Source organism: Apteryx mantelli, chromosome 20 (assembly GCF_036417845.1).
Source record: "Apteryx mantelli isolate bAptMan1 chromosome 20, bAptMan1.hap1, whole genome shotgun sequence".
Classification (NCBI taxonomy): Eukaryota; Metazoa; Chordata; class Aves; order Apterygiformes; family Apterygidae; genus Apteryx; species Apteryx mantelli.
In genome coordinates this window covers 1,610,309-1,750,730 of record NC_089997.1, presented here as the reverse complement: position 1 = coordinate 1,750,730, position 140,422 = coordinate 1,610,309, and positions in this window count along the sequence as shown.

The window sequence follows — 140,422 nt, the reverse complement described above, 5'->3', positions numbered from 1 at the left end:
CGTGGGTGCAGTTTGTTGTTGTGATGTCACTTGTGGCTCAGTGCCTGATAGGCCAGTGCCGGTGATGTGGGTGGAGTTTGTGTTTGTGATGTCACTTGTGGCTCAGTGCCTGATAGGCCAATGCTGTTCATGTGGGTGCAGTTTGTGGTTGTGATGTCCCTTGTGGCTCAGTGCCTGATAGGCCAGTGCTGGTCATGTGGGTGCAGTTTCTGGTTGTCAGGTCACTTGTGGCTCAGAGCCTGATAGGCCAGTGTTGGTCACATGGCTGCAGTTTGTGATTGTGATGTCACTTGTGGCTCAGTGCCTGATAGGCCAGTGCTGGTCACGTGGGTGGAGTTTGTGTTTGTGATGTCACTTGTGGCTGAGTGCCTGATAGGCCAGTGCTGGTCACGTGGGTGCAGTTTGTTGTTGTGATGTCATTTGCGGATCAGTGCCTGATAGGCCAGTGCTGGTCACGTGGGTGGAGTTTGTGTTTATGATGTCACTTGTGGCTGAGTGCCTGATAGGCCAGTGCTGGTCACGTGGGTGCAGTTTGTTGTTGTGAGGTCACTTGTGGCTCAGTGCCTGATAGGCCAGTGCTGGTCCTGTGTGTGCAGTTTGTGGTTTTGATGTCACTTGTGGCTCAGTGCCTGATAGGCCAATGCTGTTCATGTGGCTGCAGTTTGTGGTTGTGATGTCACTTGTGGCTGAGTGCCTGATAGGCCAGTGCTGGTGATGTGTGTGCAGTTTGTGTTTGTGATGTCACTTGTGGCTCAGTGCCTGATAGGCCAGTGCTGGTCCTGTGTGTGCAGTTTGTGTTTATGATGTCACTTGTGGCTCAGTGCCTGATAGGCCAGTGCTGGTCACGTGGGTGCAGTTTGTTGTTGTGAGGTCACTTGTGGCTCAGTGCCTGATAGGCCAGTGCTGGTCATGTGTGTGCAGTTTGTGGTTGTGATGTCACTTGTGGCTCAGTGCCTGATAGGCCAGTGCTGGTGATGTGGGTGGAGTTTGTTGTTGTGATGTCACTTGTGGCTCAGTGCCTGATAGGCCAGTGCTGGTGATGTGGGTGGAGTTAGTGGTTGTGATGTCACTTGTGGCTCAGTGCCTGATAGGCCAATGCTGTTCATGTGGGTGCAGTTTGTGTTTGTGATGTCACTTGTGGCTCAGTGCCTGATAGGCCAGTGCTGGTGATGTGGGTGCAGTTTGTGGTTGTGATGTCACTTGTGGCTGAGTGCCTGATAGGCCACTGCTGTTCATGTGGGTGCAGTTTGTGTTTGTGATGTCACTTGTGGCTCAGTGCCTGATAGGCCAATGCTGTTCATGTGGGTGCAGTTTGTGTTTGTGATGTCACTTGTGGCTCAGTGCCTGATAGGCCAGTGCTGGTCATGTGGGTGCAGTTTGTGGTTGTCAGGTCACTTGTGGCTCAGTGCCTGATAGGCCAATGCTGTTCATGTGGGTGCAGTTTGTGTTTGTGATGTCACTTGTGGCTGAGTGCCTGATAGGCCAGTGCTGTTCATGTGGCTGCAGTTTGTGGTTGTGATGTCACTTGTGGCTCAGTGCCTGATAGGCCAGTGCTGGTCATGTGGATAGAGTTTGTGGTTGTGATGTCACTTCTGGCTCATTGCCTGATAGGCCAGTGCTGGTCATGTGGGTGGAGTTTGTGTTTGTGATGTCACTTGTGGCTCAGTGCCTGATAGGCCAGTGCTGGTTTACGTGGCTGCAGTTTGTTGTTGTGATGTCATTTGCGGATCAGTGCCTGATAGGCCAGTGCTGGTGATGTGGGTGGAGTTTGTGTTTGTGATGTCACTTGTGGCTCAGTGCCTGATAGGCCAGTGCTGTTCATGTGGGTGCAGTTTGTGATTGTGATGTCCCTTGTGGCTCAGTGCCTGATAGGCCGGTCCTGGTCATGTGGATAGAGTTTGTGTTTGTGATGTCACTTGTGGCTCAGTGCCTGATAGGCCAGTGCTGGTCACGTGGGTGCAGTTTGTTGTTGTGATGTCATTTGCGGATCAGTGCCTGATAGGCCAGTGCTGGTCACGTGGGTGGAGTTTGTGTTTGTGATGTCACTTGTGGCTGAGTGCCTGATAGGCCAGTGCTGGTCCTGTTTGTGCAGTTTGTGGTTGTGATGTCACTTGTGGCTCAGGGCCTGATAGGCCAGTGCTCGTGATGTGGGTGGAGTGTGTTTATGATGTCACTTGTGGCTCAGTGCCTGATAGGCCAGTGCTGGGGATGTGGGTGGAGTTTGTGTTTGTGATGTCACTTGTGGCTCAGTGCCTGATAGGCCAGTGCTGGTCCTGTGTGTGCAGTTTGTGGTTGTGATGTCACTTGTGGCTCAGTGCCTGATAGGCCAGTGCTGGTCATGTGGATAGAGTTTCTGGTTGTGATTTCACTTGTGGCTCAGTGCCTGATAGGCCAGTGCTGGTCATGTGGCTGCAGTTTGTGTTTGTGATGTCACTTGTGGCTCAGTGCCTGATAGGCCAGTGCTGGTCATGTGGCTGCAGTTTGTGGTTGTGATGTCACTTGTGGCTCAGTGCCTGATAGGCCAATGCTGTTCATGTGGGTGCAGTTTGTGTTTGTGATGTCACTTGTGGCTCAGTGCCTGATAGGCCAGTGCTGGTCATGTGGCTGCAGTTTATATTTGTGATGTCACTTGTGGCTCAGTGCCTGATAGGCCAGTGCTGGTCACGTGGGTGCAGTTTGTGTTTGTGATGTCACTTGTGGCTCAGTGCCTGATAGGCCAGTGCTGGTCATGTGGGTGCAGTTTGTGTTTGTGATGTCACTTGTGGCTCAGGGCCTGATAGGCCAGTGTTGGTCACATGGCTGCAGTTTGTGGTTGTGATGTCACTTGTGGCTCAGTGCCTGATAGGCCAGTGCTGGTCCTGTGTGTGCAGTTTGTGGTTTTGATGTCACTTGTGGCTCAGTGCCTGATAGGCCAGTGCTGGTGATGTGGGTGGAGTTTGTGTTTGTGATGTCACTTGTGGCTCAGTGCCTGATAGGCCAGTGCTGGTCACGTGGGTGCAGTTTGTTGTTGTGATGTCATTTGCGGATCAGTGCCTGATAGGCCAGTGCTGGTCACGTGGGTGGAGTTTGTGTTTGTGATGTCACTTGTGGCTCAGTGCCTGATAGGCCAGTGCTGGTCATGTGGGTGCAGTTTGTGTTTGTGATGTCACTTGTGGCTGAGTGCCTGATAGGCCAGTGCTGGTGATGTGGGTGCAGTTTGTGGTTGTGATGTCACTTGTGGCTCAGTGCCTGATAGGCCAGTGCTGGTCATGTGGCTGCAGTTTGTGGTTGTGATGTCACTTGTGGCTCAGGGCCTGATAGGCCAGTGTTGGTCACATGGCTGCAGTTTGTGTTTGTGATGTCACTTGTGGCTCAGTGCCTGATAGGCCAGTGCTGGTCATGTGGCTGCAGTTTATATTTGTGATGTCACTTGTGGCTGAGTGCCTTATAGGCCAGTGCTGGTCATGTGGGTGCAGTTGGTGGTTGTGATGTCACTTGTGGCTCAGTGCCTGATAGGCCAATGCTGTTCATGTGGGTGCAGTTTGTGGTTGTGATGTCACTTGTGGCTCAGTGCCTGATAGGCCAATGCTGTTCATGTGGGTGCAGTTTGTGTTTGTGATGTCACTTGTGGCTCAGTGCCTGATAGGCCAGTGCTGGTCCTGTGTGTGGAGTTTGTGTTTGTGATGTCACTTGTGGCTCAGAGCCTGATAGGCCAGTGTTGGTCACAAGGCTGCAGTTTGTGTTTGTGATGTCACTTGTGGCTGAGTTCCTGATAGGCCAGTGCTGGTCATGTGGCTGCAGTTTGTGTTTGTGATGTCACTTGTGGCTCAGTGCCTGATAGGCCAGTGCTGGTCCTGTGTATGCAGTTTGTGGTTTTGATGTCACTTGTGGCTCAGTGCCTGATAGGCCAGTGCTGGTGATGTGGGTGGAGTTTGTGTTTGTGATGTCACTTGTGGCTCAGTGCCTGATAGGCCAGTGCTGGTGGTGTCACTGCAGTTTTTCTTTGTGATGTCACGTTTTGCTGAGTGCCTGATAGGCCAGTGCTGGTCACGTGGGTGCAGTTTGTGGTTGTGATGTCACTTGTGGATGAGTGCCTGATAGGCCAGTGCTGGTGATGTGGGTGGAGTTTGTGGTTGTGATGTCACTTGTGGCTCAGTGCCTGATAGGCCAGTGCTGGTGATGTGGGTGCAGTTTGTGCTTGGGATGTCATTTGTGGCTCAGTGCCTGATAGGCCAGTGCTGGTCCTGTGGGTGCAGTTTGTGTTTGTGATGTCACTTGTGGCTCAGTGCGTGATAGGCCAGTGCTGTTGATGTGGGTGCTGGTTGTGTTTGTGAGGTCAGATTTGCCTGAGTGCCTGATAGGCCAGTGCTGGTCACGTGTGTGCAGTTTGTGGTTGTGATGTCACTTGTGGCTCAGTGCCTGATAGGCCAGTGCTGGTGATGTGGGTGGAGTTTGTGGTTGTGATGTCACTTGTGGCTCAGTGCCTGATAGGCCAGTGCTGGTGATGTGGGTGGAGTTTGTGGTTGCGATGTCAGTTGTGGCTGAGTGCCTGATAGGCCAGTGCTCTTCATGTGTGTGTAGTTTTTTTTGTGATGTCCCTTGTGGCTGAGTGCCTGATAGGCCAGTGCTGGTCATGTGGGTGCAGTTTGTGGTTGTGATGACACTTGTGGCTCAGTGCCTGATAGGCCAGTGCTGGTGTTGTGGGTGCTGGTTGTGGTTGTGATGTCTGTTTTTGCTGAGTGCCTGATAGGCCAGTGCTTGTCCTGTGGGTGGAGTTCGTGTTTGTGGTGTCCCCTGTGGCTCAGTGCCTGATAGGCCAGTGCTGGTGATGTGGGTGGAGTTTGTGTTTATGATGTCACTTGTGGCTCAGTGCCTGATAGGCCAGTGCTGGCGATGTGGGTGGAGTTTGTGTTTGTGATGTCACTTGTGGCTCAGTGCCTGATAGGCCAGTGCTGGTCCTGTGTGTGCAGTTTGTGGTTGTGATGTCACTTGTGGCTCAGTGCCTGATAGGCCAGTGCTGGTGATGTGGCTGCAGTTTGTGGTTGTGATGTCACTTGTGGCTCAGTGCCTGATAGGCCAGTGCTGGTCATGTGGGTGCAGTTTGTGGTTGTGATGTCACTTGTGGCTCAGTGCCTGATAGGCCAGTGCTGGACATGTGGGTGCAGTTTGTGTTTGTGATGTCACTTGTGGCTCAGGGCCTGATAGGCCAGTGCTGGTGATGTGGCTGCAGTTTGTGGTTGTGATGTCACTTGTGGCTGAGTGCCTGATAGGCCAGTGCTGGTGATGTGGGTGCAGTTTGTGGTTGTGATGTCACTTGTGGCTCAGTGCCTGATAGGCCAGTGCTGGTGATGTGGGTGGAGTTTGTGTTTATGATGTCAGTTGTGGCTCAGTGTCTGATAGGCCAGTGCTGTTCATGTGGGTGCAGTTTGTGGTTGTGATGTCACTTGTGGCTCAGTGCCTGATAGGCCAGTGCTGGTGATGTGGGTGGAGTTTGTGTTTGTGATGTCACTTGTGGCTCAGTGCCTGATAGGCCAGTGCTGGTCACATGGCTGCAGTTTGTGGTTGTGATGTCACTTGTGGCTGAGTGCCTGATAGGCCAGTGCTGGTCATGTGGCTGCATTTTGTGTTTGTGATGTCACTTGTGGCTCAGTGCCTGATAGGCCAGTGCTGGTCCTGTGTGTGCAGTTTGTGGTTTTGATGTCACTTGTGGCTCAGTGCCTGATAGGCCAGTGCTGGTGATGTGGCTGCAGTTTGTGTTTGTGAGGTCACTTGTGGCTGAGTGCCTGATAGGCCAGTGCTGGTGATGTGGGTGGAGTTTGTGGTTGTGATGTCACTTGTGGCTCAGTGCCTGATAGGCCAGTGCTGGTGATGTGGGTGCAGTTTGTGTTTGTGATGTCACTTGTGGCTGAGTGCCTGATAGGCCAGTGCTGGTCCTGTGGGTGCAGTTTGTGTTTGTGAGGTCACTTGTGGCTCAGTGCCTGATAGGCCAGTGTTGGTCACATGGCTGCAGTTTGTGATTGTGATGTCACTTGTGGCTCAGTGCCTGATAGGCCAGTGCTGGTCACGTGGGTGGAGTTTGTGTTTGTGATGTCACTTGTGGCTCAGTGCCTGATAGGCCAGTGCTGGTCCTGTGTGTGCAGTTTGTTGTTGTGATGTCACTTGTGGCTCAGTGCCTGATAGGCCAGTGCTGGTGATGTGGGTGGAGTTTGTGTTTGTGATGTCACTTGTGGCTCAGTGCCTGATAGGCCAGTGCTGGTCATGTGGGTGCAGTTTGTGTTTGTGATGTCACTTGTGGCTGAGTGCCTGATAGGCCAGTGTTGGTCACATGGCTGCAGTTTGTGTTTGTCATGTCACTTGTGGCTCAGTGCCTGATAGGCCAGTGCTGGTCATGTGGCTGCAGTTTATATTTGTGATGTCACTTGTGGCTGAGTGCCTGATAGGCCAGTGCTGGTGATGTGGGTGGAGTTTGTGTTTGTGATGTCACTTGTGGCTCAGTGCCTGATAGGCCAGTGCTGGGGATGTGGGTGGAGTTTGTGTTTGTGATGTCACTTGTGGCTCAGTGCCTGATAGGCCCGTGCTGGTCCTGTGGGTGCAGTTTGTGTTTGTGATGTCACTTGTGGCTCAGTGCCTGATAGGCCAGTGCTGGTCATGTGGATAGAGTTTCTGGTTGTGATTTCACTTGTGGCTCACTGCCTGATAGGCCAGTGCTGGTCATGTGGCTGCAGTTTGTGTTTGTGATGTCACTTGTGGCTGAGTGCCTGATAGGCCAGTGCTGGTGATGTGGCTGCAGTTTGTGGTTGTGATGTCACTTGTGGCTCAGTGCCTGATAGGCCAATGCTGTTCATGTGGGTGGAGTTTGTGTTTGTGATGTCACTTGTGGCTCAGTGCCTGATAGGCCAGTGCTGGTCACGTGGGTGCAGTTTGTTGTTGTGATGTCATTTGCGGATCAGTGCCTGATAGGCCAGTGCTGGTCACGTGGGTGGAGTTTGTGTTTATGATGTCACTTGTGGCTGAGTGCCTGATAGGCCAGTGCTGTTCATGTGGGTGCAGTTTGTGATTGTGATGTCACTTGTGGCTCAGTGCCTGATAGGCCAGTGCTGGTGATGTGGGTGGAGTTTGTGTTTATGATGTCACTTGTGGCTCAGTGCCTGATAGGCCAGTGCTGTTCATGTGGGTGGAGTTTGTGTTTGTGATGTCACTTGTGGCTCAGTGCCTGATAGGCCAGTGCTGGTCACGTGGATAGAGTTTGTGTTTGTGATGTAACTTGTGGCTCATTGCCTGATAGGCCAGTGCTGGTCATGTGGGTGCAGTTTGTGGTTGTGATGTCACTTGTGGCTCAGTGCCTGATAGGCCAGTGCTGGTGATGTGGGTGCAGTTTGTGGTTGTGATGTCACTTGTGGCTCAGGGCCTGATAGGCCAGTTTTGGTCACATGGCTGCAGTTTTTGGTTGTGATGTCACTTGTGGCTCAGTGCCTGATAGGCCAGTGCTGTTCATGTGGGTGCAGTTTGTGGTTGTGATGTTACTTGTGGCTCATTGCCTGATAGGCCAGTGTTGGTCACATGGCTGCAGTTTGTGTTTGTGATGTCACTTGTGGCTGAGTGCCTGATAGGCCAGTGCTGGTGATGTGGGTGGAGTTTGTGTTTGTGATGTCACTTGTGGCTCAGTGCCTGATAGGCCAGTGCTGGTCCTGTGTGTGCAGTTTGTGTTTGTGATGTCACTTGTGGCTCAGGGACTGATAGGCCAGTGTTGGTCACATGGCTGCAGTTTGTGTTTGTGATGTCACTTGTGGCTCAGTGCCTGATAGGCCAGTGCTGGTCCTGTGGCTGCAGTTTGTGGTTGTGATGTCACTTGTGGCTCAGTGCCTGATAGGCCAGTGGTGTTCATGTGGGTGCAGTTTGTGGTTGTGATGTCACTTGTGGCTGAGTGCCTGATAGGCCAGTGCTGGTCCTGTGTGTGCAGTTTGTGTTTGTGATGTCACTTGTGGCTCAGTGCCTGATAGGCCAGTGCTGGTGATGTGGGTGGAGTTTGTGTTTGTGATGTCACTTGTGGCTCAGGGCCTGATAGGCCAGTGCTGGTCACGTGGGTGCAGTTTGTGGTTTTGATGTCACTTGTGGCTGAGTGCCTGATAGGCCAGTGCCGTTCATGTGGGTGCAGTTTGTGGTTGTGATGTCACTTGTGGCTCAGTGCCTGATAGGCCAGTGCTGGTCGCGTGGGTTCATTTTGTGGCTTTGAGGTCACTTGTGGCTCAGTGCCTGATAGGCCAGTGTTGGTCACATGGCTGCAGTTTGTGGTTGTGATGTCACTTGTGGCTCAATGCCTGATAGAACAGTGCTGATGATGTGGGTGGAGTTTGTGTTTGTGATGTCACTTGTGGCTCAGTGCCTGATAGAACAGTGCTGGTCATGTGGGTGGAGATTGTGTTTGTGATGTCACTTGTGGCTCAGTGCCTGATAGGCCAGTGCTGATCACATGGGTGCAGTTTGTGGTTGTGATGTCATTTGTGGATCAGTGCCTGATAGGCCAGTGCTGTTCATGTGGGTGTAGTTTGTGTTTGTGATGTCACTTGTGGCTCAGTGCCTGATAGGCCAGTGCTGGTCATGTGGGTGGAGTTTGTGGTTGTGATGTCACTTGTGGCTCAGTGCCTGGTAGACCAGTGATTTTCATGTGGCTGCAGTTTGTGTTTGTGATGTCACTTGTGGCTCAGTGCCTGATAGGCCAGTGCTGGTCATGAGGCTGCAGTTTGTGGTTGTGATGTCAGTTGTGGCTCAGCGCCTGATAGGCCAGTGCTGGTCCTGTGTGTGCAGTTTGTGGTTTTGATGTCACTTGTGGCTCAGTGCCTGATAGGCCAGTGCTGGTGATGTGGGTGGAGTTTGTGGTTGTGATGTCACTTGTGGCTCAGTGCCTGATAGGCCAGTGCTGGTCCTGTGGGTGGAGTCTATGGTTGTGATGTCACTTGTGGCTCAGTGCCTGATAGGCCAGTGCTGGTCACGTGGGTGGAGTTTGTGTTTGTGATGTCACTTGTGGCTCAGTGCCTGACAGGTCAGTGCTGGTCACATGTCTGCAGTTTGTGTTTGTGATGTCACTTGTAGCTCGGTGCCTGATAGGCCAGTTCTGGTGATGTGGGTGGAGTTTGTGGTTGTGATGTCACTTGTGGCTCAGTGCCTGATAGGCCAGTGCTGGTGATGTGGGTGCAGTTTGTGCTTGGGATGTCATTTGTGGCTCAGTGCCTGATAGGCCAGTGCTGGTCCTGTGTGTGGAGTTTGTGTTTGTGATGTCACTTGTGGCTCAGAGCCTGATAGGCCAGTGTTGGTCACAAGGCTGCAGTTTGTGTTTGTGATGTCACTTGTGGCTGAGTGCCTGATAGGCCAGTGCTGGTGATGTGGGTGCAGTTTGTGTTTGTGATGTCACTTGTGGCTGAGTGCCTGATAGGCCAGTGCTGGTCCTGTTTGTGCAGTTTGTGGTTGTGATGTCACTTGTGGCTCATGGCCTGATAGGCCAGTGCTGGTGATGTGGGTGGAGTGTGTTTATGATGTCACTTGTGGCTCAGTGCCTGATAGGCCAGTGCTGGGGATGTGGGTGGAGTTTGTGTTTGTGATGTCACTTGTGGCTCATTGCCTGATAGGCCAGTGCTGGTCATGTGGGTGCAGTTTGTGGTTGTGATGTCACTTGTGGCTCAGTGCCTGATAGGCCAGTGCTGGTCATGTGGGTGCAGTTTGTGGTTGTGATGTCACTTGTGGCTCAGAGCCTGATAGGCCAGTTTTGGTCACATGGCTGCAGTTTTTGGTTGTGATGTCACTTGTGGCTCAGTGCCTGATAGGCCAGTGCTGTTCATGTGGGTGCAGTTTGTGTTTGTGATGTCACTTGTGGCTGAGTGCCTGATAGGCCAGTGCTGGTGATGTGGGTGGAGTTTGTGTTTGTGATGTCACTTGTGGCTCAGTGCCTGATAGGCGAGTGCTGGTGGTGTGGGTGCAGTTTGTGTTTGTGATGTCACTTGTGGCTCAGGGCCTGATAGGCCAGTGTTGGTCACATGGCTGCAGTTTGTGTTTGTGAGGTCACTTGTGGCTCAGTGCCTGATAGGCCAGTGCTGGTGATGTGGGTGCAGTTTGTGTTTGTGATGTCACTTGTGGCTCAGTGCCTGATAGGCCAGTGCTGGTGATGTGGGTGCTGGTTGTGATTGTGATGTCACTTGTGGCTCAGTACCTGATAGGCCAGTGTTGGTCACATGGCTGCAGTTTGTGTTTGTGATGTCACTTGTGGCTCAGTGCCTGATAGGCCAGGGCTGGTGATGTGGGTGCAGTTTGTGGTTGTGATGTCACTTGTGGCTGAGTGCCTGATAGGCCAGTGCTGGTGATGTGGGTGCAGTTTGTGGTTGTGATGTCACTTGTGGCTCAGAGCCTGATAGGCCAGTGCTGGACATGTGGGTGGAGTTTGTGTTTGTGATGTCACTTGTGGCTCAGTGCCTGATAGGCCAGTGCTGGTGATGTGGGTGCAGTTTGTCGTTGTCAGGTCACTTGTGGCTGAGTGCCTGATAGGCCAGTGCTGGTGATGTGGCTGCAGTTTGTGTTTGTGATGTCACTTGTGGCTCAGTGCCTGATAGGCCAGTGCTGGTCCTGTGGTTGCAGTTTGTGGTTGTGATGTCACTTGTGGCTCAGTGCCTGATAGGCCAGTGCTGGTCACGTGGGTGCAGTTTGTTGTTGTGATGTCATTTGCGGATCAGTGCCTGATAGGCCAGTGCTGGTCACGTGGGTGGAGTTTGTGTTTGTGATGTCACTTGTGGCTGAGTGCCTGATAGGCCAGTGCTGGTCCTGTTTGTGCAGTTTGTGGTTGTGATGTCACTTGTGGCTCATGGCCTGATAGGCCAGTGCTGGTGATGTGGGTGGAGTGTGTTTATGATGTCACTTGTGGCTCAGTGCCTGATAGGCCAGTGCTGGGGATGTGGGTGGAGTTTGTGTTTGTGATGTCACTTGTGGCTCATTGCCTGATAGGCCAGTGCTGGTCCTGTGTGTGCAGTTTGTGTTTGTGATGTCACTTGTGGCTCAGTGCCTGATAGGCCAGTGCTGGTGATGTGGGTGGAGTTTGTGGTTGTGATGTCACTTGTGGCTCAGTGCCTGATAGGCCAGTGCTGGTGATGTGGGTGCAGTTTGTGTTTGTGATGTCACTTGTGGCTCAGTGCCTGATAGGCCAGTGCTGGTCATGTGGGTGCAGTTTGTGGTTGTGATGTCACTTGTGGCTCAGGGCCTGATAGGCCAGTGTTGGTCACATGGCTGCAGTTTATGATTGTGATGTCACTTGTGGCTCAGTGCCTGATAGGCCAGTGCTGGTCACGTGGGTGGAGTTTGTGTTTGTGATGTCACTTGTGGCTCAGTGCCTGATAGGCCAGTGCTGGTCACGTGGGTGCAGTTTGTGTTTGTGATGTCACTTGTGGCTGAGTGCCTGATAGGCCAGTGCTGGTGATGTGGGTGGAGTTTGTGTTTGTGATGTCACTTGTGGCTGAGTGCCTGATAGGCCAGTGCTGGTCACGTGGGTGCAGTTTGTTGTTGTGAGGTCACTTGTGGCTCAGTGCCTGATAGGCCAGTGCTGGTCCTGTGTGTGCAGTTTGTGGTTGTGATGTCACTTGTGGCTCAGTGCCTGATAGGCCAATGCTGTTCATGTGGGTGCAGTTTGTGTTTGTGATGTCACTTGTGGCTCAGTGCCTGATAGGCCAGTGCTGGTGATGTGGGTGCAGTTTGTGGTTGTGATGTCACTTGTGGCTCAGGGCCTGATAGGCCAGTGCTGGTGATGTGGGTGGAGTTAGTGGTTGTGATGTCACTTGTGGCTCAGTGCCTGATAGGCCAATGCTGTTCATGTGGGTGCAGTTTGTGTTTGTGATGTCACTTGTGGCTCAGTGCCTGATAGGCCAGTGCTGGTCACGTGGGTGCAGTTTGTTGTTGTGATGTCATTTGCGGATCAGTGCCTGATAGGCCAGTGCTGGTGATGTGGGTGGAGTTTGTGTTTGTGATGTCACTTGTGGCTCAGTGCCTGATAGGCCAGTGCTGTTCATGTGGGTGCAGTTTGTGATTGTGATGTCACTTGTGGCTCAGTGCCTGATAGGCCGGTGCTGGTCATGTGGATAGAGTTTGTGTTTGTGATGTCACTTGTGGCTCAGTGCCTGATAGTCCAGTGCTGGTGGTGTGGGTGCAGTTTGTGTTTGTGATGTCACTTGTGGCTCAGGGCCTGATAGGCCAGTGTTGGTCACATGGCTGCAGTTTGTGTTTGTGATGTCACTTGTGGCTGAGTGCCTGATAGGCCAGTGCTGGTCATGTGGCTGCATTTTGTGGTTGTGATGTCACTTGTGGCTCAGTGCCTGATAGGCCAGTGCTGGTGATGTGGCTGCAGTTTATATTTGTGATGTCACTTGTGGCTGAGTGCCTGATAGGCCAGTGCTGGTCCTGTGTGTGCAGTTTGTGGTTTTGATGTCACTTGTGGCTCAGTGCCTGATAGGCCAGTGCTGGTGATGTGGCTGCAGTTTGTGTTTGTGAGGTCACTTTTGGCTGAGTGCCTGATAGGCCAGTGCTGGTGATGTGGGTGCAGTTTGTGTTTGTGATGTCACTTGTGGCTCAGTGCCTGATAGGCCAGTGCTGGTCATGTGGGTGCAGTTTGTGGTTGTGATGTCACTTGTGGCTCAGGGCCTGATAGGCCAGTGTTGGTCACATGGCTGCAGTTTATGATTGTGATGTCACTTGTGGCTCAGTGCCTGATAGGCCAGTGCTGGTCACGTGGGTGGAGTTTGTGTTTGTGATGTCACTTGTGGCTCAGTGCCTGATAGGCCAGTGCTGGTCACGTGGGTGCAGTTTGTTGTTGTGATGTCATTTGCGGATCAGTGCCTGATAGGCCAGTGCTGGTCACGTGGGTGCAGTTTGTGTTTGTGATGTCACTTGTGGCTGAGTGCCTGATAGGCCAGTGCTGGTCACGTGGGTGCAGTTTGTTGTTGTGATGTCACTTGTGGCTCAGTGCCTGATAGGCCAGTGCCGGTGATGTGGGTGGAGTTTGTGTTTGTGATGTCACTTGTGGCTCAGTGCCTGATAGGCCAATGCTGTTCATGTGGGTGCAGTTTGTGGTTGTGATGTCACTTGTGGCTCAGTGCCTGATAGGCCAGTGCTGGTCATGTGGGTGCAGTTTCTGGTTGTCAGGTCACTTGTGGCTCAGAGCCTGATAGGCCAGTGTTGGTCACATGGCTGCAGTTTGTGATTGTGATGTCACTTGTGGCTCAGTGCCTGATAGGCCAGTGCTGGTCCTGTGTGTGCAGTTTGTGGTTTTGATGTCACTTGTGGCTCAGTGCCTGATAGGCCAATGCTGTTCATGTGGCTGCAGTTTGTGGTTGTGATGTCACTTGTGGCTGAGTGCCTGATAGGCCAGTGCTGGTGATGTGTGTGCAGTTTGTGTTTGTGATGTCACTTGTGGCTCAGTGCCTGATAGGCCAGTGCTGGTCCTGTGTGTGCAGTTTGTGTTTATGATGTCACTTGTGGCTCAGTGCCTGATAGGCCAGTGCTGGTCACGTGGGTGCAGTTTGTTGTTGTGAGGTCACTTGTGGCTCAGTGCCTGATAGGCCAGTGCTGGTCATGTGTGTGCAGTTTGTGGTTGTGATGTCACTTGTGGCTCAGTGCCTGATAGGCCAGTGCTGGTGATGTGGGTGGAGTTTGTTGTTGTGATGTCACTTGTGGCTCAGTGCCTGATAGGCCAGTGCTGGTGATGTGGGTGGAGTTAGTGGTTGTGATGTCACTTGTGGCTCAGTGCCTGATAGGCCAATGCTGTTCATGTGGGTGCAGTTTGTGTTTGTGATGTCACTTGTGGCTCAGTGCCTGATAGGCCAGTGCTGGTGATGTGGGTGCAGTTTGTGGTTGTGATGTCACTTGTGGCTGAGTGCCTGATAGGCCACTGCTGTTCATGTGGGTGCAGTTTGTGTTTGTGATGTCACTTGTGGCTCAGTGCCTGATAGGCCAATGCTGTTCATGTGGGTGCAGTTTGTGTTTGTGATGTCACTTGTGGCTCAGTGCCTGATAGGCCAGTGCTGGTCATGTGGGTGCAGTTTGTGGTTGTCAGGTCACTTGTGGCTCAGTGCCTGATAGGCCAATGCTGTTCATGTGGGTGCAGTTTGTGTTTGTGATGTCACTTGTGGCTGAGTGCCTGATAGGCCAGTGCTGTTCATGTGGCTGCAGTTTGTGGTTGTGATGTCACTTGTGGCTCAGTGCCTGATAGGCCAGTGCTGGTGATGTGGGTGGAGTTTGTGTTTATGATGTCACTTGTGGCTCAGTGCCTGATAGGCCAGTGCTGTTCATGTGGGTGCAGTTTGTGTTTGTGATGTCACTTGTGGCTCAGTGCCTGATAGGCCAGTGCTGGTCATGTGGATAGAGTTTGTGGTTGTGATGTCACTTCTGGCTCATTGCCTGATAGGCCAGTGCTGGTCATGTGGGTGCAGTTTGTGTTTGTGATGTCACTTGTGGCTCAGTGCCTGATAGGCCAGTGCTGGTCACGTGGGTGCAGTTTGTTGTTGTGATGTCATTTGCGGATCAGTGCCTGATAGGCCAGTGCTGGTGATGTGGGTGGAGTTTGTGTTTGTGATGTCACTTGTGGCTCAGTGCCTGATAGGCCAGTGCTGTTCATGTGGGTGCAGTTTGTGATTGTAATGTCCCTTGTGGCTCAGTGCCTGATAGGCCGGTGCTGGTCATGTGGATAGAGTTTGTGTTTGTGATGTCACTTGTGGCTCAGGGCCTGATAGGCCAGTGCTGGTCACGTGGGTGCAGTTTGTTGTTGTGATGTCATTTGCGGATCAGTGCCTGATAGGCCAGTGCTGGTCACGTGGGTGCAGTTTGTGTTTGTGATGTCACTTGTGGCTGAGTGCCTGATAGGCCAGTGCTGGTCCTGTTTGTGCAGTTTGTGGTTGTGATGTCACTTGTGGCTCAGGGCCTGATAGGCCACTGCTGGTGATGTGGGTGGAGTGTGTTTATGATGTCACTTGTGGCTCAGTGCCTGATAGGCCAGTGCTGGGGATGTGGGTGGAGTTTGTGTTTGTGATGTCACTTGTGGCTCAGTGCCTGATAGGCCAGTGCTGGTCATGTGGATAGAGTTTCTGGTTGTGATTTCACTTGTGGCTCAGTGCCTGATAGGCCAGTGCTGGTCATGTGGCTGCAGTTTGTGTTTGTGATGTCACTTGTGGCTCAGTGCCTGATAGGCCAGTGCTGGTCATGTGGCTGCAGTTTGTGGTTGTGATGTCACTTGTGGCTCAGTGCCTGATAGGCCAATGCTGTTCATGTGGGTGCAGTTTGTGTTTGTGATGTCACTTGTGGCTCAGTGCCTGATAGGCCAGTGCTGGTCCTGTGGCTGCAGTTTGTGGTTGTGATGTCACTTGTGGCTGAGTGCCTGATAGGCCAGTGCTGGTGATGTGGCTGCAGTTTGTGGTTGTGATGTCACTTGTGGCTGAGTGCCTGATAGGCCAGTGCTGGTCACGTGGGTGCAGTTTGTTGTTGTGAGGTCACTTGTGGCTCAGTGCCTGATAGGCCAGTGCTGGTCCTGTGTGTGCAGTTTGTGGTTGTGATGTCACTTGTGGCTCAGTGCCTGATAGGCCAATGCTGTTCATGTGGGTGCAGTTTGTGTTTGTGATGTCACTTGTGGCTCAGTGCCTGATAGGCCAGTGCTGGTGATGTGGGTGCAGTTTGTGGTTGTGATGTCACTTGTGGCTCAGGGCCTGATAGGCCAGTGCTGGTGATGTGGGTGGAGTTAGTGGTTGTGATGTCACTTGTGGCTCAGTGCCTGATAGGCCAATGCTGTTCATGTGGGTGCAGTTTGTGTTTGTGATGTCACTTGTGGCTCAGTGCCTGATAGGCCAGTGCTGGTCACGTGGGTGCAGTTTGTTGTTGTGATGTCATTTGCGGATCAGTGCCTGATAGGCCAGTGCTGGTGATGTGGGTGGAGTTTGTGTTTGTGATGTCACTTGTGGCTCAGTGCCTGATAGGCCAGTGCTGTTCATGTGGGTGCAGTTTGTGATTGTGATGTCACTTGTGGCTCAGTGCCTGATAGGCCGGTGCTGGTCATGTGGATAGAGTTTGTGTTTGTGATGTCACTTGTGGCTCAGTGCCTGATAGTCCAGTGCTGGTGGTGTGGGTGCAGTTTGTGTTTGTGATGTCACTTGTGGCTCAGGGCCTGATAGGCCAGTGTTGGTCACATGGCTGCAGTTTGTGTTTGTGATGTCACTTGTGGCTCAGTGCCTGATAGGCCAGTGCTGGTGATGTGGGTGGAGTTTGTGGTTGTGATGTCACTTGTGGCTCAGTGCCTGATAGGCCAGTGCTGGTGATGTGGCTGCAGTTTATATTTGTGATGTCACTTGTGGCTGAGTGCCTGATAGGCCAGTGCTGGTCCTGTGTGTGCAGTTTGTGGTTTTGATGTCACTTGTGGCTCAGTGCCTGATAGGCCAGTGCTGGTGATGTGGCTGCAGTTTGTGTTTGTGAGGTCACTTTTGGCTGAGTGCCTGATAGGCCAGTGCTGGTGATGTGGGTGCAGTTTGTGTTTGTGATGTCACTTGTGGCTCAGTGCCTGATAGGCCAGTGCTGGTCATGTGGGTGCAGTTTGTGGTTGTGATGTCACTTGTGGCTCAGGGCCTGATAGGCCAGTGTTGGTCACATGGCTGCAGTTTATGATTGTGATGTCACTTGTGGCTCAGTGCCTGATAGGCCAGTGCTGGTCACGTGGGTGGAGTTTGTGTTTGTGATGTCACTTGTGGCTCAGTGCCTGATAGGCCAGTGCTGGTCACGTGGGTGCAGTTTGTGTTTGTGATGTCACTTGTGGCTGAGTGCCTGATAGGCCAGTGCTGGTGATGTGGGTGGAGTTTGTGTTTGTGATGTCACTTGTGGCTGAGTGCCTGATAGGCCAGTGCTGGTCACGTGGGTGCAGTTTGTTGTTGTGATGTCACTTGTGGCTCAGTGCCTGATAGGCCAGTGCCGGTGATGTGGGTGGAGTTTGTGTTTGTGATGTCACTTGTGGCTCAGTGCCTGATAGGCCAATGCTGTTCATGTGGGTGCAGTTTGTGGTTGTGATGTCCCTTGTGGCTCAGTGCCTGATAGGCCAGTGCTGGTCATGTGGGTGCAGTTTCTGGTTGTCAGGTCACTTGTGGCTCAGAGCCTGATAGGCCAGTGTTGGTCACATGGCTGCAGTTTGTGATTGTGATGTCACTTGTGGCTCAGTGCCTGATAGGCCAGTGCTGGTCACGTGGGTGGAGTTTGTGTTTGTGATGTCACTTGTGGCTCAGTGCCTGATAGGCCAGTGCTGGTCACGTGGGTGCAGTTTGTTGTTGTGATGTCATTTGCGGATCAGTGCCTGATAGGCCAGTGCTGGTCACGTGGGTGGAGTTTGTGTTTATGATGTCACTTGTGGCTGAGTGCCTGATAGGCCAGTGCTGGTCACGTGGGTGCAGTTTGTTGTTGTGAGGTCACTTGTGGCTCAGTGCCTGATAGGCCAGTGCTGGTCCTGTGTGTGCAGTTTGTGGTTTTGATGTCACTTGTGGCTCAGTGCCTGATAGGCCAATGCTGTTCATGTGGCTGCAGTTTGTGGTTGTGATGTCACTTGTGGCTGAGTGCCTGATAGGCCAGTGCTGGTGATGTGTGTGCAGTTTGTGTTTGTGATGTCACTTGTGGCTCAGTGCCTGATAGGCCAGTGCTGGTCCTGTGTGTGCAGTTTGTGTTTATGATGTCACTTGTGGCTCAGTGCCTGATAGGCCAGTGCTGGTCACGTGGGTGCAGTTTGTTGTTGTGAGGTCACTTGTGGCTCAGTGCCTGATAGGCCAGTGCTGGTCATGTGTGTGCAGTTTGTGGTTGTGATGTCACTTGTGGCTCAGTGCCTGATAGGCCAGTGCTGGTGATGTGGGTGGAGTTTGTTGTTGTGATGTCACTTGTGGCTCAGTGCCTGATAGGCCAGTGCTGGTGATGTGGGTGGAGTTAGTGGTTGTGATGTCACTTGTGGCTCAGTGCCTGATAGGCCAATGCTGTTCATGTGGGTGCAGTTTGTGTTTGTGATGTCACTTGTGGCTCAGTGCCTGATAGGCCAGTGCTGGTGATGTGGGTGCAGTTTGTGGTTGTGATGTCACTTGTGGCTGAGTGCCTGATAGGCCACTGCTGTTCATGTGGGTGCAGTTTGTGTTTGTGATGTCACTTGTGGCTCAGTGCCTGATAGGCCAATGCTGTTCATGTGGGTGCAGTTTGTGTTTGTGATGTCACTTGTGGCTCAGTGCCTGATAGGCCAGTGCTGGTCATGTGGGTGCAGTTTGTGGTTGTCAGGTCACTTGTGGCTCAGTGCCTGATAGGCCAATGCTGTTCATGTGGGTGCAGTTTGTGTTTGTGATGTCACTTGTGGCTGAGTGCCTGATAGGCCAGTGCTGTTCATGTGGCTGCAGTTTGTGGTTGTGATGTCACTTGTGGCTCAGTGCCTGATAGGCCAGTGCTGGTCATGTGGATAGAGTTTGTGGTTGTGATGTCACTTCTGGCTCATTGCCTGATAGGCCAGTGCTGGTCATGTGGGTGGAGTTTGTGTTTGTGATGTCACTTGTGGCTCAGTGCCTGATAGGCCAGTGCTGGTTTACGTGGCTGCAGTTTGTTGTTGTGATGTCATTTGCGGATCAGTGCCTGATAGGCCAGTGCTGGTGATGTGGGTGGAGTTTGTGTTTGTGATGTCACTTGTGGCTCAGTGCCTGATAGGCCAGTGCTGTTCATGTGGGTGCAGTTTGTGATTGTGATGTCCCTTGTGGCTCAGTGCCTGATAGGCCGGTCCTGGTCATGTGGATAGAGTTTGTGTTTGTGATGTCACTTGTGGCTCAGTGCCTGATAGGCCAGTGCTGGTCACGTGGGTGCAGTTTGTTGTTGTGATGTCATTTGCGGATCAGTGCCTGATAGGCCAGTGCTGGTCACGTGGGTGGAGTTTGTGTTTGTGATGTCACTTGTGGCTGAGTGCCTGATAGGCCAGTGCTGGTCCTGTTTGTGCAGTTTGTGGTTGTGATGTCACTTGTGGCTCAGGGCCTGATAGGCCAGTGCTGGTGATGTGGGTGGAGTGTGTTTATGATGTCACTTGTGGCTCAGTGCCTGATAGGCCAGTGCTGGGGATGTGGGTGGAGTTTGTGTTTGTGATGTCACTTGTGGCTCAGTGCCTGATAGGCCAGTGCTGTTCATGTGGGTGGAGTTTGTGTTTGTGATGTCACTTGTGGCTCAGTGCCTGATAGGCCAGTGCTGGTCATGTGGATAGAGTTTCTGGTTGTGATTTCACTTGTGGCTCAGTGCCTGATAGGCCAGTGCTGGTCATGTGGCTGCAGTTTGTGTTTGTGATGTCACTTGTGGCTCAGTGCCTGATAGGCCAGTGCTGGTCATGTGGCTGCAGTTTGTGGTTGTGATGTCACTTGTGGCTCAGTGCCTGATAGGCCAATGCTGTTCATGTGGGTGCAGTTTGTGTTTGTGATGTCACTTGTGGCTCAGTGCCTGACAGGCCAGTGCTGGTCATGTGGCTGCAGTTTATATTTGTGATGTCACTTGTGGCTCAGTGCCTGATAGGCCAGTGCTGGTCACGTGGGTGCAGTTTGTGTTTGTGATGTCACTTGTGGCTCAGTGCCTGATAGGCCAGTGCTGGTCATGTGGGTGCAGTTTGTGTTTGTGATGTCACTTGTGGCTCAGGGCCTGATAGGCCAGTGTTGGTCACATGGCTGCAGTTTGTGGTTGTGATGTCACTTGTGGCTCAGTGCCTGATAGGCCAGTGCTGGTCCTGTGTGTGCAGTTTGTGGTTTTGATGTCACTTGTGGCTCAGTGCCTGATAGGCCAGTGCTGGTGATGTGGGTGGAGTTTGTGTTTGTGATGTCACTTGTGGCTCAGTGCCTGATAGGCCAGTGCTGGTCACGTGGGTGCAGTTTGTTGTTGTGATGTCATTTGCGGATCAGTGCCTGATAGGCCAGTGCTGGTCACGTGGGTGGAGTTTGTGTTTGTGATGTCACTTGTGGCTCAGTGCCTGATAGGCCAGTGCTGGTCATGTGGGTGCAGTTTGTGTTTGTGATGTCACTTGTGGCTGAGTGCCTGATAGGCCAGTGCTGGTGATGTGGGTGCAGTTTGTGGTTGTGATGTCACTTGTGGCTCAGTGCCTGATAGGCCAGTGCTGGTCATGTGGCTGCAGTTTGTGGTTGTGATGTCACTTGTGGCTCAGGGCCTGATAGGCCAGTGTTGGTCACATGGCTGCAGTTTGTGTTTGTGATGTCACTTGTGGCTCAGTGCCTGATAGGCCAGTGCTGGTCATGTGGCTGCAGTTTATATTTGTGATGTCACTTGTGGCTGAGTGCCTTATAGGCCAGTGCTGGTCATGTGGGTGCAGTTGGTGGTTGTGATGTCACTTGTGGCTCAGTGCCTGATAGGCCAATGCTGTTCATGTGGGTGCAGTTTGTGTTTGTGATGTCACTTGTGGCTCAGTGCCTGATAGGCCAATGCTGTTCATGTGGGTGCAGTTTGTGTTTGTGATGTCACTTGTGGCTCAGTGCCTGATAGGCCAGTGCTGGTCCTGTGTGTGGAGTTTGTGTTTGTGATGTCACTTGTGGCTCAGAGCCTGATAGGCCAGTGTTGGTCACAAGGCTGCAGTTTGTGTTTGTGATGTCACTTGTGGCTGAGTTCCTGATAGGCCAGTGCTGGTCATGTGGCTGCAGTTTGTGTTTGTGATGTCACTTGTGGCTCAGTGCCTGATAGGCCAGTGCTGGTCCTGTGTATGCAGTTTGTGGTTTTGATGTCACTTGTGGCTCAGTGCCTGATAGGCCAGTGCTGGTGATGTGGGTGGAGTTTGTGTTTGTGATGTCACTTGTGGCTGAGTGCCTGATAGGCCAGTGCTGGTCCTGTTTGTGCAGTTTGTGGTTGTGATGTCACTTGTGGCTCAGGGCCTGATAGGCCACTGCTGGTGATGTGGGTGGAGTGTGTTTATGATGTCACTTGTGGCTCAGTGCCTGATAGGCCAGTGCTGGGGATGTGGGTGGAGTTTGTGTTTGTGATGTCACTTGTGGCTCAGTGCCTGATAGGCCAGTGCTGGTCATGTGGATAGAGTTTCTGGTTGTGATTTCACTTGTGGCTCAGTGCCTGATAGGCCAGTGCTGGTCATGTGGCTGCAGTTTGTGTTTGTGATGTCACTTGTGGCTCAGTGCCTGATAGGCCAGTGCTGGTCATGTGGCTGCAGTTTGTGGTTGTGATGTCACTTGTGGCTCAGTGCCTGATAGGCCAATGCTGTTCATGTGGGTGCAGTTTGTGTTTGTGATGTCACTTGTGGCTCAGTGCCTGATAGGCCAGTGCTGGTCATGTGGCTGCAGTTTATATTTGTGATGTCACTTGTGGCTGAGTGCCTGATAGGCCAGTGCTGGTGATGTGGCTGCAGTTTGTGTTTGTGATGTCACTTGTGGCTGAGTGCCTGATAGGCCAGTGCTGGTCACGTGGGTGCAGTTTGTTGTTGTGAGGTCACTTGTGGCTCAGTGCCTGATAGGCCAGTGCTGGTCCTGTGTGTGCAGTTTGTGGTTGTGATGTCACTTGTGGCTCAGTGCCTGATAGGCCAATGCTGTTCATGTGGGTGCAGTTTGTGTTTGTGATGTCACTTGTGGCTCAGTGCCTGATAGGCCAGTGCTGGTGATGTGGGTGCAGTTTGTGGTTGTGATGTCACTTGTGGCTCAGGGCCTGATAGGCCAGTGCTGGTGATGTGGGTGGAGTTAGTGGTTGTGATGTCACTTGTGGCTCAGTGCCTGATAGGCCAATGCTGTTCATGTGGGTGCAGTTTGTGTTTGTGATGTCACTTGTGGCTCAGTGCCTGATAGGCCAGTGCTGGTCACGTGGGTGCAGTTTGTTGTTGTGATGTCATTTGCGGATCAGTGCCTGATAGGCCAGTGCTGGTGATGTGGGTGGAGTTTGTGTTTGTGATGTCACTTGTGGCTCAGTGCCTGATAGGCCAGTGCTGTTCATGTGGGTGCAGTTTGTGATTGTGATGTCACTTGTGGCTCAGTGCCTGATAGGCCGGTGCTGGTCATGTGGATAGAGTTTGTGTTTGTGATGTCACTTGTGGCTCAGTGCCTGATAGTCCAGTGCTGGTGGTGTGGGTGCAGTTTGTGTTTGTGATGTCACTTGTGGCTCAGGGCCTGATAGGCCAGTGTTGGTCACATGGCTGCAGTTTGTGTTTGTGATGTCACTTGTGGCTCAGTGCCTGATAGGCCAGTGCTGGTGATGTGGGTGGAGTTTGTGGTTGTGATGTCACTTGTGGCTCAGTGCCTGATAGGCCAGTGCTGGTGATGTGGCTGCAGTTTATATTTGTGATGTCACTTGTGGCTGAGTGCCTGATAGGCCAGTGCTGGTCCTGTGTGTGCAGTTTGTGGTTTTGATGTCACTTGTGGCTCAGTGCCTGATAGGCCAGTGCTGGTGATGTGGCTGCAGTTTGTGTTTGTGAGGTCACTTTTGGCTGAGTGCCTGATAGGCCAGTGCTGGTGATGTGGGTGCAGTTTGTGTTTGTGATGTCACTTGTGGCTCAGTGCCTGATAGGCCAGTGCTGGTCATGTGGGTGCAGTTTGTGGTTGTGATGTCACTTGTGGCTCAGGGCCTGATAGGCCAGTGTTGGTCACATGGCTGCAGTTTATGATTGTGATGTCACTTGTGGCTCAGTGCCTGATAGGCCAGTGCTGGTCACGTGGGTGGAGTTTGTGTTTGTGATGTCACTTGTGGCTCAGTGCCTGATAGGCCAGTGCTGGTGATGTGGGTGCAGTTTGTGTTTGTGATGTCACTTGTGGCTGAGTGCCTGATAGGCCAGTGCTGGTGATGTGGGTGGAGTTTGTGTTTGTGATGTCACTTGTGGCTGAGTGCCTGATAGGCCAGTGCTGGTCATGTGGGTGCAGTTTGTGGTTGTGATGTCACTTGTGGCTGAGTGCCTGATAGGCCAGTGCTGGTCACGTGGGTGCAGTTTGTTGTTGTGATGTCACTTGTGGCTCAGTGCCTGATAGGCCAGTGCCGGTGATGTGGGTGGAGTTTGTGTTTGTGATGTCACTTGTGGCTCAGTGCCTGATAGGCCAATGCTGTTCATGTGGGTGCAGTTTGTGGTTGTGATGTCCCTTGTGGCTCAGTGCCTGATAGGCCAGTGCTGGTCATGTGGGTGCAGTTTCTGGTTGTCAGGTCACTTGTGGCTCAGAGCCTGATAGGCCAGTGTTGGTCACATGGCTGCAGTTTGTGATTGTGATGTCACTTGTGGCTCAGTGCCTGATAGGCCAGTGCTGGTCACGTGGGTGGAGTTTGTGTTTGTGATGTCACTTGTGGCTGAGTGCCTGATAGGCCAGTGCTGGTCACGTGGGTGCAGTTTGTTGTTGTGATGTCATTTGCGGATCAGTGCCTGATAGGCCAGTGCTGGTCACGTGGGTGGAGTTTGTGTTTATGATGTCACTTGTGGCTGAGTGCCTGATAGGCCAGTGCTGGTCACGTGGGTGCAGTTTGTTGTTGTGAGGTCACTTGTGGCTCAGTGCCTGATAGGCCAGTGCTGGTCCTGTGTGTGCAGTTTGTGGTTTTGATGTCACTTGTGGCTCAGTGCCTGATAGGCCAATGCTGTTCATGTGGCTGCAGTTTGTGGTTGTGATGTCACTTGTGGCTGAGTGCCTGATAGGCCAGTGCTGGTGATGTGTGTGCAGTTTGTGTTTGTGATGTCACTTGTGGCTCAGTGCCTGATAGGCCAGTGCTGGTCCTGTGTGTGCAGTTTGTGTTTATGATGTCACTTGTGGCTCAGTGCCTGATAGGCCAGTGCTGGTCACGTGGGTGCAGTTTGTTGTTGTGAGGTCACTTGTGGCTCAGTGCCTGATAGGCCAGTGCTGGTCATGTGTGTGCAGTTTGTGGTTGTGATGTCACTTGTGGCTCAGTGCCTGATAGGCCAGTGCTGGTGATGTGGGTGGAGTTTGTTGTTGTGATGTCACTTGTGGCTCAGTGCCTGATAGGCCAGTGCTGGTGATGTGGGTGGAGTTAGTGGTTGTGATGTCACTTGTGGCTCAGTGCCTGATAGGCCAATGCTGTTCATGTGGGTGCAGTTTGTGTTTGTGATGTCACTTGTGGCTCAGTGCCTGATAGGCCAGTGCTGGTGATGTGGGTGCAGTTTGTGGTTGTGATGTCACTTGTGGCTGAGTGCCTGATAGGCCACTGCTGTTCATGTGGGTGCAGTTTGTGTTTGTGATGTCACTTGTGGCTCAGTGCCTGATAGGCCAATGCTGTTCATGTGGGTGCAGTTTGTGTTTGTGATGTCACTTGTGGCTCAGTGCCTGATAGGCCAGTGCTGGTCATGTGGGTGCAGTTTGTGGTTGTCAGGTCACTTGTGGCTCAGTGCCTGATAGGCCAATGCTGTTCATGTGGGTGCAGTTTGTGTTTGTGATGTCACTTGTGGCTGAGTGCCTGATAGGCCAGTGCTGTTCATGTGGCTGCAGTTTGTGGTTGTGATGTCACTTGTGGCTCAGTGCCTGATAGGCCAGTGCTGGTCATGTGGATAGAGTTTGTGGTTGTGATGTCACTTCTGGCTCATTGCCTGATAGGCCAGTGCTGGTCATGTGGGTGGAGTTTGTGTTTGTGATGTCACTTGTGGCTCAGTGCCTGATAGGCCAGTGCTGGTTTACGTGGCTGCAGTTTGTTGTTGTGATGTCATTTGCGGATCAGTGCCTGATAGGCCAGTGCTGGTGATGTGGGTGGAGTTTGTGTTTGTGATGTCACTTGTGGCTCAGTGCCTGATAGGCCAGTGCTGTTCATGTGGGTGCAGTTTGTGATTGTGATGTCCCTTGTGGCTCAGTGCCTGATAGGCCGGTCCTGGTCATGTGGATAGAGTTTGTGTTTGTGATGTCACTTGTGGCTCAGTGCCTGATAGGCCAGTGCTGGTCACGTGGGTGCAGTTTGTTGTTGTGATGTCATTTGCGGATCAGTGCCTGATAGGCCAGTGCTGGTCACGTGGGTGGAGTTTGTGTTTGTGATGTCACTTGTGGCTGAGTGCCTGATAGGCCAGTGCTGGTCCTGTTTGTGCAGTTTGTGGTTGTGATGTCACTTGTGGCTCAGGGCCTGATAGGCCAGTGCTCGTGATGTGGGTGGAGTGTGTTTATGATGTCACTTGTGGCTCAGTGCCTGATAGGCCAGTGCTGGGGATGTGGGTGGAGTTTGTGTTTGTGATGTCACTTGTGGCTCAGTGCCTGATAGGCCAGTGCTGGTCCTGTGTGTGCAGTTTGTGGTTGTGATGTCACTTGTGGCTCAGTGCCTGATAGGCCAGTGCTGGTCATGTGGATAGAGTTTCTGGTTGTGATTTCACTTGTGGCTCAGTGCCTGATAGGCCAGTGCTGGTCATGTGGCTGCAGTTTGTGTTTGTGATGTCACTTGTGGCTCAGTGCCTGATAGGCCAGTGCTGGTCATGTGGCTGCAGTTTGTGGTTGTGATGTCACTTGTGGCTCAGTGCCTGATAGGCCAATGCTGTTCATGTGGGTGCAGTTTGTGTTTGTGATGTCACTTGTGGCTCAGTGCCTGATAGGCCAGTGCTGGTCATGTGGCTGCAGTTTATATTTGTGATGTCACTTGTGGCTCAGTGCCTGATAGGCCAGTGCTGGTCACGTGGGTGCAGTTTGTGTTTGTGATGTCACTTGTGGCTCAGTGCCTGATAGGCCAGTGCTGGTCATGTGGGTGCAGTTTGTGTTTGTGATGTCACTTGTGGCTCAGGGCCTGATAGGCCAGTGTTGGTCACATGGCTGCAGTTTGTGGTTGTGATGTCACTTGTGGCTCAGTGCCTGATAGGCCAGTGCTGGTCCTGTGTGTGCAGTTTGTGGTTTTGATGTCACTTGTGGCTCAGTGCCTGATAGGCCAGTGCTGGTGATGTGGGTGGAGTTTGTGTTTGTGATGTCACTTGTGGCTCAGTGCCTGATAGGCCAGTGCTGGTCACGTGGGTGCAGTTTGTTGTTGTGATGTCATTTGCGGATCAGTGCCTGATAGGCCAGTGCTGGTCACGTGGGTGGAGTTTGTGTTTGTGATGTCACTTGTGGCTCAGTGCCTGATAGGCCAGTGCTGGTCATGTGGGTGCAGTTTGTGTTTGTGATGTCACTTGTGGCTGAGTGCCTGATAGGCCAGTGCTGGTGATGTGGGTGCAGTTTGTGGTTGTGATGTCACTTGTGGCTCAGTGCCTGATAGGCCAGTGCTGGTCATGTGGCTGCAGTTTGTGGTTGTGATGTCACTTGTGGCTCAGGGCCTGATAGGCCAGTGTTGGTCACATGGCTGCAGTTTGTGTTTGTGATGTCACTTGTGGCTCAGTGCCTGATAGGCCAGTGCTGGTCATGTGGCTGCAGTTTATATTTGTGATGTCACTTGTGGCTGAGTGCCTTATAGGCCAGTGCTGGTCATGTGGGTGCAGTTGGTGGTTGTGATGTCACTTGTGGCTCAGTGCCTGATAGGCCAATGCTGTTCATGTGGGTGCAGTTTGTGGTTGTGATGTCACTTGTGGCTCAGTGCCTGATAGGCCAATGCTGTTCATGTGGGTGCAGTTTGTGTTTGTGATGTCACTTGTGGCTCAGTGCCTGATAGGCCAGTGCTGGTCCTGTGTGTGGAGTTTGTGTTTGTGATGTCACTTGTGGCTCAGAGCCTGATAGGCCAGTGTTGGTCACAAGGCTGCAGTTTGTGTTTGTGATGTCACTTGTGGCTGAGTTCCTGATAGGCCAGTGCTGGTCATGTGGCTGCAGTTTGTGTTTGTGATGTCACTTGTGGCTCAGTGCCTGATAGGCCAGTGCTGGTCCTGTGTATGCAGTTTGTGGTTTTGATGTCACTTGTGGCTCAGTGCCTGATAGGCCAGTGCTGGTGATGTGGGTGGAGTTTGTGTTTGTGATGTCACTTGTGGCTCAGTGCCTGATAGGCCAGTGCTGGTGGTGTCACTGCAGTTTTTCTTTGTGATGTCACGTTTTGCTGAGTGCCTGATAGGCCAGTGCTGGTCACGTGGGTGCAGTTTGTGGTTGTGATGTCACTTGTGGATGAGTGCCTGATAGGCCAGTGCTGGTGATGTGGGTGGAGTTTGTGGTTGTGATGTCACTTGTGGCTCAGTGCCTGATAGGCCAGTGCTGGTGATGTGGGTGCAGTTTGTGCTTGGGATGTCATTTGTGGCTCAGTGCCTGATAGGCCAGTGCTGGTCCTGTGGGTGCAGTTTGTGTTTGTGATGTCACTTGTGGCTCAGTGCGTGATAGGCCAGTGCTGTTGATGTGGGTGCTGGTTGTGTTTGTGAGGTCAGATTTGCCTGAGTGCCTGATAGGCCAGTGCTGGTCACGTGTGTGCAGTTTGTGGTTGTGATGTCACTTGTGGCTCAGTGCCTGATAGGCCAGTGCTGGTGATGTGGGTGGAGTTTGTGGTTGTGATGTCACTTGTGGCTCAGTGCCTGATAGGCCAGTGCTGGTGATGTGGGTGGAGTTTGTGGTTGCGATGTCAGTTGTGGCTGAGTGCCTGATAGGCCAGTGCTCTTCATGTGTGTGTAGTTTTTTTTGTGATGTCCCTTGTGGCTGAGTGCCTGATAGGCCAGTGCTGGTCATGTGGGTGCAGTTTGTGGTTGTGATGACACTTGTGGCTCAGTGCCTGATAGGCCAGTGCTGGTGTTGTGGGTGCTGGTTGTGGTTGTGATGTCTGTTTTTGCTGAGTGCCTGATAGGCCAGTGCTTGTCCTGTGGGTGGAGTTCGTGTTTGTGGTGTCCCCTGTGGCTCAGTGCCTGATAGGCCAGTGCTGGTGATGTGGGTGGAGTTTGTGTTTATGATGTCACTTGTGGCTCAGTGCCTGATAGGCCAGTGCTGGCGATGTGGGTGGAGTTTGTGTTTGTGATGTCACTTGTGGCTCAGTGCCTGATAGGCCAGTGCTGGTCCTGTGTGTGCAGTTTGTGGTTGTGATGTCACTTGTGGCTCAGTGCCTGATAGGCCAGTGCTGGTGATGTGGCTGCAGTTTGTGGTTGTGATGTCACTTGTGGCTCAGTGCCTGATAGGCCAGTGCTGGTCATGTGGGTGCAGTTTGTGGTTGTGATGTCACTTGTGGCTCAGTGCCTGATAGGCCAGTGCTGGACATGTGGGTGCAGTTTGTGTTTGTGATGTCACTTGTGGCTCAGGGCCTGATAGGCCAGTGCTGGTGATGTGGCTGCAGTTTGTGGTTGTGATGTCACTTGTGGCTGAGTGCCTGATAGGCCAGTGCTGGTGATGTGGGTGCAGTTTGTGGTTGTGATGTCACTTGTGGCTCAGTGCCTGATAGGCCAGTGCTGGTGATGTGGGTGGAGTTTGTGTTTATGATGTCAGTTGTGGCTCAGTGTCTGATAGGCCAGTGCTGTTCATGTGGGTGCAGTTTGTGGTTGTGATGTCACTTGTGGCTCAGTGCCTGATAGGCCAGTGCTGGTGATGTGGGTGGAGTTTGTGTTTGTGATGTCACTTGTGGCTCAGTGCCTGATAGGCCAGTGCTGGTCACATGGCTGCAGTTTGTGGTTGTGATGTCACTTGTGGCTGAGTGCCTGATAGGCCAGTGCTGGTCATGTGGCTGCATTTTGTGTTTGTGATGTCACTTGTGGCTCAGTGCCTGATAGGCCAGTGCTGGTCCTGTGTGTGCAGTTTGTGGTTTTGATGTCACTTGTGGCTCAGTGCCTGATAGGCCAGTGCTGGTGATGTGGCTGCAGTTTGTGTTTGTGAGGTCACTTGTGGCTGAGTGCCTGATAGGCCAGTGCTGGTGATGTGGGTGGAGTTTGTGGTTGTGATGTCACTTGTGGCTCAGTGCCTGATAGGCCAGTGCTGGTGATGTGGGTGCAGTTTGTGTTTGTGATGTCACTTGTGGCTGAGTGCCTGATAGGCCAGTGCTGGTCCTGTGGGTGCAGTTTGTGTTTGTGAGGTCACTTGTGGCTCAGTGCCTGATAGGCCAGTGTTGGTCACATGGCTGCAGTTTGTGATTGTGATGTCACTTGTGGCTCAGTGCCTGATAGGCCAGTGCTGGTCACGTGGGTGGAGTTTGTGTTTGTGATGTCACTTGTGGCTCAGTGCCTGATAGGCCAGTGCTGGTCCTGTGTGTGCAGTTTGTTGTTGTGATGTCACTTGTGGCTCAGTGCCTGATAGGCCAGTGCTGGTGATGTGGGTGGAGTTTGTGTTTGTGATGTCACTTGTGGCTCAGTGCCTGATAGGCCAGTGCTGGTCATGTGGGTGCAGTTTGTGTTTGTGATGTCACTTGTGGCTGAGTGCCTGATAGGCCAGTGTTGGTCACATGGCTGCAGTTTGTGTTTGTCATGTCACTTGTGGCTCAGTGCCTGATAGGCCAGTGCTGGTCATGTGGCTGCAGTTTATATTTGTGATGTCACTTGTGGCTGAGTGCCTGATAGGCCAGTGCTGGTGATGTGGGTGGAGTTTGTGTTTGTGATGTCACTTGTGGCTCAGTGCCTGATAGGCCAGTGCTGGGGATGTGGGTGGAGTTTGTGTTTGTGATGTCACTTGTGGCTCAGTGCCTGATAGGCCCGTGCTGGTCCTGTGGGTGCAGTTTGTGTTTGTGATGTCACTTGTGGCTCAGTGCCTGATAGGCCAGTGCTGGTCATGTGGATAGAGTTTCTGGTTGTGATTTCACTTGTGGCTCACTGCCTGATAGGCCAGTGCTGGTCATGTGGCTGCAGTTTGTGTTTGTGATGTCACTTGTGGCTGAGTGCCTGATAGGCCAGTGCTGGTGATGTGGCTGCAGTTTGTGGTTGTGATGTCACTTGTGGCTCAGTGCCTGATAGGCCAATGCTGTTCATGTGGGTGGAGTTTGTGTTTGTGATGTCACTTGTGGCTCAGTGCCTGATAGGCCAGTGCTGGTCACGTGGGTGCAGTTTGTTGTTGTGATGTCATTTGCGGATCAGTGCCTGATAGGCCAGTGCTGGTCACGTGGGTGGAGTTTGTGTTTATGATGTCACTTGTGGCTGAGTGCCTGATAGGCCAGTGGTGGTCACGTGGGTGCAGTTTGTTGTTGTGAGGTCACTTGTGGCTCAGTGCCTGATAGGCCACTGCTGGTCATGTGGGTGCAGTTTGTGTTTGTGATGTCACTTGTGGCTGAGTGCCTGATAGGCCAGTGCTGGTCACGTGGGTGCAGTTTGTTGTTGTGAGGTCACTTGTGGCTGAGTGCCTGATAGGCCACTGCTGTTCATGTGGGTGCAGTTTGTGTTTGTGATGTCACTTGTGGCTCAGTGCCTGATAGGCCAATGCTGTTCATGTGGGTGCAGTTTGTGTTTGTGATGTCACTTGTGGCTCAGTGCCTGATAGGCCAGTGCTGGTGATGTGGGTGCAGTTTGTGGTTGTGATGTCACTTGTGGCTCAGGGCCTGATAGGCCAGTGCTGGTGATGTGGGTGGAGTTAGTGGTTGTGATGTCACTTGTGGCTCAGTGCCTGATAGGCCAATGCTGTTCATGTGGGTGCAGTTTGTGTTTGTGATGTCACTTGTGGCTCAGGGCCTGATAGGCCAGTGCTGGTGATGTGGGTGCAGTTTGTGGTTGTGATGTCACTTGTGGCTGAGTGCCTGATAGGCCACTGCTGTTCATGTGGGTGCAGTTTGTGTTTGTGATGTCACTTGTGGCTCAGTGCCTGATAGGCCAATGCTGTTCATGTGGGTGCAGTTTGTGTTTGTGATGTCACTTGTGGCTCAGTGCCTGATAGGCCAGTGCTGGTCATGTGGGTGCAGTTTGTGGTTGTCAGGTCACTTGTGGCTCAGAGCCTGATAGGCCAGTGTTGGTCACATGGCTGCAGTTTGTGGTTGTGATGTCACTTGTGGCTCAGTGCCTGATAGGCCAGTGCTGGTGATGTGGGTGCAGTTTGTGGTTTTGATGTCACTTGTGGCTCAGTGCCTGATAGGCCACTGCTGTTCATGTGGGTGCAGTTTGTGTTTGTGATGTCACTTGTGGCTCAGTGCCTGATAGGCCAATGCTGTTCATGTGGGTGGAGTTTGTGTTTGTGATGTCACTTGTGGCTCAGTGCCTGATAGGCCAGTGCTGGTCACGTGGGTGCAGTTTGTTGTTGTGATGTCATTTGCGGATCAGTGCCTGATAGGCCAGTGCTGGTGATGTGGGTGGAGTTTGTGTTTGTGATGTCACTTGTGGCTCAGTGCCTGATAGGCCAGTGCTGTTCATGTGGGTGCAGTTTGTGATTGTGATGTCACTTGTGGCTCAGTGCCTGATAGGCCGGTGCTGGTCATGTAGATAGAGTTTGTGTTTGTGATGTCACTTGTGGCTCAGTGCCTGATAGTCCAGTGCTGGTGATGTGGGTGCAGTTTGTGTTTGTGATGTCACTTGTGGCTCAGGGCCTGATAGGCCAGTGTTGGTCACATGGCTGCAGTTTGTGTTTGTGATGTCACTTGTGGCTGAGTGCCTGATAGGCCAGTGCTGGTCATGTGGCTGCATTTTGTGGTTGTGATGTCACTTGTGGCTCAGTGCCTGATAGGCCAGTGCTGGTGATGTGGCTGCAGTTTATATTTGTGATGTCACTTGTGGCTGAGTGCCTGATAGGCCAGTGCTGGTCCTGTGTGTGCAGTTTGTGGTTTTGATGTCACTTGTGGCTCAGTGCCTGATAGGCCAGTGCTGGTCATGTGGGTGCAGTTTGTGTTTGTGATGTCACTTGTGGCTCAGTGCCTGATAGGCCAGTGCTGGTCACGTGGGTGCAGTTTGTTGTTGTGATGTCATTTGCGGATCAGTGCCTGATAGGCCAGTGCTGGTGATGTGGGTGGAGTTTGTGTTTGTGATGTCACTTGTGGCTCAGTGCCTGATAGGCCAGTGCTGGTCACGTGGGTGCAGTTTGTTGTTGTGATGTCATTTGCGGATCAGTGCCTGATAGGCCAGTGCTGGTGATGTGGGTGGAGTTTGTGTTTGTGATGTCACTTGTGGCTCAGTGCCTGATAGGCCAGTGCTGTTCATGTGGGTGCAGTTTGTGATTGTGATGTCACTTGTGGCTCAGTGCCTGATAGGCCGGTGCTGGTCATGTAGATAGAGTTTGTGTTTGTGATGTCACTTGTGGCTCAGTGCCTGATAGTCCAGTGCTGGTGATGTGGGTGCAGTTTGTGTTTGTGATGTCACTTGTGGCTCAGGGCCTGATAGGCCAGTGTTGGTCACATGGCTGCAGTTTGTGTTTGTGATGTCACTTGTGGCTGAGTGCCTGATAGGCCAGTGCTGGTCATGTGGCTGCATTTTGTGGTTGTGATGTCACTTGTGGCTCAGTGCCTGATAGGCCAGTGCTGGTGATGTGGCTGCAGTTTATATTTGTGATGTCACTTGTGGCTGAGTGCCTGATAGGCCAGTGCTGGTCCTGTGTGTGCAGTTTGTGGTTTTGATGTCACTTGTGGCTCAGTGCCTGATAGGCCAGTGCTGGTCATGTGGGTGCAGTTTGTGTTTGTGATGTCACTTGTGGCTCAGTGCCTGATAGGCCAGTGCTGGTCACGTGGGTGCAGTTTGTTGTTGTGATGTCATTTGCGGATCAGTGCCTGATAGGCCAGTGCTGGTGATGTGGGTGGAGTTTGTGTTTGTGATGTCACTTGTGGCTCAGGGCCTGATAGGCCAGTGCTGGTCACGTGGGTGCAGTTTGTTGTTGTGATGTCATTTGCGGATCAGTGCCTGATAGGCCAGTGCTGGTGATGTGGGTGGAGTTTGTGTTTGTGATGTCACTTGTGGCTGAGTGCCTGATAGGCCAGTGCTGGTCCTGTTTGTGCAGTTTGTGGTTGTGATGTCACTTGTGGCTCAGGGCCTGATAGGCCAGTGCTGGTGATGTGGGTGGAGTGTGTTTATGATGTCACTTGTGGCTCAGTGCCTGATAGGCCAGTGCTGGGGATGTGGGTGGAGTTTGTGTTTGTGATGTCACTTGTGGCTCAGTGCCTGATAGGCCAGTGCTGGTCCTGTGTGTGCAGTTTGTGGTTGTGATGTCACTTGTGGCTCAGTGCCTGATAGGCCAGTGCTGGTCATGTGGATAGAGTTTCTGGTTGTGATTTCACTTGTGGCTCAGTGCCTGATAGGCCAGTGCTGGTCATGTGGCTGCAGTTTGTGTTTGTGATGTCACTTGTGGCTCAGTGCCTGATAGGCCAGTGCTGGTCATGTGGCTGCAGTTTGTGGTTGTGATGTCACTTGTGGCTCAGTGCCTGATAGGCCAATGCTGTTCATGTGGGTGCAGTTTGTGTTTGTGATGTCACTTGTGGCTCAGTGCCTGATAGGCCAGTGCTGGTCATGTGGCTGCAGTTTATATTTGTGATGTCACTTGTGGCTCAGTGCCTGATAGGCCAGTGCTGGTGATGTGGCTGCAGTTTGTGGTTGTGATGTCACTTGTGGCTGAGTGCCTGATAGGCCAGTGCTGGTCACGTGGGTGCAGTTTGTTGTTGTGAGGTCACTTGTGGCTCAGTGCCTGATAGGCCAGTGCTGGTCCTGTGTGTGCAGTTTGTGGTTGTGATGTCACTTGTGGCTCAGTGCCTGATAGGCCAATGCTGTTCATGTGGGTGCAGTTTGTGTTTGTGATGTCACTTGTGGCTCAGTGCCTGATAGGCCAGTGCTGGTGATGTGGGTGCAGTTTGTGGTTGTGATGTCACTTGTGGCTCAGGGCCTGATAGGCCAGTGCTGGTGATGTGGGTGGAGTTTGTTGTTGTGATGTCATTTGCGGATCAGTGCCTGATAGGCCAGTGCTGGTGATGTGGGTGGAGTTTGTGTTTGTGATGTCACTTGTGGCTCAGTGCCTGATAGGCCAGTGCTGTTCATGTGGGTGCAGTTTGTGATTGTGATGTCACTTGTGGCTCAGTGCCTGATAGGCCGGTGCTGGTCATGTGGATAGAGTTTGTGTTTGTGATGTCACTTGTGGCTCAGTGCCTGATAGTCCAGTGCTGGTGGTGTGGGTGCAGTTTGTGGTTGTGATGTCACTTGTGGCTCAGTGCCTGATAGGCCAGTGCTGGTGATGTGGCTGCAGTTTATATTTGTGATGTCACTTGTGGCTGAGTGCCTGATAGGCCAGTGCTGGTCCTGTGTGTGCAGTTTGTGGTTTTGATGTCACTTGTGGCTCAGTGCCTGATAGGCCAGTGCTGGTGATGTGGCTGCAGTTTGTGTTTGTGAGGTCACTTTTGCCTGAGTGCCTGATAGGCCAGTGCTGGTGATGTGGGTGCAGTTTGTGTTTGTGATGTCACTTGTGGCTCAGTGCCTGATAGGCCAGTGCTGGTGATGTGGGTGGAGTTAGTGGTTGTGATGTCACTTGTGGCTCAGTGCCTGATAGGCCAATGCTGTTCATGTGGGTGCAGTTTGTGTTTGTGATGTCACTTGTGGCTCAGTGCCTGATAGGCCAGTGCTGGTTATGTGGGTGCAGTTTGTGGTTGTGATGTCACTTGTGGCTGAGTGCCTGATAGGCCACTGCTGTTCATGTGGGTGCAGTTTGTGTTTGTGATGTCACTTGTGGCTCAGTGCCTGATAGGCCAATGCTGTTCATGTGGGTGCAGTTTGTGTTTGTGATGTCACTTGTGGCTCAGTGCCTGATAGGCCAGTGCTGGTCATGTGGGTGCAGTTTGTGGTTGTCAGGTCACTTGTGGCTCAGTGCCTGATAGGCCAATGCTGTTCATGTGGGTGCAGTTTGTGTTTGTGATGTCACTTGTGGCTGAGTGCCTGATAGGCCAGTGCTGTTCATGTGGCTGCAGTTTGTGGTTGTGATGTCACTTGTGGCTCAGTGCCTGATAGGCCAGTGCTGGTGATGTGGGTGGAGTTTGTGTTTATGATGTCACTTGTGGCTCAGTGCCTGATAGGCCAGTGCTGTTCATGTGGGTGCAGTTTGTGTTTGTGATGTCACTTGTGGCTCAGTGCCTGATAGGCCAGTGCTGGTCATGTGGATAGAGTTTGTGGTTGTGATGTCACTTCTGGCTCATTGCCTGATAGGCCAGTGCTGGTCATGTGGGTGGAGTTTGTGTTTGTGATGTCACTTGTGGCTCAGTGCCTGATAGGCCAGTGCTGGTCACGTGGGTGCAGTTTGTTGTTGTGATGTCATTTGCGGATCAGTGCCTGATAGGCCAGTGCTGGTGATGTGGGTGGAGTTTGTGTTTGTGATGTCACTTGTGGCTCAGTGCCTGATAGGCCAGTGCTGTTCATGTGGGTGCAGTTTGTGATTGTGATGTCCCTTGTGGCTCAGTGCCTGATAGGCCGGTGCTGGTCATGTGGATAGAGTTTGTGTTTGTGATGTCACTTGTGGCTCAGTGCCTGATAGGCCAGTGCTGGTCACGTGGGTGCAGTTTGTTGTTGTGATGTCATTTGTGGATCAGTGCCTGATAGGCCAGTGCTGGTCACGTGGGTGGAGTTTGTGTTTGTGATGTCACTTGTGGCTGAGTGCCTGATAGGCCAGTGCTGGTCCTGTTTGTGCAGTTTGTGGTTGTGATGTCACTTGTGGCTCAGGGCCTGATAGGCCAGTGCTGGTGATGTGGGTGGAGTGGGTTTATGATGTCACTTGTGGCTCAGTGCCTGATAGGCCAGTGCTGGGGATGTGGGTGGAGTTTGTGTTTGTGATGTCACTTGTGGCTCAGTGCCTGATAGGCCAGTGCTGGTCCTGTGTGTGCAGTTTGTGGTTGTGATGTCACTTGTGGCTCAGTGCCTGATAGGCCAGTGCTGGTCATGTGGATAGAGTTTCTGGTTGTGATTTCACTTGTGGCTCAGTGCCTGATAGGCCAGTGCTGGTCACGTGGGTGCAGTTTGTGGTTGTGATGTCACTTGTGGCTCAGGGCCTGATAGGCCAGTGCTGGTGATGTGGCTGCAGTTTGTGGTTGTGATGTCACTTGTGGCTCAGGGCCTGATAGGCCAGTGTTGGTCACATGGCTGCAGTTTGTGTTTGTGATGTCATTTGCGGATCAGTGCCTGATAGGCCAGTGCTGGTCACGTGGGTGCAGTTTGTGTTTGTGATGTCACTTGTGGCTCAGTGCCTGATAGGCCAGTGCTGGTCATGTGGGTGCAGTTTGTGTTTGTGATGTCACTTGTGGCTCAGTGCCTGATAGGCCAGTGTTGGTCACATGGCTGCAGTTTGTGGTTGTGATGTCACTTGTGGCTCAGTGCCTGATAGGCCAGTGCTGGTCCTGTGTGTGCAGTTTGTGGTTTTGATGTCACTTGTGGCTCAGTGCCTGATAGGCCAGTGCTGGTGATGTGGGTGGAGTTTGTGTTTGTGATGTCACTTGTGGCTCAGTGCCTGATAGGCCAGTGCTGGTCACGTGGGTGCAGTTTGTTGTTGTGATGTCATTTGCGGATCAGTGCCTGATAGGCCAGTGCTGGTCACGTGGGTGGAGTTTGTGTTTGTGATGTCACTTGTGGCTCAGTGCCTGATAGGCCAGTGCTGGTCATGTGGGTGCAGTTTGTGTTTGTGATGTCACTTGTGGCTGAGTGCCTGATAGGCCAGTGCTGGTGATGTGGGTGGAGTTTGTGGTTGTGATGTCACTTGTGGCTCAGTGCCTGATAGGCCAGTGCTGGTCATGTGGCTGCAGTTTGTGGTTGTGATGTCACTTGTGGCTCAGGGCCTGATAGGCCAGTGTTGGTCACATGGCTGCAGTTTGTGTTTGTGATGTCACTTGTGGCTCAGTGCCTGATAGGCCAGTGCTGGTCATGTGGCTGCAGTTTATATTTGTGATGTCACTTGTGGCTGAGTGCCTTATAGGCCAGTGCTGGTCATGTGGGTGCAGTTGGTGGTTGTGATGTCACTTGTGGCTCAGTGCCTGATAGGCCAATGCTGTTCATGTGGGTGCAGTTTGTGTTTGTGATGTCACTTGTGGCTCAGTGCCTGATAGGCCAATGCTGTTCATGTGGGTGCAGTTTGTGTTTGTGATGTCACTTGTGGCTCAGTGCCTGATAGGCCAGTGCTGGTGATGTGGGTGCTGGTTGTGATTGTGATGTCACTTGTGGCTCAGTACCTGATAGGCCAGTGTTGGTCACATGGCTGCAGTTTGTGTTTGTGATGTCACTTGTGGCTCAGTGCCTGATAGGCCAGTGCTGGTCCTGTGTGTGGAGTTTGTGTTTGTGATGTCACTTGTGGCTCAGAGCCTGATAGGCCAGTGTTGGTCACAAGGCTGCAGTTTGTGTTTGTGATGTCACTTGTGGCTGAGTTCCTGATAGGCCAGTGCTGGTCATGTGGCTGCAGTTTGTGTTTGTGATGTCACTTGTGGCTCAGTGCCTGATAGGCCAGTGCTGGTCCTGTGTATGCAGTTTGTGGTTTTGATGTCACTTGTGGCTCAGTGCCTGATAGGCCAGTGCTGGTGATGTGGGTGGAGTTTGTGTTTGTGATGTCACTTGTGGCTCAGTGCCTGATAGGCCAGTGCTGGTGGTGTCACTGCAGTTTTTCTTTGTGATGTCACGTTTTGCTGAGTGCCTGATAGGCCAGTGCTGGTCACGTGGGTGCAGTTTGTGGTTGTGATGTCACTTGTGGATGAGTGCCTGATAGGCCAGTGCTGGTGATGTGGGTGGAGTTTGTGGTTGTGATGTCACTTGTGGCTCAGTGCCTGATAGGCCAGTGCTGGTGATGTGGGTGCAGTTTGTGCTTGGGATGTCATTTGTGGCTCAGTGCCTGATAGGCCAGTGCTGGTCCTGTGGGTGCAGTTTGTGTTTGTGATGTCACTTGTGGCTCAGTGCGTGATAGGCCAGTGCTGTTGATGTGGGTGCTGGTTGTGTTTGTGAGGTCAGATTTGCCTGAGTGCCTGATAGGCCAGTGCTGGTCACGTGTGTGCAGTTTGTGGTTGTGATGTCACTTGTGGCTCAGTGCCTGATAGGCCAGTGCTGGTGATGTGGGTGGAGTTTGTGGTTGTGATGTCACTTGTGGCTCAGTGCCTGATAGGCCAGTGCTGGTGATGTGGGTGGAGTTTGTGGTTGCGATGTCAGTTGTGGCTGAGTGCCTGATAGGCCAGTGCTCTTCATGTGTGTGTAGTTTTTTTTGTGATGTCCCTTGTGGCTCAGTGCCTGATAGGCCAGTGCTGGTCATGTGGGTGCAGTTTGTGGTTGTCAGGTCACTTGTGGCTGAGTGCCTGATAGGCCAGTGCTGGTCACATGGCTGCAGTTTGTGGTTGTGATGACACTTGTGTCTCAGGGCCTGATAGGCCAGTGCTGGTGTTGTGGGTGCTGGTTGTGGTTGTGATGTCTGTTTTTGCTGAGTGCCTGATAGGCCAGTGCTTGTCCTGTGGGTGGAGTTCGTGTTTGTGATGTCCCCTGTGGCTCAGTGCCTGATAGGCCAGTGCTGGTGATGTGGGTGGAGTTTGTGTTTATGATGTCACTTGTGGCTCAGTGCCTGATAGGCCAGTGCTGGCGATGTGGGTGGAGTTTGTGTTTGTGATGTCACTTGTGGCTCAGTGCCTGATAGGCCAGTGCTGGTCATGTGGGTGCAGTTTGTCGTTGTCAGGTCACTTGTGGCTGAGTGCCTGATAGGCCAGTGCTGGTGATGTGGCTGCAGTTTGTGGTTGTGATGTCACTTGTGGCTCAGTGCCTGATAGGCCAGTGCTGGTCCTGTGTGTGCAGTTTGTGGTTGTGATGTCACTTGTGGCTCAGTGCCTGATAGGCCAGTGCTGGTGATGTGGCTGCAGTTTGTGGTTGTGATGTCACTTGTGGCTCAGTGCCTGATAGGCCAGTGCTGGTGATGTGGGTGGAGTTTGTGGTTGTGATGTCACTTGTGGCTCAGTGCCTGATAGGCCAGTGCTGGACATGTGGGTGCAGTTTGTGTTTGTGATGTCACTTGTGGCTCAGGGCCTGATAGGCCAGTGCTGGTGATGTGGCTGCAGTTTGTGGTTGTGATGTCACTTGTGGCTGAGTGCCTGATAGGCCAGTGCTGGTGATGTGGGTGCAGTTTGTGGTTGTGATGTCACTTGTGGCTCAGTGCCTGATAGGCCAGTGCTGGTGATGTGGGTGGAGTTTGTGTTTATGATGTCAGTTGTGGCTCAGTGTCTGATAGGCCAGTGCTGTTCATGTGGGTGCAGTTTGTGGTTGTGATGTCACTTGTGGCTCAGTGCCTGATAGGCCAGTGCTGGTGATGTGGGTGGAGTTTGTGTTTGTGATGTCACTTGTGGCTCAGTGCCTGATAGGCCAGTGCTGGTCACATGGCTGCAGTTTGTGGTTGTGATGTCACTTGTGGCTGAGTGCCTGATAGGCCAGTGCTGGTCATGTGGCTGCATTTTGTGGTTGTGATGTCACTTGTGGCTCAGTGCCTGATAGGCCAGTGCTGGTCCTGTGTGTGCAGTTTGTGGTTTTGATGTCACTTGTGGCTCAGTGCCTGATAGGCCAGTGCTGCTCAAATGGCTGTAGTTTGTGGTTGTGATGTCACTTGTGGCTCAGTGCCTGATAGGCCAGTGTTGGTCACATGGCTGCAGTTTGTGATTGTGATGTCACTTGTGGCTCAGTGCCTGATAGGCCAGTGCTGGTCACGTGGGTGGAGTTTGTGTTTGTGATGTCACTTGTGGCTGAGTGCCTGATAGGCCAGTGCTGGTCACGTGGGTGCAGTTTGTTGTTGTGATGTCATTTGCGGATCAGTGCCTGATAGGCCAGTGCTGGTCACGTGGGTGGAGTTTGTGTTTGTGATGTCACTTGTGGCTCAGTGCCTGATAGGCCAGTGCTGGTCACGTGGGTGCAGTTTGTTGTTGTGATGTCATTTGCGGATCAGTGCCTGATAGGCCAGTGCTGGTCACGTGGGTGCAGTTTGTGTTTGTGATGTCACTTGTGGCTCAGTGCCTGATAGGCCAGTGCTGTTAATGTGGGTGCAGTTTGTGATTGTGATGTCGCTTGTGGCTCAGTGCCTGATAGGCCAGTGCTGGTCATGTGGATAGAGTTTGTGGTTGTGATGTCACTTGTGGCTCAGTGCCTGATAGGCCAGTGCTGGTGATGTGGGTGGAGTTTGTGGTTGTGATGTCACTTGTGGCTCAGTGCCTGATAGGCCAGTGCTGGTCATGTGGCTGCAGTTTGTGTTTGTGATGTCACTTGTGGCTCCGTGCCTGATAGGCCAGTGCTTGTTTACGTGGCTGCAGTTTGTGTTTGTGATGTCACTTGTGGCTCAGTGCCTGATAGGCCAGTGCTGATCATGTGGCTGCAGTTTATATTTGTGATGTCACTTGTGGCTCAGTGCCTGATAGGCCAGTGCTGGTCATGTGGCTGCAGTTTGTGGTTGTGATGTCACTTGTGGTTCAGTGCCTGATAGGCCAGTGCTGGTGATGTGGGTGCAGTTTGTGTTTGTGATGTCACTTGTGGCTCAGTGCCTGATAGGCCAGTGTTGGTCACATGGCTGCAGTTTGTGATTGTGATGTCACTTGTGGCTCAGTGCCTGATAGGCCCGTGCTTGTCCTCTGGGTGCTGGTTGTGTTTGTGAAGTCTCTTGTGGCTCAGTGCCTGATAGGCCAGTGCTGGTGATGTGGGTGCAGTTTGTGGTTGTGATGTCACTTGTGGCTCAGTGCCTGATAGGCCAGTGCTGGTCATGTGGCTGCAGTTTGTGGTTGTGATGTCACTTGTGGCTCAGTGCCTGATAGGCCAATGCTGTTCATGTGGGTGCAGTTTGTGTTTGTTATGTCACTTGTGGCTCAGTGCCTGATAGGCCAGTGCTGGTCCTGTGTGTGCAGTTTGTGTTTGTGATGTCACTTGTGGCTCAGAGCCTGATAGGCCAGTGTTGGTCACAAGGCTGCAGTTTGTGTTTGTGATGTCACTTGTGGCTGAGTGCCTGATAGGCCAGTGCTGGTCATGTGGGTGCAGTTGGTGGTTGTGATGTCACTTGTGGCTCAGTGCCTGATAGGCCAATGCTGTTCATGTGGGTGCAGTTTGTGTTTGTGATGTCACTTGTGGCTCAGTGCCTGATAGGCCAATGCTGTTCATGTGGGTGCAGTTTGTGTTTGTGATGTCACTTGTGGCTCAGTGCCTGATAGGCCAGTGCTGGTGATGTGGGTGCTGGTTGTGATTGTGATGTCACTTGTGGCTCAGTACCTGATAGGCCAGTGCTGGTCACGTGGGTGGAGTATGTGTTTGTGATGTCACTTGTGGCTCAGAGCCTGATAGGCCAGTGTTGGTCACAAGGCTGCAGTTTGTGTTTGTGATGTCACTTGTGGCTGAGTTCCTGATAGGCCAGTGCTGGTCATGTGGCTGCAGTTTGTGTTTGTGATGTCACTTGTGGCTCAGTGCCTGATAGGCCAGTGCTGGTCCTGTGTGTGCAGTTTGTGGTTTTGATGTCACTTGTGGCTCAGTGCCTGATAGGCCAGTGCTGGTGATGTGGGTGGAGTTTGTGTTTGTGATGTCACTTGTGGCTCAGTGCCTGATAGGCCAGTGCTGGTGGTGTCACTGCAGTTTTTGTTTGTGATGTCACGTTTTGCTGAGTGCCTGATAGGCCAGTGCTGGTCACGTGGGTGCAGTTTGTGGTTGTGATGTCACTTGTGGCTGAGTGCCTGATAGGCCAGTGCTGGTCATGTGGGTGCAGTTTGTCGTTGTCAGGTCACTTGTGGCTCAGTGCCTGATAGGCCAGTGCTGGTGATGTGGCTGCAGTTTGTGCTTGGGATGTCATTTGTGGCTCAGTGCCTGATAGGCCAGTGCTGGTCCTGTGGGTGCAGTTTGTGGTTGTGATGTCACTTGTGGCTCAGTGCGTGATAGGCCAGTGCTGTTGATGTGGGTGCTGGTTGTGTTTGTGAGGTCAGATTTGCCTGAGTGCCTGATAGGCCAGTGCTGGTCACGTGTGTGCAGTTTGTGGTTGTGATGTCACTTGTGGCTCAGTGCCTGATAGGCCAATGCTGATGATGTGGCTGCAGTGTGTGTTTGTGATGTCACTTGTGACTGAGTGCCTTATAGGGAAGTGCTGGTTTACGTGGCTGCAGTTTGTCGTTGTGATGTCACTTGTGGCTCAGTGCCTGATAGGCCAGTGCTGGTTTACGTGGCTGCAGTTTGTGGTTATGATGTCACTTGTGGCTCAGTGCCTGATAGGCCAGTGCTGGTGATGTGGGTGGAGTTTGTGTTTGTGATGTCACTTGTGGCTCAGTGCCTGATAGGCCAGTGCTGGTGATGTGGGTGGAGTTTGTGGTTGCGATGTCAGTTGTGGCTGAGTGCCTGATAGGCCAGTGCTGGTCCTGTGTGTGCAGTTTGTGTTTGTGATGTCCCTTGTGGCTCAGTGCCTGATAGGCCAGTGCTGGTCATGTGGGTGCAGTTTGTGGTTGTCAGGTCACTTGTGGCTGAGTGCCTGATAGGCCAGTGCTGGTCACATGGCTGCAGTTTGTGGTTGTGATGACACTTGTGGCTCAGTGCCTGATAGGCCAGTGCTGGTGATGTGGGTGCTGGTTGTGGTTGTGATGTCTGTTTTTGCTGAGTGCCTGATAGGCCAGTGCTTGTCCTGTGGGTGGAGTTCGTGTTTGTGATGTCCCCTGTGGCTCAGTGCCTGATAGGCCAGTGCTGGTGATGTGGGTGGAGTTTGTGTTTATGATGTCACTTGTGGCTCAGTGCCTGATAGGCCAGTGCTGGCGATGTGGGTGGAGTTTGTGTTTGTGATGTCACTTGTGGCTCAGTGCCTGATAGGCCAATGCTGTTCATGTGGGTGCAGTTTGTGGTTGTGATGTCACTTGTGGCTCAGTGCCTGATAGGCCAGTGCTGGTCATGTGGGTGCAGTTTGTCGTTGTCAGGTCACTTGTGGCTGAGTGCCTGATAGGCCAGTGCTGGTGATGTGGCTGCAGTTTGTGGTTGTGATGTCACTTGTGGCTCAGTGCCTGATAGGCCAGTGCTGGTGATGTGGCTGCAGTTTGTGTTTGTGATGTCCCCTGTGGCTCAGTGCCTGATAGGCCAGTGCTGGTGATGTGGGTGGAGTTTGTGTTTATGATGTCACTTGTGGCTCAGTGCCTGATAGGCCAGTGCTGGCGATGTGGGTGGAGTTTGTGTTTGTGATGTCACTTGTGGCTCAGTGCCTGATAGGCCAATGCTGTTCATGTGGGTGCAGTTTGTGGTTGTGATGTCACTTGTGGCTCAGGGCCTGATAGGCCAGTGCTGGTCATGTGGGTGCAGTTTGTCGTTGTCAGGTCACTTGTGGCTCAGTGCCTGATAGGCCAGTGCTGGTGATGTGGCTGCAGTTTGTGTTTGTGATGTCACTTGTGGCTCAGTGCCTGATAGGCCAGTGCTGGTGATGTGGCTGCATTTTGTGGTTGTGATGTCACTTGTGGCTCAGTGCCTGATAGGCCAGTGCTGGTGATGTGGCTGCAGTTTGTGTTTGTGATGTCACTTGTGGCTCAGTGCCTGATAGGCCAGTGCTGGTGATGTGGCTGCAGTTTGTGGTTGTGATGTCACTTGTGGCTCAGTGCCTGATAGGCCAGTGCTGGACATGTGGCTGCAGTTTGTGGTTGTGATGTCACTTGTGGCTCAGTGCCTGATAGGCCAGTGCTGGTCATGTGGGTGGAGTTTGTGGTTGTGATGTCACTTGTGGCTCAGTGCCTGATAGGCCAGTGCTGGTGATGTGGGTGGAGTTTGTGTTTATGATGTCAGTTGTGGCTCAGTGTCTGATAGGCCAGTGCTGTTCATGTGGGTGCAGTTTGTGGTTGTGATGTCACTTGTGGCTCAGTGCCTGATAGGCCAGTGCTGGTGATGTGGGTGGAGTTTGTGTTTGTGATGTAACTTGTGGCTCAGTGCCTGATAGGCCAGTGCTGGTGATGTGGGTGCAGTTTGTTGTTGTGATGTCATTTGCGGATCAGTGCCTGATAGGCCAGTGTTGGTCACATGGCTGCAGTTTGTGGTTGTGATGTCACTTGTGGCTCAGTGCCTGATAGGCCAGTGCTGGTCATGTGTGTGGAGTTTGTGGTTGTGATGTCACTTGTGGCTCAGAGCCTGATAGGCCAGTGCTGGTCCTGTGTGTGCAGTTTGTGGTTTTGATGTCACTTGTGGCTCAGTGCCTGATAGGCCAGTGCTGGTCACGTGGGTGGAGTTTGTGTTTGTGATGTCACTTGTGGCTCAGTGCCTGATAGGCCAGTGCTGGTCATGTGGCTGCAGTTTATATTTGTGATGTCACTTGTGGCTGAGTGCCTGATAGGCCAGTGCTGGTGATGTGGCTGCAGTTTGTGGTTGTGATGTCACTTGTGGCTCAGGGCCTGATAGGCCAGTGCTGGTGATCTGGCTGCAGTTTGTGGTTGTGATGTCACTTGTGGCTCAGTGCCTGATAGGCCAGTGCTGGTCCTGTGTGTGCAGTTTGTGGTTTTGATGTCACTTGTGGCTCAGTGCCTGATAGGCCAGTGCTGGACATGTGGGTGCAGTTTGTGTTTGTGATGTCACTTGTGGCTCAGGGCCTGATAGGCCAGTGTTGGTCACATGGCTGCAGTTTGTGTTTGTGATGTCACTTGTGGCTCAGTGCCTGATAGGCCAGTGCTGCTCCTGTGGGTGGAGTTTGTGTTTGTGATGTCACTTGTGGCTCAGTGCCTGATAGGCCAGTGCTGGTCATGTGGGTGCAGTTTGTGTTTGTGATGTCACTTGTGGCTCAGTGCCTGATAGGCCAGTGTTGGTCACATGGCTGCAGTTTGTGCTTGGGATGTCACTTGTGGCTCAGTGCCTGATAGGCCAGTGCTGGTCATGTGGCTGCAGTTTGTGGTTGTGATTTCACTTGTGGCTCAGTGCCTGATAGGCCAGTGCTGGACATGTGGGTGCACTTTGTGGTTGTGATGTCACTTGTGGCTCAGGGCCTGATAGGCCAGTGTTGGTCACATGGCTGCAGTTTGTGTTTGTCATGTCACTTGTGGCTCAGTGCCTGATAGGCCAGTGCTGGTCATGTGGCTGCAGTTTATATTTGTGATGTCACTTGTGGCTCAGTGCCTGATAGGCCAGTGCTGGTCATGTGGGTGCAGTTGGTGGTTGTGATGTCACTTGTGGCTCAGTGCCTGATAGGCCAATGCTGTTCATGTGGGTGGAGTTTGTGTTTGTGATGTCACTTGTGGCTCAGTGCCTGATAGGCCAATGCTGTTCATGTGGGTGCAGTTTGTGTTTGTGATGTCACTTGTGGCTCAGTGCCTGATAGGCCAGTGCTGGTGATGTGGGTGCTGGTTGTGATTGTGATGTCACTTGTGGCTCAGTACCTGATAGGCCAGTGTTGGTCACATGGCTGCAGTTTGTGGTTGTGATGTCACTTGTGGCTGAGTGCCTGAGAGGCCAGTGCTGGTCACGTGGGTGCAGTTTGTGGTTGTGATGTCACTTGTGGTTCAGTGCCTGATAGGCCAGTGCTGGTGTTGTGGCTGCAGTTTGTGGTTGTGATGTCACTTGTGGCTCAGTGCCTGATAGGCCAGTGCTGGTGATGTGGGTGCAGTTTGTGGTTGTGATGTCACTTGTGGCTCAGGGCCTGATAGGCCAGTGCTGGTGATGTGGGTGGAGTGTGTTTATGATGTCACTTGTGGCTCAGTGCCTGATAGGCCAGTGCTGGGGATGTGGGTGGAGTTTGTGTTTGTGATGTCACTTGTGGCTCAGTGCCTGATAGGCCAGTGCTGGTCCTGTGTGTGCAGTTTGTGTTTGTGATGTCACTTGTGGCTGAGTGCCTGATAGGCCAGTGCTGGTGATGTGGCTGCAGTTTGTGGTTGTGATGTCACTTGTGGCTCAGTGCCTGATAGGCCAGTGCTGTTCATGTGGGTGCAGTTTGTGTTTGTGAGGTCACTTTTGGCTGAGTGCCTGATAGGCCATTGCTGGTCACATGTCTGCATTTTGTGTTTGTGATGTCAGTTGTGGCTCAGTGCCTTATAGGCCAGTGCTGCTCCTGTGGGTGGAGTTTGTGTTTGTGATGTCACTTGTGGCTCAGTGCCTGATAGGCCAGTGCTGGTCACGTGGGTGCAGTTTGTTGTTGTGATGTCATTTGCGGATCAGTGCCTGATAGGCCAGTGCTGGTCACGTGGATGGAGTTTGTGTTTGTGATGTCACTTGTGGCTCAGTGCCTGATAGGCCAGTGCTGGTGATGTGGGTGCAGTTTGTTGTTGTGATGTCATTTGCGGATCAGTGCCTGATAGGCCAGTGCTGGTCACGTGGGTGGAGTTTGTGTTTATGATGTCACTTGTGGCTGAGTGCCTGATAGGCCAGTGCTGGTGATGTGGGTGCAGTTTGTTGTTGTGAGGTCACTTGTGGCTCAGTGCCTGATAGGCCAGTGCTGGTCATGTGGGTGCAGTTTGTGTTTGTGATGTCACTTGTGGCTCAGTGCCTGATAGGCCAGTGCTGGTCACGTGGGTGCAGTTTGTTGTTGTGAGGTCACTTGTGGCTCAGTGCCTGATAGGCCAATGCTGTTCATGTGGCTGCAGTTTGTGGTTGTGATGTCACTTGTGGCTCAGTGCCTGATAGGCCAGTGCTGGTGATGTGGGTGCAGTTTGTGGTTGTGATGTCACTTGTGGCTCAGAGCCTGATAGGCCAGTGTTGGTCACATGGCTGCAGTTTGTGGTTGTGATGTCACTTGTGGCTCAGTGCCTGATAGGCCAGTGCTGGTGATGTGGGTGGAGTTTGTGTTTGTGATGTCACTTGTGGCTCAGGGCCTGATAGGCCAGTGTTGGTCACATGGCTGCAGTTTGTGTTTGTGATGTCATTTGCGGATCAGTGCCTGATAGGCCAGTGCTGGTCACGTGGGTGCAGTTTGTGTTTGTGATGTCACTTGTGGCTCAGTGCCTGATAGGCCAGTGCTGGTCATGTGGGTGCAGTTTGTGTTTGTGATGTCACTTGTGGCTCAGGGCCTGATAGGCCAGTGTTGGTCACATGGCTGCAGTTTGTGGTTGTGATGTCACTTGTGGCTCAGTGCCTGATAGGCCAGTGCTGGTCCTGTGTGTGCAGTTTGTGGTTTTGATGTCACTTGTGGCTCAGTGCCTGATAGGCCAGTGCTGGTGATGTGGGTGGAGTTTGTGTTTGTGATGTCACTTGTGGCTCAGTGCCTGATAGGCCAGTGCTGGTGATGTGGGTGCAGTTTGTGCTTGGGATGTCATTTGTGGCTCAGTGCCTGATAGGCCAGTGCTGGTCCTGTGGGTGCAGTTTGTGGTTGTGATGTCACTTGTGGCTCAGTGCGTGATAGGCCAGTGCTGTTGATGTGGGTGCTGGTTGTGTTTGTGAGGTCAGATTTGCCTGAGTGCCTGATAGGCCAGTGCTGGTCACGTGTGTGCAGTTTGTGGTTGTGATGTCACTTGTGGCTCAGTGCCTGATAGGCCAATGCTGATGATGTGGCTGCAGTTTGTGTTTGTGATGTCACTTGTGACTGAGTGCCTTATAGGGAAGTGCTGGTTTACGTGGCTGCAGTTTGTCGTTGTGATGTCACTTGTGGCTCAGTGCCTGATAGGCCAGTGCTGGTTTACGTGGCTGCAGTTTGTGGTTATGATGTCACTTGTGGCTCAGTGCCTGATAGGCCAGTGCTGGTGATGTGGGTGGAGTTTGTGTTTGTGATGTCACTTGTGGCTCAGTGCCTGATAGGCCAGTGCTGGTGATGTGGGTGGAGTTTGTGGTTGCGATGTCAGTTGTGGCTGAGTGCCTGATAGGCCAGTGCTGGTCCTGTGGGTGCAGTTTGTGTTTGTGATGTCCCTTGTGGCTCAGTGCCTGATAGGCCAGTGCTGGTCATGTGGGTGCAGTTTGTGGTTGTCAGGTCACTTGTGGCTGAGTGCCTGATAGGCCAGTGCTGGTCACATGGCTGCAGTTTGTGGTTGTGATGACACTTGTGGCTCAGTGCCTGATAGGCCAGTGCTGGTGATGTGGGTGCTGGTTGTGGTTGTGATGTCTGTTTTTGCTGAGTGCCTGATAGGCCAGTGCTTGTCCTGTGGGTGGAGTTCGTGTTTGTGATGTCCCCTGTGGCTCAGTGCCTGATAGGCCAGTGCTGGTGATGTGGGTGGAGTTTGTGTTTATGATGTCACTTGTGGCTCAGTGCCTGATAGGCCAGTGCTGGCGATGTGGGTGGAGTTTGTGTTTGTGATGTCACTTGTGGCTCAGTGCCTGATAGGCCAATGCTGTTCATGTGGGTGCAGTTTGTGGTTGTGATGTCACTTGTGGCTCAGTGCCTGATAGGCCAGTGCTGGTCATGTGGGTGCAGTTTGTCGTTGTCAGGTCACTTGTGGCTGAGTGCCTGATAGGCCAGTGCTGGTGATGTGGCTGCAGTTTGTGGTTGTGATGTCACTTGTGGCTCAGTGCCTGATAGGCCAGTGCTGGTGATGTGGCTGCAGTTTGTGTTTGTGATGTCCCCTGTGGCTCAGTGCCTGATAGGCCAGTGCTGGTGATGTGGGTGGAGTTTGTGTTTATGATGTCACTTGTGGCTCAGTGCCTGATAGGCCAGTGCTGGCGATGTGGGTGGAGTTTGTGTTTGTGATGTCACTTGTGGCTCAGTGCCTGATAGGCCAATGCTGTTCATGTGGGTGCAGTTTGTGGTTGTGATGTCACTTGTGGCTCAGTGCCTGATAGGCCAGTGCTGGTCATGTGGGTGCAGTTTGTCGTTGTCAGGTCACTTGTGGCTCAGTGCCTGATAGGCCAGTGCTGGTGATGTGGCTGCAGTTTGTGTTTGTGATGTCACTTGTGGCTGAGTGCCTGATAGGCCAGTGCTGGTGATGTGGGTGGAGTTTGTGTTTGTGATGTCACTTGTGGCTCAGTGCCTGATAGGCCAGTGCTGGACATGTGGCTGCAGTTTGTGGTTGTGATGTCACTTGTGGCTCAGTGCCTGATAGGCCAGTGCTGGTCATGTGGGTGGAGTTTGTGGTTGTGATGTCACTTGTGGCTCAGTGCCTGATAGGCCAGTGCTGGTGATGTGGGTGGAGTTTGTGTTTATGATGTCAGTTGTGGCTCAGTGTCTGATAGGCCAGTGCTGTTCATGTGGGTGCAGTTTGTGGTTGTGATGTCACTTGTGGCTCAGTGCCTGATAGACCAGTGCTGGTGATGTGGGTGGAGTTTGTGTTTGTGATGTAACTTGTGGCTCAGTGCCTGATAGGCCAGTGCTGGTGATGTCGGTGCAGTTTGTTGTTGTGATGTCATTTGCGGATCAGTGCCTGATAGGCCAGTGTTGGTCACATGGCTGCAGTTTGTGGTTGTGATGTCACTTGTGGCTCAGTGCCTGATAGGCCAGTGCTGGTCATGTGTGTGGAGTTTGTGGTTGTGATGTCACTTGTGGCTCAGAGCCTGATAGGCCAGTGCTGGTCCTGTGTGTGCAGTTTGTGGTTTTGATGTCACTTGTGGCTCAGTGCCTGATAGGCCAGTGCTGGTGATGTGGGTGGAGTTTGTGTTTGTGATGTCACTTGTGGCTCAGTGCCTGATAGGCCAGTGCTGGTCACGTGTGTGCAGTTTGTGGTTGTGATGTCACTTGTGGCTCAGTGCCTGATAGGCCAGTGCTGGTCATGTGGCTGCAGTTTATATTTGTGATGTCACTTGTGGCTGAGTGCCTGATAGGCCAGTGCTGGTGATGTGGCTGCAGTTTGTGGTTGTGATGTCACTTGTGGCTCAGGGCCTGATAGGCCAGTGCTGGTGATCTGGCTGCAGTTTGTGGTTGTGATGTCACTTGTGGCTCAGTGCCTGATAGGCCAGTGCTGGTCCTGTGTGTGCAGTTTGTGGTTTTGATGTCACTTGTGGCTCAGTGCCTGATAGGCCAGTGCTGGACATGTGGGTGCAGTTTGTGTTTGTGATGTCACTTGTGGCTCAGGGCCTGATAGGCCAGTGTTGGTCACATGGCTGCAGTTTGTGTTTGTGATGTCACTTGTGGCTCAGTGCCTGATAGGCCAGTGCTGCTCCTGTGGGTGGAGTTTGTGTTTGTGATGTCACTTGTGGCTCAGTGCCTGATAGGCCAGTGCTGGTCATGTGGGTGCAGTTTGTGTTTGTGATGTCACTTGTGGCTCAGTGCCTGATAGGCCAGTGTTGGTCACATGGCTGCAGTTTGTGCTTGGGATGTCACTTGTGGCTCAGTGCCTGATAGGCCAGTGCTGGTCATGTGGCTGCAGTTTGTGGTTGTGATTTCACTTGTGGCTCAGTGCCTGATAGGCCAGTGCTGGACATGTGGGTGCAGTTTGTGGTTGTGATGTCACTTGTGGCTCAGTGCCTGATAGGCCAATGCTGTTCATGTGGGTGGAGTTTGTGTTTGTGATGTCACTTGTGGCTCAGTGCCTGATAGGCCAATGCTGTTCATGTGGGTGCAGTTTGTGTTTGTGATGTCACTTGTGGCTCAGTGCCTGATAGGCCAGTGCTGGTGATGTGGGTGCTGGTTGTGATTGTGATGTCACTTGTGGCTCAGTACCTGATAGGCCAGTGTTGGTCACATGGCTGCAGTTTGTGGTTGTGATGTCACTTGTGGCTGAGTGCCTGAGAGGCCAGTGCTGGTCACGTGGGTGCAGTTTGTGGTTGTGATGTCACTTGTGGTTCAGTGCCTGATAGGCCAGTGCTGGTGTTGTGGCTGCAGTTTGTGGTTGTGATGTCACTTGTGGCTCAGGGCCTGATAGGCCAGTGCTGGTGATGTGGGTGGAGTGTGTTTATGATGTCACTTGTGGCTCAGTGCCTGATAGGCCAGTGCTGGGGATGTGGGTGGAGTTTGTGTTTGTGATGTCACTTGTGGCTCAGTGCCTGATAGGCCAGTGCTGGTCCTGTGTGTGCAGTTTGTGTTTGTGATGTCACTTGTGGCTGAGTGCCTGATAGGCCAGTGCTGGTGATGTGGCTGCAGTTTGTATTTGTGATGTCACTTGTGGCTCAGTGCCTGATAGGCCAGTGCTGTTCATGTGGGTGCAGTTTGTGTTTGTGAGGTCACTTTTGGCTGAGTGCCTGATAGGCCATTGCTGGTCACATGTCTGCATTTTGTGTTTGTGATGTCAGTTGTGGCTCAGTGCCTTATAGGCCAGTGCTGCTCCTGTGGGTGGAGTTTGTGTTTGTGATGTCACTTGTGGCTCAGTGCCTGATAGGCCAGTGCTGGTCACGTGGGTGCAGTTTGTTGTTGTGATGTCATTTGCGGATCAGTGCCTGATAGGCCAGTGCTGGTCACGTGGATGGAGTTTGTGTTTGTGATGTCACTTGTGGCTCAGTGCCTGATAGGCCAGTGCTGGTGATGTGGGTGCAGTTTGTTGTTGTGATGTCATTTGCGGATCAGTGCCTGATAGGCCAGTGCTGGTCACGTGGGTGGAGTTTGTGTTTATGATGTCACTTGTGGCTGAGTGCCTGATAGGCCAGTGCTGGTGATGTGGGTGCAGTTTGTTGTTGTGAGGTCACTTGTGGCTCAGTGCCTGATAGGCCAGTGCTGGTCATGTGGGTGCAGTTTGTGTTTGTGATGTCACTTGTGGCTCAGTGCCTGATAGGCCAGTGCTGGTCACGTGGGTGCAGTTTGTTGTTGTGAGGTCACTTGTGGCTCAGTGCCTGATAGGCCAGTGCTGGTCATGTGGGTGCAGTTTGTGTTTGTGATGTCACTTGTGGCTCAGTGCCTGATAGGCCAGTGCTGGTCACGTGGGTGCAGTTTGTTGTTGTGAGGTCACTTGTGGCTCAGTGCCTGATAGGCCAATGCTGTTCATGTGGCTGCAGTTTGTGGTTGTGATGTCACTTGTGGCTCAGTGCCTGATAGGCCAGTGCTGGTGATGTGGGTGCAGTTTGTGGTTGTGATGTCACTTGTGGCTCAGAGCCTGATAGGCCAGTGTTGGTCACATGGCTGCAGTTTGTGGTTGTGATGTCACTTGTGGCTCAGTGCCTGATAGGCCAGTGCTGGTCACGTGGGTGGAGTTTGTGTTTGTGATGTCACTTGTGGCTCAGTGCCTGATAGGCCAGTGTTGGTCACATGGCTGCAGTTTGTGTTTGTGATGTCATTTGCGGATCAGTGCCTGATAGGCCAGTGCTGGTCACGTGGGTGCAGTTTGTGTTTGTGATGTCACTTGTGGCTCAGTGCCTGATAGGCCAGTGCTGGTCATGTGGGTGCAGTTTGTGTTTGTGATGTCACTTGTGGCTCAGGGCCTGATAGGCCAGTGTTGGTCACATGGCTGCAGTTTGTGGTTGTGATGTCACTTGTGGCTCAGTGCCTGATAGGCCAGTGCTGGTCCTGTGTGTGCAGTTTGTGGTTTTGATGTCACTTGTGGCTCAGTGCCTGATAGGCCAGTGCTGGTGATGTGGGTGGAGTTTGTGTTTGTGATGTCACTTGTGGCTCAGTGCCTGATAGGCCAGTGCTGGTCACCTGGGTGCAGTTTGTTGTTGTGATGTCATTTGCGGATCAGTGCCTGATAGGCCAGTGCTGGTGGTGTGGGTGCAGTTTGTGTTTGTGATGTCACTTGTGGCTCAGGGCCTGATAGGCCAGTGCTGGTGATCTGGCTGCAGTTTGTGGTTGTGATGTCACTTGTGGCTCAGTGCCTGATAGGCCAGTGCTGGTCCTGTGTGTGCAGTTTGTGGTTTTGATGTCACTTGTGGCTCAGTGCCTGATAGGCCAGTGCTGGACATGTGGGTGCAGTTTGTGTTTGTGATGTCACTTGTGGCTCAGGGCCTGATAGGCCAGTGTTGGTCACATGGCTGCAGTTTGTGTTTGTGATGTCACTTGTGGCTCAGTGCCTGATAGGCCAGTGCTGCTCCTGTGGGTGGAGTTTGTGTTTGTGATGTCACTTGTGGCTCAGTGCCTGATAGGCCAGTGCTGGTCATGTGGGTGCAGTTTGTGTTTGTGATGTCACTTGTGGCTCAGTGCCTGATAGGCCAGTGTTGGTCACATGGCTGCAGTTTGTGCTTGGGATGTCACTTGTGGCTCAGTGCCTGATAGGCCAGTGCTGGTCATGTGGCTGCAGTTTGTGGTTGTGATTTCACTTGTGGCTCAGTGCCTGATAGGCCAGTGCTGGACATGTGGGTGCAGTTTGTGGTTGTGATGTCACTTGTGGCTCAGTGCCTGATAGGCCAATGCTGTTCATGTGGGTGGAGTTTGTGTTTGTGATGTCACTTGTGGCTCAGTGCCTGATAGGCCAATGCTGTTCATGTGGGTGCAGTTTGTGTTTGTGATGTCACTTGTGGCTCAGTGCCTGATAGGCCAGTGCTGGTGATGTGGGTGCTGGTTGTGATTGTGATGTCACTTGTGGCTCAGTACCTGATAGGCCAGTGTTGGTCACATGGCTGCAGTTTGTGGTTGTGATGTCACTTGTGGCTGAGTGCCTGAGAGGCCAGTGCTGGTCACGTGGGTGCAGTTTGTGGTTGTGATGTCACTTGTGGTTCAGTGCCTGATAGGCCAGTGCTGGTGTTGTGGCTGCAGTTTGTGGTTGTGATGTCACTTGTGGCTCAGGGCCTGATAGGCCAGTGCTGGTGATGTGGGTGGAGTGTGTTTATGATGTCACTTGTGGCTCAGTGCCTGATAGGCCAGTGCTGGGGATGTGGGTGGAGTTTGTGTTTGTGATGTCACTTGTGGCTCAGTGCCTGATAGGCCAGTGCTGGTCCTGTGTGTGCAGTTTGTGTTTGTGATGTCACTTGTGGCTGAGTGCCTGATAGGCCAGTGCTGGTGATGTGGCTGCAGTTTGTATTTGTGATGTCACTTGTGGCTCAGTGCCTGATAGGCCAGTGCTGTTCATGTGGGTGCAGTTTGTGTTTGTGAGGTCACTTTTGGCTGAGTGCCTGATAGGCCATTGCTGGTCACATGTCTGCATTTTGTGTTTGTGATGTCAGTTGTGGCTCAGTGCCTTATAGGCCAGTGCTGCTCCTGTGGGTGGAGTTTGTGTTTGTGATGTCACTTGTGGCTCAGTGCCTGATAGGCCAGTGCTGGTCACGTGGGTGCAGTTTGTTGTTGTGATGTCATTTGCGGATCAGTGCCTGATAGGCCAGTGCTGGTCACGTGGATGGAGTTTGTGTTTGTGATGTCACTTGTGGCTCAGTGCCTGATAGGCCAGTGCTGGTGATGTGGGTGCAGTTTGTTGTTGTGATGTCATTTGCGGATCAGTGCCTGATAGGCCAGTGCTGGTCACGTGGGTGGAGTTTGTGTTTATGATGTCACTTGTGGCTGAGTGCCTGATAGGCCAGTGCTGGTGATGTGGGTGCAGTTTGTTGTTGTGAGGTCACTTGTGGCTCAGTGCCTGATAGGCCAGTGCTGGTCATGTGGGTGCAGTTTGTGTTTGTGATGTCACTTGTGGCTCAGTGCCTGATAGGCCAGTGCTGGTCACGTGGGTGCAGTTTGTTGTTGTGAGGTCACTTGTGGCTCAGTGCCTGATAGGCCAGTGCTGGTCATGTGGGTGCAGTTTGTGTTTGTGATGTCACTTGTGGCTCAGTGCCTGATAGGCCAGTGCTGGTCACGTGGGTGCAGTTTGTTGTTGTGAGGTCACTTGTGGCTCAGTGCCTGATAGGCCAATGCTGTTCATGTGGCTGCAGTTTGTGGTTGTGATGTCACTTGTGGCTCAGTGCCTGATAGGCCAGTGCTGGTGATGTGGGTGCAGTTTGTGTTTGTGATGTCACTTGTGGCTCAGAGCCTGATAGGCCAGTGTTGGTCACATGGCTGCAGTTTGTGGTTGTGATGTCACTTGTGGCTCAGTGCCTGATAGGCCAGTGCTGGTCACGTGGGTGGAGTTTGTGTTTGTGATGTCACTTGTGGCTCAGTGCCTGATAGGCCAGTGTTGGTCACATGGCTGCAGTTTGTGTTTGTGATGTCATTTGCGGATCAGTGCCTGATAGGCCAGTGCTGGTCACGTGGGTGCAGTTTGTGTTTGTGATGTCACTTGTGGCTCAGTGCCTGATAGGCCAGTGCTGGTCATGTGGGTGCAGTTTGTGTTTGTGATGTCACTTGTGGCTCAGGGCCTGATAGGCCAGTGTTGGTCACATGGCTGCAGTTTGTGGTTGTGATGTCACTTGTGGCTCAGTGCCTGATAGGCCAGTGCTGGTCCTGTGTGTGCAGTTTGTGGTTTTGATGTCACTTGTGGCTCAGTGCCTGATAGGCCAGTGCTGGTGATGTGGGTGGAGTTTGTGTTTGTGATGTCACTTGTGGCTCAGTGCCTGATAGGCCAGTGCTGGTCACCTGGGTGCAGTTTGTTGTTGTGATGTCATTTGCGGATCAGTGCCTGATAGGCCAGTGCTGGTGGTGTGGGTGCAGTTTGTGTTTGTGATGTCACTTGTGGCTCAGTGCCTGATAGGCCAGTGCTGGTCATGTGGGTGCAGTTTGTGTTTGTGATGTCACTTGTGGCTCAGTGCCTGATAGGCCAGTGCTGGTCATGTGGGTGCAGTTTGTGGTTGTGATGTCACTTGTGGCTCAGGGCCTGATAGGCCAGTGTTGGTCACATGGCTGCAGTTTGTGTTTGTGATGTCACTTGTGGCTCAGTGCCTGATAGGCCAGTGCTGGTCTTGTGGCTGCAGTTTATATTTGTGATGTCACTTGTGGCTGAGTGCCTGATAGGCCAGTGCTGGTCATGTGGGTGCAGTTGGTGGTTGTGATGTCACTTGTGGCTCAGTGCCTGATAGGCCAATGCTGTTCATGTGGGTGCAGTTTGTGTTTGTGATGTCACTTGTGGCTCAGTGCCTGATAGGCCAATGCTGTTCATGTGGGTGCAGTTTGTGTTTGTGATGTCACTTGTGGCTCAGTGCCTGATAGGCCAGTGCTGGTGATGTGGGTGCTGGTTGTGATTGTGATGTCACTTGTGGCTCAGTACCTGATAGGCCAGTGTTGGTCACATGGCTGCAGTTTGTGTTTGTGATGTCACTTGTGGCTCAGTGCCTGATAGGCCAGTGCTGGTCACGTGGGTGCAGTTTGTTGTTGTGATGTCACTTGTGGCTGAGTGCCTGATAGGCCAGTGCTGGTGATGTGGGTGCAGTTTGTGGTTGTGATGTCACTTGTGGCTCAGTGCCTGATAGGCCAGTGCTGGACATGTGGGTGGAGTTTGTGTTTGTGATGTCACTTGTGGCTCAGTGCCTGATAGGCCAGTGTTGGTGATGTGGGTGGAGTTTGTGGTTGTGATGTCACTTGTGGCTGAGTGCCTGATAGGCCAGTGCTGGTCATGTGGCTGCAGTTTGTGTTTGTGATGTCACTTGTGGCTCAGTGCCTGATAGGCCAGTGCTGGTCCTGTGTGTGCAGTTTGTGGTTTTGATGTCACTTGTGGCTCAGTGCCTGATAGGCCAGTGCTGGTGATGTGGGTGGAGTTTGTGGTTGTGATGTCACTTGTGGCTCAGTGCCTGATAGGCCAGTGCTGGTCACGTGGGTGCAGTTTGTGATTGTGATGTCATTTGCGGATCAGTGCCTGATAGGCCAGTGCTGGTCACGTGGGTGGAGTTTGTGTTTGTGATGTCACTTGTGGCTCAGTGCCTGATAGGCCAGTGCTGGTGATGTGGGTGGAGTTTGTGGTTGTGATGTCACTTGTGGCTCAGTGCCTGATAGGCCAGTGCTGGTCATGTGGCTGCAGTTTGTGTTTGTGATGTTACTTGTGGCTCCGTGCCTGATAGGCCAGTGCTTGTTTACGTGGCTGCAGTTTGTGTTTGTGATGTCACTTGTGGCTCAGTGCCTGATAGGCCAGTGCTGGTCATGTGGCTGCCGTTTATATTTGTGATGTCACTTGTGGCTGAGTGCCTGATAGGCCAGTGCTGGTCATGTGGCTGCAGTTTGTGGTTGTGATGTCACTTGTGGCTCAGTGCCTGATAGGCCAGTGCTGGTGATGTGGGTGCAGTTTGTGGTTGTGATGTCACTTGTGGCTCAGTGCCTGATAGGCCAGTGCTGTTTTACGTGGCTGCAGTTTGTGTTTGTGAGGTCACTTGTGGCTCAGTGCCTGATAGGCCAAAGCTGTTCATGTGCGTGCAGTTTGTGATTATGAGGTCCCTTGTGGCTCAGTGCCTGATAGGCCAGTGCTGGTGATGTGGCTGCAGTTTGTGGTTGTGATGTCACTTGTGGCTCAGTGCCTGATAGGGCATTGCTGGTGATGCGGGTAGAGTTTTTGTTTGTTATGTCACTTGTGGCTCAGTGCCTGATAGGCCAGTGCTGGTGATGTGGGTGGAGTTTGTGTTTGTGATGTCACTTGTGGCTCAGTGCCTGATAGGCCAGTGCTGGTCATGTGGGTGCAGTTTGTGGTTGTGATGTCACTTTTGGCTCAGGGCCTGATAGGCCAGTGTTGGTCACATGGCTGCAGTTTATGATTGTGATGTCACTTGTGGCTCAGTGCCTGATAGGCCAGTGCTGGTCACGTGGGTGGAGTATGTGTTTGTGATGTCACTTGTGGCTCAGTGCCTGATAGGCCAGTGCTGGTGATGTGGGTGCAGTTTGTTGTTGTGATGTCATTTGCGGATCAGTGCCTGATAGGCCAGTGCTGGTCACGTGGGTGCAGTTTGTGTTTGTGATGTCACTTGTGGCTGAGTGCCTGATAGGCCAGTGTTGGTCACATGGCTGCAGTTTGTGTTTGTGATGTCACTTGTGGCTCAGTGCCTGATAGGCCAGTGCTGGTGATGTGGGTGGAGTTTGTGTTTGTGATGTCACTTGTGGCTCAGTGCCTGATAGGCCAATGCTGTTCATGTGGGTGGAGTTTGTGGTTGTGATGTCACTTGTGGCTCAGTGCCTGATAGGCCAGTGCTGGTCATGTGGGTGCAGTTTCTGGTTGTCAGGTCACTTGTGGCTCAGAGCCTGATAGGCCAGTGTTGGTCACATGGCTGCAGTTTGTGATTGTGATGTCACTTGTGGCTCAGTGCCTGATAGGCCAGTGCTGGTCACGTGGGTGGAGTTTGTGTTTGTGATGTCACTTGTGGCTCAGTGCCTGATAGGCCAGTGCTGGTCACGTGGGTGCAGTTTGTTGTTGTGAGGTCACTTGTGGCTCAGTGCCTGATAGGCCAGTGCTGGTCCTGTGTGTGCAGTTTGTGTTTGTGATGTCACTTGTGGCTCAGTGCCTGATAGGCCAATGCTGTTCATGTGGCTGCAGTTTGTGGTTGTGATGTCACTTGTGGCTGAGTGCCTGATAGGCCAGTGCTGGTGATGTGTGTGCAGTTTGTGGTTGTGATGTCACTTGTGGCTCAGAGCCTGATAGGCCAGTTTTGGTCACATGGCTGCAGTTTGTGATTGTGATGTCACTTGTGGCTCAGTGCCTGATAGGCCAGTGCTGGTCCTGTGTGTGCAGTTTGTGTTTATGATGTCACTTGTGGCTCAGTGCCTGATAGGCCAGTGCTGGTCACGTGGGTGGAGTTTGTGTTTGTGATGTCACTTGTGGCTGAGTGCCTGATAGGCCAGTGCTGGTCCTGTTTGTGCAGTTTGTGGTTGTGATGTCACTTGTGGCTCAGGGCCTGATAGGCCAGTGCTGGTGATGTGGGTGGAGTGTGTTTATGATGTCACTTGTGGCTCAGTGCCTGATAGGCCAGTGCTGGTGATGTGGGTGGAGTTTGTGTTTGTGATGTCACTTGTGGCTCAGTGCCTGATAGGCCAGTGCTGGTCCTGTGTGTGCAGTTTGTGGTTGTGATGTCACTTGTGGCTGAGTGCCTGATAGGCCAGTGCTGGTCATGTGGCTGCAGTTTGTGTTTGTGATGTCACTTGTGGCTCAGTGCCTGATAGGCCAGTGCTGGTCATGTGGCTGCAGTTTGTGGTTGTGATGTCACTTGTGGCTAAGTGCCTGATAGGCCAATGCTGTTCATGTGGGTGGAGTTTGTGTTTGTGATGTCACTTGTGGCTCAGTGCCTGATAGGCCAGTGCTGGTCACGTGGGTGCAGTTTGTTGTTGTGATGTCATTTGCGGATCAGTGCCTGATAGGCCAGTGCTGGTGATGTGGGTGGAGTTTGTGTTTGTGATGTCACTTGTGGCTCAGTGCCTGATAGGCCAGTGCTGGTGATGTGGGTGGAGTTTGTGTTTGTGATGTCACTTGTGGCTCAGTGCCTGATAGGCCAGTGCTGGTGATGTGGGTGCAGTTTGTTGTTGTGATGTCATTTGCGGATCAGTGCCTGATAGGCCAGTGCTGGTCACGTGGGTGGAGTTTGTGTTTATGATGTCACTTGTGGCTCAGTGCCTGATAGGCCAGTGCTGGTCACGTGGGTGCAGTTTGTTGTTGTGAGGTCACTTGTGGCTCAGTGCCTGATAGGCCAGTGCTGGTCATGTGGGTGGAGTTTGTGGTTGTGATGTCACTTGTGGCTCAGTGCCTGATAGGCCAGTGCTGTTCACGTGGGTGCAGTTTGTTGTTGTGAGGTCACTTGTGGCTCAGTGCCTGATAGGCCAGTGCTGGTCCTGTGTGTGCAGTTTGTGTTTGTGATGTCACTTGTGGCTGAGTGCCTGATAGGCCAATGCTGTTCATGTGGCTGCAGTTTGTGGTTGTGATGTCACTTGTGGCTCAGTGCCTGATAGGCCAGTGCTGGTGATGTGGGTGCAGTTTGTGGTTGTGATGTCACTTGTGGCTCAGAGCCTGATAGGCCAGTGTTGGTCACATGGCTGCAGTTTGTGATTGTGATGTCACTTGTGGCTCAGTGCCTGATAGGCCAGTGCTGGTCACGTGGGTGGAGTTTGTGTTTGTGATGTCACTTGTGGCTCAGTGCCTGATAGGCCAGTGCTGGTCACGTGGGTGGAGTTTGTGTTTGTGATGTCACTTGTGGCTCAGTGCCTGATAGGCCAGTGCTGGTCATGTGGCTGCAGTTTGTGGTTGTGATGTCACTTGTGGCTCAGTGCCTGATAGGCCAGTGCTGGTGATGTGGGTGGAGTTTGTGTTTGTGATGTCACTTGTGGCTCAGTGCCTGATAGGCCAGTGCTGGTCATGTGGCTGCAGTTTGTGTTTGTGATGTCACTTGTGGCTGAGTGCCTGATAGGCCAGTGCTGGTGATGTGGCTGCAGTTTGTGGTTGTGATGTCACTTGTGGCTCAGGGCCTGATAGGCCAGTGCTGGTGATGTGGCTGCAGTTTGTGGTTGTGATGTCACTTGTGGCTCAGTGCCTGATAGGCCAGTGCTGGTCCTGTGTGTGCAGTTTGTGGTTTTGATGTCACTTGTGGCTCAGTGCCTGATAGGCCAGTGCTGGACATGTGGGTGCAGTTTGTGGTTGTGATGTCACTTGTGGCTCAGGGCCTGATAGGCCAGTGTTGGTCACATGGCTGCAGTTTGTGTTTGTGATGTCATTTGCGGATCAGTGCCTGATAGGCCAGTGCTGGTCACGTGGGTGCAGTTTGTGTTTGTGATGTCACTTGTGGCTCAGTGCCTGATAGGCCAGTGCTGGTCATGTGGGTGCAGTTTGTGTTTGTGATGTCACTTGTGGCTCAGTGCCTGATAGGCCAGTGTTGGTCACATGGCTGCAGTTTGTGGTTGTGATGTCACTTGTGGCTCAGTGCCTGATAGGCCAGTGCTGGTCCTGTGTGTGCAGTTTGTGGTTTTGATGTCACTTGTGGCTGAGTGCCTGATAGGCCAGTGTTGGTCACATGGCTGCAGTTTGTGCTTGGGATGTCACTTGTGGCTCAGTGCCTGATAGGCCAGTGCTGGTCCTGTGTGTGCAGTTTGTGGTTTTGATGTCACTTGTGGCTCAGTGCCTGATAGGCCAGTGCTGGTGATGTGGGTGGAGTTTGTGTTTGTGATGTCAGTTGTGGCTCAGTGCCTGATAGGCCAGTGCTGGTCACGTGGGTGCAGTTTGTTGTTGTGATGTCATTTGCGGATCAGTGCCTGATAGGCCAGTGCTGGTCCTGTGTGTGCAGTTTGTGTTTGTGATGTCACTTGTGGCTGAGTGCCTGATAGGCCAATGCTGTTCATGTGGGTGCAGTTTGTGGTTGTGATGTCACTTGTGGCTCAGTGCCTGATAGGCCAGTGCTGGTGATGTGGGTGCAGTTTGTGGTTGTGATGTCACTTGTGGCTCAGAGCCTGATAGGCCAGTGTTGGTCACATGGCTGCAGTTTGTGATTGTGATGTCACTTGTGGCTCAGTGCCTGATAGGCCAGTGCTGGTCACGTGGGTGGAGTTTGTGTTTGTGATGTCACTTGTGGCTCAGTGCCTGATAGGCCAGTGCTGGTCACGTGGGTGGAGTTTGTGTTTGTGATGTCACTTGTGGCTCAGTGCCTGATAGGCCAGTGCTGGTCATGTGGCTGCAGTTTGTGGTTGTGATGTCACTTGTGGCTCAGTGCCTGATAGGCCAGTGCTGGTCCTGTGTGTGCAGTTTGTGTTTGTGATGTCACTTGTGGCTCAGTGCCTGATAGGCCAGTGCTGGTCATGTGGCTGCAGTTTATATTTGTGATGTCACTTGTGGCTGAGTGCCTGATAGGCCAGTGCTGGTGATGTGGCTGCAGTTTGTGGTTGTGATGTCACTTGTGGCTCAGGGCCTGATAGGCCAGTGCTGGTGATGTGGCTGCAGTTTGTGGTTGTGATGTCACTTGTGGCTCAGTGCCTGATAGGCCAGTGCTGGTCCTGTGTGTGCAGTTTGTGGTTTTGATGTCACTTGTGGCTCAGTGCCTGATAGGCCAGTGCTGGACATGTGGGTGCAGTTTGTGGTTGTGATGTCACTTGTGGCTCAGGGCCTGATAGGCCAGTGTTGGTCACATGGCTGCAGTTTGTGTTTGTGATGTCATTTGCGGATCAGTGCCTGATAGGCCAGTGCTGGTCACGTGGGTGCAGTTTGTGTTTGTGATGTCACTTGTGGCTCAGTGCCTGATAGGCCAGTGCTGGTCATGTGGCTGCAGTTTGTGTTTGTGATGTCACTTGTGGCTCAGGGCCTGATAGGCCAGTGTTGGTCACATGGCTGCAGTTTGTGCTTGGGATGTCACTTGTGGCTCAGTGCCTGATAGGCCAGTGCTGGTCCTGTGTGTGCAGTTTGTGGTTTTGATGTCACTTGTGGCTCAGTGCCTGATAGGCCAGTGCTGGTGATGTGGGTGGAGTTTGTGTTTGTGATGTCAGTTGTGGCTCAGTGCCTGATAGGCCAGTGCTGGTCACGTGGGTGCAGTTTGCTGTTGTGATGTCATTTGCGGATCAGTGCCTGATAGGCCAGTGCTGGTGATGTGGGTGGAGTTTGTGTTTGTGATGTCACTTGTGGCTGAGTGCCTGATAGGCCAGTGCTGTTCACGTGGGTGCAGTTTGTAATTGTGATGTCACTTGTGGCTAAGTGCCTGATAGGCCAGTGCTGGTCATGTGGATAGAGTTTGTGGTTGTGATGTCACTTGTGGCTCAGTGCCTGATAGGCCAGTGCTGGTCATGTGGGTGCAGTTTGTGGTTGTGATGTCACTTGTGGCTCAGGGCCTGATAGGCCAGTGTTGGTCACATGGCTGCAGTTTGTGTTTGTGATGTCACTTGTGGCTCAGTGCCTGATAGGCCAGTGCTGGTCATGTGGCTGCAGTTTATATTTGTGATGTCACTTGTGGCTGAGTGCCTGATAGGCCAGTGCTGGTCACGTGGGTGGAGTTGGTGGTTGTGATGTCACTTGTGGCTCAGTGCCTGATAGGCCAGTGCTGGTGATGTGGGTGGAGTTTGTGGTTGTGATGTCACTTGTGGCTCAGTGCCTGATAGGCGAGTGCTGGTCACGTGGGTGCAGTTTGTTGTTGTGATGTCATTTGCGGATCAGTGCCTGATAGGCCAGTGCTGTTAATGTGGGTGCAGTTTGTGATTGTGATGTCACTTGTGGCTCAGTGCCTGATAGGCCAGTGCTGGTCATGTGGATAGAGTTTGTGGTTGTGATGTCACTTGTGGCTCAGTGCCTGATAGGCCAGTGCTGGTGATGTGGGTGGAGTTTGTGGTTGTGATGTCACTTGTGGCTCAGTGCCTGATAGGCCAGTGCTGGTCATGTGGCTGCAGTTTGTGGTTGTGATGTCACTTGTGGTTCAGTGCCTGATAGGCCAGTGCTGGTGATGTGGGTGCAGTTTGTGGTTGTGATGTCACTTGTGGCTCAGTGCCTGATAGGCCAGTGTTGGTCACATGGCTGCAGTTTGTGGTTGTGATGTCACTTGTGGCTCAGTGCCTGATAGGCCAGTGCTGGTCCTGTGTGTGCAGTTTGTGGTTTTGATGTCACTTGTGGCTCAGTGCCTGATAGGCCAGTGCTGGACATGTGGGTGCAGTTTGTGGTTGTGATGTCACTTGTGGCTCAGGGCCTGATAGGCCAGTGTTGGTCACATGGCTGCAGTTTGTGTTTGTGATGTCATTTGCGGATCAGTGCCTGATAGGCCAGTGCTGGTCACGTGGGTGCAGTTTGTGTTTGTGATGTCACTTGTGGCTCAGTGCCTGATAGGCCAGTGCTGGTCATGTGGGTGCAGTTTGTGTTTGTGATGTCACTTGTGGCTCAGGGCCTGATAGGCCAGTGTTGGTCACATGGCTGCAGTTTGTGGTTGTGATGTCACTTGTGGCTCAGTGCCTGATAGGCCAGTGCTGGTCCTGTGTGTGCAGTTTGTGGTTGTGATGTCACTTGTGGCTCAGTGGCTGATAGGCCAGTGCTGGTCCTGTGCCTGCAGTTTGTGGTTGTGATGTCACTTGTGGCTCAGTGCCTGATAGGCCAGTGCTGGTCCTGTGTGTGCAGTTTGTGGTTTTGATGTCACTTGTGGCTCAGTGCCTGATAGGCCAGTGCTGGTGATGTGGGTGGAGTTTGTGTTTGTGATGTCAGTTGTGGCTCAGTGCCTGATAGGCCAGTGCTGGTCACGTGGGTGCAGTTTGCTGTTGTGATGTCATTTGCGGATCAGTGCCTGATAGGCCAGTGCTGGTGATGTGGGTGGAGTTTGTGTTTGTGATGTCACTTGTGGCTGAGTGCCTGATAGGCCAGTGCTGTTCACGTGGGTGCAGTTTGTGATTGTGATGTCACTTGTGGCTAAGTGCCTGATAGGCCAGTGCTGGTCATGTGGATAGAGTTTGTGGTTGTGATGTCACTTGTGGCTCAGTGCCTGATAGGCCAGTGCTGGTCATGTGGGTGCAGTTTGTGGTTGTGATGTCACTTGTGGCTCAGGGCCTGATAGGCCAGTGTTGGTCACATGGCTGCAGTTTGTGTTTGTGATGTCACTTGTGGCTCAGTGCCTGATAGGCCAGTGCTGGTCATGTGGCTGCAGTTTATATTTGTGATGTCACTTGTGGCTGAGTGCCTGATAGGCCAGTGCTGGTCACGTGGGTGGAGTTGGTGGTTGTGATGTCACTTGTGGCTCAGTGCCTGATAGGCCAGTGCTGGTGATGTGGGTGGAGTTTGTGGTTGTGATGTCACTTGTGGCTCAGTGCCTGATAGGCGAGTGCTGGTCACGTGGGTGCAGTTTGTTGTTGTGATGTCATTTGCGGATCAGTGCCTGATAGGCCAGTGCTGTTAATGTGGGTGCAGTTTGTGATTGTGATGTCACTTGTGGCTCAGTGCCTGATAGGCCAGTGCTGGTCATGTGGATAGAGTTTGTGGTTGTGATGTCACTTGTGGCTCAGTGCCTGATAGGCCAGTGCTGGTGATGTGGGTGGAGTTTGTGGTTGTGATGTCACTTGTGGCTCAGTGCCTGATAGGCCAGTGCTGGTCATGTGGCTGCAGTTTGTGGTTGTGATGTCACTTGTGGTTCAGTGCCTGATAGGCCAGTGCTGGTGATGTGGGTGCAGTTTGTGGTTGTGATGTCACTTGTGGCTCAGTGCCTGATAGGCCAGTGTTGGTCACATGGCTGCAGTTTGTGGTTGTGATGTCACTTGTGGCTCAGTGCCTGATAGGCCAGTGCTGGTCCTGTGTGTGCAGTTTGTGGTTTTGATGTCACTTGTGGCTGAGTGCCTGATAGGCCAGTGTTGGTCACATGGCTGCAGTTTGTGCTTGGGATGTCACTTGTGGCTCAGTGCCTGATAGGCCAGTGCTGGTCCTGTGTGTGCAGTTTGTGGTTTTGATGTCACTTGTGGCTCAGTGCCTGATAGGCCAGTGCTGGTGATGTGGGTGGAGTTTGTGTTTGTGATGTCAGTTGTGGCTCAGTGCCTGATAGGCCAGTGCTGGTCACGTGGGTGCAGTTTGTTGTTGTGATGTCATTTGCGGATCAGTGCCTGATAGGCCAGTGCTGGTCCTGTGTGTGCAGTTTGTGTTTGTGATGTCACTTGTGGCTGAGTGCCTGATAGGCCAATGCTGTTCATGTGGCTGCAGTTTGTGGTTGTGATGTCACTTGTGGCTCAGTGCCTGATAGGCCAGTGCTGGTGATGTGGGTGCAGTTTGTGGTTGTGATGTCACTTGTGGCTCAGGGCCTGATAGGCCAGTGTTGGTCACATGGCTGCAGTTTGTGTTTGTGATGTCATTTGCGGATCAGTGCCTGATAGGCCAGTGCTGGTCACGTGGGTGCAGTTTGTGTTTGTGATGTCACTTGTGGCTCAGTGCCTGATAGGCCAGTGCTGGTGATGTGGGTGCTGGTTGTGATTGTGATGTCACTTGTGGCTCAGTACCTGATAGGCCAGTGTTGGTCACATGGCTGCAGTTTGTGTTTGTGATGTCACTTGTGGCTCAGTGCCTGATAGGCCAGTGCTGGTCCTGTGTGTGGAGTTTGTGTTTGTGATGTCACTTGTGGCTCAGAGCCTGATAGGCCAGTGTTGGTCACAAGGCTGCAGTTTGTGTTTGTGATGTCACTTGTGGCTGAGTTCCTGATAGGCCAGTGCTGGTCATGTGGCTGCAGTTTGTGTTTGTGATGTCACTTGTGGCTCAGTGCCTGATAGGCCAGTGCTGGTCCTGTGTGTGCAGTTTGTGGTTTTGATGTCACTTGTGGCTCAGTGCCTGATAGGCCAGTGCTGGTGATGTGGGTGGAGTTTGTGTTTGTGATGTCACTTGTGGCTCAGTGCCTGATAGGCCAGTGCTGGTGGTGTCACTGCAGTTTTTGTTTGTGATGTCACGTTTTGCTGAGTGCCTGATAGGCCAGTGCTGGTCACGTGGGTGCAGTTTGTGGTTGTGATGTCACTTGTGGCTGAGTGCCTGATAGGCCAGTGCTGGTGATGTGGGTGGAGTTTGTGGTTGTGATGTCACTTGTGGCTCAGTGCCTGATAGGCCAGTGCTGGTCCTGTGGGTGCAGTTTGTGGTTGTGATGTCACTTGTGGCTCAGTGCGTGATAGGCCAGTGCTGTTGATGTGGGTGCTGGTTGTGTTTGTGAGGTCAGATTTGCCTGAGTGCCTGATAGGCCAGTGCTGGTCACGTGTGTGCAGTTTGTGGTTGTGATGTCACTTGTGGCTCAGTGCCTGATAGGCCAATGCTGATGATGTGGCTGCAGTTTGTGTTTGTGATGTCACTTGTGACTGAGTGCCTTATAGGGAAGTGCTGGTTTACGTGGCTGCAGTTTGTCGTTGTGATGTCACTTGTGGCTCAGTGCCTGATAGGCCAGTGCTGGTGATGTGGGTGGAGTTTGTTGTTGTGATGTCACTTGTGGCTCAGTGCCTGATAGGCCAGTGCTGGTGATGTGGGTGGAGTTTGTGGTTGCGATGTCAGTTGTGGCTGAGTGCCTGATAGGCCAGTGCTCTTCATGTGTGTGTAGTTTTTTTTGTGATGTCCCTTGTGGCTCAGTGCCTGATAGGCCAGTGCTGGTCATGTGGGTGCAGTTTGTGGTTGTCAGGTCACTTGTGGCTGAGTGCCTGATAGGCCAGTGCTGGTCACATGGCTGCAGTTTGTGGTTGTGATGACACTTGTGGCTCAGTGCCTGATAGGCCAGTGCTGGTGATGTGGGTGCTGGTTGTGGTTGTGATGTCTGTTTTTGCTGAGTGCCTGATAGGCCAGTGCTTGTCCTGTGGGTGGAGTTCGTGTTTGTGATGTCCCCTGTGGCTCAGTGCCTGATAGGCCAGTGCTGGTGATGTGGGTGGAGTTTGTGTTTATGATGTCACTTGTGGCTCAGTGCCTGATAGGCCAGTGCTGGCGATGTGGGTGGAGTTTGTGTTTGTGATGTCACTTGTGGCTCAGTGCCTGATAGGCCAGTGCTGGTCACGTGGGTGCAGTTTGTTGTTGTGATGTCATTTGCGGATCAGTGCCTGATAGGCCATTGCTGGTGATGTGGGTGGAGTTTGTGTTTGTGATGTCACTTGTGGCTCAGTGCCTGATAGGCCAATGCTGTTCATGTGGGTGCAGTTTGTGGTTGTGATGTCACTTGTGGCTCAGTGCCTGATAGGCCAGTGCTGGTCATGTGGGTGCAGTTTGTCGTTGTCAGGTCACTTGTGGCTGAGTGCCTGATAGGCCAGTGCTGGTGATGTGGCTGCAGTTTGTGGTTGTGATGTCACTTGTGGCTCAGTGCCTGATAGGCCAGTGCTGGTGATGTGGCTGCAGTTTGTGGTTGTGATGTCACTTGTGGCTCAGTGCCTGATAGGCCAGTGCTGGTGATGTGGGTGCAGTTTGTGTTTGTGATGTCACTTGTGGCTCAGTGCCTGATAGGCCAGTGCTGGTCATGTGGGTGGAGTTTGTGGTTGTGATGTCACTTGTGGCTCAGTGCCTGATAGGCCAGTGCTGGTGATGTGGGTGGAGTTTGTTTTTGTGATGTCACTTGTGGCTCAGTGCCTGATAGGCCAGTGCTGGTGATGTGGGTGCAGTTTGTTGTTGTGATGTCATTTGCGGATCAGTGCCTGATAGGCCAGTGTTGGTCACATGGCTGCAGTTTGTGGTTGTGATGTCACTTGTGGCTCAGTGCCTGATAGGCCAGTGCTTGTCATGTGTGTGGAGTTTGTGGTTGTGATGTCACTTGTGGCTCAGAGCCTGATAGGCCAGTGTTGGTCACATGGCTGCAGTTTGTGATTGTGATGTCACTTGTGGCTGAGTGCCTGATAGGCCAGTGCTGGTCACGTGGGTGGAGTTTGTGTTTGTGATGTCACTTGTGGCTCAGTGCCTGATAGGCCAGTGCTGGTCATGTGGCTGCAGTTTGTGGTTGTGATGTCACTTGTGGCTCAGTGCCTGATAGGCCAATGCTGTTCATGTGGGTGCAGTTTGTGTTTGTGATGTCACTTGTGGCTCAGTGCCTGATAGGCCAGTGCTGGTCATGTGGCTGCAGTTTATATTTGTGATGTCACTTGTGGCTGAGTGCCTGATAGGCCAGTGCTGGTGATGTGGCTGCAGTTTGTGGTTGTGATGTCACTTGTGTCCTAGTGCCTGATAGGCCAGTGCTGGTGATGTGGCTGCAGTTTGTGTTTGTGATGTCACTTGTGGCTCAGTGCCTGATAGGCCAGTGCTGGTCCTGTGTGTGCAGTTTGTGGTTTTGATGTCACTTGTGGCTCAGTGCCTGATAGGCCAGTGCTGGACATGTGGGTGCAGTTTGTGTTTGTGATGTCACTTGTGGTTCAGTGCCTGATAGGCCAGTGCTGGTGATGTGGGTGCAGTTTGTGGTTGTGATGTCACTTGTGGCTGAGTGCCTTATAGGGCAGTGCTGGTTTACGTGGCTGCAGTTTGTCGTTGTGATGTCACTTGTGGCGCAGTGCCTGATAGGCCAGTGCTGGTGATGTGGGTGGAGTTTGTGGTTGTGATGTCAGTTTTTGCTGAGTGCCTGATAGGCCAGTGCTTGTCCTGTGGGTGGAGTTTGTGGTTGTGATGTCACTTGTGGCTCAGTGCCTGATAGGCCAGTGCTGGTGATGTGGGTGCTGGTTGTGATTGTGATGTCACTTGTGGCTCAGTACCTGATAGGCCAGTGTTGGTCACATGGCTGCAGTTTGTGTTTGTGATGTCACTTGTGGCTCAGTGCCTGATAGGCCAGTGCTGGTGATGTGGGTGCAGTTTGTGTTTGTGATGTCACTTGTGGCTGAGTGCCTGATAGGCCAGTGCTGGTGATGTGGGTGCAGTTTGTGTTTGTGATGTCACTTGTGGTTCAGTGCCTGATAGGCCAGTGCTGGTGATGTGGGTGCAGTTTGTGTTTGTGATGTCACTTGTGGCTCAGTGCCTGATGGGGCAATGCTGGTGATGTGGGTGCAGTTTGTGTTTGTGATGTCACTTGTGGCTCAGTGCCTGATGGGCCAGTGCTGGTCCTGTGTGTGCAGTTTGTGGTTTTGATGTCACTTGTGGCTGAGTGCCTGATAGGCCAGTGTTGGTCACATGGCTGCAGTTTGTGCTTGGGATGTCACTTGTGGCTCAGTGCCTGATAGGCCAGTGCTGGTCCTGTGTGTGCAGTTTGTGGTTTTGATGTCACTTGTGGCTGAGTGCCTGATAGGCCAGTGTTGGTCACATGGCTGCAGTTTGTGCTTGGGATGTCACTTGTGGCTCAGTGCCTGATAGGCCAGTGCTGGTCCTGTGTGTGCAGTTTGTGGTTTTGATGTCACTTGTGGCTCAGTGCCTGATAGGCCAGTGCTGGTGATGTGGGTGGAGTTTGTGTTTGTGATGTCAGTTGTGGCTCAGTGCCTGATAGGCCAGTGCTGGTCACGTGGGTGCAGTTTGTTGTTGTGATGTCATTTGCGGATCAGTGCCTGATAGGCCAGTGCTGGTCCTGTGTGTGCAGTTTGTGTTTGTGATGTCACTTGTGGCTGAGTGCCTGATAGGCCAATGCTGTTCATGTGGCTGCAGTTTGTGGTTGTGATGTCACTTGTGGCTCAGTGCCTGATAGGCCAGTGCTGGTGATGTGGGTGCAGTTTGTGGTTGTGATGTCACTTGTGGCTCAGAGCCTGATAGGCCAGTGTTGGTCACATGGCTGCAGTTTGTGATTGTGATGTCACTTGTGGCTCAGTGCCTGATAGGCCAGTGCTGGTCACGTGGGTGGAGTTTGTGTTTGTGATGTCACTTGTGGCTCAGTGCCTGATAGGCCAGTGCTGGTCACGTGGGTGGAGTTTGTGTTTGTGATGTCACTTGTGGCTCAGTGCCTGATAGGCCAGTGCTGGTCATGTGGCTGCAGTTTGTGGTTGTGATGTCACTTGTGGCTCAGTGCCTGATAGGCCAGTGCTGGTCCTGTGTGTGCAGTTTGTGTTTGTGATGTCACTTGTGGCTCAGTGCCTGATAGGCCAGTGCTGGTCATGTGGCTGCAGTTTATATTTGTGATGTCACTTGTGGCTGAGTGCCTGATAGGCCAGTGCTGGTGATGTGGCTGCAGTTTGTGGTTGTGATGTCACTTGTGGCTCAGGGCCTGATAGGCCAGTGCTGGTGATGTGGCTGCAGTTTGTGGTTGTGATGTCACTTGTGGCTCAGTGCCTGATAGGCCAGTGCTGGTCCTGTGTGTGCAGTTTGTGGTTTTGATGTCACTTGTGGCTCAGTGCCTGATAGGCCAGTGCTGGACATGTGGGTGCAGTTTGTGGTTGTGATGTCACTTGTGGCTCAGGGCCTGATAGGCCAGTGTTGGTCACATGGCTGCAGTTTGTGTTTGTGATGTCATTTGCGGATCAGTGCCTGATAGGCCAGTGCTGGTCACGTGGGTGCAGTTTGTGTTTGTGATGTCACTTGTGGCTCAGTGCCTGATAGGCCAGTGCTGGTCATGTGGGTGCAGTTTGTGTTTGTGATGTCACTTGTGGCTCAGGGCCTGATAGGCCAGTGTTGGTCACATGGCTGCAGTTTGTGGTTGTGATGTCACTTGTGGCTCAGTGCCTGATAGGCCAGTGCTGGTCCTGTGTGTGCAGTTTGTGGTTTTGATGTCACTTGTGGCTGAGTGCCTAATAGGCCAGTGTTGGTCACATGGCTGCAGTTTGTGCTTGGGATGTCACTTGTGGCTCAGTGCCTGATAGGCCAGTGCTGGTCCTGTGTGTGCAGTTTGTGGTTTTGATGTCACTTGTGGCTCAGTGCCTGATAGGCCAGTGCTGGTGATGTGGGTGGAGTTTGTGTTTGTGATGTCAGTTGTGGCTCAGTGCCTGATAGGCCAGTGCTGGTCACGTGGGTGCAGTTTGTTGTTGTGATGTCATTTGCGGATCAGTGCCTGATAGGCCAGTGCTGGTGATGTGGGTGGAGTTTGTGTTTGTGATGTCACTTGTGGCTGAGTGCCTGATAGGCCAGTGCTGTTCACGTGGGTGCAGTTTGTGATTGTGATGTCACTTGTGGCTAAGTGCCTGATAGGCCAGTGCTGGTCATGTGGATAGAGTTTGTGGTTGTGATGTCACTTGTGGCTCAGTGCCTGATAGGCCAGTGCTGGTCATGTGGGTGCAGTTTGTGGTTGTGATGTCACTTGTGGCTCAGGGCCTGATAGGCCAGTGTTGGTCACATGGCTGCAGTTTGTGTTTGTGATGTCACTTGTGGCTCAGTGCCTGATAGGCCAGTGCTGGTCATGTGGCTGCAGTTTATATTTGTGATGTCACTTGTGGCTGAGTGCCTGATAGGCCAGTGCTGGTCACGTGGGTGGGGTTGGTGGTTGTGATGTCACTTGTGGCTCAGTGCCTGATAGGCCAGTGCTGGTGATGTGGGTGGAGTTTGTGGTTGTGATGTCACTTGTGGCTCAGTGCCTGATAGGCGAGTGCTGGTCACGTGGGTGCAGTTTGTTGTTGTGATGTCATTTGCGGATCAGTGCCTGATAGGCCAGTGCTGTTAATGTGGGTGCAGTTTGTGATTGTGATGTCACTTGTGGCTCAGTGCCTGATAGGCCAGTGCTGGTCATGTGGATAGAGTTTGTGGTTGTGATGTCACTTGTGGCTCAGTGCCTGATAGGCCAGTGTTGGTCACATGGCTGTAGTTTGTGATTGTGATGTCACTTGTGGCTCAGTGCCTGATAGGCCAGTGCTGGTCACGTGGGTGGAGTTTGTGTTTGTGATGTCACTTGTGGCTCAGTGCCTGATAGGCCAGTGCTGGTCATGTGGCTGCAGTTTGTGGTTGTGATGTCACTTGTGGCTCAGTGCCTGATAGGCCAATGCTGTTCATGTGGGTGCAGTTTGTGTTTGTGATGTCACTTGTGGCTCAGTGCCTGATAGGCCAGTGCTGGTCATGTGGCTGCAGTTTATATTTGTGATGTCACTTGTGGCTCAGTGCCTGATAGGCCAGTGCTGGTGATGTGGCTGCATTTTTAGGTTGTGATGTCACTTGTGGCTCAGTGCCTGATAGGCCAGTGCTGGTGATGTGGCTGCAGTTTGTGTTTGTGATGTCACTTGTGGCTCAGTGCCTGATAGGCCAGTGCTGGTCCTGTGTGTGCAGTTTGTGGTTTTGATGTCACTTGTGGCTCAGTGCCTGATAGGCCAGTGCTGGACATGTGGGTGCAGTTTGTGGTTGTGATGTCACTTGTGGCTCAGGGCCTGATAGGCCAGTGTTGGTCACATGGCTGCAGTTTGTGTTTGTGATGTCATTTGCGGATCAGTGCCTGATAGGCCAGTGCTGGTCACGTGGGTGCAGTTTGTGTTTGTGATGTCACTTGTGGCTCAGTGCCTGATAGGCCAGTGCTGGTGATGTGGGTGCTGGTTGTGATTGTGATGTCACTTGTGGCTCAGTACCTGATAGGCCAGTGTTGGTCACATGGCTGCAGTTTGTGTTTGTGATGTCACTTGTGGCTCAGTGCCTGATAGGCCAGTGCTGGTCCTGTGTGTGGAGTTTGTGTTTGTGATGTCACTTGTGGCTCAGAGCCTGATAGGCCAGTGTTGGTCACAAGGCTGCAGTTTGTGTTTGTGATGTCACTTGTGGCTGAGTTCCTGATAGGCCAGTGCTGGTCATGTGGCTGCAGTTTGTGTTTGTGATGTCACTTGTGGCTCAGTGCCTGATAGGCCAATGCTGTTCATGTGGGTGCAGTTTGTGGTTGTGATGTCACTTGTGGCTCAGTGCCTGATAGGCCAGTGCTGGTCATGTGGGTGCAGTTTGTCGTTGTCAGGTCACTTGTGGCTGAGTGCCTGATAGGCCAGTGCTGGTGATGTGGCTGCAGTTTGTGGTTGTGATGTCACTTGTGGCTCAGTGCCTGATAGGCCAGTGCTGGTGATGTGGCTGCAGTTTGTGGTTGTGATGTCACTTGTGGCTCAGTGCCTGATAGGCCAGTGCTGGTGATGTGGCTGCAGTTTGTGTTTGTGATGTCACTTGTGGCTCAGTGCCTGATAGGCCAGTGCTGGTGATGTGGCTGCAGTTTGTGTTTGTGATGTCACTTGTGGCTCAGTGCCTGATAGGCCAGTGCTGGACATGTGGCTGCAGTTTGTGGTTGTGATGTCACTTGTGGCTCAGTGCCTGATAGGCCAGTGCTGGTGATGTCGGTGCAGTTTGTGTTTGTGATGTCACTTGTGGCTCAGTGCCTGATAGGCCAGTGCTGGTCATGTGGGTGGAGTTTGTGGTTGTGATGTCACTTGTGGCTCAGTGCCTGATAGGCCAGTGCTGGTGATGTGGGTGGAGTTTGTTTTTGTGATGTCACTTGTGGCTCAGTGCCTGATAGGCCAGTGCTGGTGATGTGGGTGCAGTTTGTTGTTGTGATGTCATTTGCGGATCAGTGCCTGATAGGCCAGTGTTGGTCACATGGCTGCAGTTTGTGGTTGTGATGTCACTTGTGGCTCAGTGCCTGATAGGCCAGTGCTTGTCATGTGTGTGGAGTTTGTGGTTGTGATGTCACTTGTGGCTCAGAGCCTGATAGGCCAGTGTTGGTCACATGGCTGCAGTTTGTGATTGTGATGTCACTTGTGGCTGAGTGCCTGATAGGCCAGTGCTGGTCACGTGGGTGGAGTTTGTGTTTGTGATGTCACTTGTGGCTCAGTGCCTGATAGGCCAGTGCTGGTCATGTGGCTGCAGTTTGTGGTTGTGATGTCACTTGTGGCTCAGTGCCTGATAGGCCAATGCTGTTCATGTGGGTGCAGTTTGTGTTTGTGATGTCACTTGTGGCTCAGTGCCTGATAGGCCAGTGCTGGTCATGTGGCTGCAGTTTATATTTGTGATGTCACTTGTGGCTGAGTGCCTGATAGGCCAGTGCTGGTGATGTGGCTGCAGTTTGTGGTTGTGATGTCACTTGTGTCCTAGTGCCTGATAGGCCAGTGCTGGTGATGTGGGTGCAGTTTGTGTTTGTGATGTCACTTGTGGCTCAGTGCCTGATAGGCCAGTGCTGGACATGTGGGTGCAGTTTGTGTTTGTGATGTCACTTGTGGTTCAGTGCCTGATAGGCCAGTGCTGGTGATGTGGGTGCAGTTTGTGGTTGTGATGTCACTTGTGGCTGAGTGCCTTATAGGGCAGTGCTGGTTTACGTGGCTGCAGTTTGTCGTTGTGATGTCACTTGTGGCGCAGTGCCTGATAGGCCAGTGCTGGTGATGTGGGTGGAGTTTGTGGTTGTGATGTCAGTTTTTGCTGAGTGCCTGATAGGCCAGTGCTTGTCCTGTGGGTGGAGTTTGTGGTTGTGATGTCACTTGTGGCTCAGTGCCTGATAGGCCAGTGCTGGTGATGTGGGTGCTGGTTGTGATTGTGATGTCACTTGTGGCTCAGTACCTGATAGGCCAGTGTTGGTCACATGGCTGCAGTTTGTGTTTGTGATGTCACTTGTGGCTCAGTGCCTGATAGGCCAGTGCTGGTGATGTGGGTGCAGTTTGTGTTTGTGATGTCACTTGTGGCTGAGTGCCTGATAGGCCAGTGCTGGTGATGTGGGTGCAGTTTGTGTTTGTGATGTCACTTGTGGTTCAGTGCCTGATAGGCCAGTGCTGGTGATGTGGGTGCAGTTTGTGGTTGTGATGTCACTTGTGGCTGAGTGCCTTATAGGGCAGTGCTGGTTTACGTGGCTGCAGTTTGTCGTTGTGATGTCACTTGTGGCACAGTGCCTGATAGGCCAGTGCTGGTGATGTGGGTGGAGTTTGTGGTTGTGATGTCACTTGTGGCTGAGTGCCTGATAGGCCAGTGCTGGTGATGTGGCTGCAGTTTGTGTTTGTGATGTCACTTGTGGCTCAGTGCCTGATAGGCCAGTGCTGCTGGTGTGGGTGCAGTTTGTGTTTGTGATGTCACTTGTGGCTGAGTGCCTGATAGGCCAGTGCTGGTGATGTGGCTGCAGTTTGTGTTTGTGATGTCACTTGTGGCTCAGTGCCTGATGGGGCAATGCTGGTGATGTGGGTGCAGTTTGTGTTTGTGATGTCACTTGTGGCTCAGTGCCTGATAGGCCAGTGCTGGTGATGTGGCTGCAGTTTGTGTTTGTGATGTCACTTGTGGCTCAGTGCCTGATGGGGCAATGCTGGTGATGTGGGTGCAGTTTGTGTTTGTGATGTCACTTGTGGCTCAGTGCCTGATAGGCCAGTGCTGGTCCTCTGGGTGCAGTTTGTAGTTGTGATGTCCCTTGTGGCTCAGTGCCTGATAGGCCAGTGCTGGTGATGTGGGTGCAGTTTGTGGTTGTCAGGTCACTTGTGGCTGAGTGCCTGATAGGCCAGTGCTGGTCACATGGCTGCAGTTTGTGGTTGTGATGTCACTTGTGGCTGAGTGCCTGATAGGCCAGTGCTGGTGATGTGGGTGCTGGTTGTGGTTGTGATGTCTGTTTTTGCTGAGTGCCTGATAGGCCAGTGCTTGTCCTGTGGCTGCAGTTTGTGGTTGTGATGTCAGTTTTTGCTGAGTGCCTGATAGGCCAGTGCTTGTCCTGTGGGTGGAGTTTGTGGTTGTGATGTCACTTGTGGCTCAGTGCCTGATAGGCCAGTGCTGGTCATTTGGGTGGAGTTTGTGGCTGTGATGTCACTTGTGGCTCAGTGCCTGATAGGCCAGTGCTGGTGATGTGGGTGCAGTTTGTGTTTGTGATGTCACTTGTTTCTCAGTGCCTGATAGGCCAGTGCTGGTTACATGTGTCCAGTTTGTGTTTGTGATGTGACTTGTGTCTCAGTGCCTGATAGGCCAGTGCTGGTTACATGTGTCCAGTTTGTGTTTGTGATGTGACTTGTGTCTCAGTGCCTGATAGGCCAGTGCTGGTTATGTGGGTGGAGTTTGTGGTTGTGATTTTACTTGTGGCTGAGTGTCTGATAGGCCAGTGCTAGTTATGTGGGTGCAGTTTGTGGTTGTGATGTCACTTGTGGCTCAGTGCCTGATAGGCCAGTGCTGGTGATGTGGGTGGAGTTTTTGTTTGTGATGTCACTAGTGGCTCAGTGCCTGATAGGGCAGTTCTGTTTATGTGAGTGCAGTTTGTGGTTGTGATGTCACTTGTGACTGAGTGCCTGATAGGCCAGTGCTGGTCTTGTGGGTGCAATTTGTGCTTGTGGTGTCACTTGTGACTCAGGGCTCATAGGGCATTGCTGGTGATGTGGGTGGAGTTTTTGTTTGTGATCTCACAGGTGGCTCAGTGCCTGATAGGCCAGTGCTGGTCTTGTGAGTGCAGTTTGTGTTTGTGATGTCACTTGTGTCTCAGTGCCTGATAGGCCAGTGCTGGTTATGTAGGTGGAGTTTCTGGTTGTGAGGTCACTTGTACGTCACTGCCTAATAGGCCAGTTCTGAGCAGCAACAAGGACTGTGAAAAGAGCAGGTCCTGAGCTTAATATTTCTTTGCAGAGTTCTTGTGGTTTTGATAGCTTTCTTTCTTCCTGTAGTTGCTAAGGTGGAAAGTAAAATGATTCCACAAATGGGCAGTGTCCTTACTAGACCAAGGAGAAAGACCTGGACACACCCCTGCATGGAGAGCATTTTCAAAGGATTTACAGGTTAGGGCCCATTTTGTTAGTTTGTTTCCAATATTCCTCGACACAAGCGTCCTTATTCCTTTCTCCCAGGCCCTTGGTTAAACCTAAATGGTAAAGCCAGAGCGGAACCCTCTCATGGAGGTGTGCATTGCTGTGGAGGACAGAGGTAGATGAGCAGAGATTGATTTTTCCTTGCTTCTGCTTCTTTTCCGTTTGTGTGCCCTGGCTGTGGGTGCTTTAGGAAATCCAACCTTTCCCCATTCATTTCTGAACTGTGAAGAGAAAATGGATCTTCCTGTGTGATTAAACTACTTCTGAGCCCCCAAGTGTTTGATAAAGACGTACTGAACAAGAGTCTCATGGATGGTGAGTGCTCTCCAAAACCTGGAGCAGGATGTGCTTCTGTTTAAGAGCAGGTATTGTTACTGCAGCCAGGTATTTAAACTGTAGTTCTCTCTGAATGTCGCATTGAGAATGTTGACTTGTTCTTTCTCTCTGCAGGAGAGCTGATGTGTGCAAGCTGTGACTGAAGACAACTCGACTGAAACTCACGTGCTAAAAGTTGAACTGGAGGACACAGAAGTCTTCTGCCACCTTGAGTTTTGCCTTCTGAAATACCAAAGCATGCTGAATGAGAATCTATTTTAGTAGGAACAGATCTGCATTTACCATCCAGCCGCCAATATTTTCTGCTTGACGTTAGTAGTAAATTGACAGCAACTATTCCATGTGTTCAGTGAAAGGTGTGCTTAAGGCTCTCAGTTCTGTTGTAGGAAGTTTTGTGCACCTGACACAAAAGGGAGATGGTCCAGTAGTGATGGTAGCAGCTGGGTTTGGGAGCAAAAGAAATGAAAAGAAGTGATTTTTTGTTGAACCCAGATTGAAGAATCCTTACAGTGTTGCCTAGTCTTTTTGAAAGCAACTAGAAGAAAACTTAGAAACCGCTTTAGGTCTCTGTTCATGAAGCAGAACTACTTGCAAGACTCCATCTTTGTATCAGCTGACAAAATCTTTCACCTGACTATTGCCTTGTGCCTGGTGAGGAAGTGTGCAGCTGAGACTTACTGAAAGACCTAGATCCTGAGCCCTGCTTTAGCAGGATGTTATTTCAGTGAGTGTCTGAGTTGCTTTTCCATCTTTTCTTTCCTGTCCTAGGTGTTCTGTTCTTTTTCTGGAGCTAACAGAGGTAGTGATTTACATGTTTGCTTATGATCTGAGATGGCTTTGTAACCTTTAGTGTGTTGCTTTCCTTGAGGAAGGCAGCAAGCTTTACATGTAGGCCGGGGTAGTATGCTGTTGCTAGTAACACCAGAAACCTTGGGTGCTCGAAGGGGGTGTTACTGGAAGGCCTGTGAGAAAGAGGCCGAAGACGCTGTGGTGGGAGAAGTAGCTGTGTGTGAGCGCACTGTTGGCTGGGCGAGGTGTGTGGGGTTGCTGAGATGCTGCAGCAATGGCAGTAGCTGCCCCTCAAGAGACCTTCCCGTGTTTCTGTTGGAGATGATCTGCAAGATGCTTGGAGGGGAGAACTTTGGGAGCTGAAAGATGATGTTGGGAGTCAGGGCCCTGTGCAGGGCACTCGGTCTGCGAGAGACTTGCCTGTGGCTGCCCAACCCTGTTGTGCCTGTTCTTTCCTCAGCATTGAGCCACGTGTGGAGGACCCTGGCCAGACTCGAGCAGGGAAGAGAAAATCAGGAGTTACACCTTATTCAAGTAATTAATGCGCGTTCTTGTTCTTAGGTGTCAGGTGCCTTGGAAAACTCTGCTTCTTCTACTAACCCATTGTTGCTGAAATGGTGAGGCTTTTCTCCCATTCTTTTCTCTTGGTGACCAGCTGTGCAGCCAGGGGCCCGAGGACGTGTCGTGGGGGCTAACCCTAGGTAGGATATAATCTGTGCGGAGTGAATGTGACGGGCTACACTATTCCTAGTGCCAGCAGGAGAGATGCCCACGTCAGCAGAGTGCCCTGGACTCCAGGCATTGTTTTCTGGCTCTGTGCCTCTCCCCATGGGCAGCAGCGAGAGCATTTCAGCCGAAAGTCTAAGATCTTTTGGTCGAGGAAGTCTAAATCAGCTGGAGCATTTATGCTAATATAGCTTCTGTCGGAAGCTGTAGAATACAACAAGCTCTCTCTGGGAAGAAAGAAAGAAAAAAAAGGGGGTTGGGGGGGAACCAACCCTCCTGGCTAGTTACTGGCTGAAGTGGCTTTGTAAGGTTTTTGTGAAAGGGAAAATGCATGTTGAAAGTGAATGAGAGCCTTCAGTGTGCCAGTGGCTCTTTTAGGCGTAGTCTGAACGCCCTTCTCCTAGGGGTGACCTTTGTAGTGTCCTGCCGTTTGCAGTAACGGTGGAAGATAAATTCCTTGTGCACCCTTTGGAGCCCTTTACTTAAGACTCTTAAATAATCCCTTTGTAACTCTTTGGTGTGTGTGTATGGTTTATTGTTTGTTTTCTTGTTTGTTTGTTTTATGCTGGCAGAGCTTCCAAACCAAGTAAGCAAATCACATCTTTTCTGGACAAGCCCCGTTCCACTGTTTTTATCAAGGTAGTTTCTTTTCTGGACCTTCTCTAGAAAATTGGAGGTATGTAACTTGTGAGGGTGTCCTGAACGGTGCCCTGCAGAGAGGTCAGGTTAAATTGGTTTGCTGACAAACAATTTTCTTCTGTAGCCTGCAGTTTGTAAGAATGTCATGTGTACACATTTACTCTTGCCCCAAAGAGTTTTTTTTTTAAAATCCTGTTTGTTTGTTATTTAAATAATAGCCCACAAGTACTTCTTTTTACATGTCAGACGTTATTATGCAGATATATGGGCTTTGTAATTATGTTTGAGTAGGTGCTGGAATTAGGGGCCTAATTTGATGCAGTGTGGAGTCTCGACATGAAACCCCTAGCAGCTGCCTTGCTTCCGTGCTCATGAACTTTCACATGATATTTGAAAGGCCTGTTTGTCAGAGTTCGGGCTTCCTGCTCAGCAGTGAGTGTTAGGAAGCTGTCTGCACTGTCCCCCATAAACTGGCAGCCCCGTACATCTAATTGTCCTTGAAAGCTGACTCGTGCTTTTTCTCTTAACACTTTGCCTTCCTTAAGCACGCTTGCATGCCAACAGCCATCTTGCAGCCAGTCAAATGCACACCATGGTGTTCCGATTGCCTGATTCGTGTTGTCATCTGTTTTGTCATCTGTTTCCCCTTGTGTTGTCAGCTCAGCTCCCTTTGAAGCTCACCACCTTCAAGACCTTCCAGGCTCCTGTCCTAGGTGCCTTGGTGTGGGCAATGCCTGCTGTGGTTGGCTCCTTCCTTGGAGATATTCAAGCCATCTGGACACAATCCTGGGCAACATGTGCTAAGTGACCCTTCCTGAGCAGGAGGGTCGGACTAGATGATCTCCAGAGGTCCCTTCCAACCTCCACCATTCAGTGATTCTGTGAACTCTAGGATAAAAAGCAAAGATAAATTCATATACTTCAGGAATCTCTGTGGATGTCTTGGGTTTTTTTTTTTTGTTTTGTTTTGTTTTTAAACTTGTCCTGGGCCATGAATCAACATGTTAACAGAGAGACAAAGTAGGCCATGAACTGAATTTAAAAGTACAGGTTTTCTTCTTGTCTTAAAATATGCATCCATTTTCTCATCTCTCTTAGACTGACAGATATAGGCCTAAACCAGAAGGTGCCTCTTGTGAAAATAGGTAAAACTAGATGGTTGGATTCCAGCAATGCTTCCTTGCTTTCTGCATCGTAGAACTGCATGCTAATCTTTTGTGTCCATGCAGAGCCTTGATAAAGTTACTGTGTAGGCACCAAGTGTGCATATGTCAGATTTTCTGCGTGTTTGTGACTGACCCTTCTTGTTTCTTGTCATTAGGAAAACTTGGATATGTCCTCCCGAGGAGAACTGATGAGGAAATCGCTGACACTCAAGATGGCAGTGCAGGTTAGTTCTGGCTTTCACAGAATCACAGAATCACAGAATCGCTGAGGTTGGAAGGGACCTCTGGAGATCATCTAGTCCAACCCCCCTGCTCAAGCAGGGTCACCTAGAGCACATTGCACAGGATTGCATCCAGGCGCGTTTTGAATATCTCCAGAGAAGGAGACTCTACCACCTCTCGGGGCAACCTGTTCCAGTGCTCTGTCACCCTCACAGTGAAAAAGTTTTTCCTCATGTTCAGATGGAAGTGTCTGTGTTTCAGTTTGTGCCCATTTGCCTCGCGTCCTGTCGCTCGGCACCACTGAAAAGAGTCTGGTCCCATCCTCTCGACACCCTCCCTTCACATACTTGTACACGTTGATAAGATCTCCTCTCAGCCTTCTCTTCTCCAAGCTAAACAGGCCCAGCTCTCTCAGTCTTTCCTCATAAGAGAGATGCTCCAGTCCCCTAATCATCTTTGTAGCCCTTCGCTGCACTTGCTCCAGTAGTGCCACATCCCTCTTGTGCTGGGGAGCCCAGAACTGGACGCAGTACTCCAGACGTGGCCTCACCAGGGCTGAGGAGAGGGAGAGAATCACATCCCTCGACCTGCTGGCAACACTCTTCCTGATGCACCCCAGGATCCCATTGGCCTTCTTGGCCACAAGGGCACATTGCTGCCTCATGCTTAACTTGGTGTCCACCAGCACTCCCAGGTCCTTCTCCGCAGAGCTGCTTTCCAGCAGGTCAACCCCCAACCTGTACTGGTGCATGGGGTTATTCCTCCCCAGGTGCAGGACCCTGCACTTCCCTTTCTTGAACTTCATGAGGTTCCTCTCTGCCCACCTCTCCAGCCTGTCCAAGTCTCTTTGAATGGCAGCACAGCCCTCTGGCGTATCAGCCACTCCTCCCAGTTTTGTATCGTCAGCAAACTTGCTGAGGGTGCACCCTGTGCCTTCATCCAGGTCATTGATGAAGAAGTTGAACAAGACTGGACCCAGTACTGACCCCTGGGGGACACCGCTAGCTACAGGCCTCCAACTAGACTCTGTGCCACTGATCACAACCCTCTGAGCTCTGCCATTCAGCTAGTTCTCAATCCACCTCACTGTCCACTCATCTAACCCACACTTCCTGAGCTTGTCTATGAGGATGCTATGGGAGACAGTGTCAAAAGCCTTGCTGAAGTCTAGGTAGACAACATCCACTGCTCTCCCCTCATCTACCCAGCCAGTCATCCCATCATAGAAGGCTATCAGATTGGTTAGGCATGATTTCCCCTTGGTGAAGCCATGCTGACTACTCCTGATCACCTTCTTTTCCTCCACATGCTTGGAGATGGCTTCCAGGATGAGCTGCTCCATCACCTTTCCAGGGATGGAGGTGAGGCTGACTGGCCTGTAGTTCCCTGGGTCCTCCTTCTTGCCCTTTTTGAAGACTGGGGTGACATTGGCTTTCTTCCCGTCCTCAGGCACCTCTCCTGTCCTCCATGACCTTTCAAAGATGATGGAGAGTGGCTTAGCAATAATGTCCGCCAGCTCCCTCAGCACTCGTGGGTGCATCCCATTGGGGCCCATGGATTTGTGGGTGTCAAGTTTGCTTAAATGATCTCTAACCCACTCCTCCTCCACCAAGGGAAAGTCTTCCTCTCTCCAGACTCTCAATTTTCTTTACTGTGTTCTGGCCAAAAGCCTCCTCTGAAACAGCTGAAATGAGTTGAACTACTAGAAGCCTTAGTGCTTACAAGCCATAGTCAGGGACTCCAGGGCCCTGCCAGTAAGCTCCGGACAGAGAGTCAGCAAACAAAACCAGTCCTTTTCCCAAATGCTTATAACCGAGCACAAGAGAAAAGGCAAGAGATGGCTGTCAAGAGGTGGGAATACAAGGAAATGCACAGTCCTACTCTGAATGATGAGCACTGCTCTCACTGCAGCAGTAGCCTGACAGTTTTCATGAGTTTTGAGCAGCCCAGCAAGAATTTTCAGGAGGCAAGGAAGACTGCCAGGTGCATATGAAAACCTTCTCCCAAGCGTGAAGGTGGCAGCTGAGAAGAGAACATGCTTCTGCATTTTTGTATTGAGGGGTTAGTCAGTGAGAGGAGCTGTCAGGGCCAGCTCAGAATTCAGAGCTGTTTTCTGGGCACTCAGTGGGAACTAATGTAGGAAGGAGGGTAATTCATGAAAGGCCTTAGCAACTCTGTTTGCTGAGAGAGAAGACACTTGAAGGGTTTCAGGAGAATGCGCTTTGTGATGAAGGGATAAGTTCAGAAGATGACTTTTAGAGCAACTTTCTGAATGGATCTGAGTGGGGCAAGGCTGTACTTCAGGACAGAAGAGGATGTTGCAGTAGTTGAGCTGATCATGCCTTGAGGAAGAGGGGTAATTATGCAATACCTCGTGAAGGCAGTACCTCGCCCACGTTCCGCAGCCTGTGCAAGACTTGAACAAGGGGAATAAAAACCTATAAAAAGGTTCAAGCCAAAACTTGCGTGCATCATAATTATCATCCTGTATGCATCGTAATTAATTGAAGCTCTCTCAGGAGCTCCCTTCTTGACTTGTCCTGCTGTTTTTGGTAACAGCTGTGAATATGAAGTTCAGGGGAAATCGGGGCAATAGATTCACAAATACAGCTGCTTTGCAAGGCTTTACAGTTACTTTGCAAGGCTCTGGCCTATCATATGCCAAAGTCAAGCTGCATATAAGTACCATGTGCCTTTTTTTTTTTTAAAAAAAACTTCCCAACAAAGATGGAATTTTGCTCTCACAAGGAAGAACATGTAATGCAGTTTGAAATCAGATGCATGACAAATACATATAATGGGCTGGAAACTTCCTAGATCTCACAGTACCTTCTGGGGTAGACTGCACTTGATTTTCAACTTAGTGTGACCTAATCTTGTTTTTGTTATTGCCTTTGAATTGCTTGCTGATGGAAACATGCAGTCTACAGCAGCAATTCCCCATCCTCCGCTGATGATGATGAGCAACATTCTGCCCAGGAATCTACTGAAGAGGAGGAGCAAGTGCCTGCCTGTGAAGCATTCTCCTCCCTGCTCTTGTAGAGAGTCTAAATGGTGGCAATACTTAATCCGTTGGCATAATATGTAATTTGTTGGCACTGGTGGCTCTTAACTGGGCTCTCTACCATTGGACTTTTAGAATTGATTCTTTAAGAGCAATTGGATTTCTTTGGAGAGGTTAGGCATAAACTCTAAATGTTTTAATGTAAAATTCTGCTGCCCCTGCGCTTTACAGTAGGCTATTCAGAAAGAACCCCCCCCCCAACAGAAAATGTATAAATAGAGGCAAGCATGGGGTTTCTTTGCCTTCCTTTAACCTAGGACATGGGTTCTGTTGAATTTATCTTTAGGTAAACTGAGGCATCAATACCTTTGCATGCTTGAAAAACTTCTGCCAATACTGAGCTTTTATAGTAGTAGTAAAAAGCCATTTCTTAAGAATTTTTAAAATGCAGAATATATGTAGATTCAGGTGGAGGGAATTCCTTGCCATAGTTAAAGGCTTAGTGACTTGTGTGATAAAAGTATACTCAAAAGGGGTCCTGGTTTAAAGAGGTGGTTTGGGGTTTTGTTGTCTTTGAGTGTTTCCTGTACATGTGACCTTGATTAGTGTATAAGCAGGAGAGGGTTATCTGTTAGAAGTCAATTGTAATCTTTTGCTTGAAAGACCAGGTGTTTCCCTTTATGGGCACAATATCTGAAGATTTAAGAGTGAGCTGTATATATTCTCTATCAGCAAAACTCAATTCACAGCATGATGAAATAGAACTTTAAATTCTTCTCTTTCAATAAGGTTAAAAGTACTGCAAATAAGGAAACCAAAACCTTCAAGTGTTTTGCTGCTTTATTCATTGACATTCTCTTCTAAACAACAGCAGGTTAGCTTTGCTAGTTGGTATTTAAGTATTATCTGGAAATGCAGAATACCTTTTTCTTCCTCCCACCTTTACCCTTTCTCCTCAGCTATTGCCGACCAATTCTGGGAGACAAAATCCAATAACTTGCAACTTTTTAAGAAGGCATGAAAGGCTTTGCTATCAAGTCCTGCTTGTCTATCTGGAGATAGATCAGATCCATGGACTAGTAGACTGAGTTTAGTGAACTGTTAAAGATATGAAGTGGAAATGGGAGGAGGCAGATGGACTGGGGGGAAGGAAGCAGCAAAAGTTTGTGGAGAAGCTGCAAGGCTTTAGATAGCAGGACAGCATGAGTCGTGATATTTGATGATGTCATTTGAAGGAACGGCAAGAAAGGCTTCAGGTAGAGCCTCAAAGATGTCAATGTCTGAGGTACTGCTACTTGGGCTGAAGGCTTTGAACTCTTTGAGGAGGCCTACGTTCATTGTTATATCCTAAGTCCATTTTCTTCTCATCCTCTTTGGAAAGATAAGGTGGAACCTTTGCACCTTGGCTCCTGGACATCAGAGGGCGACATGGCTCCCCCCATCCTGAGGAAATGGAGGACTGTTTCCAGGGCCAGCACTGACCCCTGACCTGGGGGCTTAGCCCTCAACTACTGGAGCCTTCTGTGAGAAAAGGGACCTGCTTTGCTGCCAGAAACTCTTGACGTGCTGGAATTTCAGTATTCAATTTTAGAAGGAATTTACCAACAGCATCCAAGTTAAGCACTTTCAAAGCCTTTGATGGTAAACGCATCCAGTTAGGGTTTGTGTTTCCATGTTCAAGAAGACATCATCAGCTGGAGAGTAACCTGTTTCATCTTTTAAACACCTTCCTGTAAGGCCAACTCTCAGAAGCCTGGAAAGTGAAGGCTGTACTCCTCCTGAAGTCTGCTGATGGAAATCGAGGTAGTTGTCTTCCTAAAGTCGCTGAAACACAAGATGGGATTGAGCTTCGTAATTTTTCAAGCTTTGGCCTTTATGAAGCAAGAGCTGACACTGTAGTTAAGGCGTTGAAATGTTCAGTCGATTTCTCTGCTGAACAGTGTAACAACTCTACTTTGCAGTGGCAGACTGTGGGAAGGTATGCTTTTAGTGAGCACATCTCGATTGCCTTTTACATTGCACTCATTGCATACACTGGACTCAGTATATAAATAGCCATCTCAAAGTCACCGGAATGATTCTCCTAGGCAAACTTACACTTACAGATCTGTCTAATAAGCCTGTGTGTGTGAGAACGTGGGGAAGGCTGGGTCCAAGTGAATCTCTTGCCTCAGAAAACAGTTTAGACAGATGTTTCCAGTCTTGTTTTCTGCCTAAGCTAATTACAAGAGCTTCAGGTAGGGTGCCCTCATGATAACAGTATCCAGTTGCTTGGGAAAGCACAGCATTCAGGTGCTTCAAGGACACATAAATGAAAATGAAACTGGAAAAGGAAAATTAAATGAAACTTGAAAATGTACGTATCCATCCATCTGAAGTTGCAAGCAAAAAACCTAGTGCATATGCTGGACTGTTCTATAATAATGTGGTAATGTAGCTTCCCGTGAGACTCCAACAGCCTCCCACCTTACGTGGACATGTGGAACATAAATGATAGTTGGTGCTGTCCTCTGGGCTTCCTGTGTGCTGGTGAAAAGGAAGTTTGTATGAGAATATTGAGCCATGTAGAATAGGCGGCTGTGTAACTCATAACTATGTATCTATGCAAACTAACACATGTAAACACATGAAACAGGATGTAAAATGTCAACTGATGAAAACTGTATCAGCCAGATAGTACCTAGAGACAAAGTGTCAGAACACACCTACCAAGGCAAACCAATTACTTAATAATAGGGTATAATTTCTGCTCCGCTTAAATTACAGACCTAGCTACGCAGACAGAAATGGACCTTAACCTCTGCATGACTTCAGAGCTACTTAGTTGTAAGGTCACTCCTAAGAAGCCTGACAGCTCAATTCATGTGGGGGTGTGCTTGAGAAAAGAAGCCGAGCCCTTCAGCAAGGTGGATGAGCCTGGGTGCACTGCTGCACCCCTGGAACTGCCGAGTTTTCAGGTCAGGATGAGCTTGTGCCCAAGTCAGTCTGGAGCACAAGCAGCATGACATAGACAGAAAAGCTGAGGGCAGGCACTATCCTATTCACCTGGTTATGAATCGTAATTTCAAAGTTCATTTTCTAAGAGGTGACAGCTTTCAGCTTTCAACCTGTCTGAAGAGCTCCCCAGCTCACAGCCTGCTGTCTCATTTCCAGAGGCTCCTTCAGACCAGCTTACTTGCTTGGGAAGAGCACAAGCCATTGCCTGCAGGTGGTACCTCAAGCACGTAAGCAGACAAGCCTCTACCTCATGAACAAAGTGGCAAGCATCCTTTCACAGGATGCATATCTCTGTGCGTCTGATCAGATGATCAACACTCATGCAGTTCTGGTCCCCAGGTGGAAAGCACTAGCAGTGTATGCGAGCACTCACTAGACATTATTGGTAGGTGACCACAGAGGGAGCCATCTCATAACCCAAATGGAGATAATCCCTTTATGTGACAGATGAGCATCCAACCATGTAACATGTCTTTCCATACTTTCATGGCTCTCAAATGCTTCTGCTGAAGGTCCAGATGCTGTAATACAAGGATGCCAAGCAACAACATAGATTTCCTGCCTAAAAGTAAAAAGGAAGAAAACAGCACTAGGTCTATTTGTGCTTTATCCTTCTCATTAAGAAAAAGAGACAGATGTAGAAATAGAAGTGTTCTGAGAGTGGAAATGCTTTTAGTGCCTACAATGCAGCATTACAGGCTGTGGGATTGGTTATGTTTGGTAAATGTACCCAGCTAAAGGAGATGTTGCGTTAATCGACAAGTGTATTATAACTGTTCCTCTTCAGTACAACGAAAGAAAAGAAACACATTTCTTGCCGCAAATAAACTTTGGTTTCATTACGCCATTATAAAAAAAAAAAGGCTAGAAAAAGTGCATGACCTGCAGTCAGGCTGATGCAGAGCCGTCTCCTGGGAGCTACAGAGTCTTACAAGACGATGAGAACCACAGTCTGAATCGCACTAAGACCAGCAGGAGTCCTTGCTGTGGAGAGAGGTTTATGAGCAGCATCCTCCAGCTCTCTGAGCTGCCAGCAACATCCTGACTTTTCATTTGGAGTGGAAAATATCATCATGCACAACATCCTTATTTGATGTCATTCAATCAAAAAGAAACGTGGATATTAAGGCAGAAATAACGGGAAGCACATTAAAACCAGGCCACCTCCTTACCATGAATTCCACCTACCTCACTTGAGTCAATGAATCCTCTGAGATTAAAAAAGGAAAAAGATACCTGTGTGTATCTTTCTTCAGGGAATGTGGTGCTAAAACCCAGAGCTGACAGGCCCAGGGTATGAGCTGCAAGCTTTTCCCGAGCACGTACTCCTGCAAGCTCCAAGGGAGACCTTTGCCTGTATCCTGGCTCTCCAGATATTTTGTACCCTGGCCTGTACTACGGTGGCTGGCAATAAGCATTTCTAGAACAATATTTATCAAGCAAGAATTTTAAAAATAAAGTGACCAAGGAAGACAAAAATGTTAACGGTCTTGTCTTTTCTTCCCCCTCGCCACCACTTTTTGTTGTTGTTGTTAATACTCTCCATCCTCCAGCAAGGAATAAGCTGTTCGGTGATCAGGACGACTACCAAAGCCTGTTTCCTTGCTGGCTCGTACTATACCTCCCCTAAGCAATGCTGCCGATCCCCACCATGTCTGCTGGTCCCCACCATGTTGGCTGAGCAAGTGATGGTTCTCCCATCACACATGGGCACTGGCCAGCCAAATGCACACAGGGCAAGGGGTCAGTTAGCTGATATGGGGGAGAATTACAGCCTTCTCTCTCAGCACACACCCGACGGGTTCTCTTCACCACCCAGACACTAACTTTCATGATGCCAGGAGTTCAAAAACATTGCGATCTCTACATTTGTCATGTTCAGCTGGAATTGGTCAACAGTTATCAAAAAAGGTGGGAAGGGAGAAAGGAGCAGAATAACATTTCTAGAAAAAAGAAGGACATTGAAACACAGGAGCTTCATCTAAAGAACTGCAAATTGGATGGGTGAAGTTACAGCATTACCATAAGTGCATGTAAGATACTTATTTTGTTCAGCCATTCCACTGGTTTCATCTTTCCTTGTGTGTTGATTACTAATCCAGACTGCAAATAAACTTTCTAGCTATCCTGCTTTAGTATTAGGAAATACATTTGTGGACAGCATTTCTTTTTGCCACCACAGCACTGCAGTACCTTTATCGGCTCAAGTCAAAGTTACTAGAGCCATAACTGAGTTCAGTAGGTCAGAGGCTTTCCTGAGCAGCACAGTAACGGAACTGGAGATAAATGATTGACCCAAGTGGGACAACCCAATCTCACTTTTCAACTGAGGGTTTAAATGACTTCCACATTGAAATATCAGAAAGTTTACACAAATTTAAAGGCTTAAAGGTAACAAATGCTGACATTGTTTCAAGTTTTTTCTTATGCTCTTTTAACAAACTCTTTCTCAATTTTGTTCCCGCTACATAATTCATTGCTGTTTTAACAATCCTAGAAAGGCAGAGATGGCAACACAAACTCATATATTTTTTTTTTTATCTAAAAGGATAGACAGCACATTTCTTTCTTTGGTCTTGAGTCACTGAACGGATACTATGGATTAAATCAACATGTCCTCATAGTCCCTAAGTAGTCCATATCCCTCACTTGCGCTAGTACACCTTCTCAATTAGTGCTGAAATACATTCTCTTGCTTTTCTTGATTTAATGGGAGCACACTATATTCTGAAGTCTTCATCCTACCACACAGCAAAAGAGACTGTACAAGTCTCTGCAAAGCTCTCCTAAATATCATGATTTGCCTCAGTAGATTTCTCCAGTGCTGAAAACGCCTGTTCTCCTAAGAATAAAAGTAGATGATGATCAGGAACGCATTCTGTAGTTCCTAAACACCTACACAATATATATAATATATATATATGTATATACATATGTGTGTGTGTGTATATTTATATATACATCTATATACACATGTGTATATATATATACATATTTCATGACAGAGCACTTGGGTAGAACAACAGAGTCACCACACAACTGCATGAACTGTGTTTTCATAGGTCTTTTGTACAGGCTGATAAATACTTGTTTTTAAATGCAACAGCAGGCTTTCTTTCGGCATGCAAAATATCCCAAACAAAGCAACCAAATCCCTGCTTGTGTGAACTCGATGATGAGTCTGTTCAGTGGACTCCAGGCACCCTGCTGGATCCATGGCAGCGGGAGCCCGGCGCAAGCCCCCTGCCCAGCGCAGCCTGGGGCAGCTCAGGCCTCCCTGGAGAGCCCCAGCCCAGCAGGGACCAGCCCTGCAAGGCCAGCGCCTTTCTGGCCTGTCGTCTTCAGAGACAGCAGCGTCCTCACAAGCCATTTCACAGCCCTGTTGCTGCTGCTCAGCTACTCAGGCTGAAGTGACCTCACAGCTGCTTTGCTGACGCTGCTCCTGCTGCTGGCCGATCCGGTGCACAGGCAGCAGTGACCACACAGTCTGCACTGAAGCCATCAACCTGCTTCTGGCCTGTCAGCAGCAGAGACAGAGGGGACTTTACAAGAAACCACAGCAACCGAGAGCCTGCTGATGGCAGACAGTCTACAGAGAAGGAAGTGACCTCACAATCAGCATCAGAACCATGTGCCTGCTGCTGGCCTATCAGGTACTGAGGCAGCAGTGACCTCACAATCAACATCTTAGCATTAAGCCTGTTTCTGGCCTATCAGCAGCAGAGACTGAAGTGACATCAGAAGAACCTACATGAGCCAAGGGCCCCCTGTTGACCTATCAGCTCCAGGGAAGGAAGTGACCTCACAATCAGCATTGAAGCCATGTGCCTGCTGCTGGCCTATCAGGTACTGAGGCAGCAGTGACCTTCCAGGCCCATAGCTGAGCATGCGCCTAGCACTGGCCTATCATTTCCTCAGGCAGAAGGGACCCCACAAGCACAAACCCCAGTCATCTCCCTGCTGCTGGTCTGTCATGTTCTCACACACAAGTCTCCCTGGCATTGGCTCCCAGGAACATGGGAAAGGCTGTTCTCTGGGATTTGCTTGCTTCTGCAGTGGCTTCCCAGCAGCTGAGAGAGGCCTAGGAGGTTGCAGGGCCCTGGCCCCAGGCCTATGTCAGCACCTTCACCCCGTGAGTCACGGAACCTGTCCCACCTCCCCTCAGTCCTCTTGGCAGCCAGCGCCTCTCCAACAGGGTACCAAGAACCTGAGGTCTCCTTGCCCACCCAGAGGGCATGGTGCTGATGGACTCCCATAAGCACTGCCAGCTGCTTGTCCCCAAGCGCCTGGCCTGGGAAGCATTTATGGGAGAGGGCTGGTCAGTTATCACAGCCATAGGCAATGCAGTTCCATGAGGATCCCTCCAGACCTGTTCTTCCAGCACTTCCTCGAATGACATGCTTGGGAAGACCAGGAAGGGCCAGGTCCTCTCTGTCCCTGTCCAGCTGGCTGCAGGGGGGACCTGGCCACTGTTGCCATAGCTCTGCCACTCCATGTGTCCAGGCTGGCTGCAGCCAGTGAGCCCCTTCGTCCCCACAGCCTGGAACAGAAAAGGAGACAATTGCAGAGAAAGCCACGCAGCCAGCGGGCACTGGCCCCAGGGCCTCTTTTCCTCCCTGAGCCCAGGGCAGGTGGTGGTGAGCGGAGGCATTTCTGTGCCTGCCCTGAGCTGGCTCCCTCCCACCTGCAGTCCATTTTCCTGGACTGGAGAAGAGTGTGGACACATGGACAGTTACACTGCAGAGCTGGTCACTTGGGGACTTGGTTTAGTTCAACAGAATGAAATCTGAGTGTAGCATCAAGACTGGCAGGCACTGGTGCCTTCCCCACCGGTCCAGGAGCCAAAACTTCTCCCCAGTGCTAAGGAGCTAAAGAGAAAGTTTTAGGTGTAGGGAGAAAGGCAGAGAAATGCAGTAGGTCTCGTTCAGGCCAGATGTTATGGGATCTGCTTCTGGGGGCATTTCAATGGTGGCTGTGATGTGACTCGGGTCACTTGTGAGTCACACATTGGAGTCATCTTGTAGTCTTCAGCCACCCAGGACTTCAAGGTCCCAGACTGAAATCTTTGCTTGAGTGCCCAGCAAATCCCCCTTGGCTCAAATCCTGCTGCCCTCCATTCCAGAAGGAATGTCAGGAAAAAAAAAAAAAAAAACCTCCTTCCACCAAGTGCTGCTGGTCATGGAAGAAACAGCCTTTCCAGAGAGGGGGTAAAATCCACCTGTATTTGGAAATATTTACTGGTGAGACTCCTGGCCTGCATTCCCCCTCTTCTGATTTGTTTCTACTTTCTTCCTCCACCTTTCCCACAGAAATTTATTTGACACTGTGTGGTGTTTCTTCAGCCCATGTTAGGAGCAATCAGAGGAGAACGTATCCAGCCCTGTGGCTCAAGGATTGGGATCCTTGACACCTCGGGTCCAGGCCTTTCCTGTGAGCTTTCACACGCACACACTTACTCTTTCAGTGGGCTCCCCAGGCTGTCCAGATTATTGGCATGTTGTTTCCCTGAACTCAGTTCTTTCACAGAATCACAGAATCACAGAATCACTGAGGTTGGAAGGGACCTCTGGAGATCATCTAGTCCAACCCCCCTGCTCAGCAGGGTCACCTAGAGCACATTGCACAGGATTGCATCCAGGCGGCTTTTGAATATCTCCAGAGAAGGAGACTCCACCACCTCTCGGGGCAACCTGTTCCAGTGCTCTGTCACCCTCACAGTGAAAAAGTTTTTCCTCATGTTCAGATGGAAGTGTCTGTGTTTCAGTTTGTGCCCATTGCCTCGCGTCCTGTCGCTCGGCACCACTGAAAAGAGTCTGGTCCCATCCTCTCGACACCCTCCCTTCACATACTTGTACACATTGATAAGATCTCCTCTCAGCCTTCTCTTCTCCAAGCTAAACAGGCCCAGCTCTCTCAGTCTTTCCTCATAAGAGAGATGCTCCAGTCCCCTAATCATCTTTGTAGCCCTTCGCTGCACTTGCTCCAGTAGTGCCACATCCCTCTTGTACTGGGGAGCCCAGAACTGGACGCAGTACTCCAGATGTGGCCTCACCAGGGCTGAGGAGAGGGAGAGAATCACATCCCTCGACCTGCTGGCAACACTCTTCCTGATGCACCCCAGGATCCCATTGGCCTTCTTGGCCACAAGGGCACATTGCTGCCTCATGCTTAACTTGGTGTCCACCAGCACTCCCAGGTCCTTCTCCACAGAGCTGCTTTCCAGCAGGTCAACCCCCAACCTGTACTGGTGACTGGGGTTATTCCTCCCCAGGTGCAGGACCCTGCACTTGCCTTTGTTGAATTTCATGAGGTTCCTCTCTGCCCACCTCTCCAGCCTGTCCAAGTCTCTTTGAATGGCAGCACAGCCCTCTGGTGTATCAGCCACTCCTCCCAGTTTTGTATCGTCAGCAAACTTGCTGAGGGTGCACTCTGTGCCTTCACCCAGGTCATTGATGAAGAAGTTGAACAAGACTGGACCCAGTACTGACCCCTGGGGGACACCGCTAGCTACAGGCCTCCAACTAGACTCTGTGCCACTGATCACAACTCTCTGAGCTCTGCCATTCAGCCAGTTCTCAATCCACCTCACTGTCCACTTATCTAACCCACACTTCCTGAGCTTGTCTATGAGGATGCTATGGGAGACAGTGTCAAAAGCCTTTCTCCACAGTTCTGATCTACTATGCAAGGGAAAAATGAGAGTGCATTGTAGACTGAGGAGCGATCACAAGACGCATCACTGGAAGCACAGAAGGCATTAAGTAGTTTATAGTCACCTGCAGGACATTCAGCCTCATCTTTTCTCTTTCAAACCAAACTCAGGCTTCATCCCACAGCCACTGGAGCCAATGGAAACAGGGGTTTTGACTCCCCCTCCCCCCCAAAAAAAAATTGGTGTGCTTGAGCATTTGTTCTAAGGCTTTAATTGAAAAGTTAGACTTGCAAAAACATGTTCTGTCGCTAACAATGATAATCCTGTCCATGCTGTTAGAGGCAGAGTAAATAAGAAGTTGCTTGGAGGTCTCACCCCTGGGCAAGTCTGAGTACATCTGGCTCCAGCCACTTGGCAACAGGCTGAAATGCCTTTTTTCTGATTGTTTTAAAATGTTTCCAGTACCTGGGCACTCTGTTGATCATATCACTCTCTCCAAGATTGGTGGTCATGGAAGAGCATGTCAAAGGCCTTCCTAAATCCAAGGTATACAGCACGCACTGCACTCCCCTTGTCCCCACAGCCAGTCATCCCATCACAGAAAGCAATCATGTTGGTCAGGCACAATTTGCCTTTGATGACTTCACTCTGGCTGTTCCCAATCCCTTCATGTGACTGGAACCAGCTTCCAGGAAGATTTTCTTTCCAGGCACTGAGGTGACGCTGATCAGCCCATCACTCCCCAGATCCTCTTTTCTCTCCTTCTTGAAGATGGACGCAATGTTTGGGAGGGAGGTAGGGATGCTGGTGCGCCAGGCAACAGCTATGGTGCTGTGCCAGCTCCTGCTGCACCGCTGGTCCCTGCAGTGTGGGGAGAGGGGCGGGGGACAAGGCAGCACGGGGGGTGGCAGCAGGTCGGCAGGGGCAGGGGGCAGTAGGGGCTGCAGTGAGGGGTCTTGACCGGCGTTTCTGCAGTGCAACAGCTGTCGTGTTCACCTCACATGCCAAAGTCCCGCACTGACTCCAGGCAGAAACAGGCCATTTCCCTGGAGCCCGTGCCACCCTCCCAGCAGAACAAGGACATATGAGGAGGGCGCTCTGCCTGTCCTGGTGCTCAGGGCAGCTCCCCAAGACTGGCACAGCTTTGCTTGAGGGACTTCTTTCTCCCTGGCCTCTGCTTTGGCATGGCTGGCGCAAGGACAAGAACTTGTCAGGCAGGGTTGGGAGAGCTCCCCTGGGATTTTCTCTTTTGCAGTGGATCAGTGAGGAGCATCGTGGCTCCCATCTGCATGCCGTCCTGTGCCCACTCAACCTTCCTGCCCCACATATGGCCCATGGCCTGACTGGGTAGGCACCGCATAGGACAAGGTGCATTCTGGGTTGGGGAAATGTCCCCCCAGCACAGTCCCCATGATGGGGCCCTCGGTGCCCCATCCCTCCACAGCCCTCCTGCTCTGGCAGCCTCCCCCAGCACCCGGCGCCTGCCCAGCCCTGGCCGTATCCCAGGCAGGGGGAGCACACTACCATCCTCTGGGGTCTGCTGGGGTCTGGGCCGGGAGAAAGGTCGGGCAGGGCTGGCTGTTCCCCTCGATACAGGCCCTGAGCCCAGCAGGACACAGCTGGCCATGCAGCAAAACTCACCATAAACCTGGGGTGTGTAGCCAGTGCTGGAAATGGCCGATGTGAGAAGCTGGTCTGTGAGGAATGTCCTGGGGCACCTTCCCAGCCGGTCCACACAACCAAAGGCACAGACTGGGCTCCTCTCTTCTGTGCCTGGCATGTCTTGGTTCCCCTCCACAAGACCTAGCTCTGCACCACAAACTCACTGGTGTGTGTCCTCACCCTGCCTGTTCACACAGCTTAGCTAATATTGGCATTTTCCTCTCCTGGGCACTTTCCAGCCCAGAACAGCCCCTCCCTGGCTCTCCCCACCTCCCCTGCCCTCTCCCCAGCCCACCCAGCACAGCAACGCAGGCTGAGGTGGCCCCGCAGCAGTGCCCAATGCAGGGTGCTGCAGAGCTCTGGGCACTCGCACCATAACCCAAGCCCCACTGTGGGCACAGCAGCTCCAGGGTGCAGGGATGTGTGTCAGCTGCCCCATCAGCCTCCAAGCTGGAACTGGCCCCAGTGGCACAAGGAGACAGAGGACGGTGACACTCTGTGCCCCTTGGTCTTGTGTCCAGGAGATTCCCTACCCCCAGACTGCCTGCAGCCCCCGTGCCACTTGTCTCTCCAGGACAGCACAAGAATCGCTGCCCTGGGGCTCCTCAGGCAGCTCCTGCTGCCCCAGGGACACAGCAGCCTGCCCTTAGTTGACATGCAGAGAAACAGATTTATGTTTCTGCTTTTTCCTCCTTGGAAGCACACAATTGCTCCTTTCCTCTTCTCCAGGGATGTCCCTGCTCCCTGGAGAGCCATTCCCCATGGTGAGTGCCTCAGTGCTGGCCTGCCGGCCGTTCCTGGACCCTCCCCTGTGCTTCCCAGGGGGCCCTGAACTGGTGGTGCTGCTCTGCAGAGCGAGCAGGCTGTGAGGGCCCTGAGGTGACTCCACACTGGCCATAGTGGTCGGGGTGGGGAGCAGACCCAGCTGGATGCGCATCATTGCACATGACAAGCCCCTAGCAAGGGGTTTGTGGCTGTGGATGATGCTCTGTGCAATCACAGGGCATTTCAAATGGCTCAGGCTGTGTTCAGGTGTGTTCCTAGATCCAGACCACGGTTTTTGTGAGAGCTGAATCCAGCCCTCATTCCCTAACACATCACCCCATGAGCTCATTGCTTTGAGCCCACAGAGAGCTCTGGAAAAGGCCCTTTCAGGGTGGAAGTCCTTGAGCGCATTCCTGGCTCCAGCTTTGGAAGGAGAAACCATCTTTCAAGCACAGCATTGAGGAAATCCCCTTTTATTAGAGAGATGCCAGCTCTGACACAGTGATAGAAACATTTACAGAAGGCCTCTGGGTCAGAAAGATAGGGTTAACACCTCTGGAGAAGTGGGATGAAATCAAATGCCTCTGCACAAACATCATCATTATCACAGCGAGAATGTCCAAAGCACAGGTGCTATCTGAGATAAATTAAAAATTGCTTGTGAAGAGGGATGGGCAGCTTACTGATGCTGATCTTTTACCAAATAAATCAGTTCCTTCAGCGCCTCCTTGAGCTCCTTGTTCCTCATGCTGTAGATGAGAGGGTTCACTGTTGGAGGCACCACCACATACAGGACAGCCACCATCAGATCCAGAGCTGGGGAGGAGATGGAGGGCGGCTTCAGGTAGGCAAACGTGCCCATGCTGATGAACAAGGAGACCACAGCCAGCTGAGGGAGGCACGTGGAAAAGGCTTTGTGCCGGCCCTGCTCAGAGGGGATCCTCAGCACAGCAGTGAAGATCTGCACGTAGGACAGCACAATGAAAATGAAACATCCCAAAGCCAAACAAATACTAAGCACAATAATCACAGCTTTTCTGAGGTAGGAGTCCGAGCAGGAGAGTTTGAGGATCTGAGGAATTTCACAGAAGAACTGCCCCAGGGCATTGCCTTGGCAGAATGTTACTGAAAATGTGTTAGCAGTGTGAAGCACTGCATTGAGAAAACCGCTGCCCCAGGCAGCTGCTGCCATTTTGACACAAGCTCTGGTGTCCATGAGTGTGCTGTAGTGCAGGGGTTTGCAGATGGCAACAAAGCGATCATAGGCCATGACAGTGAGAAGAGAATACTCAGCCAAAATGAAAAAGGCAAGAAAAAAGACCTGGGCAGCACATCCTGAGTAGAAAATGGCCCTGGTGTCCCACAGGGAATTGGCCATGGATTTGGGGACGGTGGTGGAGATGGTGCCAAGGTCGAGGAGGGAGAGGTTGAGGAGGAAGAAGTGCATGGGGGTGTGGAGGCGGTGGTTGCAGGCTATGGCTGTGATGACGAGGCTGTTGCCCAGGAGGGCAGCCAGGTAGATGCCCAGGAAGAGCGAGAAGTGCAAGAGCTGCAGCTGTTGCGTATCCACAAATGCCAGGAGGAGGAACTCATTGAGGGAGCTCCTGTTGGACATTTGCTCCCTCTCAGCTTGAGGCATTGTCCAAGGAGGAAAAGGCATTGACAAATTAGGACAGGCTTCTCTGAGCAAATCCCACTCGCCTCCTCATAGTACCCCCCCACACTGCCTCTCTCCTTTGCCTCCATTCAGCTCCCTTTCCTGAACTCCGGTTTGTGTTGAGTGTGCCATGCGGAGCAGGGCCCTCTGCCCATGGGCTCCAGAGGAGTCAGTCCAGCTCTACTGGGTGTGTAAATGGAGGTGTCAAACTGCCCTGTGTATGCAGTGGGGATACCTAGGGATGAGCACTGTGTGCTGAGTGAAGGTGACCTGGTCCAGTGACCCAGCAGGAATAGTCTCTGTTTACCACTCTAAGAGATGACTACAGCTTTCATGCCAGCTGTGTCTGAAAGAGAAGATCCTTGTGAGGGCTTCATCTCCCCCAGCCTTGCTCTCTTGAACAGACATGCCTGTAGCTGAATCAGTCACACCAGCTCCCACCTTGGCAAGGGAGAGAAACAGTGAAGTGAAGGCAAGGAGTGACCTGACCATTTCCATATGTCTCTGTTCCCCAGTGAGATCTACCCCATCCTCCATCAGACTGTGGGAGCATTCTTTGCTGGAATAAAAATCTCTGGCATTTCAGTTGCTCTCAGCATGAGCACCTGTGCATCGCAAGAAGAAAAAGGGGCCCATGGTGACTGCATACGGAGTCAGAGGATCTGGTCTGTCCATGAAACTTGCTCCCTGCTGCCCTGTGCTTGCATCTCTCCCAGCTAAAAGACAATCATCACACTCACAAGTTACTCTGAGAAAGAAACTGAACTGGGGTGAGAGCAGAGGAGCTCAGTTTCAAAGTGAAGATTGCCAAATTCTTCCCTCTCAGCCCAGATATGGAGAGTGCTATGGAGAGCTCTTCAGAAGGCGTGATGAGGGTTCTGACTCACGCAACCAGCGCAAGGATTCTCAGCGATCGCAAATATGCTGCGGGAAAGCTCTGGTCTTCTGGAGGGTATCTTGCAGCCTGGTAGCACACCCCACAAAGACAGTCAAGAATGCTAAAGATGGGGTCTCCTTAAGGGAGAGAATCAGCTCATTCCCCATGAATTGCCTGGAAGGTTGAAAGGGCACTTGGGCACGTCACTGCCATGAAGACAACTCCACACAGGACCCACAGGATCAATGCCTTAACTGCAGCTGAATCCCTGTGCTTGACCCCAGAGAGTAGGAGAACAAGAACCAGACCAGCATGGAGAGGTAAAGAAATAAGGAGCAATACTGTGAGCCTCCTACCAAAGGGAAAGCAAGGAGGGAGAGACAGACAGGCAGTGAGGAAAGCCTTCACCTTCCCCAGCTGTGCACACCACCTCCCAGGTGGCAACACTGCAGGACAGTCGCTCTCAGCCCCTTGTTGTGCAGTGGGAAATGGGCACATTGCAGGAGAGATGCCCCTCTGCTCTGCTGGAGCTCAGGCTGCTGAGGAGGGGGCTCATACTCTGGACCCCATGGCCTTGAGGGCAGAGGCTCTGCTGGGTAGGAGCGGAGACACAGGAGGGCTTGCTTAGAGAAAGATGTCTGCAGTGTAGGTACTGACTGGAAGATTTCCAAATGCCTCCTCCTACAGAATTTCTATTTTCAGTTTCCCCTCATTCTCTGATTGCATCTCCACTGCCTGGAGCTTTCCCTCCTGCGATCTGCTTCTCTGTCCCATGTCTTTTCCCCATCAGCACTCTGCAAACAGTAGGAAAATGAAAGCACAGACTCAGAAAAGATCCCTATCTTTAAGGTAAGCACTGCAATGACTGTCCTCTTGAAAAGGCCCCTCAGAATGATCCTGGGGGGGTGAGCTAGAGCTAAGAACAGCCCTGACCCACGTAGCACCCTCTCCACAGGAGAATGAACCTGCCCTGCCAGGGATCGCTCCTTCCACCCAGAGATTCTCCCCACAGCACCGTGGGGAGTTCCTTGGGCAGGCTGAGTGCTGATCCTTGCAGGCAGCAATGTCACTGCCCCAGGCACACAGCACGCTGGGGCACAGGGACACTGCTCTGAATTACAGCCCATGCAGACCTGGGAGCACTCCCTGGCTTCACACCCCTTCAGTCATCCCTGGGAGAAGGTAGCTGTGATGCCCTGTCCCTCTGACGGAGTGGCTGCGAATCCCTGCTCTAAAGCACCATCTGCTCCAAACAGGAGAAGCTGGGAGAGTCACCCTGACAGACCCTATCAGCTGTGGAAGGTGCCAGCCTTAGAAGAACCCGCCGGGAACCACAGCAGCACTGCTCTGCAGACAGAGACTTACTGTGTGAAGGGCTGTGAAGATTTCTCCACACAGTGTGCTCTCAGCCGTCCTCCCATTCCCAACTGTCTTTAATTTCTGAGTCGCTCATCACATCCTGATACCTGCAGGCAGTGCCCTGAGTCCTGCTGCTCCTTTAAGAGGAGCTGCTCCTGGACAGAGCTCTGTCTCTTCAGCACCTGCCAGGTTGCCATGGGCTCCTGCAGTCCCAGGAGTCAGGCCCAGCTCAGGAGCAGAGGCCCAGCTAAAGATGTGACTTTCTCTGTCCCTTGTGAACCCTCAAGATACTCCTGGGGCTCCAGGGCTGACGGTTCCTGAAAGACAGCAGTCACCCTGGGAAATGTCCACTGAAGTGGACTCCAATAATCACCAATGGTCCCTCTCTAAACACTGGAGAGGGATTGATTTCAGCATTGCAGTTGTTGCAGTTGCATTGCACCAGAGGATGGTTATCTAAGAGAAATGGAAACGTCCCACTCTAGAAAGGCCTGTTCCCATCTCATAAGAAGATAGGACGCCCAGGCAGGAACAAGAAGGGAGTTCATTTACTTGTGCTTCAGAAACCGATTTAGAGGAGTTAATCAATACACCTAATGCCCACTGAGAAATTCCTGGGATTCAGTGCCCTCCTGTGCACTCCACACTCATAGGAGGTGAGATTCCCCTCCCCAAGTGCTGGGGTGCCCAAAAGGATGTCTGCAGGCAATATCCTTCTTTTAGGCAATAACTTCTTTTCTGCTGAAAGGATAGTCAAGCATTGGAACATGTTGCCCAGAGAAGCTGTGCCATCTCCATCCCTGGAGGTTTTCAAGACCGGATCAAGCTCTCAGTAACCTGCTCTGACCCCCAAAGCTGACCTTGCAGTGAGCACAAGGTTGGGCTAGAGGCCTCCTGAGGTCCCACCAGCCTGAAAGAGTCTGTGATTCCTTCCACCAAGGGTCTTCTCTTGTCAATGTCAGGGAAAGCACTCATTTCTCCTGACCATGGATGTAAGCCAGACACAGGTATGATCAGATCAAGTAGCTTTCCTCTCCTGCTCCAGTCAGAGATGTGCAGATGCAAGGCTGCTTTACAGGTTCCCCTGAACAGCCCTGATCACTCCTTTGCTTCACCTTTTATTCTGTTTTTCTCTCCTTTACTCCTTCCAAGTTCTATCCTCTTACCATCCTCACACCCTCCCATACAAACAGTCCACCTCTGTATGTATACCCTTTCCCCGTAGGCCTTCGCTGGGCTTGCTTTGTACGCTCACTTGGCATTTTTGAGATGGTTGCCGTGGTAATCCCTACCTAGGTCTGCAGGTCCATTCAACTAGTACCTCCTTTTAGTACTTGTAGTGTCCTGCAATTCCTCGTGCTGTTGTCTTGTTAGAGGCACCACAAGTCAGGGTGAGTCATCTGCGTACACACATTAACAGCTGACACAAGGGAGCTTCAGTCCAGGGGACCTTGAGATACTTGGGGACTCAGCCAACAGAAACCTCATGGAGTTTTACAAGGAGACAGGGCAAGTCCTGCCCATGGGGAAGAATAACCCCGAGCATCAGGACAGGTTGGGACCTGACCAGCTGAGGACTGGCATGAGGAGAAGGGCCTGGGTGTTACGAGGATTGTCATAAAAGCCAGTGCTGCTGCTTGCTCACTGCGAATAAGGCCAGGTGCCTACAGGACTGCATTAGGAGGAGCGTGGCTGTCCAGACAAGGGGAGTAATTATCCACCCTGACTCTACACTAGCGTGTCCCATTGTGGGCTCCCAGGAGCTTTTCTTGGCACTGGGAAGCAGCATGGGAAGGGGAAACAGCTTCAAAATGCAGCCTGAGAAGTTCAGACTGGACATTAGGATGAAGAACTATCGCTCAAAGAGTACTGCTGTGGTGCAACGGGTCATCCAGAGGGAGTCTGCGATCAGCCCATGGCTTTGTATTTCAAGGAATAGCCCGTGAGGATGGAGAGATATCAGTGAAGGGATGGAGATCCCGGGTGAGAGCAAGGTGGGGAAGCAGGCTGGGAGTCTACAGTCTGCAGGGACACAGGCGCAGGTGTGGGACAGCATAGGACGGCCTATGGTGGAGATGGCCAAGGGCGCTGCCAACGCTGAAGGGCTCTGACAGAACTGAGGCCTTTGTCCTCTCGGCTATGGCTGTTGTCTCTGCCACCGAGACCTACCAGGAGACACCAGGGCCTCACTGTCCCCTTGCCCATCCGGGGACCCTAAAGAGGTGTCATATCACTGTCCTGCATGCGGCATTGCACACCCCCACCCACACGCTGCCCCCAGGAAGAGCCCTGGGCAACGCATGAGGGAAAGGATCTCCCTTCCAGAGCCTCCGAGGCTGTGTTTGGCTTTTTTGCTTGATAAAGCACGTGAAGGGTTTACATGGCAGCAGAGCCACCTGCACATTTCCTTTGCCTACCTGTAATCAGGGATTACAATTTTCTGCTCTAATTAGCCCCTGGGGAGCCCTTCTTGCTAATTGTGGAGGGTCATGACAGGGTTAAACTGGTGGAAAGTTGCAAGTAGCAAGCAACAGGAGCCTCAGACAAACGTACCCAAGGACACCGGTGCAGCTGGGAATGATACATCCTGAGAAAGTACAGATAAACTAGCAGAAGCCAGTGGGAACCAAGGTTAAGGGCAAGACAGCTTTTCTAAACAAGTAGCAAGGTACAAGGCATGACCGCTGCGTGCGTGATCGGTGTAATGATTGGCTACCTGTGACATAATCTGCGTGGTGATTGGCTTAGCAAAGTGTGTCTGTGAAACCACTGAAGCAGCTAACTTTTTAAATATGCTCAGAAACAAACAATAAAGGTCTCAGGACGCAAACCCTCCTGAGTACGGGCCATTCATCCGCCACAAATGGCGCCCAACGTGGGGCGAGAATCGCGGTGAGGAGAGCGACCGGTGGTGGAGCCCAGCCGAACGTATTAGAGAGCAGCGGGACCCGGGACTAGAGAGCTGCGCAGAGGACCAGAGAGCTGCAGTCCGGACGCCGACAACTTAGACACCGATTTTAAGGTGAGCGGCTGGGAACGTGGGAACGGAAAATGGGATCGCAGATATCTACAGAGAAACAGGCGATCGTGCGTATTTTAGTTAAGATATTGAACAAAAGGGGACGGTTATCCCTAGAAGAGAAACAAAGTCTCGACGTATTGAGACGGCTTCTGGACAGACAGAATTGGGTCCTTTCAAACAGCAAATTATTCACATTTTTGGACTGGATTATGAGAAATGTACCTGACTTTGCTGTAAATGGGACATTTCAACTTGATGAATGGGTGAAAGTAGGTCAAAGATTACATGAAGAAGTAGGGACTGGAGATGTTGCAGTTTGGAAGCATCTGGCTACATGGGGGACGATTATGAGTACTCTTAAAGCCACGCAAAAAAGTTTGCCTCCTGCCCCCCCCCGCCTCTGATACGTCTTTACCCTTGGCACCTTCCCTTGAGGAGCCACCCCTGGTAGTCGTGGCATCCCCCCACGACCTGGATCCTGCCCAATTGATCCCTGAATCGGGGAACGGGGAAGGCGAGAGGGGTATTTGCAAACTGACCCCACCCTCCGAAACTGACGGTCCTGATGAAGGTGGTGATTCCTTTGATGCAGGATTTGTGGACCCCCTTGCTGGTGAGCGGGGGCTACGGGCAGGAAAAGGGAAAGATAAATGGGTCAAGTGCCGTCAGGAAGCCTTACTAGCAGGGGACTTCCAAGCTATTACTGCATTCCCTGTCATCTATAAACCAGGGGAACATCCGGCTTATCAGAGTTTTAATTATGAGATAGTCAAGGAACTGCGGAAATTGGTAAAAGAAAGCGGAGTTCAATCTGCTCATACTATCACATTCCTAGAAGCGCTTTCTACTACGTATGTGATGACTCCCTATGACTGGAAAGTGTTAATGAAAATGGTTTTGACTAACACTCAGTATGCTGTGTGGCTTTCGGACTTTTGAGACAAATGTACTGTACAGGCGGTTGATAACTTGAATAACGGACGAGGAGTAGGCTATAACCAGTTGGCTGGAGAGGGGCTGCATGCGGATCCGGCAACCCAGACGGAATATAATAGAGAAACATATGAGAGGATTGCAAAGTTCGTTTTACAAGCCTTGCGTGGACTGACAGGTACAAACGCCGATTCAAGTTTGTCATTTGCGAAAGTATTGCAGGGACCTGCAGAACCATACCCTGCGTTTGTTGATCGGTTATATGAGGCAACTGAGCGACAGATTGAGAACAAGGAGGCTCAGGCACTGTTGCTGAGGCAGCTTGCTTTTGAGAATGCGAATGCTGACTGTGCGAGAGCCTTGCAGGCGATTAAGAACCGAGCAACTTGCACTATTGCAGAGATGGTGCAGGCTTGTCAAAACGTAGGCTCTATACACCACAGCACCGAATCCCTTGCCGCTGCACTGGCTGCTCAGATGTATGAGCAAGGGGGAACAAAAAAGAAAAAAGGATGTTTCCGTTGTGGGGCAGCACTGCGCTTGGGGGGGGGGGGCGCGACGCGGCGGCTGCCCCTCAGCGCCGGCACCAGCACCAAGCCGCCGCCCGGCCTCCCCGCCTCCCCCTCCCGCTCCCCCCCCCCCCTCCTCCCGCAGTAGCGAGCGAGCGAGATGCCGGCCGCTGGGGCTCGGGCTAAGCACGAGCAGATCCTGGTGTTCGATCTGCCCACCGACCTCAAATTCAAAGTAATGCTACAACCTTTTGACTATGACCCTCAGAGATAATGGCTCTAATTCTCTTCCTTCACTTCTTGTTGTAATTGCAGCCAGTCCAACTGCAATTAAGTGATATTGTCACGCTGAATGATCTGCAAAAACTTTTAGGAGCTATTAATTGGCTCCGACCAGTGCTAGGACTTTCCACGGAACTGCTACACTCCCTTTTTGATATGCTCAAAGGGGACACCTCCCTAACCTCCGCTCGAACTTTGACACCTGAAGCAAGAAAGGCACTCCAGTTATGTGCCCACCCTCTGGAGGAACGCCAGAGTTGGCGACGTGATTTCTCATTGCCTTTTTATTTAGCTCTGATTGCCAACAGCTTCCAGCCTTTTGCAGTATTATTTTGATGGGATACAAAAAGCACAGATCCTTTGCACATTTTGGAATGGATTTTTCTGTAACATACTCCACCAAAAACCTTATGGACTCTTACAGAAATGTATTCTAAACTTATCATTAAGGGATGGGAGAGACTGCAAACCGTGAATGGCTGTGACCCTGAAGTTATTTATATCCCAGCCACTATAGACAACTTGAACTGGTTAATTTCAGAAGATTGGGGTTTTCAAGTAGCCCTTGCTGATTTCACAGGGCAACTTTCCATTCATTATCCTCAACGTAAGTTATGGGCAGAGGCCGGCAGCCTACCCCTAGTCACTCGGCGCCGCTGTCGCCCTGTCCCGGTTCCTGGTTTAACTGTCTTCACCGATGCTTCGGGCAGATCTAAAAGGGCTGCTATCACGTGGCAGGACCCTGTCACGCAACAATGGAAAACAACAGTACGTACACAGGAACGAGGGTCGGTACAGGTACTGGAGATGGTGGCTGTCCGTGTGGCTTTTGAACTTTGTGCCAATGAACCTGTAAATGTTGTTACTGATTCCTGTTATGCTGCTGGCCTTGCGCAAAGGTTAGAGGCCTCCTTTCTCTGTGAGGTCTCCAACCCATTGCTCTTTGCAGAACTTTATGCTCTTTGGACTCTTATCAATCACAGAAAGCATGACTTTTATGTTTTACATGTATGCTCGCACACGGACCTGGCTGGACCCATCGCGGAAGGAAATCGACGCACCGATGTTGCGGCCATGCCAGCGGTGGTACCCAACCTTCTAGAACAAGCCAGGCTATCTCACTCCTTCTTTCATCAAAACACCCGCTCGCTGAAGAGGCAGTTTCAACTACCCATCCAGCAGGCCAGAGACATTATTTTGTCTTGTTCAGACTGTCAGTAGGTCGCCCCAATGCCTTTGAAGGAAGGGGTGAACCCCAGAGGTTTAAAGGCTAATGAACTGTGGCAAACAGACGTTACGCCTACTTTAGAATTTGGTCGTCTTAAATATGTACATGTCACAGTCGACACCCATTCTCAATTTTTGTGGGCCACCGCCCACACTGGTGAAAAAGCTAGGGATGTGACTCGTCATTGGCTTGCCTGCTTTGCGGTCTTGGGGGTGCCAACAACCATCAAAACGGACAACAGCCCAGCCTATTGCTCAGGCTGTGTACGTCAATTCCTCAATACATGGGGCATCTCTCATGTAACAGGCATACCCCACTCCCCAACCAGCCAAGCCACTGTTGAGCAGTCACACCGCAGCCTGAAAGACATGCTACAAAAACAAAAAAAAAGGGGGAGACACTGCTCACCCCACAAGAATGACTACACAAAGCGTTATATGTCCTTAATTTTTTGAATTGTGATGAAACAGGTCATAATAATTTCGAACGTCAGCAAGCCACAGACATAAGATCAATACAAAAGCCCCCAGTTTTGGTCAAAGACTTGGTTTCCGACCAATGGGTGGGACCAATGGAACTGATAACTTGGGGGAGGGGAAATGCTTCTGTTTCTACAGGAACTCGGTTACGACGGGTGCTGTTGCGATGTGTATGACCTTATGTTGCCTCATCCTCGGAGCAACAAGCATGCCCGTTGGACCAGGCACCTGGAAACGTGGCAACATCTGGGTGACTCTTGCGATTGAAACCAATACAGATACCCTGTGCTTATCAATGGCGATGCCATCAGACCCTTTCCACACTTGCCTGGTCGGACTTCCTCTTGATATACAGCGCATGGGGTCTCTTTACAATGATACTGTGTTAGCAAATTGTAGTGCACCAGGTACACTTCAGCCCAAATGGTGGTGGTGCAATGCAGAATGGAGACACAGGAATGGAATATTTCCACGTGGTATAACAATATGCACAATGTACACAATTTTCCTGCCTTGCCACTGCAGCTGCAAGAACTTGACTTATTGGGAATTACACAGGCTGCAGTCTGCTTTTATCTAAATTATACTGCAAGGGCACCTACCAAAGAGGGTGACGTTGATGTATCTCCCTCAGGCATTTATGCCAATACATCTGTATGGTGTAATCACACCACCTCAGGTCAAATAACACCTGGACCACAACCCATAGGGTTGGCTGCTAAGATATTCTTAATTTGTGGTCAGAGAGCCTGGAAAGGCGTACCAGGTAAAGCTGTGGGGGGACCATGTATCTTTGGACTTTTGACGATGTTTCATCCCAAAAAATTCTTAGTTAATGGAACTGTCCACACTCGAACAAAGCGGTCCACCCACGGCTTTACGTCAGGTTGCGATAGTAACGTAGAATTTTGGAATCCAGCAGAACGTATCTTGAGTAGTATTTTTGCAGGAATAGGGACTGCTCATGCTTTATCACAACTTAACAGATTAGGATGCTGGCTTGCAAAAGAAGCAAATGCTACTAGTACTGCTTTAAGCGCCTTATTAACAGACATAGATTCAATTAGATATGCCACCTTACAAAATCGGGCTGCAATTGACTTTTTGCTATTGGCCCAAGGCCATGGATGTCAGGACTTTGAGGGAATGTGTTGTATGAACCTGAGTGATCATTCTGAGTCAGTACATACAAGCATTACAAAATTGAAGGAATTAACAAAACAACTGCAAGAAGATGATGGTGAAAACCTGTGGGGACTGTTTGATTGGTTGAATATGCTTGCTATAGGGCCTTGGTTAAAACGCATATTGATTCTAGGACTATTGTAATTTTTATGTTTGTTGCAATACTAATCTGTGTACCATGCTTGTTGAGCTGCGTGCAAAGAATTGATTGACCAGAGTATGAATCAAGTCATGACCCTGCAGATCCATACAGCCTTAGCCCTTCAATTAGTAAAAGAAGGGGGATATCCAGAGGGTCATGACAGGGTTAAACTGGTGGAAAGTTGCAAGTAGCAAGCAACAGGAGCCTCAGACAAACGTACCCAAGGACACCGGTGCAGCTGGGAATGATACATCCTGAGAAAGTACAGATAAACTAGCAGAAGCCAGTGGGAACCAAGGTTAAGGGCAAGACAGCTTTTCTAAACAAGTAGCAAGGTACAAGGCATGACCGCTGCGTGCGTGATCAGTGCAATGATTGGCTACCTGTGAAATAATCTGCATGGTGATTGGCTTAGCAAAGTGTGTCTGTGAAACCACTGAAGCAGCTAACTTTTTAAATATGCTCAGAAACAAACAATAAAGGTCTCAGGACGCAAACCCTCCTGAGTACGGGCCATTCATCCGCCACACCACGTGACCACCACTGGCCTATCAGGCACTCAGCCACAAGTGACCTCACAAACACAAACTGCACCCACATCACCAGCACTGGCCTATCAGGCACTGAGCCACAAGTGACATCACAAACACAAACTGCACCCACAGGACAAGCACTGGCCTATCAGGCACTCAGCCACAAGTGACCTCACAAACACAAACTGCACACACGTAAACCAGCACTGGCCTATCAGGCACTGAGCCACAAGTGACATCACAAACACAAACTGCACCCTCAGGACCAGCACTGGCCTATCAGGCACTCAGCCACAAGTGACATCACAAACACAAACTGCACACACGTAAACCAGCACTGGCCTATCAGGCACTCAGCCACAAGTGACATCACAACCACAAACTCCACCCACATGACCAGCACTGGCCTATCAGGTACTGAGCCACAAGTGACATCACAAACACAAACTGCACCCACATCACCAGCACTGGCCTGTCAGGCACTGAGCCACAAGTGACATCACAAACACAAACTGCACCCACATCACCAGCACTGGCCTATCAGGCACTGAGCCAAAAGTGACATCACAAACAAAACTGCACACACATGACCAGCACTGGCCAATCAGGCATTGAGCCACAAGTGACATCACAAACACAAACTCCACCCACATCACCAGCACTGGCATATGAGGCACTGAGCCACAAGTGACATCAAAAACACAAACTGCACCCACATCACCAGCACTGGCCGATCAGGCACTGAGCCACAAGTGACATCACAACCACAAACTGCAGGCACATCACCAGCATTGGCCTATCAGGCACTGAGACACAAGAGACATCACAACCATAATATCCACCCACATAACGAGCACTGGCCCATCAGGCACTGAGCCACAAGTCACATCACAAACACAAACTGCACCCACGTGACCAGAACTGGCCTATCAGGCACTCAGCCAAATCTGACCTCACAAACACAACCAGCACCCACATCACCAGCACTGGCCTATCAGGCACTCAGCCACAAGTGACCTCACAATAACAAACTGCAGCCACGTGACCAGCACCGGCCTATCAGGCACTCAGCCACAAGTTACCTCACAAACACAAACTTGCAGCCACGTGACCAGCACTGGCCTATGATGCACTGAACCACAAGTGACCTCACAAACACAAACTGCACCCACATCACCAGCACTGGCCTATCAGGTACTCAGCCACAAGTGACATCACAAACACAAACTGCAGCCATGTTACCAGCACTGGCCTATCAGGCACTAAGCCACAAGTGACATAACAAACAAAAACTGCACGCACAGGACCAGCACTGGCCTATCAGGCACTGAGCATCATCTGACCTCACAATCACAAACTGCAGCCACAGGACCAGCACTGGCCTATCAGGCACTGAGACACAAGTCACATCACAAAGAAAAACTCCACCCACATGACAAGCACTGGCCTATCAGGCACTCAGCCAGAAGTGACATCACAAACACAAATTGCACCCACGTTACCAGCACTGGCCTATCAGGCACTCAGCCACAAGTTACCTCACAAACACAAACTTGCAGCCAAGTGACCAGCACTGGCCTATCAGGCACTAAGCCACAAGGGACATCACAACCAAAAAGTGCACACACAGGACCAGCACTGGCCTAACAAGCACTGAGCCACAAGTGACATCACAAACAAAAACTCCACCGAGAGGACCAGCACTGGCCTATCAGGCACTGAGCCACAAGTGACCTCACAAACACAAACTGCAGCCACATCACCAGCACTGGCCTATCAGGCACTGAGGCACAAGTGACCTCGGAAGCACAAACACCAATAATGTGTCTCATTGTTGCCTGTTATTTACAGATGCCCAAGTGCCTGAATTGTGTGGCAAAGGCAATTGCTTCCTTCTTGCCTATCTGGTTCTCAGGAAGCAGTGACTTCACAGGCTTCATCAAAGCCACCTGCCATCTGATGGCCTATGTGATCGTTAGGAAATAGTGATCTCACAAGCAATAACAGCAGGCATGTGCCTACCCCTGGCCTCTCAATACTGAAACAAAATTAGCCTCACACTCTGCACTCAAACCATGTGTGTGCTGCTGGCCTAGCATGGACGGAGGCACACCGTCCCCAGAAGCACAAACAGCACTAACCTCCATACTGCTGGTCTACCAGGTACTCATGCAGAAGTGGGCTCAGAACCAGAAACAGCAGCAATGGCCCTGCTCCCCCTTTAGGAGGCATTGAGACACAAGGCACCTCACCATCATCACCAAAGCTACGTGCATGCTGTTGGCCTACCAGATTCAGACGCACGACTCACTTCACAAGCACAAATGGCATCGACCTGCCTGCTGCTGCGCTATCTGGGAGCGAGTCACAAGGGATCTCAAAAGTGCAAACCTTCACAGAGGAGAAGCTCACCTGGGCCAATCGCACGTCCCTTGATTACGCTGTGATCACTCTGTACAGAACAGTCTTCTCCAAACGGCTTTCATCTCCTGACAAGACTCTCTCCAGATCATGCGACAGCTCCACTCTGCCACCCTGGCAACAAATCACAAAAGGGAACGATTGGTCTTGCTTTTCCTTTAGTACTATCAAGTCCGAGCTGGGAGCCTTTGCACTGCAGCACCTACACAATGGCAGCAGGATGCCACTTCCATTTCCAGTGCATTTCTAGGGACGGAGATCAGCTGAGGGAGCAGCTCCATGGGAGAGGGCTTCTGACACTCTCAGATCAGCTCAGCACTGCACCAGCCATCAGCCTGACGCCAGACCTCTGCTCTGCCACCTACTCTACAAACACACTGCCTCTGCCCCACACAGCTGCCTCTTCTGCTACATACAACCAAGTGCCAGCAAGAAGAGATGCATGCAGGACACTTGCCACTTGCACACTCCCCAGCCACTGCTCTGCTCGCTGCCTTCCCTTGGCTTCTCAATCCAGACACTCAGGCAAGCTCTTGCGGTAACACCACAAGGTGGCCAAGGCGCTCTAGGCTCACAAGGCCTGTGCAAATGAGCAGCACAAGATCAGGCACAGAGCTGCCTCCTTGGGTGATGCTGCTCTTTTCAGAGGGAAGGATCCTGCTTTCTTTGGGCACAGCAGGCTGCTGCTTTCCACCCCCATCCCCTCACGAGCCTCCTGCTAGGGATGGGGACATGGGGATTTTCTGTAGTAATACAAAAGATACAGATACAACACAGAAACACTTGAGAGTCCGGAAGGCCTCCTGAGCCCAAAGGAACCTCCCTTCCTTTCCTTTAGTTACTAGGACAAGGAGCTTGGACGGGGAAGAGAAAAAGGGTGCAGAGGCTTTGAAATGAGGCCCAAGCAATGAGACAGCCCCACACTGGACGGCTGCTGAAATGACAGCTCTCCTGGCTGCGCAGCCTCTGCAGCACCAGTCCGCGCTCCACAGCTGCCTTCACAGAGCACTGAGGGCTGCGTGCCACGGGCAACCTGGCCCTGGGCACATCTTCACCCCTCGCAGAGCCGGCAGCCCAAGAGCTCTGAGACTTCCACAGGTCAAGCTATGGACGCTTTGGGGCACTCACACAAAGGCACTCCAGACATGCTGGCATCTATTATAAGGGTCTTGGACTCGTCCTATATGGCACCACAACCTCCTAGGAAAAGGAGGGGGCACCGTAGCATTTGTTGAGCGGGCTGGCAATAACAGCACTTGTGGGAGGCGGAATTTGCAGCACAGCAGAGGTACCAGGAGCTGAACCCACAACCCAAGTCACCCAGGGAAGACAGGCGCATTTATGGAAGCCTTCGCATCCATACGTAGCCTCTTCTCAGTCACTTGCAGCTGCTTTCACAGAGGGCTCACGACGCTGGCCAAGATGTTCACAGGTACAGGGACACAGCCTGGCATCCTGCCTCCATCCTCAGCGCCTCTAGCACTGCACTGGGAACCTCCATGAGTGGAGCAACCTAGAAAGAAAGAAAGAAAGAATCGGAGTGTTACTGGCAGTTCTGCTGGCCTTACAGAGTCGCAACAGGCAGGGGCAAATGTCTCCCCTCTGTGCTGAGCTCTATTGGGGAGAGCACAGCCAGCAGATCCAGCGAGATGTTCCAGCCCTCTTTTTGGCACAGCTGAAATCATGTCTGTATCCCAGGTTGTGTTTGGGAGACAGCATTCAGACCTTGCAGGAAAATCTCACAAGCTCCCTGCTCTTTCGACTGGGGCAATTTCTAAAGCGCACGCACCCTGGCAAGAAGAGATTACTAACACCACTGCTCACACCAGCACTACATTCATTTACACCAGCACTAGATTCATTTAGCAGCCTCAAAAGTCTAGCTGGACTCCCTAGCTGACTGCGAGGACGCTGCAAGCTTCTACTTAGCAACAAGTGGAAAGGAAAACTCCATGTCCATGTTCACCACAGAACATCATCCACATTTGAAATGTAGCAGTACTAACTCATGATGACGGAGTGAGATAAAATTTGTGCCAGATGACGTGAAACATCTACTTGATTGATTAGTTGCATTTCTGTATTGCTGTAGAGCTCTGCAGGGGTCAATCCCTCCTCTGAGCACACACAACAAACACAGAAGCGACCTCACCACCAGCATCCAAGCCATGTGTCTTCTCCTCACCTCTCAGCTGCTCACATAGAGGTGACCTCACAAGTGCATATCCCCACCACATGCCTGCTGCTGGCTTATCAGGGAAAGAAGTTTCCTCCAAATAACTTCCCCAGACATCAACTACTGCCGGCCTAGCAGGTACCCTGACAAAAGACACCTCACAAGCAACGCCCATGCCTAACTGCCTGCTGCTGGCCTAGCAGGGACTCAGAAAGACATTACCTCACAGCCACCTTCACGGCCATGTCTCTGTCACTGGCCTAGAAGACTCCAAGACAGAAATTACCTCACTATAAGTTCCCCAGCCATGAGACAAATCCTGCCTTATCAGCTCCTCAGCCTGAAATGATCTCAAAAATACAGATCCCAGACATGGACCTGCTGCTGCCCTACCAACTGCTCAGGTAGAAACGACCTCAGAAACACCTTTCCACTCACATAGCTCCTGAGATCCAATCAGTTCATCACTCACAAGTGACCGCACAAGCAACAGACAAGCCTTCTTCCTCCAGATGGCCTATCAGCTACTCAGGCAGAAATGACCCCCTCATCAATAGCCGAGTCATGTGCCTCCTGCTGGCCTATCAGCTACTTACAAAGAATTGATTTCACACTGGCGATTTTCTGGCATAGCTCTCATAGACAGTGGGGACCTCACTACCCACATCCTGACCATGGGGCTCTTGCCACCTGCAGCTCCCCCTCCCATCCTCCAGGGCTGAGCCACCTACTGAACAGCCTCCCTGATTCACATCATCACATCACAGAGTCACATCAAGGCCTCATAATACTCACAATACTCTGAAACACCCATTGCCTACCAGTTACTACACCAAAAGATTAGCTTCTGCTATGCATTATCAACACCTAGCCTATGAAATTTAAGAACTGCAGAAGAGCCTGCAAGTAATTCTTGGCAACATTTTCTAACGGGAGGATTGCATGGGAGCAGCGATCATGAAACTGAAGACAGCAGGGCCTCATGTCCCAGGCACAGGCAGAAGCCTTCCCGCAACTCAGAACTCTGGTTCCTTCCCCAGTGCTGAACAAAACCAGAAAATCCTCCACACATCCAGGACAACAAGCATTCTCCTGTTTTAGGCCCTGACAACTGGAGACACGTGGAAGGACTCAGGCCAGGGCATCTCAGTTGGTGAAACCAGCAGAGACACAATTCAGCAACTCTTCACCCTGACCTAGGAGCATGGAAAGAACAACGGCAAGTGCAAGCACTGGCCGTTCATCAACTTTCAAGGCCCCTGACAAGCTGACGGGCGAGTGAAGAGTTAACAGGACTGAAGTTTGTCAACTGATATGCAGAAGAACTGATAGCACAAGAGCTGAGGTGCACAAAGCTGTTGAACAGAGGACTTAACAGGACTAAAGTCGTCTACCAACCGATATGCGCAAGGACTGATATGCGCAAGGCTGCGGAATGGAAGCATTAACAAGACTGAAGAAGTCTGCCACCTGGAATCTGCACGGACCCCCGGGGAGCGAAGAAACAATACGGAGGTATTGTGGTCTTGCCTTGCTAGCAGGGTCCTCCCAAGCAGACAAACAAACAGTCCTGTGATTGTGAAACTCGCAGAGGTCAGCAAAAGCGTTGTTTGCCCAGAGCCCCAGCCATATAAAAAGAGACTTGGGAGCTAGGAGAGTTTGAGCAGGGACGGGAACGTGACCTGACCATCCTCTCCGCCTGGACCGTGAGTATTCCCCCCCCTCCCCTTTTCCTGGGACGCTGGGTTAAGGGAACTCCTCGAGGTTGAGAGTCCTCTCACTAGGAGAGTGAACAAGAAAGCTTTCAAGTAGGGATAAGCAGTCCTTCCAATTAATAACGCAGTAATCGACGGTTTCAGGTTATCCTTTCTAAATTAGTAACTGATGGTTTTGTGTTATCCTTTCTAAATTAGTAATCGCATTATTTTAATGGATGTTACTAATCCAAGAACTTGTGTGAGGAAATAAACATCTTTTTTATTATTATTATATTACTGTCTCAGTCGTTGCTATCGAACCTTCATAGCATGACAGCATGACACAAGCAAAACAGCTCACACTTACAGAGCTCTTCCGCAAACACCCTCCATGCTGCTGCCAGGCTCACAGGTCGCGGCGCAAAGCAAGAGGCAGGGAGCAAAAACAACGGCTAAGGCACGGCATCACATGCAGGCACAGCCTCTCTCAGAGCCACTCCAAAATGCAGTTTTCACAACAAAAGACACCACTGGGAAGGGCACCTCGCGACGACACCAGCAGCCTGCTCACACTTTGCCCAGCACCTCCCAAACGCACCTCAAAGCAGCACCTGGGGCTGCGCTGGCAGCAGCAGCTCAGGGAAACGCTTTAACAGGGATCCCAGAGCCACCACAGGGCCAAAGCTTCCTGCCCCCAAACCCCACCGAGCCGCCCCGGCCCAGCTGCTCGTGGCAGGCCGCCACGTCTGGCTGCAGGGCAGCTCCCCCCTCTGGCCCACGTCGCTCTGGCCCCTGCTCACGGCCCCACCAGCCCCTGCTGCAGCTCCTGCAGCAAAGCAGCCTCGTCGCCAGCACCGCTGCCCCGCCCCGGCGGGAGGGCACCCGCCGCCATTTGAACGCGCCCGCAGCCCCCACCAAACGCTCTCGCCCGCTCGCTTCTCGCCTGCTTTGCTCCCGCTCCTCTTCCGCCTCTTTCTTTGACGTCTTTTTTTTTTCCCCACATGTTGGACTGCAATTGGCTGGCAGAGCCATCAGTGAAATCGATGCCCGCCCTCCTCCTCCTGACAGCCAATAGGAGGGCTGCACTGGGGCGATGCCATTGCAACGCTGGGCCCTCCTGCCCTGGCGGCCAGCTCCGCCCCCTCCCCCGCGGTCGGGCGCCATGTTGTGGGCGGCAGCGCGGGGCGCGGCGGGGCCTGGGGGCAGCGCGGTGCTGTGTGGTCGGGCAGTGTGGGGCCCCGGGGTGCGGCCGCTGCCCCGGCGGTGCTGGGCTGTGCGGCGGGGGCCCCGCGGGGCTGCTGGCTGCCCTGCGCCCTGGGGGCCGTGCGGGGTGTGGGGGGGCAGCGCTGGGGCCTGTGCTGGTGGCATGCGTGGTGCCGGTGTGGGGGCCCTGGGGCTGGCCGTGGCGCCGGAGCCCACAGGCAGCATCCTGCTGCCCCCAGGGCAGGGCAGGGCAGGGCAGTGTCCTCTCGCCCCTCCTGCCCCGGGTCCCTGCCCACGGCAGCCCCAGGGCTCGGCTAGGGAGCGGTGGTGTGGGGTCGTGGGGGTGCTGGGGGAGATGGCTGTGTTGGGCTCACCCCAGCACTGCCCACCCCAGCTCAGAGAAAAAACCTTGGGGTCAGCCAGGACCTGTTGAATGGGGATTGCACCTCTGCCTGTTTCCAATCTGCTCTCTCCAATGTATTTTCTTTTGGGTGCAGAGGTTTGAGCCCAATTTGCAGGAGGACAGGGTCTGTGGCCATCTGAAGGTGGCATCTGTGAACGCAAAACATGCTGCGCCAAGCTGGAAGCATAAAAGGATCGAGGGGGAAGGAAGAGAGATTTTCCCAAACACCCAGAGGACTTGGGGTTATTAAAAGGTGAAGGTTTTATTATCATATACGGACATTTCCAGCAGGGTCTTGAGAGCCCCATGGAGCTGCAGGCCACCTCAGCGTCTGTGATGCAGGACCCCTTTCCTCTCAGAGCCAGACCCCAAAGAGGACCCACTCCCAGGGAAACCTGTCATGGATTCCCATCCCCCCCCCACCCTAAGAGGCAATGGAGCTGGCCGCACAGAAGCCTTGGGGCTCAGGACAGCCCCATCCCCAGGACCCAGCAGTCCTGGCTGCCACATTGTCCCCCGAGCCAGAGGGGACCCTCAGGCAGGGCTCTCGCAGCAGCCCCCAGCCCTGTCCAGGCACCCCCACAGCCCGGGATCCACAGCAGTTTTGGCAGTTAACAGTTTCTGTGCGACACCTCGGGAAGGATCTCCCAAAGCCCTTACCCTCGGTGGAGAGCCGCAGGAGCACAGGGGACAAGGAGCTGTGGTCCTGGCTGATGGTGTCCATCCAGCAGTCCTCCATCTCGCTTGCCCTCTTGCTCTCGTTTCACCTCTCCAGCCAGAGAAACAGGACGCTCTTCCCATCTCATTACCCAAAACTCCTTTCCAACATGCCCCTGCTCCTCCGCCTGTTGGTGAGGGGCCCCAACGTGGTCCCACTGCCTCCTGTCCCCTCTCCTTGCCATGGAGCCACTAGGAAGGGCAGCCATGGGGAGGGTGTGAGCAGTGCCCAGGAGTGCCTGGGCCTCACAGGGAAGTGAGGGTCCCCACAACGACACCGGGGAGACCTCCCTGTGATGTGGCACGTCCCATTGTGACCTCAGCTCGTGTCATCTGGGGGCTCTGTAGGTCACTGCCATGGAGATGGCACAGCCAGGGAGAGAGCAGAGAGATTTCCCCTCATGTGCTGGAAAGCAGCCACCTGCCTTCACTGCAGTTATTTTCCATAATTTTCTGATAAATCCTTCAGGAATGTCTCCAGACAGTGTCAAAGACTGTGAAATATCTCAAACGGGGCACTGGAGAAGTCACTTCTGCGCCCCTGCACTGACAGGTCACTGCACTGGGCAGACCTGTGCAGGAATCTGGGGTTTGGGGGCTGGCGTTTTTACAGGATCCAAAGCATGTGGGATGAACCAGCACAAAGCATGGCCACAGGCTGAGAAATGCTTTGGTGAGCCTCAAAACTGCTTTCTGCTGTGGGCCCCTCTTTTTGTGGAAGCAGGATGCAGGACAATGTGGGACAGGACGTAGCTTTCCTCCTTTAGGCACCAAGGCAGGATCTCTGCTTCTAAAAGTGCTCGGCAAGGTTTCTCAGTCGGCAGTGCTTGAGCTAGAGATGCTATGCCAGAGAAGAGCAAACATAGCCTTAACACACATCATCCAGAGGCCCTTATCCAGGACCCTGGAGCCTGCCAGGCTCCAAAGCCATGGGCGAGGCCAGGTAGCAAATGTGGGGAAGTTTTCCCATTTCCCATGAAATTTGCCCATCTTTCCTTCTGGCTGAGCCTGAGGAAAGCCGTTTCTCATCCCTGGGCCTCATTTGGTCCTTGTGCTTTTCAGTGTCACCTTGGGGCTGTGCTTCTCCCCTGGGTATGCTCCTCAGCCCCCTGCCCTCCTCCTCCCCGCAGGCACCCTTGCTCTCCCGGGTCTGTACAGCCCCGACATCCTGGATCTCCCACATTTTATGACTCTGGGCTTCTCAGGACATGCTCACACACTGCAGTGCTGCTGTCCAGGCTCCAGTGCAGAGTCTATGAGGCAGTGAAATGCCTCAGGACGTGCATTTTGACTCACTCCGAAATTTGTGAGATGACCAGCTCCCAGCTCTGCAGCTGCTGAAGTTTGAGAGCATCCCTACAACCAGCCTTCCTGCTCTTGCTAATCTCTGCACAGTTTTGGGGCAAATCTTGCAGAAGGGAGACTCCATCCCCCTTGAATACTGTGAGAGATGTGGCTTTCCAAGTCACTGCAAAAGGAAGGACTCCTTTACTTCTTTGGGTTGCTTCTTGAGCCTGTGGCACCCCCTCTGTGATGCTGGGAGCCCCAGCTCTGCAGCCTGCTGTCTCTGCCCTTTCTCTCCCCTGTCTCCTGTTTGTCTACCCAAAGTCTTCTCTCCACACCAGGGGCATGGGAAGTGCTGCTTTAGAGAGCTCATTTGAAGTTGTGACACGTTGTGAAGCTGAAGGCCTGAAGGAGGCTAGTCTGGAATGTGGCCGTGCCCACAGACCCCCTCCTGTTCCCAGCCCGACAATGCAGGAAGGTCTCCAGGGAGAGCAGTGGGTTTGGGGGTGGGTGAGATGGGTTTCCCTCAACATCCCTGGGTCCTGCATGGGTTTCTCTGAGTGCTCAGGAAAATCCCTCTTCTCTAGGGGCTTGCATCAAGGCTTTTCCAGACTTTTGTACAGAAACACAGCCTGGTCTGGGATCCCCAAGAGCAGCACGGCCCCCAGCATTGCCCGGGACCCCCAGGAGCTGTCTGGCTCTCTCTTCTGTTCCCCCATTCCCCGATTAAATGGACACTTTGTAACCTCACCTTTACAACACTCCATCTGGACACTGCAACATTGTGACTCCTCCCCTAGCTCATTCCCATAGGCAGCTGCTGATTTGTGACCTGCCTATTGGCTGTCAGGAGGAGGGGGGCGGGTCTGGATTTCACTGACGGCTCTGTCAGCCAATCGGAGTCCACCATGTGGAAGAAAAACAGACGTGAAAGAGAGAGGTGGAAGAGGAGAGGGAGCGAAGCAGGGGAGGCTTTGGGTGGAAAGCAGGACCGGGCTTGGGCAGCTTGTTTCTCACAAGACCGTGAGAAACGCTCTGCCCCCCCTGGCCAGTATAACTGCTCTGCCTGGCACTGAGGCACAGGAGGACTCAGGGTGGAGATCGGGCTCTGCAGTTAAGAGCCCCAGGGGCAGAGTTAGGAAACAAGAAAAGACCTCGAATGCGGAAAGCCGGCATCTTTAAGTACACCAGAAACCAGCAGGGGCTGGAAAATGCCCCAAGCTGTAGTAAAAGTTTCTGAGCATAAAGAAAAATCAATAAAAAAAAAACCCTGTTCAAATGTGAATAATAGATGGATGTAACCGAGTAACCTTAAAAGAAATAGCTTCAGCAGTTACAGTTAAAACCAAACTATAACAACCTAATGGCCTTGGTAGGCTTTTCTTTTTGTTTGGGTTCTACAGAGTGACCCTCTGAAGAGCAACAACTTGAAAAGAAGCAGCCAGAAAGAGTGGTAGAATTGTTAGGCTAAGTAATGTGTTTTTTAAAAGTATCTAAATAATAGAATGAATCTAGGAGCCAGGAGAGAAGTAACATCAAAGGAAGATGGCAGACCTAAGAATGAGGGGATACACATACCAGGCTGATAACGAAACTCAACGGCTGTATTCTAGTGTTTGTAAAAATTGATGATCCTAAGGAAGGGGCTAACACCTTCCCTTGATGAAAGGAAAGGAAAGAAAGAGAAAAAGATGGTAAAATTAAGCATAAATGTAACAGCTGTTGATCTGAAGTTAAAGTTGTCTGTTTCCTATAGAGAAGACAGGGAAATACGGAAAAAGAATAATAAAAAGAAGGTGACCAACTCTATTTGAAGCTCCTCTAAAGGGAACTATTCCAGCTTGGGGAACAAACTGATCTTTCGGTGCAGGAAAGAAATGCCTGCAATTAAAGGAAATAAGATTTCTGTGTTAAGATATGGAGCTGGAACAACACTCGGATTCACCGAATTTGGGTCAATAGGCCAGACCAATCATGTTGCTATTAGGATTAAGACTGTTATTTTTAACAGTTGTTTACGTGTTACTGCAAATGGGCATGCTTTGCTTTTGGCGTCTATTAATAGCAGTGCGCATTTCCCCAGTACACTGTGCTTACCCAAAAGCCGCCCACTGCACACCAAGGGGAATTAGCTGACTTCTGAAATAAATGCGTGTGTCTGGCGGTGTCAAGGGGTGGAGTGACAGGCGCCACACAGGCAAGCGTGGGACTCTGGATGGTGCAGCCCACAGAAGAGGGGTTTGCTCTGGGGTGATCCCAGGAGTTAAGGAACCCCAGGTGCATCACGGCTGGAGCCACCACACTGTGGGGTTGCTGCAGCCTGGGGGCAACCGTCTAATGACCCCACGACTGACAATTCCAGACAGAGGAGAAGTGACACCACAGACTCACCCCATAAACATCTAGGTGCTGTGGAACCATTCCCCACAGAACGACCTGTTCATGGCTGCTGTTGCCAACTGAGCAGTGCTGTGGGCTGAGCACTAGGTTACCTGTTGATGTGCATGCTGTTATTGACTGAGGCCATACAGCTTTTGTGTAACTGCGGTCTGGCGTTGTTTTGACTGGCTATAAAAGAGAGTAAGCCACAGAAGTTGGTGTGGACTCTGACCGACCATCAGCTGGCCTGTGGATGTCAATGGCGTGGTGAGGAGAATCTGGGCAAAACTGTACCAGAAGGGTGACCAATAAAGGGTGAGAGCAGTTGCTGTACTGTGCATCCATGATTTAACTGTAGAGCTCTGATATGTATATATATTTTTTCAGTTCTGTTATATTTCTAGCTTTTTTTGTTATAACCTCTTATCTCTAATAAATTCTCATACTTGGCAAATTATGATCTCTTGGAGTTCAGTGCAAATAACCCCCGAATTCAAAAGAATCACAGACACCCCTCTATTGGCGTGTCACAGGTAACACTCACAAGGGGCATCAAATCTCTTGAACGGGATGGTTGGTTACTGTCCAGATGGTGGTGGTCTTTCATCAGGCTTTGGTTGGTTCAAAGGATTTGCTGTATTCAGGCCCCTCGTAGCCAAAAATGGAGCTACCATATGCAGTAGTGACGATGGCAGTGTCACCGGCTATGCTGGTGAAGAAGGCTTCATATGGCTTTCCCAGAGGGTATTCTCCGGATAGTGCATCTAGTGCAGGCATAAGACACAGGGGTCAATGTGAAGGAGCTCAGCAACACAGCAGAGGAGAGAGCAAAGCTCATGTTTGAAGGTAGCTGGTGCCCATGCAGGCTGCTCTCATCAAAGGGATGAGGCCACAGAAGAAAGAGTCTCTTTACTGGGGACACAGGGTACCTTGGTATATAAGATGGTGGGGCTGAGCAAGGACAGAGATGCCGTCAGCCAATGGATAAAGATGAGTGTGGAGTCCAACCAGGGCTTCATAAAGATGGTACAGTGCCATGGATTGCAAATGGCCCCACAGCAATCAAAAGACAGCACAACAAGCAGGCTGAACTCAGTGGTGCCCAGGAAGATGGAAAGCACGGTCTGGAACTGGCAAGCAGCTGTGGGATGGTCTTAATCTCCAAGATGAGGCTGACAAACCTTTTAGGGGCAAAGGGAACCAAATATCTAGGAAGGGGAAGCTGCTGGGGAAGAGATACGCTAGGGGTGGAACTGGTGGTTGAGTCAAATGATAGATATTATGACCATATGCCCCATGGCAGTGAGCAGATAAATCACCCACGGCAGTGTGAAGAAGAGGATTTGCATTTCATGAGTGACTGAAAAGGCCTTGAGGAAGAATTTTCCCGCTATGGTATGGTTGGGAGGATCCATTTCAGAAGCCAGTCAGTTGAAGGTGGGACAAGAGTAACTAATGTCATGTGTGGTGAAATTCGCCTTGCTGCCTTCATCAACTTTCCCCTCCCTTTTCCTAGTCCTACTTTTCTTTCTTGAGGTGGGAGACCAGAACTGCACAAGGGATTCTCATTTTCTCTTTGTTTATATCCAATGCCATGAAATAAAGGTTGATTCATCCCACCTGTCTTTAGACACAGGAAACAACTCTCCTGCCTCACTTGCTTGCAGAGGTAGGCCAGAGTGCTAGCTAAGAGCCAGTACTTGTGGCAAAAGCTCTGGAAATCAAGTTCCAGGTATGAAATTCAGGTTTCTCTTACAGTTAGAATTGTGGTGTGGGTGGGCACCAGGCTATCAGGCCTGTGCCTGTATGCGCACTCAGAGCACTCAAGTCATTAATCCCCTGGGTGGCCCAGGAACTCCCCCATCTAGTAATCCACACAGGTGAGCTGATGGGCAGGTTTGAGACAGGGGATGGACTTGAAACTAGGAGACTGACTGAACTCCTACCACTTTCCAAATTAAGTGTTGGACTGACTGGTGCAGAACCTCTCCAAGTGGGTATTTCAGACAGTTCTAGAGATTTCCAGGGGCAGATCCTGCTGTGCCTGGACCAATTCCTGTGCTTAAATGTGGTGAGTACCATCACAGGTGGAGTATCTGGCTGTTTCAGAATCTCTGCAGCAGCTCCTGCTGCAGAACTGATTAGACTGTAAATACTTAAGGCCCTTGAAAATTGACAGTACAAACTGCTCCTGCAAATGAAGAAGCGGCTATGTAGGACAGTCTTCTGTGCATTCTTAGGAGAGTTAGGAGATGCTTTGATATGCAATTTAAGGTAATCAGTAGCAATGGCTCATGCATATGCTGGAGAGGTCACACAGGACCACAAGCCAGCTGGACTATAAAAATTCCCCAGAAGAACAGTTTGGGGAGTCTCATCTGATCCAGTGGAAGCCACTGTTGGAAGGACCCCGGCAAGGGAGACTGCCACCACCATCTGGACAGTAACCAACCATCCCGTTCAAGAGATTTGATGCCCCTTGTGAGTGTTACCTGTGACACGCCAATAGAGGGGTGTCTGTGATTCTTTTGAATTCGGGGGTTATTTGCACTGAACTCCAAGAGATCATCATTTGTCAAGTATGAGAATTTATTAGAGATAAGAGCTTATAACAAACCTGGTAGTTTGCCTGGATTCTCCTCATCACGCCATTGACATCCACAGGCCAGCTGATGGTCGGTCAGAGTCCACACCAACTTCTGTGGCTTACTCTTTTCTATAGCGAGTCAAAACAACGCCAGACCGCAGTTACACAAAAGCTGTATGGCCTCAGTCAATAACAGCATGCGCATCAACAGGTAACCTAGTGCTCAGCCCACAGCACTGTTCAGTTAGTAACAACTTGCCCACTAACAGGTCTTTCTGTGGGGAATGGTTCCACAGCACCTAGATGTTTATGGGGTGAGTCTGTGGTGTCGCTTCTCCTCTGTCTGGAATTGTCAGTCGTGGGGTCGTTAGACAGTTGCCCCCAGGCTGCAGCAACCCCACAGTGTGGTGGCTCCAGCCGTGATGCACCCGGGGTTCCTTAACTCCTGGGATCACCCCAGAGCAAACCCCTCTTCTGTGGGCTGCACCATCCAGAGTCCCACGCTTGCCTGTGTGGCGCCTGTCACTCCACCCCTTGACACCGCCAGACACACGCATTTATTTCAGAAGTCAGCTAATTCCCCTTGGTGTGCAGTGGGCGGCTTTTGGGTAAGCACAGTGTACTGGGGAAATGCGCACTGCTATTAATAGACGCCAAAAGCAAAGCATGCCCATTTGCAGTAACACGTAAACAACTGTTAAAAATAACAGTCTTAATCCTAATAGCAACATGATTGGTCTGGCCTATTGACCCAAATTCGGTGAATCCGAGTGTTGTTCCAGTTCAATATGTTAACACAGAAATCTTATTTCCTTTAATTGCAGGCATTTCTTTCCTGCACCGAAAGATCAGTTTGTTCCCCAAGCTGGAATAGTTCCCTTTAGAGGAGCTTCAAATAGAGTTGGTCACCTTCTTTTTATTATTCTTTTTCCGTATTTCCCTGTCTTCTCTATAGGAAACAGACAACTTTAACTTCAGATCAACAGCTGTTACATTTATGCTTAATTTTACCATCTTTTTCTCTTTCTTTCCTTTCCTTTCATCAAGGGAAGGTGTTAGCCCCTTCCTTAGGATCATCAATTTTTACAAACACTAGAATACAGCCGTTGAGTTTCGTTATCAGCCTGGTATGTGTATCCCCTCATTCTTAGGTCTGCCATCTTCCTTTGATGTTACTTCTCTCCTGGCTCCTAGATTCATTCTATTATTTAGATACTTTTAAAAAACACATTACTTAGCCTAACAATTCTACCACTCTTTCTGGCTGCTTCTTTTCAAGTTGTTGCTCTTCAGAGGGTCACTCTGTAGAACCCAAACAAAAAGAAAAGCCTACCAAGGCCATTAGGTTGTTATAGTTTGGTTTTAACTGTAACTGCTGAAGCTATTTCTTTTAAGGTTACTCGGTTACATCCATCTATTATTCACATTTGAACAGGGTTTTTTTTTTATTGATTTTTCTTTATGCTCAGAAACTTTTACTACAGCTTGGGGCATTTTCCAGCCCCTGCTGGTTTCTGGTGTACTTAAAGATGCCGGCTTTCCGCATTCGAGGTCTTTTCTTGTTTCCTAACTCTGCCCCTGGGGCTCTTAACTGCAGAGCCCGATCTCCACCCTGAGTCCTCCTGTGCCTCAGTGCCAGGCAGAGCAGTTATACTGGCCAGGGGGGGCAGAGCGTTTCTCACGGTCTTGTGAGAAACAAGCTGCCCAAGCCCGGTCCTGCTTTCCACCCAAAGCCTCCCCTGCTTCGCTCCCTCTCCTCTTCCACCTCTCTCTTTCACGTCTGTTTTTCTTCCACATGGTGGACTCCGATTGGCTGACAGAGCCGTCAGTGAAATCCAGACCCGCCCCCCTCCTCCTGACAGCCAATAGGCAGGTCACAAATCAGCAGCTGCCTATGGGAATGAGCTAGGGGAGGAGTCACAATGTTGCAGTGTCCAGATGGAGTGTTGTAAAGGTGAGGTTACAAAGTGTCCATTTAATCGGGGAATGGGGGAACAGAAGAGAGAGCCAGACAGCTCCTGGGGGTCCCGGGCAATGCTGGGGGCCGTGCTGCTCTTGGGGATCCCAGACCAGGCTGTGTTTCTGTACAAAAGTCTGGAAAAGCCTTGATGCAAGCCCCTAGAGAAGAGGGATTTTCCTGAGCACTCAGAGAAACCCATGCAGGACCCAGGGATGTTGAGGGAAACCCATCTCACCCACCCCCAAACCCACTGCTCTCCCTGGAGACCTTCCTGCATTGTCGGGCTGGGAACAGGAGGGGGTCTGTGGGCACGGCCACATTCCAGACTAGCCTCCTTCAGGCCTTCAGCTTCACAACGTGTCACAACTTCAAATGAGCTCTCTAAAGCAGCACTTCCCATGCCCCTGGTGTGGAGAGAAGACTTTGGGTAGACAAACAGGAGACAGGGGAGAGAAAGGGCAGAGACAGCAGGCTGCAGAGCTGGGGCTCCCAGCATCACAGAGGGGGTGCCACAGGCTCAAGAAGCAACCCAAAGAAGTAAAGGAGTCCTTCCTTTTGCAGTGACTTGGAAAGCCACATCTCTCACAGTATTCAAGGGGGATGGAGTCTCCCTTCTGCAAGATTTGCCCCAAAACTGTGCAGAGATTAGCAAGAGCAGGAAGGCTGGTTGTAGGGATGCTCTCAAACTTCAGCAGCTGCAGAGCTGGGAGCTGGTCATCTCACAAATTTCGGAGTGAGTCAAAATGCACGTCCTGAGGCATTTCACTGCCTCATAGACTCTGCACTGGAGCCTGGACAGCAGCACTGCAGTGTGTGAGCATGTCCTGAGAAGCCCAGAGTCATAAAATGTGGGAGATCCAGGATGTCGGGGCTGTACAGACCCGGGAGAGCAAGGGTGCCTGCGGGGAGGAGGAGGGCAGGGGGCTGAGGAGCATACCCAGGGGAGAAGCACAGCCCCAAGGTGACACTGAAAAGCACAAGGACCAAATGAGGCCCAGGGATGAGAAACGGCTTTCCTCAGGCTCAGCCAGAAGGAAAGATGGGCAAATTTCATGGGAAATGGGAAAACTTCCCCACATTTGCTACCTGGCCTCGCCCATGGCTTTGGAGCCTGGCAGGCTCCAGGGTCCTGGATAAGGGCCTCTGGATGATGTGTGTTAAGGCTATGTTTGCTCTTCTCTGGCATAGCATCTCTAGCTCAAGCACTGCCGACTGAGAAACCTTGCCGAGCACTTTTAGAAGCAGAGATCCTGCCTTGGTGCCTAAAGGAGGAAAGCTACGTCCTGTCCCACATTGTCCTGCATCCTGCTTCCACAAAAAGAGGGGCCCACAGCAGAAAGCAGTTTTGAGGCTCACCAAAGCATTTCTCAGCCTGTGGCCATGCTTTGTGCTGGTTCATCCCACATGCTTTGGATCCTGTAAAAACGCCAGCCCCCAAACCCCAGATTCCTGCACAGGTCTGCCCAGTGCAGTGACCTGTCAGTGCAGGGGCGCAGAAGTGACTTCTCCAGTGCCCCGTTTGAGATATTTCACAGTCTTTGACACTGTCTGGAGACATTCCTGAAGGATTTATCAGAAAATTATGGAAAATAACTGCAGTGAAGGCAGGTGGCTGCTTTCCAGCACATGAGGGGAAATCTCTCTGCTCTCTCCCTGGCTGTGCCATCTCCATGGCAGTGACCTACAGAGCCCCCAGATGACACGAGCTGAGGTCACAATGGGACGTGCCACATCACAGGGAGGTCTCCCCGGTGTCGTTGTGGGGACCCTCACTTCCCTGTGAGGCCCAGGCACTCCTGGGCACTGCTCACACCCTCCCCATGGCTGCCCTTCCTAGTGGCTCCATGGCAAGGAGAGGGGACAGGAGGCAGTGGGACCACGTTGGGGCCCCTCACCAACAGGCGGAGGAGCAGGGGCATGTTGGAAAGGAGTTTTGGGTAATGAGATGGGAAGAGCGTCCTGTTTCTCTGGCTGGAGAGGTGAAACGAGAGCAAGAGGGCAAGCGAGATGGAGGACTGCTGGATGGACACCATCAGCCAGGACCACAGCTCCTTGTCCCCTGTGCTCCTGCGGCTCTCCACCGAGGGTAAGGGCTTTGGGAGATCCTTCCCGAGGTGTCGCACAGAAACTGTTAACTGCCAAAACTGCTGTGGATCCCGGGCTGTGGGGGTGCCTGGACAGGGCTGGGGGCTGCTGCGAGAGCCCTGCCTGAGGGTCCCCTCTGGCTCGGGGGACAATGTGGCAGCCAGGACTGCTGGGTCCTGGGGATGGGGCTGTCCTGAGCCCCAAGGCTTCTGTGCGGCCAGCTCCATTGCCTCTTAGGGTGGGGGGGGGATGGGAATCCATGACAGGTTTCCCTGGGAGTGGGTCCTCTTTGGGGTCTGGCTCTGAGAGGAAAGGGGTCCTGCATCACAGACGCTGAGGTGGCCTGCAGCTCCATGGGGCTCTCAAGACCCTGCTGGAAATGTCCGTATATGATAATAAAACCTTCACCTTTTAATAACCCCAAGTCCTCTGGGTGTTTGGGAAAATCTCTCTTCCTTCCCCCTCGATCCTTTTATGCTTCCAGCTTGGCGCAGCATGTTTTGCGTTCACAGATGCCACCTTCAGATGGCCACAGACCCTGTCCTCCTGCAAATTGGGCTCAAACCTCTGCACCCAAAAGAAAATACATTGGAGAGAGCAGATTGGAAACAGGCAGAGGTGCAATCCCCATTCAACAGGTCCTGGCTGACCCCAAGGTTTTTTCTCTGAGCTGGGGTGGGCAGTGCTGGGGTGAGCCCAACACAGCCATCTCCCCCAGCACCCCCACGACCCCACACCACCGCTCCCTAGCCGAGCCCTGGGGCTGCCGTGGGCAGGGACCCGGGGCAGGAGGGGCGAGAGGACACTGCCCTGCCCTGCCCTGCCCTGGGGGCAGCAGGATGCTGCCTGTGGGCTCCGGCGCCACGGCCAGCCCCAGGGCCCCCACACCGGCACCACGCATGCCACCAGCACAGGCCCCAGCGCTGCCCCCCCACACCCCGCACGGCCCCCAGGGCGCAGGGCAGCCAGCAGCCCCGCGGGGCCCCCGCCGCACAGCCCAGCACCGCCGGGGCAGCGGCCGCACCCCGGGGCCCCACACTGCCCGACCACACAGCACCGCGCTGCCCCCAGGCCCCGCCGCGCCCCGCGCTGCCGCCCACAACATGGCGCCCGACCGCGGGGGAGGGGGCGGAGCTGGCCGCCAGGGCAGGAGGGCCCAGCGTTGCAATGGCATCGCCCCAGTGCAGCCCTCCTATTGGCTGTCAGGAGGAGGAGGGCGGGCATCGATTTCACTGATGGCTCTGCCAGCCAATTGCAGTCCAACATGTGGGGAAAAAAAAAAGACGTCAAAGAAAGAGGCGGAAGAGGAGCGGGAGCAAAGCAGGCGAGAAGCGAGCGGGCGAGAGCGTTTGGTGGGGGCTGCGGGCGCGTTCAAATGGCGGCGGGTGCCCTCCCGCCGGGGCGGGGCAGCGGTGCTGGCAACGAGGCTGCTTTGCTGCAGGAGCTGCAGCAGGGGCTGGTGGGGCCGTGAGCAGGGGCCAGAGCGACGTGGGCCAGAGGGGGGAGCTGCCCTGCAGCCAGACGTGGCGGCCTGCCACGAGCAGCTGGGCCGGGGCGGCTCGGTGGGGTTTGGGGGCAGGAAGCTTTGGCCCTGTGGTGGCTCTGGGATCCCTGTTAAAGCGTTTCCCTGAGCTGCTGCTGCCAGCGCAGCCCCAGGTGCTGCTTTGAGGTGCGTTTGGGAGGTGCTGGGCAAAGTGTGAGCAGGCTGCTGGTGTCGTCGCGAGGTGCCCTTCCCAGTGGTGTCTTTTGTTGTGAAAACTGCATTTTGGAGTGGCTCTGAGAGAGGCTGTGCCTGCATGTGATGCCGTGCCTTAGCCGTTGTTTTTGCTCCCTGCCTCTTGCTTTGCGCCGCGACCTGTGAGCCTGGCAGCAGCATGGAGGGTGTTTGCAGAAGAGCTCTGTAAGTGTGAGCTGTTTTGCTTGTGTCATGCTGTCATGCTATGAAGGTTCGATAGCAACGACTGAGACAGTAATATAATAATAATAAAAAAGATGTTTATTTCCTCACACAAGTTCTTGGATTAGTAACATCCATTAAAATAATGCGATTACTAATTTAGAAAGGATAACACAAAACCATCAGTTACTAATTTAGAAAGGATAACCTGAAACCGTCGATTACTGCGTTATTAATTGGAAGGACTGCTTATCCCTACTTGAAAGCTTTCTTGTTCACTCTCCTAGTGAGAGGACTCTCAACCTCGAGGAGTTCCCTTAACCCAGCGTCCCAGGAAAAGGGGAGGGGGGGGAATACTCACGGTCCAGGCGGAGAGGATGGTCAGGTCACGTTCCCGTCCCTGCTCAAACTCTCCTAGCTCCCAAGTCTCTTTTTATATGGCTGGGGCTCTGGGCAAACAACGCTTTTGCTGACCTCTGCGAGTTTCACAATCACAGGACTGTTTGTTTGTCTGCTTGGGAGGACCCTGCTAGCAAGGCAAGACCACAATACCTCCGTATTGTTTCTTCGCTCCCCGGGGGTCCGTGCAGATTCCAGGTGGCAGACTTCTTCAGTCTTGTTAATGCTTCCATTCCGCAGCCTTGCGCATATCAGTCCTTGCGCATATCGGTTGGTAGACGACTTTAGTCCTGTTAAGTCCTCTGTTCAACAGCTTTGTGCACCTCAGCTCTTGTGCTATCAGTTCTTCTGCATATCAGTTGACAAACTTCAGTCCTGTTAACTCTTCACTCGCCCGTCAGCTTGTCAGGGGCCTTGAAAGTTGATGAACGGCCAGTGCTTGCACTTGCCGTTGTTCTTTCCATGCTCCTAGGTCAGGGTGAAGAGTTGCTGAATTGTGTCTCTGCTGGTTTCACCAACTGAGATGCCCTGGCCTGAGTCCTTCCACGTGTCTCCAGTTGTCAGGGCCTAAAACAGGAGAATGCTTGTTGTCCTGGATGTGTGGAGGATTTTCTGGTTTTGTTCAGCACTGGGGAAGGAACCAGAGTTCTGAGTTGCGGGAAGGCTTCTGCCTGTGCCTGGGACATGAGGCCCTGCTGTCTTCAGTTTCATGATCGCTGCTCCCATGCAATCCTCCCGTTAGAAAATGTTGCCAAGAATTACTTGCAGGCTGTTCTGCAATTCTTAAATTTCATAGGCTAGGTGTTGATAATGCATAGCAGAAGCTAATCTTTTGGTGTAGTAACTGGTAGGCAATGGGTGTTTCAGAGCATTGTGAGTATTATGAGGCCATGATGTGAATCTGTGATGTGATGACACCTCTATGTGAGCAGCTGACAGGTCAGGAGAAGACGCATGGCCTGGATGCTGGTGGTGAGGTCACTTCTGGGTTTGTTGCGTGTGCTCAGAGGAGGGATTGACCCCTGTAGAGCTCTACAGCAATACAGAAATGCAACTCATTAATCAAGCAGAAGTGGATGTTCCACATCATCTGACACAAATTTTATTCCACTCCATCATCATGAGTTAGTACTGCTACATTTCAAATATGGATGATGTTCTGTGGTGAACATGGACATGGAGTTTGCCTTTCCGCTTGTTGCTAAGTAGAAGCTTGCAGCGTCCTCCCGGTCAGCTAGGGAGTCCAGCTAGACTTTTGAGGCTGCTAAGTGAATGTAGTGCTGGTGTGAGCAGTGGTGTGAATAATCTCTTCTTGCCAGGGTGTGTGTGTGTGCTTTAGAAGTTGCCCCTGTCAAAAGAGCAGGGAGCTTGTGAGATTTTCCTGCAAGGTCTGCATGCTGTGTCTGTCTTTGAGGTGTCCAGCTGCTTTGGTGACACCTTTGGAACTGTAACACTTTAGGGGTCTCTGATTTTCTGTCCACGCATGCAGTCATTGGAGAATGGGTGCAAAGGCTGTTGGAGGAGACGGAAGGAATGTCACCCCCCAAAAAGGGTATGGGCCACATTTTGAAAGAGATTTCTTGTTCAGAGAAGTTGAGGCACAAGCAAGAGGGAAAAGCTGGCCTGATCAGCCTCTGTGAGAGTACTTCTTCTGTGCTTCCTGGTGGGAAGGTGGGAAGTGAGCAGGCCCCGGGCTGTGAGTGGCTGTTCAGAGGCAGAGCCTGTTGCAAGGCCTTGGAGGACTAGAAAGGAATGGAAGGTCTGGAGAGTTGGACTTTGTGTGTTGTGGGGTGCTTGGGGTGCCCTGTGTGCTGCCATGTGTGGTGCTGTGGGCTGTGTGTCGCTGATGCAGAGGCGTGTGTTGGTTGCCAACCCTCTGTGAGGTGTGGAGGTAACGGCGTGTTACAGTGCGAGATGCCCTGTGGTGGAGCCGGGTGGTGGCGCCAGTGTTTTGGTGCTCAGCGTGGGAGGAGGTGTCTGGAGAGAGCAGTGCTCTGCTCCCAAGGCCCAGCCTGCCATCACAGTGTCCTTCTGGGAGACGTGGGTGAGGACTGTTGGTGACCGTGTTGCCTCCTTGGAGCATCGTGGTGCGAGGCAGGGCTGCTCCCAGTTTGGTGGTTTGTGTCAGCTGAGGTTCAGGCTTGCAGTTTCGGAAGGGTTTGATGCTTCCGTGAGTCTTTGGGATTTTACTGACTGCTGGAGAGAGTTCTCTTCTCCCTCCTTAAAGGCTTTCTGCTGAATCTGGACCCTCATTGCATCTTCCCATCTCAGACGCTAATCCATTGCTATCCCTCAGCGAGATGGGTAGTTAATGAAAGCAGTCAGAGGCATTTCTGCACGTTGTGCCTACGCAGAGCCTTGCAGAGAGGGGAGATGCCCCCTCACAAGAAGTCAGGCCTGTGAGGGCGATGGGTGGCTCTGAGACACCTGTCCTTGTTGAGCGGTGGAGGCGGCATCTGCAAAGCCTCTGGTGCCTTTGGCAAGAGTCTCACAATAGCATATTCCTTGAGGCTGCAATGGGGGAGCCATGTGGAGGTAGCAGGGCTCCAACGCCCTGCTGCAGGCAGGTGCCAGTAGAGGAGGTATCTTGGGGCCTTTTCCAGTGAAGTTTTGATTACCTCCAAGGATGGAGATCTGGGAACCTCTCTGTATCCGTGTGCCGCAGTTTGGCCACCGTCACGGAGAAAAAGGTTTCTTCTTAATGTCTCAGAAGCATTTCCCATTGTCCGATTTGTCCCTGTTGCCTCCCATGCTACTAGTGTGCACCTCCAAGAAAATCCGGCTCCGTCTTCTCTGTGCCCTCCATAAGGTAGCTGTGCACAGCATGAAGATCCCCGTTGGCCTTCTCTTGTCTAGGCTGAACAAAGCCAGCTCTCGCAGCCTCTCCTTTTATGCCCCACGCTGCAGCCCCTGACCATCTTGGTGTCCCTGTGCTGGACTCCCTGCAGTGTGTTAGTGCCTGTGCAGACCTGGAGAGCGCAAAGAGGACCTGGTATACAGACATGGTGTCACCTGTGCCAAAAAGAGGGGTAGAACGTCTTGGTGGCCCTGCTGGCTGTGCTCTCCCCAATAGAGCTCAGCACAGAGGGGAGACATTTGCCCCTGCCTGTTGCGACTCTGTAAGGCCAGCAGAACTGCCAGTAACACTCCGATTCTTTCTTTCTTTCTAGGTTGCTCCACTCATGGAGGTTCCCAGTGCAGTGCTAGAGGCGCTGAGGATGGAGGCAGGATGCCAGGCTGTGTCCCTGTACCTGTGAACATCTTGGCCAGCGTCGTGAGCCCTCTGTGAAAGCAGCTGCAAGTGACTGAGAAGAGGCTACGTATGGATGCGAAGGCTTCCATAAATGCGCCTGTTTTCCCTGGGTGACTTGGGTTGTGGGTTCAGCTCCTGGTACCTCTGCTGTGCTGCAAATTCCGCCTCCCACAAGTGCTGTTATTGCCAGCCCGCTCAACAAATGCTACGGTGCCCCCTCCTTTTCCTAGGAGGTTGTGGTACCATATAGGACGAGTCCAAGACCCTTATAATAGATGCCAGCATGTCTTGAGTGCCTTTGTGTGAGTGCCCCAAAGCGTCCATAGCTTGACCTGAGGAAGTCTCAGAGCTCTTGGGCTGCCGGCTCTGCGAGGGGTGAAGATGTGCCCAGGGCCAGGTTGCCTGTGGCACGCAGCCCTCCGTGCTCTGTGAAGCCAGCTGTGGAGTGCGGACTGGTGCTGCAGAGGCTGCGCAGCCAGGAGAGCTGTCATTTCAGCAGCCGTCCAGTGTGGGGCTGTCTCATTGCTTGGGCTTCATTTCAAAGCCTCTGCACCCTTTTTCCCTTCCCCGTCCAAGCTCCTTGTCCAAGTAACTAAAGGAAAGGAAGGGAGGTTCCTTTGGGCTCAGGAGGCCTTCCGGACTCTCAAGTGTTTCTGTGTTGTATCTGTAACTTTTGTATTACTACAGAAAACCCCCATGTCCCCATCCCTAGCAGGAGGTTTGTGAGGGGATGGGGGTGGAAAGCAGCAGCCTGCTGTGCCCAAAGAAAGCAGGATGCTTCCCTCTGAAAAGAGCAGCATCACCCAAGGAGGCAGCTCAGTCCCTGCCTAATCTTGTGCTGCTCATTTGCACAGGCCTTGTGAGCCTAGAGTGCCTTGGCCACCTTGTGGTGTTACCGCAAGAGCTTGCCTGAGTGTCTGGATTGAGAAGCCAAGGGAAGGCAGTGAGCAGAGCAGTGGCTGGGGAGTGTGCAAGTGGCGAGTGTCCTGCATGCATCTCTTCTTGCTGGCACTTGGTTGTATCTAGCAGAAGAGGCAGCTGTGTGGGGCAGAGGCAGTGTGTTTGTAGAGTAGGTGGCAGAGCAGAGGTCTGGCGTCAGGCTGATGCCTGGTGCAGTGCCGAGTTGATCTGAGAGTGTCAGAAAGCCTTTGCAGTGCAGCTGCTCCCTCAGCTGATCTCTGTCCCTAGAAATGCACTAGAAATGGAAGTGGCATGCTGCTGCCATTGTGTAGGTGCTGCAGTGCGAAGGCTCCCAGCTCGGACTTGATGGTACTAAAGGAAAAGCGAGACCAATTGTTCCTTTTGTGATTTGTGTGCAGGGTGCCAGAGTGGAGCTGTCCCATGATCTGGAGAGAGTCTTGTCAGGAGATGAAGGCCTTTTGCAGAAGACTGTTCTGTACGGAATGATCACAGCGTAATCAAGGGACGTGCGAGTGGCCCAGATGAGCTTCTCCTCTGTGAAGGTTTGCACTTTTGAGATCCCTTGTGACTCAGTCAAAGATAGGGCAGCAGCAGGCAGGTCGATGCCATTTGTGCTTGTGAGGTGAGTTGTGCCTCTGAAGCTGGTAGGCCAACAGCATGCCCATAGCTTTGGTGATGCTTGTGTCTCAGTGCCTCATAAACGGGGAGCAGACCCTTTGCTGCTGTTGGTGCTTTTGTGGTGAGTTGTGCATCAGTATGTGACTGGCGATCAGCATGCACATTGCTGCTGCTTGTGCTTATTTAGGTCAATTGTGCCTCAGTTGCAAAGAGGCCAGGAGCAGCTATTTGGCTTCATGGCTGCCTGTGAGGTCACTTCAGCATGAGCACCTGAGAGTCCACCTCGATGCATATTGCTGCTGTTTGTGTTTGTGCAGTTATTTGGCCTCAGTACCTGCTAGGCCACCAGCAGCCACGTTGCTACTTCTTTGTGTCTGTGAGGCCACTTCTGCTGAGTGCTTGATAGGCCAGTGCTAGGTCCAGGGCTGCTGTTCTTGGTTGAGAGGTCACTTGTTCCTCTACTGCCTGATAGGCCAGTGCTGATCCTGTTGGTGGAGTTTGTGGTTGTGATGTCACTTGTGGCCCAGTGCCTGATAGGCCAGTGCTGGTCATGTGGGTGCAGTTTGTGGTTGTGATGTCACTTGTGGCTCAGTGCCTGACAGGCCAGTGCTGGTCCTGTGGGTGCAGTTTGTGGTTGTGATGTCACTTGTGGCTCAGTGCCTGATAGGCCAGTGCTGGTGATGTGGGTGCAGTTTGTGTTTGTGATGTCACTTGTGGCTCAGTGCCTGATAGGCCAGTGCTGGTCCTGTGGGTGGAGTTTGTGTTTATGATGTCACTTGTGGCTGAGTGCCTGATAGGCCAGTGCTGGTCACGTGGCTGCAGTTTGTGTTTGTGATATCACTTGTGGCTCAGTGCCTGCTAGGCCAGTCCTGGTGATGTGGGTGCACTTTGTGTTTGTGATGTCCCTTGTGGCTCAGTGCCTGATAGGCCAGTGCTGGTGATGTGGGTGCAGTTTGTGTTTGTGATGTCACTTGTGGCTGAGTGCCTGATAGGCCAGTGCTGGTGATGTGGCTGCAGTTTGTGTTTGTGATGTCACTTGTGGCTCAGTGCCTGATAGGCCAGTGCTGGTCCTGTGGGTGCAGTTTGTGGTTGTGATGTCACTTGTGGCTGAGTGCCTGATAGGCCAGTGCTGGTGGTGTGGGTGCAGTTTGTGTTTGTGATGTCACTTGTGGCTCAGTGCCTGATAGGCCAGTGCTGGTCCTTTGGGTGCAGTTTGTGTTTGTGATGTCACTTGTGGCTCAGTGCCTGATGGGCCAGTGCTTTTCACGTGGCTGCAGTTTGTGTTTGTGATGTCACTTGTGGCTCAGTGCCTGATAGGCCAGTGCTGGTGATGTGGGTGCAGTTTGTGTTTGTGATGTCACTTGTGGCTGAGTGCCTGATAGGCCAGTGCTTGTCCTGTGGGTGCAGTTTGTGTTTGTGATGTCACTTATGGCTGAGTGCCTGATAGGCCAGTGCTGGTGGTGTGGCTGCAGTTTGTGGTTGTGATGTCACTTGTGGCTGAGTGCCTGATAGGCCAGTGCTGGTCAGATGGCTGCAGTTTGTGTTTGTGATGTCCCTTGTGGCTCAGTGCCTGATAGGCCAGTGCTGGTGATGTGGGTGCAGTTTGTGTTTGTGATGTCACTTGTGGCTGAGTGCCTGATAGGCCAGTGCTGGTGATGTGGGTGCACTTTGTGTTTGTGATGTCACTTGTGGCTCAGTGCCTGATAGGCCAGTGCTGGTCCTGTGGGTGCAGTTTGTGGTTGTGATGTCACTTGTGGCTGAGTGCCTGATAGGCCAGTGCTGGTGGTGTGGGTGCAGTTTGTGTTTGTGATGTCACTTGTGGCTCAGTGCCTGATAGGCCAGTGCTGGTCCTTTGGGTGCAGTTTGTGCTTGTGATGTCACTTGTGGCTCAGTGCCTGATGGGCCAGTGCTTTTCACGTGGCTGCAGTTTGTGTTTGTGATGTCACTTGTGGCTCAGTGCCTGATAGGCCAGTGCTGGTGATGTGGGTGCAGTTTGTGTTTGTGATGTCACTTGTGGCTGAGTGCCTGATAGGCCAGTGCTTGTCCTGTGGGTGCAGTTTGTGTTTGTGATGTCACTTATGGCTGAGTGCCTGATAGGCCAGTGCTGGTGGTGTGGCTGCAGTTTGTGGTTGTGATGTCACTTGTGGCTCAGTGCCTGATAGGCCAGTGCTGGTCAGATGGCTGCAGTTTGTGTTTGTGATGTCCCTTGTGGCTCAGTGCCTGATAGGCCAGTGCTGGTGATGTGGGTGCTGTTTGTTTGTGATGTCACTTGTGGCTGAGTGCCTGATAGGCCAGTGCTGGTGATGTGGGTGCGGTTTTTGGTTGTGATGTCACTTGTGGCTCAGTGCCTGATAGGCCAGTGCTGGTGGTGTGGGTGCAATTTGTGTTTGTGATGTCACTTGTGGCTCAGTGCCTGATAGGCCAGTGCTGGTGATGTGGGTGCAGTTTGTGTTTGTGATGTCACTTGTGGCTGAGTGCCTGATAGGCCAGTGCTGGTGATGTGGCTGCAGTTTGTGTTTGTGATGTCACTTGTGGCTGAGTGCCTGATAGGCCAGTGCTGGTGGTGTGGGTGCAGTTTGTGTTTGTGAGTTCACTTGTGGCTCAGTGCCTGATAGGCCAGGGCTGGTGATGTGGCTGCAGTTTCTGTTTGTGATGTCACTTGTGGCTGAGTGCCTGATAGGCCAGTGCTGGTGATGTGGGTGCAGTTTGTGTTTGTGATGTCACTTGTGGCTCAGTGCCTGATAGGCCAGTGCTGGTGATGTGGCTGCAGTTTGTGTTTGTGATGTCACTTGTGTCCCAGTGCCTGATAGGCCAGTGCTGGTGATGTGGGTGCAGTTTGTGTTTGTGATGTCAGTTGTGGTTCAGTGCCTGATAGGCCAGTGCTGGTGATGTGGGTGCAGTTTGTGTTTGTGATGTCACTTGTGGCTCAGTGCCTGATAGGCCAGTGCTGGTGATGTGGGTGCAGTTTGTGTTTGTGATGTCACTTGTGGCTGAGTGCCTGATAGGCCAGTGCTGGTGATGTGGGTGCGGTTTTTGGTTGTGATGTCACTTGTGGCTCAGTGCCTGATAGGCCAGTGCTGGTGGTGTGGGTGCAATTTGTGTTTGTGATGTCACTTGTGGCTCAGTGCCTGATGGGCCAGTGCTTTTCACGTGGCTGCAGTTTGTGTTTGTGATGTCACTTGTGGCTCAGTGCCTGATAGGCCAGTGCTTGTCCTGTGGCTGCAGTTTGTGTTTGTGATGTCACTTGTGGCTCAGTGCCTGATAGGCCAGTGCTGGTCATGTGGGTGCGGTTTTTGGTTGTGATGTCACTTGTGGCTCAGTGCCTGATAGGCCAGTGCTTGTCCTGTGGGTGCAGTTTGTGTTTGTGATGTCACTTGTGGCTCAGTGCCTGATAGGCCAGTGCTGGTGATGTGGGTGCAGTTTGTTTTTGTGATGTCACTTGTGGCTCAGTGCCTGATAGGCCAGTGCTGGTCTCATGGCTGCAGTTTGTGTTTGTGATGTCATTTGTGGCTCAGTGCCTGATAGGCCAGTGCTGGTGATGTGGGTGCAGTTTGTGTTTGTGATGTCACTTGTGGCTCAGTGCCTGATAGGCCAGTGCTGGTGATGTGGGTGCAGTTTGTGGTTGTGATGTCACTTGTGGCTCAGTGCCTGATAGGCCAGTGCTGGTGATTTGGCTGCAGTTTGTGTTTGTGATGTCACTTGTGTCTCAGTGCCTGATCGGCCAGTGCTTGACTTGTGGGTGCAGTTTGTGTTTGTGATGTCACTTATGGCTGAGTGCCTGATAGGCCAGTGCTGGTCCTGAGGGTGCAGTTTGTGTTTGTGAGGTCACTTGTGGCTGAGTGCCTGATAGGCCAGTGCTGGTCAGATGGCTGCAGTTTGTGTTTGTGATGTCACTTGTGGCTGAGTGCCTGATAGGCCAGTAATGCTGATGTGGGTGCAGTTTGTGACTGTGATGTCACTTGTGGCTCAGTGCCTGATAGGCCAGTGCTGGTGGTGTGGGTGCAGTTTGTTATTGTGATATCACTTGTGGCTCAGTGCCTGATAGGCCAGTGCTGGTGGTATGGGTGCAGTTTGTGGTTGTGATGTCACTTGTGGCTCAGTGCCTGATAGGCCAGTGCTGGTGATGTGGGTGCAGTTTGTGTTTGTGATGTCACTTGTGGCTCAGTGCCTGATAGGCCAGTGCTGGTCATGTGGGTGCGGTTTTTGTTTGTGATGTCACTTGTGTCTCAGTGCCTGATAGGCCAGTGCTGGAGATGTGGGTGCAGTTTGTGTTTGTGATGTCACTTGTGGCTCAGTGCCTGATAGGCCAGTGCTGGTGATGTGGGTGCAGTTTGTGTTTGTGATGTCACTTGTGGCTCAGTGCCTGATAGGCCAGTGCTGGTCCTGTGGGTGCAGTTTGTGTTTGTGATGTCACTTGTGGCTCAGTGCCTGATAGGCCAGTGCTGGTGATGTGGGTGCAGTTTGTGTTTTTGATGTCATTTGTGGCTGAGTGCCTGATAGGCCAGTGCTGGTGATGTGGCTGCAGTTTGTGTTTGTGATGTCACTTGTGGCTGAGTGCCTGATAGGCCAGTGCTTGTCCTGTGGGTGCAGTTTGTGTTTGTGATGTCACTTGTGGCTGAGTGCCTGATAGGCCAGTGCTGGTGATGTGGCTGCAGTTTGTGGTTGTGATGTCACTTGTGGCTCAGTCCCTGATAGGCCAGTGCTGGTCGCATGGCTACAGTTTGTGTTTGTGATGTCACTTGTGGCTCAGTGCCTGATAGGCCAGTGCTGGTGATGTGGGTGCAGTTTGTGTTTGTGATGTCACTTGTGGCTCAGTGCCTGATAGGCCAGTGCTGGTGATGTGGGTGCAGTTTGTGTTTGTGATGTCACTTGTGGCTCAGTGCCTGATAGGCCACTGCTGGTCCTGTGTGTCCAGTTTGTGTTTGTGATGTCACTTGTGGCTCAGTGCCCGATAGGCCAGTTCTGAGCAGGAACAAGGACTTTGAAAATGACGGGGCCTGAGCTTAAGATGTCTTTGCAGAGTTCTTGTGGTTTTCATTGCTTCCTTTCTTCCTGTAGTTGCTAGGGTGGAAAGTAAAAGGATGCCACAAATGGGCAGTGTCCTTACTAGACCAAGGAGAAAGACCTGGACACACCCCTGCATGGAGAGCATTTTCAAAGGATTTACAGGTTAGGGCCCATTTTGTCAGTTTGTTTCCAATATCCTCGACACAAGTGTCCTTATTCCTTTCTCCCAGGACCTTGGTTAAACCTAAATGGTAAAGCCAGAGCGGAACCCTCTCATGGAGGTGTGCATTGCTGTGGAGGACAGAGGTAGATTATTAGAGATTGATTTTTCCTTGCTTCTGCTTCTTGTCCATTTGTATGCCCTGGCTGTGGGTGCTTTAGCAAATCCAAGCTTTCCCCATTCATTTCTGAACTGTGACGAGAAAATGGATCTTCCTGTGTGATTAAACTACTTCTGAGCCCCCAAGTGTTTGATAAAGATGTACAGAACAAGAGTCTCATGGATGGTGAGTGCTCTCCAAAACCTGGAGCAGGATGTGCTTCTGTTTAAGAGCAGGTATTGTTACTGCAGCCAGGTATTTAAACTGTAGTTCTCTCTGAATGTCGCATTGAGAATGTTGACTTGTTCTTTCTCTCTGCAGGAGAGCTGATGTGTGCAAGCTGTGACTGAAGACAACTCGACTGAAACTCACGTGCTAAAAGTTGAACTGGAGGACACAGAAGTCTTCTGCCACCTTGAGTTTTGCCTTCTGAAATACCAAAGCATGCTGAATGAGAATCTATTTTAGTAGGAACAGATCTGCATTTACCATCTAGCCCCCAATATTTTCTGCCTGACGTTAGTAGTAAATTGACAGCAAGTATTCCATGTGTTCAGTGAAAGGTGCGCTTAAGGCTCTCAGTTCTGTTGTAGGAAGTTTTTGTGCACCTGACACAAAAGGGAGATGGTCCAGTAGTGATGGTAGCAGCTGGGTTTGGGAGCAAAAGAAATGAAAAGAAGTGATTTTTTGTTGAACCCAGATTGAAGAATCCTTACAGTGTTGCCTAGTCTTTTTGAAAGCAACTAGAAGAAAACTTAGAAACCGCTTTAGGTCTCTGTTCATGAAGCAGAACTACTTGCAAGACTCCATCTTTGTATCAGCTGACAAAATCTTTCACCTGACTATTGCCTTGTGCCTGGTGAGGAAGTGTGCAGCTGAGACTTACTGAAAGACCTAGATCCTGAGCCCTGCTTTAGCAGGATGTTATTTCAGTGAGTGTCTGAGTTGCTTTTTCATCTTTTCTTTCCTGTCCTAGGTGGACTCTTCTTTTTCTGGAGCTAACAGAGGTAGTGATTTACATGTTTGCTTATGATCTGAGATGGCTCAGTAACCTTTAGTGTGTTGCTTTCCTTGAGGAAGGCAGCAAGCTTTACATGTAGGCCGGGGTAGTATGCTGTTGCTAGTAACACCAGAAACCTTGGGTGCTCGAAGGGGGTGTTACTGGAAGGCCTGTGAGAAAGAGGCCGAAGACGCTGTGGTGGGAGAAGTAGCTGTGTGTGAGCGCACTGTTGGCTGGGCGAGGTGTGTGGGGTTGCTGAGATGCTGCAGCAGTGGCAGTAGCTGCCCCTCAAGAGACCTTCCCGTGTTTCTGTTGGAGATGATCTGCAAGATGCTTGGAGGGGAGAACTTTGGGAGCTGAAAGGTAATGTTGGGAGTCAGGGCCCTGTGCAGGGCACTCGGTCTGCGAGAGACTTGCCTGTGGCTGCCCAACGCTGTTGTGCCTGTTCTTTCCTCAGCATTGAGCCATGTGTGGAGGACCCTGGCCAGATTCGAGCAGGGAAGAGAAAATCAGGAGTTACACCTTATTCAAGTAGTTAATGTGCGTTATTGTTCTTAGGTGTCAGGTGCCTTGGAAAACTCTGCTTCTTCTACTAACCCATTGTTGCTGAAATGGTGAGGCTTTTCCCCCATTCTTTTCTCTTGGTGACCAGCTGTGCAGCCAGGGGCCCGAGGAGGTGTCCTGGGGGCTAGCCCTAGGTAGGATATAATCTGTGCAGAGTGAATGTGACGGGCTACACTATTTCTAGTGCCAGCAGGAGAGATGCCCACGTCAGCAGAGTGCCCTGGACTCCAGGCA